Source organism: Fistularia commersonii, chromosome 1 (genome assembly GCF_037954325.1).
Source record: "Fistularia commersonii isolate RoL2024-O1a breed Wild chromosome 1, RoL_Fcom_v1.0, whole genome shotgun sequence".
NCBI classification, from domain to species: Eukaryota; Metazoa; Chordata; class Actinopteri; order Syngnathiformes; family Fistulariidae; genus Fistularia; species Fistularia commersonii.
Window position 1 is genome coordinate 10,104,783 of NC_141284.1, and position 120,655 is coordinate 10,225,437.

The 120,655-nt window shown below is 42.0% G+C and overlaps 2 protein-coding genes across 2 annotated transcripts; one reads left to right on the forward strand and one right to left on the reverse strand.

Annotated features, from left to right (window-relative positions):
* Positions 1-35,921: 35,921 nt before the first annotated feature.
* eipr1 (EARP complex and GARP complex interacting protein 1) lies at positions 35,922-92,362 on the reverse strand. The gene is made up of 9 exons (XM_086147093.1): positions 92,188-92,362; positions 91,881-91,964; positions 73,660-73,792; positions 68,288-68,444; positions 63,643-63,742; positions 53,699-53,835; positions 42,699-42,866; positions 41,003-41,170; positions 35,922-38,483 (listed from the first exon to the last, which is right to left on the reverse strand). The coding sequence occupies exons 1-9, from the start codon at positions 92,227-92,229 to the stop codon at positions 38,309-38,311; spliced, it is 1,164 nt and encodes a 387-aa protein (XP_086003219.1). The 5' UTR covers positions 92,230-92,362; the 3' UTR covers positions 35,922-38,308.
* A 148-nt stretch (positions 92,363-92,510) lies between these two features.
* Positions 92,511-120,052, forward strand: trappc12 (trafficking protein particle complex subunit 12). Its single transcript, XM_086147106.1, has 12 exons — positions 92,511-92,557; positions 92,975-94,256; positions 95,523-95,639; positions 107,521-107,634; positions 108,144-108,282; positions 111,204-111,316; positions 111,533-111,605; positions 112,737-112,810; positions 114,582-114,680; positions 115,470-115,573; positions 116,154-116,241; positions 116,803-120,052. The coding sequence occupies exons 2-12, from the start codon at positions 92,976-92,978 to the stop codon at positions 117,043-117,045; spliced, it is 2,445 nt and encodes an 814-aa protein (XP_086003232.1). The 5' UTR covers positions 92,511-92,557; position 92,975; the 3' UTR covers positions 117,046-120,052.
* Positions 120,053-120,655: the final 603 nt, after the last annotated feature.

Here is a 120,655-nt window from a genome sequence, read left to right on the forward strand (position 1 = left end):
GATAACCTGAAAGAGATCAGTGACTGCTAAGTAGTTGTAGGTGAGTATGACAGCATGGGATGATGGTTTGTAGGATTACTCCGGTGACAAGTCAGAGAGAGTTTCCAGATAATTGGACACCTACAGCTAATGTTGTCAGGGAGACAGGTAGGACAGTACTTGGTGTATCATCTAGAAGGAAAGTAGATAAGGAGACTTATCTACAATAGATAAGGAGACTTGGTGGTGGAATAAGAAAGTGCAGGAGTATATACAGAGAAAGCAGTTAGCAAAGAAGAAATGGGATACTGAGAGGACTGAAGAGAACAGACAGGAGTAGAGGGAGATACAGCGTATAGCAAAGATAGAGCGAGCAAATGCAAAATGGCAAACGATGACTAGTAAGCTCGGATGGACAGTAAGGAGACAGAAAATGATCTATACAGGTTGGCGAAACACAGAGATAGAGATGGAAAGGATGTACAGCAGGTCCAGGGATTGAGGATAAACATGCACCCGCTAACTGGCATTTCCCTTGAAAGTTGACACCATAGGAAGATCTGTAGGGACCATCTTGGTATTTGAAAAATTCATGAGCTTTGTTCTGTCAGCATTTAGAGTCAGTTTTAGATGCACAAGCGCTAGCTGAATCGCACCAAAAGTTTTTTGCACAGATTCAATTGCTTTCAAAGGGGTGGATTCAAAGCAATAGATGATTGGCAGACAAAGTAGCAAAAATTAGTAAAAGTGAAGTGAGGAAGGCATTGGAGAGGATAAAGAGTGGAAAGGCAGTTGGTCCTGATGGTATACCTGTGGAGGTGTGGAGGTGTGGAAGTGTCTAGTAGAGGCAGGGGTAGAGTTTCTGACTAGATTATTCAACAGGATCTTGGAGAGTGGGAAGATGTCTAAGGAATGGAGATAGTTTGGAGGCAATTTTTAAGAATAAGATGGATGTGCAGAATTGCAGCAACTTAGAGGGATAATGTTGATGAGTCATACAATGAAGTTATTGGAAAGAGTAGTAGAAACTAGAGTGACAGCAGAAGTCAGCATTTGTGAACAGCAGTATGGCTTCATGCCTAGAAAGAGTACTACAGATTCAGTATTAGAAAAGTACAGAGAAAGCCAGAGGAAGATGTATTGTGTTTTTGTAGACCTAGAAAAAGCATATGACAGGGTGCCAAGAGAGGAGCTCTGGTATTGTATGAGGAAATCTGGAGTGGCACAGAAGCATGTTAGTCTGGTGCAGGACATGTGTACTAGCTGTGAGACAGTGGGGCAGTGTGCTGTAGGGGTAACAGAGAAGTTCACGGTGGATATGGGACTCCATCAGGGATCAGCTCTGAGACCCTTCTTGTTCGCAATGGTGATGGATAGGATGACAGATGAGCTCAGACAGGAATCCCCATGGACCATGATGTTTGCAGATGACATTGTGATCTGAAGTGAGAGCAGATAAAAGGTAGAGGAAAATCTAGAGAGGTGGAGGTATGCTCTGGAAAGGAGAGGAATAAAAGTTAGTCGCAGCAAGACAGAATATATGTGTGTGAATGAGAGGAATTCTGGTGGAACAGTGAGGCTACAGGGAGTGGAGACCAACAAGTTGGAGGATTTCAGGTACTTGGGGTCAACAGTCCAGAGCAACGTAGAGTGTGGAAAAGAGGTGAAGAGACGGGTCCAAGCAGGATGGAATAGGTGGAGAAAAGTGTCAGGGGTACTATGTGATAGATGACTATCGGCCAAAATGAAAGGAAAGGTGTACAAGACAGTGGTAAGACCAGCGATGCTGTATGGCCTAGAAACTGTTACATTGACCAAAAGACAGCAGGCAGAACTAGAGGTTGCAGAGATGAAGATGTTGAGGTTCTCTTTGGGAGTGACCAGGATAGATTGGATCAGGAATGAGTCTATCAGAGGAACAGCACATGTTAGATGTTTTGGAGAGAAGGTCAGAGAAGCCAAACTGAGATGGTTCGATCATGTACAGTGGAGGGATAGTGAATATATTGGTAGACGGATGCTGGAACTGGAGCTGCCAGGCAAGAGGGCTCAAGGAAGACCAAAGAGAAGATTTATGGATGTCGTGAGAGAGGATATGAAGGCAGTTGGTGTGGAAGAGGAGGATACAGAGAATAGGGTTAGATGGAGAAAGTGTATTCGCTGTGGCGACCCCTGAAGGGAAAAGCCGAAAGAAGAAGAAGAAGAAGAAGAAGAAGAAGAAGAAGAAGAAGAAGAAGAAGAAGAAGAAGAAGAAGAAGAAGAAGAAGAAGAAGAAGAAGAAGAAGAAGAAGAAGAAGAAGAAGAAGAAGAAGAAGAAGAAGAAGAAGAAGAAGAAGAAGAAGAAGAAGAAGAAGAAGAAGAAGAAGAAGAAGAAGAAGAAGAAGAAGAAGAAGAAGAAGAAGAAGAAGAAGAAGAAGAAGAAGAAGAAGAAGAAGAAGAAGAAGAAGAAGAAGAAGGAGGCAGAAGGAGGCAGGATGTGTGCAGGCTGGGACAAAGAAGGATAAAGAAGACAGCAGAGTTAGGGCATGATATGTAAATGGGTGAGGTAGAGAATAGGGAAAGGTGGTGAGATTGTGGAATTGTGGAAGCAACACAGATGCACCCAGGCCGGTCAGAGTTATTTGCCATCCAGACTGCTATTGACCATTATACAGTCTGATGGCCATGGGCACAAAATCCTTGTTGTTGTCATTCTGTTTTCTATTTTTATCCTTGTTGTTGTCATCGCCCTTTTAATTGTCTCTTATATTTACATTTATATTTATATTTATATTTATTGTTGCACTGCTGTGACAATTTTTTATTGGGGATGAATAAAGTATTATCATCCTATCTTATTTTATATCATCTGATGCAATAGAAAGAGCTGTGTGCTGTGGTGAATTCAAATATTTCTATTTATTATTAGGCACACACAAATATGGTTGCCATATTGACAGAGCAAGATTGTACAGCAATGACTCAGTGTGAACATATATTAACACCAAACTTAAATAAAAGGAAAAGAATAGCAAATAACTGGGTGCAGTGCAAGAGGGCCTTTATGAAGAAGACAGAGTTAGGGCATGATGTCGCCCCCTTTACATACATAAATGCATACATATTTATATATAAACATATGCATACATATATAAACACAATTATATATATGCACATCCACATATATACACACACACACACACACACATATACATTCACACATATATTCCTGCACAAACTTATATACACACACATATACATAAATATTACATTACATTACAGTCATTTGGCAGACGCTTTTATCCAAAGCGACTTACTAAAAGTGCAATTCAGTCACCAAAGATACAAAGTACCATTGCTCATATATACACAAGAATATGTGCACACATACCAATATATGTATAAATACATATACGGATCTGTTGTGTAGGACTAGGTGTTGATATCCCTTGATGAAAGCATACCTAAGGCACTGATGAGACTCTGTGGTGTTTCAAGTGAGCGCCCTCCTTCATGAATGTTTCGCTGATTGGCCCACAACATCTCCAGGGTTCAGCAGTGAATCCCAGCGTCCCAGGTTTACTCCCAAGATGCCATCAGCTCACTTGAAGGCCTCTTCTCTTCAGCCACAGCCACTGGCTCCCATTTTCAGCAGCCCTGGAGAAGTCCTTGACTGCCTGTCTGTGGGCGCGTCCTTTTACTCCCATCTCCCTGAGTAGCCTAGATGTTGACGTGGCTATGAAACCTCTGCAGCCTACTTCCACTGGACAGACCTTCGCTTTCCAGCCTTGTCGCTGAGCATCTGCGACAAGTTCAGCATATCTCAGCTTCCTCCATTCATAGGCCTCCTCCACTATGAACGGAATATACACACCTACAGAGACACAAACACACACATATATTTGTACACATACATATATACTCATACATAAATATACACACATACACAGATATACACGCATAAGCATATATATATATATATATATATACACACACATACATATCTAGGCATATATACAATATATATAGAGAAAAATACATACATACACATATGTATAAAAATATACATACATATATATATATATATATGCACACACACACACATATATATATATACATACAGGACTGTCAGAAAATTAGAATATTGTGATACAGTTCTTTATTTTCTGTAATACAATTAAAAGAATAAAATGTCATACATTCTGGATTCATTACAAATCAACTGAAATATTGCAAGCCTTTTATTGTAGTAATATTGCTGATTATGGCTTACATCTTAAGAACACTCAAAAATTCCATCTCAAAATAATAGAATATTTCCTCAGACCAAGTAAAAAAAATATATATATAACAGCAAAACAAAATCAATCATTTGAAAATGTCCATTAATGCCCTCAGTACTTGGTTAATGCCCTCAGTACTCAGTACAGCAATCCTTTTGTACGGATTGCTGCATCAATGCAGCGTGGCATGGAAGCAATCAGCCTATGGCATTGCTGGGATGTTATGGATGCCCAGGATGCTTCAATCGCGGCCTTTAGGTCATTTGCATTGTTGGGTCTGGTGTCTTTCAGCTTCTTCTTCACAATATCCCACAAATTTTCAATGGGGTTTAGGTCAGGGGAATTGGCAGGCCAATCAAGGACAGTAATGCCATGGCCAGTACACCAGTTACTGGTGGTTTTGGCACTGTGGGCAAGTACCAGATCATGCTGGAAAATGAAATCATCATCTCCATAGGGCTTTTCAGCAGACAGAAGCATGTAGTGCTCTAAAATCTCTTGGTACACAGCTGCATTTACTCTGGATTTGATGAAACACAGTGGACCAACACCAGCAGCTCACATGGTTCCCCAAACCATCGCTGACTGTGGGAATTTAACACTGGATTTCATGCAACTTGGATTTGGCTCCTCTCCAGCCTTTCTCCAGACTCTGGCGCCTTGACTTCCAAATTAAATACAAAATTTGCTTTCGTCTGAAAAGAGGACTTTGGACCACTCTGCAACTGTCCAGTGCTTCATTTCTATAGCCCAAGTCAGACACTTCTTCTGTTGTCTTGAGTTCAGAAGTGGCTTGATTATGGGAATACAGCTATTGTAGCCCATTTCCCAGACACGTCTGTGAACAGTGGCTTCTGATACCTGGACTCCAGCTCCAATCCACTGTCTCTGAAGCTCCCCCAAATTCTGGAAGCAGCTCTTCACAATTCTCTTAAGGCTGCGGCCATCTCTCTTGGTTGTGCAGCATTTCCTGCCACATTTCCCTCTTCCAACAGACTTTTTGTGAATGTGCTTTGAAACTGCACTCTGAACAGCCTGCTCTTTGAAATTTTTCTTTTTGTGCCCTACCCTCCTGATGGAGGATGTCAATGATGGTCCTCTGGACAGCGGTCAGATCAGCAGTCTTCCCCATACTTGTGATTGGTGTTTTTCAAGGCTCAGGAAACACTTGCAGGTGTTTCGTGTAAATTAGACAATTCAAGTGATTAGTTGAATAGCTTAGGAGTATACTTTTTCCATTATATTCTAACATTTTAGACCGGATTTTTGAGTTTTCTTAAGCTGTAAGCCTTAATCAGCAATATTAAAAGGCTTGCAATATTTCAGTTAATTTGTAATGAATCCAGAATGTATGACGTTTGTTTTGTTAATTTCATTACAGAAAATAAAGAACTTAATCTCTTCTTATTCTTCTTCGTCTTTCAGCTTTTCCCGTCAGGGGTCGCCACAGCGAGTCAACTTTCTCCATCTAACCCTATTCTCTGTATCTTCCTCTCTCACACCAGCTACCTTCATATCCTCTCTCACTACATCCATAAATCTTCTCTTTGGTCTTCCTCGAGACCTCTTGCCTGGCAGCTCCATTTCCAGCATCCGTCTACCAATATATGCTCTATCTCTTCTCTGTACATGACCGAACCATCTCAGTCTGGCTTCTCTGACCTTCTCTCCAAAACATCGAACATGTGCCGTGCCTCTAATAGACTCATTCCTGATCCTATCCATCCTGGTCACTCCCAAAGAGAACCTCAACATCTTCATCTCTGCAACCTCTAGTTCTGTCTGCTGTCTTTTGGTCATTGTAACAGTTTCTAGTCCATACACCATCGCTGGTCTCACCACTGTCTTGTACACCTTTCCTTTTATTCTGGCCGATAGTCTTCTATCACATAGTACCCCTGACACTTTTCTCCACCCATTCCAACCTGCTTGGACCCGTCTCTTCACCTCTTTTCCACACTCTCCGTTGCTCTGGACTGTTGACCCCAAGCACCTGAAATCCTCCAGCTTCTTGATCTCCACTCCCTGTAGCCTCACCGTTCCACCCGAGTTCCTCTCATTCACACACACATATATACTGTCTTGCTGCGACTAACTTTCATTCCTCTCCTTTCCAGAGCATACCTCCACCTCTCTAGATTTTCCTCTACCTGTTGTCTGCTCTCACTACAGATCACAATGTTATCCGCAAACATCATGGTCCATGGGGATTCCTGTCTAACCTCATCTGTCAGCCTATCCATCACCTTTGCGAACAAGAAGGGGCTCAGAGCTGATCCCTGATGGAGTCCCACCTCCACCTTGAACTTCTCGGTTACCCCTACAGCACACCGTACCAGTGTCTCACAGCTAGCATGCATGTCCTGCACCAGTCTAACATACTTCTCTGCCACTCCAGACTTCCTCATACAATACCAGAGCTCCTCTCTTGGCACCCTGTCATATGCTTTTTCTAGGTCTACAAAAACGCAATGCAGCTCCCTCTGGCCATCTCTGTACTTTTCTATTAGCATTCTCAACGCAAATACTGCATCTGTAGTACTCTTCCTAGGCATGAAGCCATACTGCTGTTCACAAATGCTGACTTCTGCTCTCAGTCTAGTTTCCACAACTCTTTCCCATAACTTCATTGTATGGCTCATCAACTTAATCCCTCTATAGTTTTCACAATTCTGCACATCCCCTTTATTCTTAAAAATAGGCACCATCACACTTTGTCTCCATTCTTCAGGCATCTTCTCACTCTCTAAGATCCTGTTGAATAATCTAGTCAGAAAATCTACCGCTGCCTCTCCTAGACACTTCCACAGGTATATCATCAGGACCAACTGCTTTTCCACTCTTCATCCTCTTCAATGCCTTCCTCACTTCACTTTTACTAATTTTTGCTACTTTGTCTGCCAATCATCTATTGCTTTGAATCCACCCCTTTGAAAGCAATTGAATCTGTGCAAAAAACTTTTGGTGCGATTCAGCTAGCGCTTGTGCATCTAAAACTGACTCTAAATGCTGACAGAACAAAGCTCATGAATTTTTCAAATACCAAGAAGGTCCCTACAGATCTTCCTATGGTGTCAACTTTCAAGGGAAATGCCAGTTAGCGGGTGCATCAATATAAATATATATACCTCAGGGTTTCACGTGATGACTCTTTGACATTCAAGCCCCATATTGACTGTCTTGTGAAAAAACTCAAACTTAAACTGGGTTTTCTTTTTCAAAACAAGGTATGTTTCTCTTTTAATGTTAAGAAGCGGCTTGCAACTGCTACTTTTTTAGCTATTTTAGATTACGGGGATCTGTTGTACATGAACGCCTTTGCTCAAAGTCTTAAAAAAGTCAACACTGTGTATCATGCCTCACTGAGGCTCATAACAAATTGTAGATTGTTAACAAATCATTGTGAACTATATTCTCGTGTTGGATGGGCTTCTTTGTCCACCAGGAGGTTGGGGCATTGGTACACTTTTATTTATTAGGCCATGCTCGGGCTGCTACCCTCCTACATCTGTGACTTAGTCAAAAGGCGTACTGTTGATTCTTACACGCTGTGATCAAATGATCAACTGTTGATCTACATCCCTTTTGCCTGCACAGAACTAGGGGGAAGGGCTTTTACCTATGCTGCCCCCACTGCATGGAACTTACTTCAAAAAGACTGGAAACTCCCTAATTTTATCTCACTAAATGCTTTCAAAACCAGACTCAGAACACTAGAGGTCAACTTGTTAAGCCGTAATTGCTTCTTTTAACTGTTTGTAATATTGTCTGTCTGTAACTTATTGCTGCCTCTAGGCCAGGACTCCCTTGTAAAAGGTTTTTAATCTCAACGGGACTTTTTTACCTGGTTAAATAAAGGTTGAATAAAGAAAAAACATACACATAGACACATATACACCCATATAGATATTAATATATACATACACATATATATACACACATACATATATACAGATACATCCATATTCATACACACATATATACACATGTATATACAAACACATATACATGTACACATACACAAATACATAGAAACACAGATATACATATTTATACACACATATATATATGAATAATATGTGTATATATATATTAACATATACATACATGCATATATACACATATATACACATGTACACACATATATACACATACATTTTTACATATATACATACATATACACACATATATATCGTACAAATCTACATATACATATACAAATACAGGTCCTTCTCAAAAAATTAGCATATTGTGATAAAGTTAATTATTTTCCATACTGTAATGATAAAAATTAATACATAGGTTTTCTATAGCAAGTGAGAGATAGATGAAACAGTACAAACACACAGTGATTGGGAAAGGCTGAGTGGGGGTAAGGGAAGATTACAATACACATAAATATAAAGGGGGAAAACACAAGATTAGGAGGGAGAAAAATGTAGGTGATTTGATGGTACTGGGAAAGAAGTCTCAGGTGTTGTACGTGGTTTGGAAAAGGTGGGTCTTGAGGTTTTGTTTGAAGGATGGCAGTGAATTGGACTCTCGGGTGGCTGGGGGGAGGGAGTTCCAGAGGGTGGGGGCGGCGATGGGGAGGCTCTGTCCCCCGGGGTAGGGTAATTGGACTTGGTGATTGGAGTGAGGAGGTTGGCATCTGTGGAGCGAAGACGGCAAGCTGGGGAGTGGTGATGTAGGAGATCGGTGAGATATGGGGGGACGAGGTTGTTAAGGGCTTTGTAGGTGGTGAGGAGAATCTTGAAGTGAATGCATTGTTTGATGGGCAGCCGGTGAAGTTGACGGAGGATGGGGGTGATGTGTTCTCTGGAAGGGGAGCGAGTAAGTAGTAGAGCAGCAGAGTTTTTGACATATTGCAGTTTTTGAAGAGCATGGGAGGGGAGGCCGTATAAGATACTATTGCAGTAGTCGAGTCTGGAGGTGATGAATGCATGGATTAGTATTCACCAGCAGATGGTGAAAGAGTGGGTCGGAGGCGTGCTGTGTTTCGAAGGTGGAAAAAAGATGTTTTGGTGATGCGGTTTATGTGTAGCTTGAAAGAGAGCGCAGGGTCCATGTAGATTCCTAGGTTTCTTACCAGGGGGGAGGGGGTGACAGAGTGACCATCAATAGAGAGCGTAAAGTTGTGAGAGGTATTGTGCATTGATTTTGGGCCGAATATGATAATTTCTGTTTTATTGCAGTTGAGTTTGAGGAAATTGTTGCTCATCCAGGTTTTTATGTCGTTCTATGTGTGTTTTAAGATGCAGTCGGTGAGGGTGGAAAGGATTTCTGGAGTTATCGTTTTAGTGTTTATGTAGAGCTGAGTGTCGTCGGCGTAGCAGTGGAAGTGGAGTCCATGGCAGCGGATGATGTGTCCAAGTGGAACTATGTAGAGGATGAAGAGCACGGGGCCAAGAACTGAACCTTGTGGAGCTCCGTGTTGGACGGGGGTGGTGGAAGATGTTGGTTGTTAATGTTGACGTAGTGGGATCTGCCGGAGAGGAATGAGTTGAGCCAGGAGAGGGCGGAGGTGGTGATGCCTATTGATTCCAGACGGTTGAGGAGGATTGAATGGTTGACTGTATCAAAGGCAGCACTGAGGTCAAGGAGGAGGAGGATGGTGATGGTTCCAGAGTCAGAGGAGAGAAGTAGGTTGTTAGTTACTTTGAGGAGAGCTGTTTAGGTGCTGTGATGGGTTCTGAAGCCAGATTGAAAAGTTTCATACAGTTCGTTTGTGAGGAGATGTTGATTTGATTGTGCTATGACAACTCTTTCCAGTGCTTTTGAGAGGAATGTCAGGTTGGAGATGGGTCAGAAGTTGTTGGGGTCATCAGGGTTGAGGACAGGTTTTTTAAGGAGAGGGGTGATGGCAGCAAGCGTAAGTGGTGTTGGGACTGTTCCAGAGGTGAGGGAGGAGTTAATGGTATTGGTGATGAGTGGGGCAAGGGGAGTGAGGCAGGCTATGACAAGATTAGAAGGCATGGGATCCAGGGGGGAGGTGGATGGCTTCATGGTGGTGAGTATTTTGGTGAGATCTGCTGTAGTTATTGGAGAGAAGTGTGTGAGTCGGTGGATAGAGGGGGAGGCAAGTGGGGGCTCTGGGACTGGGGTGGTGGCAGAGGAGGATGCAAGTTGATTATGGATGGTGTCGATCTTTGAGGTGAAAAATGACATGAGGAGGTCGCATTTTTCCGAGGTGAAAGTGGATGGGATGTTGTCATGAGGTTTAAGTAATTTGTTTATGGTGGGGAACAGGGAGCGTGGGTTGGAGGATCCTGAGTGAATGATGCCAGAGTAGTGACGGGAACGGGCTTTGTTGAGTGCTGTCTTGTAATGTTGCATGTGGTCCTTATAGGCTTGGGCATGAACAGTGAGGCCGGTTTTCTTATGGACTCGTTTGAGTTTTCTGAGTTGTTTTTTGAGCTTGTGGAGTTCCGGGGTAAACCAGGGGGCAGAGTGAGTGAATGTGACTGTTTGGATTTCAGAGGAGCCAGAGTATTAAGGGAGGTAGAAAGGGTGTTGTAAATGTTGACCAGGTCCATGGGGGTTGGATTTACTGGAGGGGTGAGACTAGAGAGAGTGTTGGCTACGCAAGTTGAGAGTTTTACTGGGCAGACAGATTTTAGGTTGCGAAAGGTGATTTTGTGGCTGAGCTTAGGTTGGGGGTGGGGATGTTGATGTCAAATGTGATAGCCAGGTGATCGGATATGGAAAGATCAAAACTGGAGATGTTGTGAATGTGTAAGCCAGTGGAGCAGACCAGGTCAAGGATGTGTCCGTGTTTATGAGTGGGAAAGTTGATGTGATGTGTGAAGTTTGTGCAGTTGAGTAGGTCCAAGAAGTCAGATGCATTTTTACAGTCCGGGGAGTCAATATGGAGGTTGAAGTCACCAAGAAGTATAACAGTGGTTGAAACTGAAAACAGCAAGGTGATGAATTCTGAGAGATCTGATAGAAAAGATGAGTTGGGTTTGGGGGGGTGGTATACTGTATGATTGCTGTGATGAGTGGTTTGGATCTGGGTAGTTCAAAGGCCAGGTGTTCAAAAGAAGGGGCAGAAAGGATGGAGAGTGTGCGAGGTTGGAGATCCTGGTGGAAAACTACAGCAATGCCTCCTCCTCTGCCTTCAGTGCGCAGTTTGTCCAGGTAGGAATATCCAATGGGGATGGTTTGGTTGAGTGAGAAATAATCCTGAGGTTTTTACCATGTTTCATTTAGGCACAGAATGCCAAGTTGTTTATCAGAGATGAAATCATTTAATATGAGGCTTTTATTGTTGTGGGATCTTGTATTGAAGAGGGCGATTCTTATTGAGTTTTGTTGTGAAGTGGATGGGATAGAAGTTGGACTTTGACAGAGGTTGAAATAGTTCACGCAGGAAGTGTTCTGATGACGTGGTTTGTTGTGATGACGCAGGGAAGAAGCATTGGGTCCGGTTTGTGAGCTGTGCTATGTCCATTGCGTTGGAATTGAATTTTCTGTTGTAAAGTAGTATGAAAAGTTTCGACGGGAGCCACGGTGGATGTAACGGGGTCGACGAAGAAGTCCATAATTACGGAGTGTGGCGAGGAGCGTCGTGGGGGGAGGTAGTTTAGAGACAAGCTGGAAGAGTTGCTTCAGTGTGTAGCTGAGTGTCATGCCCAGGGCTGTGAAGAGGCAAGTGCTGGAGCTGGATGTCGGAGATGGTTGCTGGTGAAGGGAGAGATGGTGGAGCAGGAGGAGCAAGCAGATTTGAAATGGAATGTATATGGAAATGCCGTCTTGCTTGGCACCATCGGGATCTAGCTAGCCGGCTAGTCAACTAGCCTGCTCGGGTCGGCTCGCTTCACCTGGCAGTTGGAGCAGCACCGGGAGCTTACAGCACCCGGACGGATGAAGGGTTGGCCGTAAAAAGAGTGGCCACCACGGAGGACCAGCGCGGCTAACGCTGGTGGAGATTTAGAACCGTCCAGATGGCAGTGATGGCTCCGAGCCGAGGTTGTGGGATCCAGGTAGATTGGTGGAGAAAGTGAAACGGTGACGGTAGCTATAGAGCGATTAGTCTTTTGTCAGTTGTTTGGAGAGCGAGAAGCAGCAGCCAAACGCCCCAGCGTCCTCACGCCCTCTCCTGTATAAGTATGCATGAACAAGTATGCATGAACAATTAAACTTTCATGTAGTTTAGATTCATTGCACACCAACTAGAATATTTCATGTCTTTTATTGTTTTAATACTGATGATTTTGCCATACAGCTCATGAAAACCCAATATTCCTAGCTAAAAAAATTAGCATATCATGAAAAGGTACTCTAAACGAGCTATTAACCTAATCATCTGAATCAACAAATTAAGTCTTAACACCTGCAAAAGATTCCTGAGGCTTTTAAAAACTCCCAGCCTGGTTCATTACTCAAAACCACAATCATGGCTAAGACTGCCGACCTGACTGCTGTCCAGAGGGCCATCATTGACACCTTCCAGCAAGAGGGTAAGACACAGAAGAAATTTCTGATCAAATAGGCTGTTCCCAGAGTGCTGTATCAAGGCACCTCAGTGGGATGCCTGTGGGAAGGAAAAAGTGTGGCAGAAAACGCTGAACAATCAGAAGAGGTGACCGGACCTAGAGGAAGATTGTGGAGAAAGGCCGATTCCGGACCTTGGGGGAGCTGTGGAAGCAGTGGACTGAGTCTGGAGTAGAAACAACCAGAGCCACCGTGCACAGACGTGTGCAGGAAATGGGCTACAGTTCCGCATTCCCCAGGTCAAGCCACTTTTGAACCAGAAACAGCCGCAGAAGTGCTTGATCTGGGCTACAGAGAAGCAGCACTGGAGTGTTGCTCAGATGTCCAAAGTACTTTTTTTGGATGAAAGCAAATTTTGCATGTCATTCAGAAATCAAGAGTCGGGTGGAAGACTGGTGAGAAGGAAATGCCGAAATGCCTGAAGTCCAGTGTCAAGTACCCACAGTCAGTGATGCTCTGGGGTGCCATGTCAGCTGCTGGTGTTGGTCCACTGTGTTTTATCAAGGGCAGGGTCAATGCAGCTAGCTATCAGGAGATATTGGAGCACTTCATGCTTCCATCTGCTGAAAAGCTTTATGGAGATGAAGATTTCATTTTTCAGCACGACTTGGCACCTGCTCACAGTGCCAAAACCACTGGTAAATGGTTTACTGATCATGGTATTACTGTGCTCAACTGGCCTGCCAACTCTCCTGACCTGAACCCCATCGAAAATCTGTGGGATATTGTGAAGAGGAAGTTGAGAGACACCAGACCCAACACTGTGGATGAGCTTAAGGCCGCTATCGAAGCATCCTGGGCCTCCATCACACCTCAGCCGTGCCAGCGGCTGATTGCCTCCATGCCACATTGCCGCATTAAAGCATTCATTTCTGCCAAAGGATTCCCGAACAAGTGTTGACTGCATAACTGAACATAATTATTTGAAGATTGACTTTTTCTGTATTAAAAACACTTTTTTTTATTGGTCGGATGACGTATGCTAATTTTATGAGATAGGGATTTTTGGTTTTTCTTTACTTTTTTGCCAAAATGATCAATATTAAAACAATAAAAGACTTGAACTACTTCAGTTGCGTGTAATGAATCTAAAATATATGGAAGTTTAATTTTTATCAATTCATTATGGAAAATAATGAACTTTATCACAATATGCTAATTTTTTGAGAAGAACCTGTATATATATACATATATACACATATATACCCCTATATGTATATATATGTGTGTGTGTGTGTGTGTGTGTGTGTATATATATATATATATACACACTCACTTTATTAGGTACACCTGTCCAACTGCTGGTTAACACTTAATTTCTAATCAGCCAATCAAATGGCGGCAACTCAGTGCATTTAGGCATGTAGACATGGTCAAGACAATCTCCTGCAGCTCAAACTGAGCATCAGTATGGGGGAGAAAGGTGATTTGAGTGACTTTGAACGTGGCATGGTTGTTGGTGCCAGAAGGGCTTGTCTGAGTATTTCAGAAACTGCTGATCTACTGGGATTTTCACGTGCAACCATCTCTAGAGTTTACAGGGAATGGTCCGAAAAAGAAAAAATATCCAGTGAGCGGCAGTTCTGTGGGCGGAAATGCCTTGTTGATGCCAGAGGTCAGAGGAGAATGGCCAGACTGGTTCGAGCTGATAGAAAGGCAACAGTGACTCAAATAACCACCCGTTACAACCAAGGTGGGCAGAAGAGCATCTCTGAACGCACAGTACGTCGAACTTTGAGGCAGATGGGCTACAGCAGCAGAAGACCACGCGGGGTGCCACTCTTTTCAGCTAAGAACAGGAAACTGAGGCTACAATTTGCACAAGCTCATCGAAATTGGACAATAGAGGTTTGGAAAAACGTTGCCTGGTCTGATGAGTCTCGATTTCTGCTGCGACATTCGGATGGTAGGGTCAGAATTTGGCGTCAACAACATGAAAGCATGGATCCATCCTGCCTTGTATCAACAGTTCAGGCTGCTGGTGGTGGTGTAATGGTGTGGAGAATATTTTCTTGGCACTCTTTGGGCCCCTTGGTACCAATTGAGCATCGTTGCAGCGCCACAGCCTACCTGAGTATTGTTGCTGACCATGCCCATCCCTTTATGACCACAATGTACCCAACTTCTGATGGCTACTTTCAGCAGGATAATGCGCCATGTCATAAAGCTGGAATCATCTCAGACTGGTTTCTTGAACATGACAATGAGTTCACTGTACTCAAATGGCCTCCACAGTCACCAGATCTCAATCCAATAGAGCATCTTTGGGATGTGGTGGAACGGGAGATTCGCATCATGGATGTGCAGCCGACAAATCTGCGCCAACTGTGTGATGCCATCATGTCAATATGGACCAAACTCTCTGAGGAATGCTTCCAGCACCTTGTTGAATCTATGCCACGAAGAATTGAGGCAGTTCTGAAGGCGAAAGGGGGTCCAACCCGTTACCAGCATGGTGTACCTAATGAAGTGTCCGGTGAGTGTATGTATACACATACATATGTACACACATATATGCATACATACACACACACATATAAATACACTCATACATATATACACATATATACACACATACGCATATAAATATACATATACATAGACACACACATAGGCACACACATAGACACACACACATATATATATATATATACACACACACACATCTAGATATATATGTATACATACATACATATATACACATATACATATACATATGTGTAAACTTATACACACATAAAAGAGATGCCCCTCCAGGCCACTTCCTCCTTTTTATGGATTCTGCAGAGATTAGAGCTGCATGGCAGGAGGAAGCAAGCAAAGACTTAGATTGAGCCTTATTATACCAATGTTTGTACGCATACACAATTGCACACATTGCTGAATGGAAGCCATCGATCAAAATCACCAATCGGATTTAACAATCAGATCCAAAAAGGGAGTTTATATTATCTGTGTTATCTAGTGTATAATCTGAGTGTGCCTATGTGAATGATCGGAAGACCACTTTTAATAAGTTTTGAAATCAGTGTGATCAAATATCAGTTCACACAATAATTAAATACTGCAATGGAAGGTATGGTTGGTTATAATTGTGTTTCACCATTTTTCTCTTTTCCAGCAGTCTTCCAAAAATGTCACTTTAGAATACAGCAAGAGCACTTTGCAAAGACACAGATTTGTTTTAGCTTGACAAAAGTGATATTACAGGAGCTTTTGTCATTTGGCCCAAACTGACAACACGTACATAATAATAACAACGATAACAAAAAACATCCGCTAATAAGCGTGCAGTTTATTTCCAGCCACGATCACATGTAATGATCCAATCACAATTTGTCTAATTTGTCAATCTGCACTACACCCTATGAATGGATGCTTTTGGATTACCCTTAAATGCAAATATTAAGAAGGGCTGGTACAAGGGGTAGAGCAATTGGTCTTGGAACCAAATATTCCTGGTTTGATTCCAGTCTCCTTCTAGTGTGTCAAAGTGTTGTTGAGCAAGACTCCTGGGCGCTGGTAGATGGTTCATCCATGACGAGTTAATTGCAGAGAAGGAAATTCCCACAAGGGATTAGTAAAAAAACACTGGATTCAAATCACCATTTCTAAACATTGGCTTTTAATTATGACATAGCTGAAACACAATCCATCAACAAAAAGTAGGCAATATGAATTTAAGCATGAACTAAATCTATGGCTACAAGTATCAACAGAACAAGAAATTTGCTTCTACAGACATATTTAGTGCAGGGCACAATGAGCAGGACAATCCTTAGGGTGACACACTTTAACTGTGCAATTAAAATCCACTGCATAAATCTGCACCAGACCCCATTTGGGCATCCGCACCTGCCCAACCATGCCAGACTGAGAAAGCTCTCACGGGTTCGTTTCATGTGGACCAAACAGCAGTAGTGTGAATTCAATGAAAGTGTGTGAAGTTTATGTGTTTCCCATGCTTTTGCGGGTTTTCTCAGTTCCCTGGGGGCTCTACAGTTTCCTTCCAACAGTCCAAAAACATACAGTAGATCAACTGAATACTCTAAACTGACAATAACCATGAATGAGCTAGAGACTTGCTGCATGTCTATATGTATCTATAAACAGTATTTAGTTGTGTGATAGATTGATGACTAGTCCAGGTTGAACCCTGCCTCTCACCTCATGTCAGCTGGGATTGGCTCCGGTACTGGTGCCACCCTGTGTGCAGGATAAGCCGTGCAGGCACTGAATGAGTGAATGTTATCAAGTTAGGGTAATACAGTGGTGACACCATATTACTATGCACACGAGTTTGCACATACACTACACCGCAATGAAGTTCTTGGTGCTGATCCGGTGGTCGACATCACCCAATCTGTGCGGAGTTTGCATTTTATCCCCGCACCATCTTTGAGTCCAACACTGTGTCAATAATAAGCCTTCACTCTGTTTGTACTAGAGAGAGAAACATAATCCTGCCAGCTTGACAGGCAGATACAGAGTGGAGATAAGTGCGGGTATTTGTATGTGTTCTTGGACTTACAGGGGCAATATCACAGCAAAGGTTCACCAGCTCTCCTTGTGCTCCTCTGTCCTCACTTGATGTCTTTTCAATGACCCAAATGTCAAGTGCACCTATGCCTGTGTGTGTTTGCAGTCAACTGGGCAAAGTAAAAGACAGATCTGGGTCAGGCAGTTCCCCTGAGTGTGTCCAAGCACTCTGTGTCAGATGACACGTCCAATGTGAGCAAAGAGCAGAGGGAGAGAGGGAGAGTGTGGAGCCAGACCGTCCTTGTGGGGTCACAGGAGGACAAAACCATTGCTTGATCTCACACCACACACACAAACACACACACACACACACACATACACACAAACACACACACACACAAACACACACACACACACACACACACACACACACACACACACACACACACACAATGAATAACTAGTTTATCCTCAAATGAAAACACATCAGAATTGGCACCACTGAAGTACTCAGTGCTTCCTTTTGAAATTTAAGATTGGTTATGATCCAATTAAGTGTAAAAAGCATTGGTAATTCTTCAATTAATAATCTGAATAGATTCATGTAATAAAGATTGAGTTCATCTCATTCCAAACTTAATGAAATCAAGTATGTGTTCATTACACCTAATGTCTGGTATAACTGTCAGTTGGATTAAGCACATCCCCTCCGCCACCCTGGCAACACCTCTTTCCCCTAAGGAAAGAAGTGTGAGAAGGATTTTCAAGAAGCAGAATCCACACAAAGCAGCTAGCCCTGACTAACTCCCCATCCATCCTGAAGCACCGTGCTGATGTCTCCAGCATTTACTAACATATTTAACACCTCACTAGAGATATGCCATGTACAGTGGGGCAAAAAAGTATTACAGGCCATGATAACGGCCTGTAATTTTCATCATAGGTAGACTTCAACAATGACTGACAGAATTCCAAAAAAAAATTCCAGAAATCACACTGTCTGATTTTTAAAGAAGTTATGTTGGAGAGTAATTCTAATTCAGGCTGGTCTGAGTTGAAGCCTGTAAAGAGGAGACTGAGGTTGTTGTAAGAAATAAGACAGACAAGCGACTATTCTTTTGAGCTCTGCAGAGGGGGAGACTCAGCGCACTCTTTGGAGGCAAGATCCAGAGAATCCCACAAGTTCCTCCTTGCTCAGCCTTTGTTGTGTGAAAGTGTATTAGTGTTGTTGACAAAATCATTTACAGGCAGAGGGTAATTCCTGTTTACATTCAGGGGGTAGGTTCCCATTTGCTTTGCAGTCATTTGGCAGACACTTTCATCCAAAGCAACTTACAGTGGAGGTGCTGGGGATTGAATCCAGAACCTCATGCATGCTCTTTACCACTGAGCTGCAACACCTTTATGCTTATTTGAATTTACGATCATGGGGGTAGGTTCCTGTTTAAGGATGAAAGCCATTTGTGCTCACATGGCCTGCTGTCTTCATATGAGTGGTCGAAATAACATAGCTATGAATAGAGCGAGAAAACTCAATCAAGTTATTTGCAAATAATGGTGGAAAAATAAGTATTTGGTCACCTACAAACAAGCAAGATTTCTGTTCTCACAGGCCTGTAACTTCTTTTGTAAGAAGCACCTTAATCCTCCAAATGTTGCCTTAATTATCGGCACCTGTGTGAACTGGTTATCAAAATAAAAGACACCTGTCCAGCTGTCAAAGGATTTGAAAATTGTAGACCTCCACCAGGCTGGGAAGACTGAACCTGCAGTAGATAAGAAACTTAGTGTGAAGAAGTAAACTGGGGAGCAACTATTAGAAAATGGAAGGCATACAAGGCCCCTGATAATCTCCCTCGATCTGGGGCTCCAAGCAAAATCTCACCCCACGGGGTCAAAATGAAGGTCCGAAAGGCATGACTAAGTATTCGAAAGGGGGGGGGGTGGGTTCTTAAAGCCTGGCTTCCATTCATCTCCCTGGTGGATCTGAACGAGATGTAAGCATTGCAGATGTTGAGCTTGGAAAAAACGGTCGCTATTCGAACCCTTAAGTAGGTTCAAAGGCTGATGAAAAGAGGGGTAAGGGATACTGATTCTTGATGGTGATCTGATTCAGTCCCGTGTAATTGATACAAGGCCGGAGGCCAATGGGTGAGTGCGTTGTGGGAAAGACGTAGAAGGATATTTGTTCACGGTGGTTTCTGGAAACTATCAACTTCAAGGGCTCGGTTTTCTGGGGGATCCAGAGTAAGGCTCTACTGTTCATGTCTGTTCAATGGTGCAGGCAGAGGTATGGATTCTAGCCTTGACTGCAGGACCAGAGAGTGGTCAACCAGGCTCTGCTCACAACCACAAATCCACAAGTGCGGTGAGACAGAGAGAATCACTGTTAGAAAACAGTTGCAGTGAACATGAGTTCCTGTTCTGTACCTGTTCTGGGATGGGCCACCAGTCCTCCTCCACCAGACAGGAGGCTATGAAGTGGTCAATGAAGTTGTAGTAGAGGCTCTGGTTCGATTAGAAACACCACCAACACTCCTCTGGAGACAGCCTTGGACGGGGGCGGCTCGGAGAAGGTGAATAGGCAGTTTTGTGCCTGACCGGCTGTGGCAATTAGAGGTAGGTAGCTAAGGATATCAGTCCCTCCAGGTCTTCAGACTCATCCAAGGGAGCTAATTTGGCTTTCAGAGTCTCATTGAGGGTGTGAAAAAGGGGCGACTTCCATTCAGACATAGCAGCAAATGTTCTAAACTCAATGGCAATACCAGAAACTGTTTGCTGACCTTGTACTCGAAGTCCTGCGACAGAGCTTTTTTGCGCAGGCAGGTTTGGAGTTGGAGGGGGATCCTTAATGAGGCACTAACTTACACCTTCCAAACATATGTTAGCGCTGCATGCATTTCACTCAATCATCTCCCAAACATATGTTAATGCTGCATGCAGTCCCCATTTTAAAGACAGACACATCCTCTAGTCCAGTTAGTCAAGCAAGAAAACCAAACGTGATCACAGACTACGACCACTTGAAATGTGGTGTTGATGTGCTTGATCAAAAACTGCGGGCTTACACAGTGCGCACCAGAACACGGAGATGGCCCATTGCAGTTTTTTACAATATTCTGGACATGGCTGCTGTAAATGCACATGTACTGTATAAGGAATATACAGGATCAAACGAATCAAGGTGAACATTCCAGTTCAAGCTTGCAGAAGAACTGAGAAATAGACACATACAGGAAAAACAGAGAAAGCAGACACTTTGTAAAATGAAAAGGGTTTCTGAGGGAAAAACGACAACGTGCCAAGTGTGTCAGAGTTGCAACAGAAATCGTAGTACAGAAAAATGTGGCATTTGCCACAAGTACACCTGCAGGAAATGTAGAAAAGGCTCTCCATTTGTGTGTAAAAATGGCTAAAAAAATGCTAAAAACCAAAAAGGTGCGGAATATGCTCACAATTTTTTTTCAAGGAAATTTATTTGGAATAGTTTTCATTACAAAGTAAATGTTTTTCTTATTCACTCACATCCTTTGTTTGCTTTCACATTACTTTTACTTGTTTTTCTCTTTCGACCAAAAAGGGAGGAGGGGGGAAAGGTACTAATCAAATTTGCAACCGCAATGACCAGGTGATAGCATTTACACTTCTTGGAAGGGGAGGGGGGTCTGAAGGGGAAGCGGAAATTTCCAGGGATCTAGGGACTTCGAGGGACACTCAAAGTCCCTAGATCCCTAGATTTCAGAATCTGGTGGTGTGGTCAAAATCCGAGGAACTGGGCCTCGACCCATCTTTGGGCCTTGCCAGAAAGGAGTCTCAGGATAAACTACATTTTGGCATTGTCCTGGGGGAAGCAATTTGGTGAACAATTGAAGCCCAGGGTGCACTGTTAGAGAATCCCCCCACAACAGCCCACCTCGCCCAAGAATTTCTATGGCATGGGTGAGCTAACATCTCAGGAAGTGGCAAGGGTCCTCAAACTTTGAGGTCTGTTATTAATTAATCGTAAGTTGAGCATTCATAGACCACTGAGAATCAGTCTTTATTTGCACGGTACTTTTTCAAACGCAGAGACTATGTTTGGTCATTGCTTAGTGGACAATCATGGAACACTTTTTAAATAAAAAAGTTATATCAGGACAAGTGTTGGTGATGATGCAAGTGGTGCAAAGTAGTGAAAAAATAAGCTGTGTGTATGAGGCTAAATTTAATGGCTACACAATGAGTGCCATTCATGGACTATTTGATTGGCAAAGAGTTTTGAGAGTTGCAATGGACCCCTTCTCACATTTTGTCCCAAAGCTATGCACCATTGATCAAACACATACAAACTGTCACTCTATATTGCCAGGCAGTCACTTTCATCAGATCCACATCAAGGAGCTGGAGTAACACACTGAAGCAGGAGGATAATATAGGTCACAAAGGCAGAATGAAAAAAATGAAAGAAAAAAAAAGATATGTGGGCTGGTATAGTCCTCCAATTCACATCCTCCAATTCCCACAATCAAAAAACATACAGTTTAATTGTAAAAATGATATATATGGGGGGTATGATTGCCCATAACTATGATTACTTATTATCTCCTGATATATAGTCTATATCCACACGTTCGAATGTACACAAGTGTTAATTTCCCCTTGGGCATGAATAAAGTACCTAGCTTACGTAACCGAAAACTTTGAAAGAGAGTCTATGTATTACAAAACATGAAACAACAACCCTTCATTTCACAGATTCCCATGAGCTGTAGCTTCTATCTCTGTGTCCTTTCTTGCACTCTCTATTCTTGCCCTGACTGGTGAAGATAGAAGGCCACCCACATTAAGCTTGGATCAGATCAAGGTTCCTCCCCGATAATGGGCATTTTCTTTGCTTATTTCATCAAGCATAAGCCTATGGGGAAATGTCAGATTTCTGCAGTGATGGGTCGTCAGGGCCTGCAAAGCCTTCTCTGCTGGCCTAAAAAAAATTGTTAATTATATTTTGTCCATGAATACTTATTAAATAATTCCAAATGGTCTGTTCACTTCCTTTCATAGCTGTTCTCCTGGTTGTGCAGTTTCCAGACATGCATTTTCATATTAAACAATCACATTTCAGCCATAATCTGTTGCCAGGCAGGGTCATCATGCAATGCCCCCCCCCCCCCCCCCCCCCCCCCAAGGGGGGCCTTCACAATCAGTTCTGCAAGCACTTTACGCAAATAATAAGTGTTGATGACGCTGTTGCTTCAACCAATCAGATTTTGAGCTGGTGACATCGAAGCCTTCTAGCAGGCTACAGCAATGTCAGCATGTTCACACCCTCTGATTGCATAGTCAGAGAGTGGACAAGAGTATTAGCGAGGAGAAGCCTACTAGCGATCTGCAATCAGAAATATAATTGTGTTTGCTTAATATCGGTACTGTCAACCCACAAATGCTGCAGGAGGGGAAGAAACTGATTTAGTTGCTAATGTATTGTTAAAGCCGTTTTCTAGATGGAGAAAAGCTGGACATAGTAAAGAAAGGTCGGGTAACTCCTAAGCTAGCGAACCTGTGACAACCAGGAAAAGGGTTTTTTCGACATTATCAAGCCACGAACTGTGACCGGTACACCTGACTCACAGGCTCCGAGGTACACTGCAAATTGTATTACTGGGAGTGCTTGGAGACAAAGCGCACGGATAATCTGTATGACAGAATAATAGAACTCTATTTGAGGAAAGGAAGGATGATGGATTTTGACTACAATAGATCAGAATTTTGGTGAGTAAAATGCTGCTATTTTCCTTAATAATACTGAAAGTTTATATGGTTATTATTGGTATTTTTATATGTTGTAGCTGTTTGCTATGGGGGCGTTTATTGTGGCTTCTGTCCTGTGTTTTAGACAGAAGGTCAGAGAAGTCAGACTGAGATGTTTCAGTCATGCACAAAGGAGGAATAGAGAATATATTGGTAGACGAATGCTGGAATTGGAGCTGCCAGGCAAGAGGTCTGGAGGAAGACCAAAGAGAAGATTTACGGACGTGGTGAGAGAGGATATGAGGGTAGTTGGTGTGAGAGAGAAGGATACAGAGAATAATGTTAGATGGAGAAAGTTGATTCGCTGTGGCGACCCCTGAAGGGAAAAGTCGAAAGAAGAAGAAGAAGATTGTGACTTCTGCCTGTTTTTGTGGCTCAGGCCACGTGACCGGACTTGGTCTCGGTGTGTTAAGATTTCATTCGGGGAAAAACGTCATAATGGTCAGGAACTGATCAAGCAAGAATGGTTATACAGAGTCAGCAAATACACTTACAAGATATCCCGGGCTGGAATGAATGTCACCCCGAGAGGATCGCTCACCCTCTCTGCACACCCCCTGAGATGCGTCCAGCGGATGTGCAGGTGAGGAGGTTCTGGCCCCGAGCCGAGGAGACGGTCATTCTATACCATCGCCTCAACAGTCGGGTTTATTTCCTAATAAGTACTTGTTTCACACACTCTTGGAATTTGAGCACTTGGGGTGCCGGACCGCGTCCCGGACAAAGCCGCGGGCTGCGCGATTGATTACATGCAGGGGATGTCAGTGGAAGAGTTGAGCGTCCCTTTGTCGTCACGTGATGCACTCCCAATTTTAACACTACACGAGTTACCTATCTGCGATGCACCTCTCTTTATACTGCATTTCTGCACAATAAAATGTTTTTTGTATAGCAAAAAAATAATCATTGGGGGATGGATTGATTTTGAGCACCACTGAGGCCTAGGTGTAAAATGTACGCCCGCCACTGGGTTTCTGTAAATCATTGTGAAGACTGTGGACCAGACCTACTCTACATGCAAAGTGTCATGAGACAACCCTGTTGTGATTTGGCGCTGCATAAGTAAAATTTGACTTGGCCACTGACCAACCAAGCTGTTTTGTCCCAAAACTCTGTTCAACACATGTACAGAATTCTTAATACATGGGACAAGATTTAATGTCCCTTGTGCTAAAATCCAGGACAAAACACATGTGGAAGGCTAATTCAGATTGTAGAGAAGCTAACAAAGCACTATAACAAATAACAGGCAAGCTGCCAGCAAGCTAACAACCCAGCAATAATATACAATCACCAACTACCTACGCTATCCGACAGCATTGCACCATCGCATTATGGTTTTCAAGTGCGCCTCCTCTTCTGTCTCCAAAATTTCACTAAATTAGGCCAACAACACCACAAGAAGGGTTAACAGTGAAATCCAGTATCCTGGAATCATCTTCTTCCATGCCACAAAAACAATCTACGAGCAGACGATCCTTCCAGAGCTACCTCCCCAGCTACCATGCCTCCTCCTAGAAGGACTGAGGAGGGATCATTTGATCCCTATATCTTTGGTGACGACAGAGGGGTCATTTGTTCCCCCTGCCATGGAATGTGGTCTGTCCAGTATGCTAATAATGTGGCAGACCTCCTGCTGGGAGTTGAATGCAGTTTGTCAGAGGAGCAGCTCTGGGGGGAGAGGGGAGAACGAGTTCTGAATCAGTTTTACATGGATTTCACCTAATCAAGGGTAATTGTAACTTCACTGCTTCTGACTCTGATCTTCCTCTTGAAAGCTTGAATGTTCTTGTTTGTTTTTTTTTGTAAATATTCTGCATTGCTTGATGCTGGAAGACAATTGGCCAGAATAAAAGGAAAGGTGTACAAGACAGTGGTGAGGCCAGCGACGCTGTACGGCCTAGAAACTGTTAAAATGACCAAAAGACAGCAGGCAAAACTAGAGGTTGCAGAAATGAAGGTGTTGAGGTTCTCTTTGGGAGTGACCAGGATGGATAGGATCAGGAATGAGTCTATCAGAGGAACAGTAAATGTTAGATGTTTTGGAGAGAAGGTCAGAGAAGCCAAACTGAGATGGTTGGGTCATGTACAAAGGAGGAATAGAGAATATATTGGTAGACGAATGCTGGAATTGGAGCTGCCAGGCAAGAGGACTCAAGGAAGACCAAAGAGAAGATTTATGGATGTAGTGAAAGAGGATATGAAGGTAGTTGGTGTGAGAGAGGAGGATACAGAGAATAGAGTTAGATGGAGAAAGCTGTTTCGCTGTGGCGATCCCTGAAGGGAAAAGCCAAAAGAAGAATTGTAACAAAAACACAAACAAAATTCATCCACATTTACAACTTTTTAAAACTGTGCTTGGTCTGAGCAGACCTGGCACTCCCACTGCATTTCTTTTGCGCATTTGCCACACGTAAACTTGTAGCAGTGCACACATTGAACAGTAGCAGGGTTCTTTTTATACCGGTACTGGACTTGGCATTTCTTCCTTTTGCCAAGTTCAGCTGGTGTGGCGGCCTGTTTGCGGAAACAGTTATCCTTTCCAATCTTCTTTGCCCTCACATAAGACTCGGCCAAATCACTTGCAAGCCGCATCAGAAAATATGGCCGCCTTTCCCTCCTTCCTGTGCAGGCTTGATACAGCACATGGGCGTTCGGGGCTGCCATGTCAACCATGTTATAGAACCCAGTGACTGGCCATTTTTGTGTTCCTGCCCGTATGCCGTACTCGTGCACCATCTGATCCGTGGCATTGACACCAGATTTTGTGGAATTGTACTGGGTGATGGTGCTTGGCTTTCTTTTTTGGCTGTCCTCAGTCTGAACCACACCGTGTATACTGCTCATAACATAGACAGTCTTCTTCCAGCTGGCTGCATACACTATCAGGGTGGCGTCAGTCGTTGAAAACACCTGAGTGCTGAACTCATTGCATTTCATCTCTCGAGCCAAAGGGGGAATTTCTCTGCAAATCATCTTGAGTGTACCAAGAAGGGTAGTTTTCCGGCTGAGCAAGTTTTTTGCAAGTGAAATTGAGGTGAAAAAATGGTCAGTTGTGACAGTTCTGCCCTGGTCCAGAAATGGTCCCATCAACTACATTATCACACTCTCAGGCAGTCTCTCCTTTTTGGGACGACCAGGTCCTTTGCCAACATATAGAAAGATGTTGCCGATATATTTTGATGTCAAGTCACAAGCCACCCAGAACTTGATACCAAACTTATCTGGTTTTGTAGCAATATATTGAATAAAAGGGCAACATGTCTTTGATCGGTAAAGCTGTTCATCAATTGTGATGTGACGACCAGGTCTGTACAGTCATGGCCAAAAGTTTGGAGAATGACACAACCATAAAAACATCTGGCAAACACCTAAAACCCTGAAGGAACAGATGTTGTGAAAGTGTCAATCCAAAACTTTTGGCCATGACTGCAGAATGTGAAGACCACAAGAAGACTAAGGCCTCACCTACATTTCACACCTTGCATTGTACTCCCAGCAAGTAGCTGCCTGCCATTAGTGGCACATTAGAATAACAACAGGGTCTGCTCAGCCACAGCATTCCAGGGCAGGGGATCAAATGATCCCTCTTCAGTTCTTAAAGGAGTACCCAAAAACTCCAGTCCTGCTGGTGTTAATCAAAACTATTCATTTGCTCATTCTGCTGCCAGAGACATGTTTCTGCCAGCAAGTTTCAGGCTCTAACCGGGAATCCCCAACACAGTTTGTAGGGCAATGACAGACTTGCCGCAAAATCACAGCAGCACACCTTGTTGTAATCCGGGGCTAGGGGTCTATGTGCATTTCCCTTCACCTCTGTTCTTCCCCAGAGATCCTGATTTGGATGTCAGCTCATCAGACCTTATCAGGCACAAGATAAGAGGAGCCTGCTGGCAGCACTTTGGGTGCCAGATTGTTGGTTGTTCCTCACTAGTTCCTTGGCCCTGTACTCTACAGCTTGTCTCTCCTCACCAGTTCCTGAGGATCGATGCCTCTCCTCACCAGCCAGCAGTTCACGCCACCCTTAAGATGCCTTACCTCCTGAATGTCCTCGCATTTGGGTCAGACACACACTGAAAATCATGACAGAACAATCTGGCTCTCCTGACCCAGCAGACGCTTCTTCAGGGTTAGCCTCCCGCTAAGCTGGCCCAGTTGACTTGTCAATTATCCCTGAAAAATGATTTCAGCCAAGCCTTTAGTAAACACAAGGCACTCTCTCTCATCTTCCTCACTACCCCTTTGACTGTGCAATAAATCTTCTCCCTTGGGCACCGCTACCTTCTTGTTGGCTTTTTAATATTTCCTGTATGGAGAGGGAAGCTGTGGAGAAATACATCCACGAATCACTCACTGCAGGTGTTATCCACCACTCATCTACCCTGGGGGCAGGCTTTTTTTTTCATCAGTAAGAAGGATGGCTCCCTCCTGCCTTGTATCAATTACAGAGGACTGAATCAGATCACCGTTAAGAATAAATATCCCTTACCCCTCCTTTCATCAGCCTTCAAACCCACTCAAGGAGCCATTGGCTTTTCCAAGCTCTATCTCCGCAACGCTTTCCATCTTGTTCGATTCCCCAGGGAGATGAATGGAAGACAGTCTTTAAGACCCCCGTTGGACATTTCGAATACTTGGTCATGCCTTTCGGACTTTGCAATACCTCAGCCGTGTTTCAAGCCCTAGTAAACAATGCACTCTGACTTCCTGAACATTTTCATATTTGTTTACCTGGATGACATACTTATTTTCTCCAAGACCCTAGCTTACCACCAGAAACATGTCGGCCTGGTCCTCCAGCGACTCTTAGAGAATCATCTCTACATCAAGGCCGAAAAGTATGAATCCCACAAACCATCTGTCCCTTTTCTCGGTTATATCCTAGACCATGGGAAGCTTCTCATGGATCTTGAAAATGAAAGCATTCTTGGATTGGCCAATTCCCCAAACCTGCAAACAACTCCAGAGGTTCCAAGGGTTTGAAAACTTCTATCACCATTTCCTAAGGAATTACAATCAGACTGCTTCCCCACTGACTGCTTTCACCTACACCAAGATCACGTTCTCATGGTCTCCTGAAGCTAACTCGGCCTTCCTGGACCTGAAGTAGAGGTTCTCCCAAGCACCCATCCTCTCCCAGCCCAACCCCGACAATTTGTCCTTGAGCTTGACTTCTCTGAAACAAGGGTCAGTGGGGTTGTGTCACAACACGCGGACTCTTATGGGAGACTCCACCCTTGTGCCTTTTTCTGCCACAAGTTGTCCCCTGCCTAGAGAAATTATGATGTAGGAAATCAGGAATTCCAAGCCATCAAACTTGCTTTGGAGGAGTGGCGGCATTGGTTGGAGGGCACTAAACATCCTGTGCTAGTCTGGACAGATCATAAGAACCCAGCTTACCTACAGGCAGCCAAACATTTAAACTTGCACCAATCCCGTTGGTCTCTTTTCTTTTCCCAGTTCAACCTTTCCATTTCGTATCGTTTAGGTACTCAAAACATGAAGCCTGATGGTTTTTCCTGTCAGATCTCCTTTGATGACACCGACAAGACCCCAGCTTCCAACCTGCCACCTAACTGCACCATTGGGGCTCTCTTTTGGGCCATTGACAATGTCATCAACCAGGCACTCCAGACGGAACCAGACACTGGCACTGGTCCACCTGGCAAGACATACATCCCCACCTTGGTCCGCTCTCATCTCATCCACTGGGCCCACTCATCCAGATTTTTTGCACATCCAGGTATCAGCTGAACCGCTGCCCTAATAAACCGCTGCTTCTTGTGGCTGTCTATCTATAAAAATGTTAAGAACTACACTCTCGCTTGCCCTGTTTGCCTTCCCATCGACCACCCGCGGGACTCCTTCAACCTCTGGCCATTCTGAAAAAAGACCCTGGTCAAATATTGCTTTTGATTTCACCACTGGACCCCCCCCCCCCACCCTTAATTTATGACCACCATTCTCACCATCATAGACCATTTCTTCAAAGCATGTCACCTTGTTTCCTTCAGCAAGCTCCCCTCAGCTTTTCAAGCAGCCTAACTGCTGGCCAAGCATCTCTTCTGTCTCCACACCATCCCCCAATAGATTCTTTCTAACCATGGATCTCAGTTCTACCTCGCAGTCGATGCAAAAGTCTCTCACATTTCGGCTTTTAACCCCAGTCCAACAGTCAGACGTAGCAGATGAATCAAGAACTTGAGGCCACCCTCAGATGCCTCATGTCCATCAACCCTTCTGAATGGAGCCAGTTCCTCCCCTGGGTTGAGTATGATCCACCTTCTGGAAATTGGTACCTAGATTCCTGTTTCCCGGCCTGTTTAAGTAGAGTCTGTAATCGGAAGCAAACCCCTCTGCGGTTTGCATGCTCCTTGTCTCCACGTTCACCTGACCTTCCATGTGTCCCAGGACAAGTCTGTCCTTGCTAGTACCTTGTGACCTCCTTCCGAGCCCCTTACACCCACCCGGGTTGTTGGAAGGCACCCTATGTACACCATCCGAAGGATTGTCGATTCCCGTCAGCAGGATGTTGAGATGTTTTTCCTCCATTGCGAGCTGCCAAACTATCAGCAACCCGGTCTTGACACTAAGTGTATTGCCCCTGGGGAAAGGCCAACATTACACCCTGACGATATATCCCTACACCATACACCAGAACACGATGGCCAGGCAGCATCCTTGCCCAACCCCTGTTTTAGGAGGAGATGGTAGTACATCATAAGTAGCCCCCAAGATAAATTGAATTCTTTTAGATTCCATGCTCTATAACTCTCTCCACTTCAACTTTCTTTCCACTCCACATTCTCCCAGTTCACCCACTGTCCTTACTTTGCCTGCAGCACTACCTTAGTACACCCTCCTGCCTCCTCTTGCCTATGTAGCTCTTCAACGATCATCTTCCTTTTTCTATGACAGATGCCTTGTTTCAAAACAAAGAAGAAACAAAGACTGTAAAGCCAGTGAGCCTCCTACAACATGTGATGCTCTTCAGCAGCAATTGGCTTTCAATCTCCATGGATACACCATTGAGGAATGGGAGTGGATACCCTCAAAGTGCATCATAAATGAGCACAATTACAGCTTTTGAGAGGTAATTATATGTGTGTTGTGTTAGTAAGGTTCCATAACTCTGGATCCAACCCGTATGCTTATTTCGTAATTGAGGTGCACTGAGTCAGGATTAGAGACCATTGTGTTTGCTGCACTGTGACAGTGCAAGGTAAGCAAGGTCATGAAACAAGGCTAGAACTTAAAAAACATTGAAAAGTTAACATGAATAAAAAGAGTGTATCAGAGAAACTGGTCATTTTTTGTTGTTACTGGTCATTTCAGTTACATTTCGTAGGTTGTAACCATTGATGCAAGTGATTTACTTTCCCGATTTATTGCAATGTAATTATTCTGGGACTTCATAAGGGCAAATTTGCATGGCTATATATTATGTGTTTACCTTTTAAAAAAGTTGTCATGGATTATGTAGCACTTTACTTCAATGTAATGTCTGGACCAAGACATTTTAACACATTGCTATTATATCTGGTGGAAGCTGAAAAAGGAGGAATGTTGTGTGGTTTTCAGGGAGAGGTTGGTCAGGAGGAGCTTCCAAAAGACAGCAGAATAGACTGCACATCATCAAGACCAACTGCTGTTCCATTCTACATTCTCATCAAACATGTTCTGACCGCAACATAATTAATCCTTGGGATTTCCTGGATTACTGACCTAACTTCTTACAATCATCCTTTGCTCCCATTTTCTTCATTCATCAGTTTTAAAGAGTATTATTTCCCTTACTCTCCTCATTCATTAGCACATTTCTATCTCTATCCCTAATCACCCAAACCTGCTGTACATCCTTCTGTCTCTCTACCATGACAATTGGTATAGATACACTATATGGCCAAAAGCATTTCCTCACCTCTTTTGACTCGCATATAAACTTGAGTGACATCCCATTCATAACCCATAGGGATCAATATGATGTCAGTCCATGCTTTGCAGCTATAACAGCTTCAACTCTTCTGGGAAGGCTGTCCACAAGGTTCAGGAGTGTGTTTATGGGAAGTTTTGACCATTTTTCCGGAAGTATAGTTGTGAGATCACACACTGATGTTGGAAAAGAAGGCCTGGCTCTCAGTCTCCGCTCTAATTCATCCCAAAGGTGTTCTATTGGGTTGAGGTCAGGACCTCAGTTAAGGCCAGTCAAGTTAATCCACACCAGACTCTGTCATTCGTATCTTCATGGACCTTGATTTGTGCACTCGTTCATAGTCATGTTGGAAAAGGAAGGGGCCAGCTCCAAACTGTTCCCACAAAGTTGGGAGCATGGAGTTGTCCAAAATGACAGTTGCTGTCATTCCAAAACACTTCCATGTTATTATAATACAGCTGACAATTGACTGTGGAATATTTAGGAGCGAGGAAACACAGCTGGACAACTGGGCAACTGGATTTGTTGCACTGTTGGCATCCTATCACAGTTCCACACTGGAATTCACTGAGCTCCTGAGAGCGACACATTCTTTCACAAATGTTTGTAAAAATAGTCTGCATGCCTATGTGTCTGATTTTATACACTATTAGCCATGGGAGAGGACACCTGCAACACCTGCTTCCGATTAGTTGGATCGGTGAGTGAAAACTTTTGGCCATGTAGTGTATCTCTCCAGTTTCTCATAAAACTCATCAGAAACCTCTTGTCTTGCCTTTTCCACAACAATTTCCATTCTTTTTGCAAAATCTACCACCATCTACCCTGTGTTCTAATCCTTCTGACAATAATTGCCCTCTACCTCCTCATCTCCTCTCTTCCCTTGACCAACATAACCATTGAGATTTGCTCCAATCCACCACTCTCAACCCCTAGGTGCTCTTAATTCCAGAAAATAGCTATCTCCACCTACTCACAACTATCTTGCGGGACGTTAGTACTGACAAAATTCATCATCACACCTTCAATCTCTATCATGACACTTATCAGTCTCTGACAGGATTACACCCACTCCTTCTCGTCCCGTCTACTCCAAAAGTTTGTATCCACCTCCAATGCATCTGGCTGTACTACCTTTCTATCTGGTCTCTTGAACACACAGTATATGCACTTTTCTTCTCTCTTTCATATCAGCTAGTTCGCCATTGTTTCCTGTTATTGTGCCAACATTTCTTTCAGTTCAACGTGTTTCTTTCAACACATTGAAAGAAACTATTAAAATATAGACTTATAATGTCATATGTTTGCTGTGTATGCACTTGAATATGTATAAAAGTATTGTTATGCTCCAAAATCACTGTTTGACCTCATTGTTTGGCAATGTAAATGATTTACAGTTGTGTATGGTGGTAATGGCTCTGCTTCCCGCCATTGTTTTTCATTGTCCAAAGGTTGCCAAAAAACCTTTACCCCAACTATTGATCATACCTGATTTAATTCATTTTGCCAAGCTACTCAGCCATAAGTAAGAGCCACTGGCATTGATTCCCCAACAATTATTCAAGTGTCAATCATGTGGAATGACAAGCTGTAGTTTCACAAACCTGCAGTCATATTTGCTGGTGGATAGTCTACACAAAATTGGAAAATATCGCTCCATTAAAAATATGAACATAATATTAATGTGGTCAAAAATAACATGCATTGGTATGGACATAAACTGACACATATATTTTACACATTATACGTCTGAACACAGCTGTATTCAGGAAACACCAAACACTAGCCAATGGGTGACAAATTTTGCCTTCTATTATGTTGTTTCTGACAATCATTCCATGAACCCACAACATTCTGTGATCACTCTTCACTATCGCTTTGCATTTACCCCTCTGAATAATTGCTTGTGAGGCAGCAAGCACGCTGTGTGTGTGTGTGTGTGTGTGTGTGTGTGTGTGTGTGTGTGTGTGTGTGTGTGTGTGTGAGTGAGAGAGAAGCTTTTCTGATTAGTACCAAATGTACTCTGTATTCAGCCGTAGCACTGTCTGCTCCTGAATGGCATAGCTAATGAAGTACCCATACCCTCCCTTGGCACAACTGTGCATGAATGTGAAGATCCACGGAGGTAGGCTGCAATTAAAAGGCCTGTCAGTGGAGTCTCCCATAACTGACACAGCTTCAAGACAGCCACAGGAAGAGAATGAGAGGGAAGATTGGTTCTACCTAGCAGTTTTGTTCAATCATCCAGTGGAAAATGGTAGGCTGGACCCTATTTAACCCTATAAGACTGATTTGCCAAAAATAGTTTATCTTTTCTTTATCAATATTACCTTGCATTGGTCTTCAAGATTGTGTAAGTGCAGCACCATTGGTAATGTGATTTATCAGTTTGTATATGAGCAAAGGGAGAAATGCATCCTCAGGGAGGCACTGGCCGGTGTCTCCCCAAGCCAGCATCGGGAGGGGGGGCATGGGGTAGTCTCTCCCTGAGCCGGTCCCAAGCCCGAATAAATGCAGAGGGTTGCGTCAGGAGGGGCATCTGGCGTAAAACTTTTGCCAAAACCAAAAATGTGAATCAACCATAATAACCAGATCATACCGGATCGGTCGAGGCCCGGGTTAACAACAACCACCATTGGTACTGATGACTTACAGGGAACCAATGGACACCGGGCTACTGTAGGTCAAAGAAGGAGAGGAGGAAGGCAGAAGCGGAGAGAGAAGAAGAAAGGCAAGAGTCTGGGACTGAGAGTAGGGACTTTGAATATTGGGACTATGACCGGAAAAGGTACAGAGTTGGTCAACATGATTCAAAGAAGGAAAGTGTGTCCAGGAGACCAAGTGGAAAGGTAGTAAGGCTAGAAGCTTACGAGTAGGCTTAATGTTTTACTATTATGGTACAGACAAGAGAAATGGAGTAGGAGTTATCTTGAGAAGGATTTTGTTAGGAATGTTCTGGAGGTGAAAAGAATGACAGATAGACTTCCAGACAGATAGAGTCTGAAACTGGAAATTGAAGGTGTGATGCTCAATGTTGTTAGTGGCTGAGATCAGTGACTACAAAGTAATTCTGAGAGTGTAGCCAGACAGCAGAGAATGGTGGTTTGTCACTCTGGTGACAAGGAAGGCAGAGCAGAGGACAAAGAGGTGGAGGCTGAAAAGGGAGGAGTTTGTATGGTTTTCAGGGAGGAGTTGAGAGGCTCTGGGTGGTAAGGGAGAGCTTCCAGATGATTGGACAACAACAACTAGTCTTATCAAGGAGACAGGTAGGACAGTACTTGGTTTGTCATCTCGAAGGAAGGTATAAGAAGACTTGGTGGAATGAGGCTGGGCAGGAGTATATACAGAGAAAGCGGTTAGCAGAGTAGAAGGGGGGCACTGAGAGGACTGAAGAGAACAGACAGGAGTACATGGAGACACAACGTAAGGTAAAGATAGAGGTAGCAAAGGCAAAACAAAGGGCGTACGATGACCTGTAAGCTCAGTTGGACAGTAAGGAGGGAGAGAATGATCTATACAGGTTGGCGAAACAGAGAGATAAAGATGGAAAGGATGTACAACAGGTCTAGGTGATTAAGGATAGAGGGGGAAATGTATTGACAGATGCTAGAGGAGAGATGGGAAGATGGAAAGAGTACTTTGGTAAGCTGATGAATTTAAAAAATGAAGAAGCAAGGGTAGATGAGGGGACTATTGTAGAACACAAAGTAGCAGAGATTAGTAAAAGTGAGGAAGGCACTGAAGAGGATGAAGAGTTGAAAGGCTGTTGGTCCTGATGATATACCTGTGGAGTTGTGGAAGTGTGTAGAAGAGGCAGCAGTAGACTTTCTGACTCGATTATTCAACAGGATATTTAAGAATAAGGGGGATGCGAAGAATTGCGGCAACTACCGGTATAGAGGGATACAGCTGATGAGCCATACAATGTAGTTATGGGAAACAGTGGTGGAAACTAGAATGACAACAGAAGTCAGGATTTGTGAACGGCAGTATGGCTTCATGCCTAAAAAGAATACTACGGATGCAGTATTTCATTTAGAATGCAAATAGAAAAGTACAGAGAAGGCCAGAGGGAGCTGCATTGTGTTTTTGTAGACCTAGAAAAAAGTATATGACAGGGTGCAAAGAGAGGAGCTCTGGTAATGCATGAGGAAATCTGGGGTGGCAGAGAAGTAGGCTGGACTGGTGCAGGTCATGTGTGCTAGCTGTGACACAGTGGTGCAGCGTGCTGTAGGGGTAAAAGAGAAGTTCAAGGTGGAGGTGGGATTCCATCAGGGATCAGCTCTGAGCCCCTTCTCAGGTGGAACGGTGAGGCTCCAGGGAGTGGAGATCAGGAAATTGGAGGATTTCAGGTACTTTGGGTCAACAGTCCAGATCAATGGAGAGTGTGGAAAAGAGGTGAAGAGACAGGTTCAAGCAGGTTGGAATAGGTGGAGAAAAGAGTCAGGGGTACTAAGGCGTACAAGACAGTGGTGAGACCAGCGATGCTGTATGGACTGCAAACAGTTACAATGACCAAAACACAGGAGGCAGAGACGAAGATGTTCAGCTTCTCTTTAGGGGTGACCAGAATGGATAGGATCAGGAAATGAGTCTATCAGAGGAACGGCACGATAGATTTTTTGGAGAGAAGGTCAGAGATGCCAGACATAGGGGATTCGGTCATGTACAGAGGAGGGATACTGAATATATTGGTAAAAGGATTCTGGAATTGGAGCTGCCAGGCAAGAGTTCTCAAGGAAGACCAAGGAGAAAATGTATGGACGTAGTCAGAGAAGATGAGAATGTGGTAGGTTTGAGAGATGAGGATGCAGAGAATAGGGTTAGATGGAGAAAGTTGATTCGCTGTGGCGACCCCTGAAGGGAAAAGCCGAAAGGAGAAGTAAAAATATGAGCAAAGGGAGTGGAGTGGAGAATGTCAAGGAGAATAACTTGGGCTTTGGAAATGAATGAGAACAAATGATTACAGTTTAGTGCTCTTGTAATGGATTTTTATACATTTGTTTTTAATGGAATACATTTACATTTTTAGGGATCTTTGAAAAATGACAGTTTCAACTATTAACAACATTAGTGAGACTAATACACTACTTGCATACAGTATAATCTCTTTAAAATGTATTCATTCTTTTTATTTCAGTATTTTAGAGGGAATACCACAACTGTTCAATGAGAGCAAAAAAAAAGAAATATTACAAGGTCGCTGAAAATCTTAGGAAGCACAGTTCACAATTAAACATACATCCCGTATTTTCCGGACTATAAGTCGCGTTTTTTTTCATAGTTTGGTGGGGGGTGCGACTTATACTCTGGAGCGATTTATGTGTGAAATTTTTAACACATTATTACCGGTACCGGTATATAATTTCACGTTATTTTCACATTGAACCGCAAGAGGGCGCTACAGGCCTGTGATAATAATTTCAACATTAGCGAAGAACTTAACAAAAACGGCACCGAAAAGGAAATCGTATTCTGCTGATTACAAGCTGCAAGTAGTAAAATATGCAGCCGAAAACAGTAATCGAGCTGCAGAGAGAAAGTTTGGAGTTAGCGAGAAGCTTGTAAGAGACTGGCGAAAAGCTTAGGTAACTCTAACTGAAATGAAGACAACAAAAAAAGCCAATCGCGGGCTAAAAGCTAGGTGGCCACAGCTAGAGGAACGAATGCGCCGTGCAACTTTAGTGGAAGTTATTGAATGGATCGAAAAAGCATGGGCTTCGGTGACAACCGAAACATTCTGGCAGGATTCAGAAAGGCTGGAATAGTTGGAACTGGAAGTGACGATGAGTCTGACGTAAGTGACGTAGAAGAGGAAGCGCCGCATCTTCTACCTCCGGAGTTGATGAGAAGTGACACAGAGGATGAAGAGTTCATGGGATTTTAGTTACCGGGTATTTGGAGTGACACAGATGAATTTGGTAAACTTCTTATCATGTTATTTATGCTAGAGTTATCGGAATAACTGTTAGTATGTTATATTAACATACCACACACTTTCTCAGTTGTGTCATGTAATGTAAGCATATCGCTCAGCCTGCTGTTGCCTCTATTCTATTTTTATTTTAAATTGTTCGTCATTAAAATTTTAAATGACATGTCTGTTCTTGTTGTTGTATTTTATTAGATAAATTCCCCACCCCCCAAAATGCGACTTATACTCCAGTGCGACTTGTGTATGTTTTTTTCGTTCTTTATTATGCATTTTTGGCTGGAGCGACGTATAATCCGGAGCGACGTATAGTCCGAAAAATACGGTAATCATATAATTCATGATACAGTATTGTAAAGTACAACATTTATGAAGCAAAGCATTGCCAAGGTTTTGAGGATGGTTTTAAACCTTATTTTTCCCCCAAAAAAGCAGGTGTTATTTGTTAGACCATATACAAACATGAAAATCTTGAAACTCTCTCATGAATGTCTATTATTCGTCAGACAACTTAGTATGAACAGGTGACTTCTCTTGCTCTTGGTATATGACCAAGTCAGTTGGTCAATGGGTAGTTACATGTAGCTTTTCTCTTTTGGGTGTGGCATCACATGTATAGACTGGGTACTGTTGTTGCTGTTGTTGTTGTCCCTGCTGTCTACTTATTCATGGATGTCTTGCTATCTTCTGTTTTCTAACTGTCTCTCTATTTATATCTACACTTAAATTCATATTCATATTTGACATTATAACTATTATGCTGCTGTGACAAAGGAATTTCCCCTATGGGGATCAATAAAGCTTATCTTATCTTATCTTATCTTATCTTATCTTATATGAGCCTGACATCTGACAGCTTGATTGAAAATTCTCCATATGTCAAAGCACCTAATTTCAGTTGTGCTCATTGAAATATTTGTTGTTAGGAAATGAAAAATGTTTGCATCCCCAACATTTTTCCATTTGTTGTTTTTATTTCAATTTTGTATAAATCAACACAACTGATCACCTATGTAGTCTGTCTTCAAACCCACATACATCAAAGGGAGAACAGAAGCCAAATTGGCAGGCATACAGTACATGCTGTAGTCTGCCAAAAGTTCAAACCTTTGCACCCCTGACAACACATGAATGTACCCATGTTAAGTTTTCTATCAAATTGTTAGTTGTAGTGTCATTGAAGCATTTGAATTAGTTTGGTCAAAGTAAACAATTTCATATACAGACAAACAACCTTGGGAGTTATGCAGTGAGTGGAGTATTTGCACTTCACTGAACCTCTACCACACATTCACATAGACACACACACACACACAGACACACACACACACGCACACACACACACACGCACACGCACACACACGCACACGCACGCACACACACACACACACACACACACACACACACACACACACACACACACACACACACACACCCCTATCAAAGCAGGATCCGGTATTTCAGGGCACGTGGGACCCTGTTGATAACAAGACGGCCGTCGTAGCTGAGTGAGGCGAACAGCCATGGATCTGCAGATGACCACTCTGCTGCATATACACTGTCTTCATGCTCTTCATAGGTTGACACCACACTGTCCTTTAAAGGCTCCTTAACCCTGAATATCATGCATGCAGAAAAACGACACATGTAACAGTGAGACACCGAAAACATCACAGGCATTCAATTTGCAACCCCTGTATCCTTTTGTCAGCTAGTGTTTGATAAAGGCAATTTCCACTTAAATGTCACAAATCAGCTGACATTAAAGAGAGACTACATTTTAACAATAATGTCATAGTGAAATGGTGAATAATATATATATATATATATTATATGTATGTATATATACATGCATATTTTATATATATCATATGTATGTATATATACATACAGAGAGAGAGAGAGAGAGAGAGAGAGAGAGAGAGAGAGAGAGAGAGAGAGAGAGAGAGAGAGAGAGAGAGAGAGAGAATTTGTGGATGAACGGTAGTGAAAAAGACCATAAAGTTAGTTAGTTGGTGTTCAAGAGGTGGAAGCAGACGATCACCACCTTCTGGTGATCCCAGAAGGGAACAGCTGCTAACATGGAAAGCAAATTTTAAAACAAACTCATTTTCCAAGTGTTAATGTATGTATGTGTGTGAGAAGGTATATTTACAGTAATTGAACATTGTTTTCATTTTCCATGTATGAGAGTAGAAAAATAAAAATCCTGCCTTGAGAAAAATGTACAGATGCACATTGTACATTACATGTAGAGAGCACCATTAGTCTTTCCCAAGCAATACTCTTACCTGATTTGGGGAATTTGTATGGTAGCGCACTGTGCCATATGCATAACTGAGTTAACAATGGTTAAGAGAAATTTCCATTTAATTTTGGAGGTTCTTAGTGTTGTATAATATCAGTGATGTAAACGGAATGGATGCACAATGACTCAAAGCAGGAAGAAAAATTAACAAGAAACACATCGAAACTCAGCGAGGAGATTGAATGACATACACCAAACACACCAATCAGAACTGTAAGAATGTCCCTATCATGGATTTTACCTCAAGATATTGGAGATATTTGAAGGGAAGCATATTATACTGCAATTTCCTTCGGGATTAATAAAGTTGTTCTTATTCTTATTATACAATTTCACTTGGTTAAGCAAATGAAAGCTGTAAATTCAACATACAATTTAAGGAAGCAAACAGTGAGATGGGGGGTATAAAGATGTGCTCTTGTGTCCAGCTATCAAACATCAGAAATTAATTATATTTATCTGTTCACTCTGAGCATACGGTTAATAAAACAGAATGTGGTGAAACCTCTGTACTTTCTAACTTATACCTGTGGCTTGAATAATTAATATGCCAACTTACTATAGACAAAGTTAAGTTAAAGTTGTCTGATCTGCCACTCCAACTGGATATTGGATCATATTTTAAAAATACCTCCCACACATGCATCTCTTGTTTTGTTTGAGGATGTTGAGGGATATTTCTAGGCATCCAGTAGACAAGAATCTGTAGAATACATTAGACCAAAGCATGCTAATAACAATGACATTAGAAGGTATTTTTGTTTCAAAAACAAAGAACAAAACAAAAAACAACAAAACAAATTTAAAAAAGCCTTTTGTCCGGCTTAATTTATTCTAAGATGGATGGTAAGATTTTTGTAAGAAAAAAAACACAGCCAGGACACAGCAGCATTAATGAACAGTTGCATGCTTATAGCAACAAAAGAATAACCTACTAAGTCACCAACATTTTAACATTAGATGACACTTGGTCACATCCTCAGCAGAACTATGCTTTGTTCATTTCAGTTTCAGTGTACTAGGCCTGCAACTAATCAAGAACAACTAATCATGGCTTTGTCGGAGAGTTCCCCTTCCTCTTGATCCTTCAATATATGCATATAAGCTGGAAATGCTATTCTGTGCTCCTGAGACAGACAACAGTAATGTTCTTGTTTGTACATATTTTAAATATTTTGTACATGTTTTGATGCGCACATTGTAGCATACTTATGTAGCATACTTATACAAAACATGGCCTCTGTTTTGATGTACCTGTCCTTGTTAGTGACAAGAAACCACTATCACATTCTTCAAATCACTTAGGTTTACATTCTTCGGACTACTTCTTTCGGCTTTTCCCTTAAGGGCCACAGCGAATCAACTTTCTCCATCTAACCCTATTGTCTGTATCCTCCTCTCGCACACCAACTACCTTCATATCCTCTCTCACTACTTCCATAAATCCTCTCTTTGGTCTTCCTCAAGACCTCTTGCCTGGCAACTCCAATTCCAGCATCCGTCTACTAATATATTCACCAGCCCTCCTTTGTACATGACCGAACCATCTCAATCTGGCTTCTCTGACCTTCTCTCCAAAACATCCAACATGTGCTGTTCCTCTGATAGACTCATTCCTGGTCCTAACCATCCTGGTCACTCCCAAAGAGAACCTCAACATCTTCATCTCTGTAGATTCTTCTGAATATTAAGTGAAAAAATTAAATTAAATTGAAAAATCAAAAACAGCAAAGAAAAAAGCCATCTGACAAAGTGATCCTCTAAGCCGTCCCTCTCAAATGCATTGAAAGTACTTTCATGCTCTGAGGAAACAATGTTGCTCTTACTTTTCTTCCTGGTGGTTGTCCTCCCCTTCACTCAGCTCTTCATCATCCACCAAGTGCCCAAAAGGCTCTGAAGAGATGGACACCATATTGGAGAGAATTAGGCGGCTGTCGCTGCTGGCTGTCAGAACCAGCTGGTCATGGCTGTGGTTGTAGCGTACACTCCAAACCCTTGAAAAAAACATATGTAACAGATTTACATTCAATACTCAACAGAGAGGGAAAGTGGCATCAATTTTAAATATGTTAGATTGGTGCAAGGATACAAGTAGGCCACATAAAGAGAAACATGATTATACAATCATTTCAAAGACTACCTGATACAATATTTCTTGCCTCTTTTCTTATCTCCATTTTTATTCTCTTTCAATTTCTTATATTTTCACATGCTGGATTTTTAGGCTGTATATTCTCTAATTGAATCTACGGTTCTTTTTTATCTTCCAGCCTACTTCTTTTTGTGTATGTCTCCTTCTCTATCTCAGTAAGCCTGGGGCACAACTAGAAGTGTGATCCTAGTTTTCTCATAGGGAGGGATTGAGGGTTAACTGAGGCTGTTGACAAAATCAGCCTTGGCCACGCCATTCCCCACACTCCTCTAATCCGATTCCCTGCAAAAAAAAAATCCTGATACCCCCAGAGGCCCTGAAGCCATAGTCGAGTTGTGCTTCTAAAAATGAGCAGAAACAGCAAACACACATAAATGCTGAGAGGGATATCGACAATACACACTTCAGATAAGCATACACACAGACAATATCTATACCTTTTAGAAACACTTCACCTAACAGAAAGAGATGTAGTGGCATGTGATTGCACACAAGCATGGACAGGCACACACCTATTATAAGACGTCCCCTTCGCAGCTATTTATACAGTACTGTATTGAGCATTTGTACATGCACACAAAGGTAGTACATCTGTCTGTCTTGGCTTGTAAGCAATGTTCATCTATTTAACTCACATAGGGAAGTATATGGTCAGACGCAAAAAACAGAAGAACTGACGTGTGTTGGGTGGTCAGTTCTTTTGTTCTTTACTTGCAAAAGGACTAGATGTCTATTTCGTCTAATTAGGGCATTACTTCTTTTTAATACACTAGAGATAGTTGTGGAATTTACCATAATTATTTAGGAGATAAAGGATTACTAAAATCAAATGGCAATCAATGGTTGAGCAGCAATGTTATATCATTATTTTTGGGGGGATTTTCCTACATACATTATTTAAATATTTCAATTTTTTTCTTTAAAATTGGCAACTAAAACATAAGATATAGAGAGGAGTAAAGCAATGGAGAAGTATGGGGATTTTCATACTAAACCATAGGTCTCCCAAATTACAGCTACCTGACCAAAACATAATGGCAAGCTGACAGTAATTGATACTGCAGGGAGGTATGTAGTTTGAATCCCATAATTTGTCATTTAAAGTGGATCACATTTAAAGCAAACATTTTCTAAACTAGCATATCTTACATGCAAACTGAAGTTGGAAAACATGTTCATACACCACAATATACTGTTGCACCTGAGGACAAAACAGCTCAACTGTAAAAGAAATTTCAAATTTATACAATAAGTATCAAGACCGAGAGAGTCAATCATTTGGAATTTAGCCTTATATTGACTATTTCAAATTCTCCTCCAAGTGACAGATCAACACATCCAGACACACACATGCATGTGACTTCACCCACCAATGAGAGTGCTCCTCAAGGGTTTTGACAGGCTCCTGAACATTGCGGACATCCCAGAATTTGACCTTGCAGTCGTCCCCACAGCTGGCTAGGTAGTACTGACGGTTTGGGTTAAAGTCAAGGTCACGGACCAGCTGCCCATGAGCATTCTCTATACAGTATATCTGCCTGAAAAGGAAAAGGAAATAAAGACACGGCAGGTTAGGAAGAAGGATGTATCAAGAGGCAAGGACAGAAAGATAGATTAGAGACAATTCAGAGGAAATAATTAGGATGGAGGGATAAGAATGAGAAGGAATACACAAAGAGAAATGATAAGGCAAAGGTTTGGGGAAAAAGAACAACAGAAATGTACAGACAGGCAAACAAAGATTGAATTCATTCACAAGGTCAATGCAACTATGAACATTCTCTGACTAAATCAAAGCATTCTTTCCCTATCAGTGAAGGCTGGGCTCAGGAAAAAAAGCCAATGCCTGTGGTGGTAAATTATAAAGGAAAGCTTTGTAACCACAAAACCTTGAGTTTGCTAGCTGATAGAATGACATGAGAGGAAGAGACACATTCTGTGCATTGCCTATGGAGGTTCTCAGTCATTTAGGTTATCGTGAATTCTTGTTGGAATCTTCTTGTCGGGGCAAATGGAGTGGACTTCAGTGCATTGTGTCTCTTACCATCTTTCTGGACACCCCAACCCCCATCACCTTTCATTTTGCCTCAGTTTCCTCTTCTACCTTATAATCTTACTTAAAAAAGTAAACTTGGTAGGAAACCACTGCTCCCCTTTCTTTTCTCCTTAACTGACCCTTCCAGCACATCTTTACTTTGAGCATTGCTTATGTTCAAGAGCTAAATTCACTGGCTAAAACACAGTAAAAATTTTAGACAATTAACCTAAAATGAGAAAACCACAACATATATTTAAATAATAAAATCTGTTGTGTTAAAAATGTTGAAAATGAAAAAGAAGGAAAATATTTATGTTGGATAATTATAGTCCCGCGTCTATAATTTATTCATACATTTTCAAGTGCAAATTAGCTCACCCAGAGTATATCTTGGCTTCATTTCTTGCTCAAGAACAAGCCAAAACCAGTTGCTAAAATGGCCATTGCACACTTTGAGTCATGTCATTAAATCTCTTGATTTACACACTTAACCAACAGTATGTATACAGCAAGAACTATGCACAGTGACAGTCTTAGCAGTTTGAGCAGTTACTCTAAACTGGAAACAAGATTTTGGAGAAAATAGCATAGAAAAAAGAAGTGTTTATCATAAAAATGGCTGTCCAAAAACTCTAAGACACCTGTACTTGCTAGCTACAGCATGGTTGGGCCAGACACTGTGGTTACATTTATTTATTTTTTTAAATCTACATGCTACAGCATGATAGTTATTCTAAAAGTACATGTCAATTAACTGTTAGTTGATGTGGAAGAACTTTTCATGATACTTTATCATACAAAAAGACTAAACTATAAGCAATACTGAGCTCAATACTGGCTGCCCAACTCAGATTATGTTTTTTTGCTGAAAATAAGTTAAATACACGCAGCATTTCAGCATTTAATTTAACTCAACATAATTTGATTTACTGATGGTGTAGAAAAAAATTGATCGGGACCTTGTTAAAGACCAACAAGTCTAAGGCTGTAACATTGTGTTCAGTAAGCTGCCCTAAATGTGTAATATTAAAGGTGACAATTTCAATTTCCATTCACTTTTTAGGCAGACTCTCAATAATTGTCACTGAATAATTAAAGAAACGCATAAAAGTAAACAACGAATCAACTAGTGGTCTTAAAATATAAATAAATTTGAATATACTAGTGACTAATTTGAGCCACAGCCCTGCCTCCACTGTGACCGCATATAAGGCATGTATAAAATAAATATACATTTCCTCCAATGCCACTTGCTCTCCAGGCTAGCTTGACTAAACTCTGGTTGGTGTGCTTATGTTCAGTCAATACGAAAGCTTCTATGTTAAAGCCCAGTTCGCTGCGCTAGTAAGCTAGTCACCCTGCTGATCAAATCAGGCAATTAATGTGCTCATTGACATCTCAATAAAATAACAAAGAGAAAAGAAAATTATGTGGGGCAAACTGCTAGGCTTCAATAAGGTCTTGGCAACTTGGCGTTGTTATGAGTTTGCATGAGCTCCATGGAGCAGAGACCACTGGAAGTTGCATGGAATGTGCTTGGTGCTTGACAGAAAAAGTCAAATAAAACCATTGAGCTAGTCTTGAAATTGCAGACTCAAAAGTACTCAATCCAACTGTTGAAACATGATTTCTGAATAAACTTGAGTCCGCAAAAACATATTTCTAACCATGATGACCATATGTTAAGAATTTCAGACCTGAGTTGTGTCCAAGTTAAATACTTCACAGCTTACCAGGACTTCAACTATGTGTGTTCAATATGTATTGCAGTCAAAAGAAATGAAAAGATAATATATAGAAAATGGTGCAGGATTTTGTGGGGTCTCCAGGGTGATGTGGCATTTTACGGGTGATACACTGTGGTCATTTTTGTCCAAGTTTAATCCAAAGATCAGGTTTTATATTATTTTACTGTATTATCCTTAAGAAAATACAAAAAATGGACTGTTATTTTCAAAGGAAAACTGAGATAGCAGTTAATTATACAACAAATATGGGTCATTTGGCATTCCTCCAGTTCTCCAATGCTGACATCAGAATTGAACTTCATATCAGCTCTAATGATTTATGAATCTCCTATTTGTAAGTAGTCAACCGTGACTTGTCTTGACATTTGGACATGGAATATTTGCCCTTTTTCTCCACATGTTAACTTTAAGGTATTATGGGGGAAAATTGAAGGCAGATAATCTTGAATATGGACTGTCACATATAGTGGTAGGACAAATACCTTTTAGTAGACAATATAGATAATATATAATCATGCGCTGTTTCTGATATCTTGGTGTGGTTACTCACAAAGCTTGGTTACTGGTTATACATTAATCAATTTAGAGAACCGTTCTGCAAATGGCAGAGTAAGTTATGGCAATAGAAGGCTATGAGGACATGGCCATGAGGAATAAGATCATTGGAAGTCAGCAGCAGGCAGGTGAAGAGATGGGGAGTGTGAGAAGGTGTCAGTTGGTTCTTGGAATGAATTAATAAACACACTGCTTGTGTGTCAATGACAGCATGTGTGTCATTGATTGAAATTTCTGCATCCTTTATTTTGATCTCTGGGAGGCCGAAAACCAATTAAATAGCAGTGCAGTCTGCAATGCAGTATAAATCTGAGTCTTCCAGCTTTTCATCAGCTTCAATTTCATTTCATATTCATTTTGAGCTAAGGCACATGATTTACTTACAGGGAGAATACTTACTTACTGATGTGCCACTGCGAGGTAAACTGTGACCCTAGGTTGTAGGGTGGCTAGTTTTTAACCCATTCTGCCATGGAATGGGACACACCATCCGTGTGAAAGGAAATGGAGCAGGAAATTGGGTTAGTTTTGCTGTTTCCCTCTCTGGTGTGTCTGAGCAATCTCCTCAAGGCACCCATAAACCCAAAGACATACAGTAGCACATGTACTCCCTTGGGCCTAGCTAAAAATGGTTGGGCCTGGGAGTGTTTTTTGTATGTGTGTGAGAATGTGTCTGTAAAAGTGTTGGGGATTATAGTGTTGGCTTGCCTCAACCATCAAACACACTCAATCTAATGTCATTCAGCTAGTTAGGCCGTGTGTGTGCATGTGATTGTAGGAGTGAGTATGAGATAGATGGGGATTGTGGGTGTGTCTTGATGAGGGAACAGGGGACCTATTACACACATTGTTGGGCACAAACAAGTGGATAAAACACAAAATAGGGGAAACCCATACCCACAAACACTGTTATGTGTGTAATAAATAAATAATACTAAATAAGATATAGGCTTTTAAGAAGGAATCTAAAAAGTTGAAAAACACCCAATACACGACTGCACACAAACAGTTCTGATTTATCTCTTTCAATTGTTAAATATCATCCGTGAGTGCACTAACCCAAATGAATTAAAAAATCTACTCTTTAAAATGTGCATAAGCACATGTGAACAGACATGTATGCAAATGCATTGCAGTTCTATCACAAGTGGAAAAGGGTTGATGTGTAGAGATGGGGGAAGAAAAGGAAAGAGGGAAAAGGGTAAGCTGTTGAATAAAAGTAAGGGATCGTTACAACAAGCAGCTATGGCAGAGATCCTGATGATTAGCATGATGCTCTCAATAAAGTCAAGGAGAGTCGATTGGATGGTTGATCAATATGAGGTGACATTAATTAAATTCAAATGAAAAATGTGCTGCAAAGTTGTTAGGGTTACAGCAATTCAGATTGTGAAGGACTGTCAAAGGTGCAGTATCTCATCTTAATAATCTGCACATAGATAAGGCCACTAAGCAACTCCCCTGTTGAGCAACCCTTGTCCTTTGCTGATATATGGTCTTCTCTCCTTTTTCATGATTTGGCTTTCGGTTAAGAAATGTTTACTATACAATACTGACTGTTGTATGTAGACAATAACAAGGGGAGTTGTCGTCCTGTGTTAAGGTGTTTCATCAGTTATCATTCCTCCAACCAAGGTGGTTCGATAAGGGATATTAGTCTCTCAATGTTCATACATTCGCTCAAAGAATGGTGAACAGTTGCTGTATTTGATCCTCTTTGACCAACTGGATTTGTTTTTCACCTGTGCTAGCCATAAACTGTCAGAATTTAAAGGATGCGCTTTTTGCAGATTTACCTTGACCAACCGCAAAGGACTATAAGGATAAAGAGTTGTAAGCAAAGAACATAAAGGCTAAGAAGCATGGAACATCGAATTTGCATAAATACCAGATTTGTGCTGACCAAGTTAAAATTTCCTGGAAACTTAACTGTTTATTGCCTTTAGATTGATTACAGTTTTCTGTCATGATATGTGTTTTGGACATGTGTCCAAACACACATCCATCCCTTTGGACATGTGTTTGGTATGTGTTCTGACTTTTTAAGTTTTGGACATTTGATTACTGGTTGTCTTCTGTAATTATGGATGTAATTTACACCAGCTTAATTGTCTTTGTGTGTTCATATGTGGTTAGCAGACTCTTGTATCTACTCCTCCTTTAATGTGTTTTTCTGTCAGCCAATGATCATGTGTTTTTTGAACTAGCTCCCTGCAAGTCCCCCGATTGCTCACCTGTGTCTCATTATGTCATCTGAGCGGGTGGCATTGTGGTACTGTGGCCTATCAGTCGTGAACTACATCTGTTAGTACATCATCTGTTTTCATGGCCCATGGTGATCATCTTATCCCTTTCTTCTTTCCTTCCTAATAATTCTGATTTTGGGTCAAACTACCACTAAGTTATGGAAACGGATGTAAACATACATGCTCCGATCAGTCTATAAACATGACAACACAGAGGTTTATTTCATACAATGTAATCTCTTCTTGTGTTCTGATTTATATTTATGTAAGGTGTTTATATTGACAAACACTGCAAATTCACCACAGCTAAACTTATGCACGGCACATTTTCCTATATGTTTCTAGCAATTCTGTTGCATCTATTGTCCATGTAGATGGTTGGGGTCTGGCAACGGCCTGCTTTCTTCAGCCGACATTTGCCTTGCAGTTCAACACTGCTGGGGTGCTGACAAGTTTAACATTTTAATGATTACAAGCCACTGCAATGCAATTCAGGTGTCTTAGCTATGACCAGCCTGCCAACACTCAAACGTCGCTTATATCTCAGACCTCACTACAGAAAAAAACTCTGTTGCAGGCAAGGTAAGTCTTATGGCGGACTACCTCTCTAGCGCCTCTGCTGGGGTTATCTACCTGCTTGGCCATACCCAACGGACATCCGATCAGGCCACTGAACTGGAAATACAGTCACTGAGAACTGCTACCAATGGGACTGAAGTTGGCGGAGGTCGCATTCGGCACACGCTATTTTGTGATGTCACCACAGGATTGCCACAGCCATATATTCCGATTGTTTAGAGGGGGCACGTTTTTGATACTTTGGAAAGGCCTGTCCCACACTGGCAGGAAGTTTTGTCAAAGTTAGGTAGGCAAGTTTGTCTAGCAGGGTATCATGAAAAATGAGCAGGTCTGGGCAGATTCATGTTTAATGTCAGCACATCAAGGTTCACCGCCACACCGAAGTGCACACTTCCGTGTACCAGAACCAGGTTTGGCACTGCATCTGACATCTCATCCAACTGAGCTCCCAGGTTACCTTCCAACTCCAGACCATCATTGCTGACAGCTGGGGTGTAGAGCTCCACTGCATCACAACGAATTACCCCCTGGTTAATGGAATGTGTGAGCACTTCCTCCAAAAGCCTCTCTAGGGTGTGCACTAATTTGATTGTTAATTTGCACTGTACTTTTCTTCTTCTCCTTTCGGCTTTTCCCTTCAGGGGTCGTAACAGCGAATCAACCTTCTCCATCTAACCCTATTCTCTGTATCCCCCTCTCTCACACCAACTACCTTCATAACCTCTCTCACTATATCCATAAATCTTCTCTTTGGTCTTCCTTGTGATCTCCTGCCTGAGAGCTATTCTATTTTCTAATAATTGCTCCCACAGTTGATTTCTTCACACCAAGCTCCTTGGTCTACAATTTTGTTTCTGTTGTCCTTTGACAGCTTTTTGGTATTGGCCATGGTGGAGTTCAGAGTATGACTGTTGGAGGTTGTGGACAGGGGTCTTTTATTGTGATAACCAGTTCAAAAAGGTACCATTAATACAGGTAATGTGTGGAAGACTAATGCGCCTCTTACTAAGGAAATTACAGAAAATTCAGAAATCTCTCTTGTTTGTAGGTGACCAAATACTTGTTTTCCATCATCATTTGCAAATAATTTCTTTAAAAATCAGATAATGTGATTTTCTGGATTTTTTTTTTTTTTCGCATTCTATCTGTCATAGTCAAAGTGTAACTCTGATGAAAATTACAGGCCTCTCTCATCATTTTAAGTGGGAGAACTTGCAAAATTGGTGGCTAACTAAATATTTTTTTACCCCACAATATTTTTAGTTTTACAAGCTCATATGTCTAGCATTCAAAAATTAAAATCATAAAAATGGGAGGAGAAAAAACCTTCAGGGGATCTTTTTGCTCTTAAAGGTTTGCATGCATCGGCAGATTCAGAAGGGACTTCTTCTACTTCTACTCTTATCAGTCTGAGATAAACAAGTGCACAACCACATGACACTGTGATACAATTATGTATGTGGAAAGTATAGTACAAATTAATGCAGCCTCAGGGTGGCACTGGCGAGTGTCTCCATGAGCCGGTTTCAAGGCCAGATAAATGCAGAGGGTTGTGTCAGGAAAGCCATCCCACGTAAAACCTTTGCTAAAACCAAACATGCGAATCAATCATAATAACCAGATCGGTCGAGGCCCAGGTTAACAACGACCGCCATTGGAACCGATGACCTCCAGGGAACCAATGGAAACTGGGCTACAATAGGTCGGCTACAGTAGGAATATTCTGGAGGTGCCCCTTCAAGAGTTGCCACTGCGATTCAACCTTCTCCATCTAACCCTATTCTCTGTATCCTCCTCACTCACACCAACTACCTTAAATCCTCTCTCACTATGTTCATAAATCTTCTCTTTGGTCTTTTCCATTAAACCTCCTGTCTGGCAGCTCCAATTCAAGCATCCGTCTATATTCCAATATATTCACTATCCCTCCTTTGTACCAGACCAAACCATCTCTGTCTGGCTTCTCTGACCTTCTCTCCAAAACATCATACATTTGCTGTTCCTCTGATAGACTCATTCCTGATCCTATCCAACCAGGTCACCCCCAAAGAGAACCCCAACATTTTCATCTCTGCAACCTCTAGCTCTGCCTCCTGTCTTTTCGCCATTGTAACTGCATCTAGGGCATACAGCATCGCTGGTCTCACCACTGTCTTGTACACCTTTCTTTTCATTCTGGCTGATAATCTTCAATCACATAGTGACACTGACACTTTTCCAACCTGCTTGAAACCGTCTCTTCACCTCTTTTCCACACTCCACACCATTGCTCTTGACTGTTGACCCCAAGTACCTGAAATCCTCCAGCTTCTTGATCTCCACTCCCTGTAGCCTCATCATTCCAGCCGAGTTCCTCTCATCCATACACATATACACTGTCTTGCTGTGACTAACTTTCATTCCTCTCTTTTCCAGCGCATACCTCCACCTCTCTAGATTTTCCTCAACGTGTTCTCTGCTCTCACTACAGATCACAATGTCATCTTCACACATCATGGTCCATGGAGATTCCTGTCTAGCCTCATCTGTCAGCCTGTCCATTACCACTGCAAAGAGGGAGCTCAGAGATGATCCCTGATGGAGTCCCACCTGAAACTTCTCTCTTACCCCTACAGCACACCCCACCACTTAGAGATAGCATGCATGTCCTGCACCAGCCTAACATAATTCTCTGCCCCACAAGACTTCCTCATACAATACCAATACCTCATACAATAATGAGTATATTGGTAAACGGATGCTGGAATTGGAGCTGTCAGGCAGGAGGTTTCGAGTAAGACCAAAGAGAAGACTTATGGATGTAGTGAGAGAGGATATGAAGGTAGTTGGTGTGAGAGAGGAGGATATAGAGAATAGGGTTAGATGGAGAAGGTTGATTCGCTGAGGCAACACCTGAGGGGAAAAGCCGAAAGGAGAAAAAGAAGAAGAGGACATTTCTGAACTATGGCAGTTACCTTGTCATCTAGGTGTTGTAAAGTCTTACATATGCCTGAGGCAGGATGTAAACACCAACCTTGAAGAAGAGAATTCTCGTGGACAATAAAATGGCTTGCATTTAAAGAAGATGATGACTCGTTGAGGATCTATGTTAATTCTTCAGCACTAGGACATCTGTGCATTAATCTTTGTTCATGTAAAAGCAGATTCTGCTTCCCCTCTCCTTCCCCCTCAGCTCCAAGTTACGTACCACACGGGAACATCAAAAGCCTGGCAAATGAATTGTGCTGTCCCAGATGTGATCACGAGCCAGATCTTGTTGAAGCACAGGGCTGTCACAAGTCCAAATTTGTTCTGTTAAGGGGAATGAGTTCGCCCATTTTGTTCAGAGGGGAGTGAATGTTTGACATATGTATTGACAGGAGCTGTTGTAGCTCAATGCGCACACCAACTCGCTTTACCTGTCGGCATCTGTTGAGCATCTGATATGGTGCTACCCCTTCTCCAAATAAAAGATTGGGAGGTCTTTCAGAATAGAAAAAAAAACACAAAAACAAAAATGTTGGGAGGGAGCAATTCTCCACAGCAGCCATCCATGGCACCATCTTGATTAATGAGATTTTTCACAAATCAGAAATGCTAAACAATGCAAACACAGACATGTAACTAAAACTGCTAGAGGTTGCATTCCTGATAACTCCAGAAAAGAAAGGGTAATGTGTGGTTGTTCACATGCTCCACATAAAGCAAGAGCACTTTTGTTCTACTGCTGTGTACTTTATCATGTAGTGAACAGATACACACACTCCACTACCTAAGAGATACAAAAAATGTGACACAATAAGAGAATCCCTCAACCACTCAGTCCACAGAGAAATGTCTGCCTTGTGAAACATTTTTGCTATTTATGGAACCTGAAATGTGCACATACTGTATTTTTCTTGGACAGGAATCAAAAATAAATGAGAAGAAATGGACAAAGCTCTAAGTATGTTGTTTATTCTAATTGCCATTTCAGTAAGTGGCACTGGTAAAATGTCTTTAATACTTGAAATGTTGAGAAGGGCGTTTTCAGAATCAGCAATGTAGATGGCCAACGATGGCAAATTAACAATAGTACATGAAAAAAGAAGGGAATAAATGAGGATAACATTTTTTGTGCAAGAATTTAAAATATGATGGTAATGCTCAATTGTGAAATATAATTTGCTGACATCAATACTTAGGTTAAATACTAATACTGAAAATCAATTGATAAGTTATCTTCTTTTCTCTGAAAAACAATTCCTTTTAGGGTGATTCAGTTTAATATAATTGAATATTGAGAGAGAAAGATAAGGCTAGCAGGACTCTTGGAGAGTGGAAGTTCCAAATGTTTATTCCAAGACTTTATTAATGATAGCTGCAGGTCTCTAGGCCAATTTGTACAATGACTTGATTAAAAAAATAAAATAAATGGGAAACTAAAAAAATCAAAACACAATGACCATTAATTTTCCTGTCCTTCAACAAGCATTTTTAAACCAGCCTGATGCATTTAATCTTATTAATTTGGTCAGCAGATAAAAAAGCCCAAAACAAATAGAAACAAAAACAACAAAAAGACAAACGGGAAAAAGAACAATGAAGCCAAAGCCTCCAAAAAATGTATTTGGTTTAAACTGAGGTGGTATACTGTATGATGAATGGCTATAAAACTGTTTTGAGAAATAAAATATGAGAAAAAGAGTGACTTGCTGACATTGAACTGAATGACAGATGTTGGCCATAGTCAAGCCTCCAAGTTTCTGACATAACTGACTTCTGTCAAATCTAATTTTGGTGGGTAAGAAAACATTAAACTGGTTTTAAAGTTAAGTGCAGGTGGAAACACTAAATGTTAAGAGATTCTTAATACTAAGGCATTTTTCATCAACAAAGGTATCAAAATATACCTTATATTCTGTATGTTTGCTTATTTTTGTCCAAACGTAGAAACTTAAAATAGTGCATTCAAATATTTAATCTTGGTTCTATGAGTTTATTTCATCAGCCCTTCAGAAAAAGTCAATAGAATGAGAGGTGAAAAAGAGAAGATATTAAGATATTAATTTCCTTCATAAATACAATGAGAAATACAAAAAATAGTATCTCCATCATCTCATACTTCTGACTGCAAGGGGGCTGTAAATAGTGACCAAAAGAAGAAGCATTATGAGGGTTAGCAGGAAAATGTGATGGAGAGTTAGGAGTGCAAAATGTGTTGTGTCCTTGTTATTGAAAGTCACCTCATAGTACGAAGGTCCCAGCCCCTTATTGCTGTGTCGCTGGCTGTAGCAAGTTGACTGCAGTTATGGTGGGGGCTCCACTTGCCTGATGTGAACTTGAGCTGACCTTTACCTTCCAAAGTGGCAGTGCTGGAGATCTACAGAGGACAGCAACAGACCTTCTTATTATTACTATCATTATAGTTAATTTGATTGATTTTGTGCCACCTTTACTCATTCTGTTTTAATACCTTTAACATTTATGCTTTTGCCAGCATATATGCAAGGACGCTAAACCACTCTATGAAACAATGCAGTGTATTTTATTGTTGACTTGAGTGTCATGACTTGAGTGTCCAAAACTCCACATACAGTTGCATCAAGCAATTCTTTTCACAGTACCTATCCTGGGTAAAAGAAGAGTCATCAAGAATTTCAATTTGGATATTGACATATTAATTCATTAAAGTTCCTCTAATTTTCTTAACAAGGTGGAACTATATAGATATAGTACCTCATCAAACTATATCTACATAGTGGAGAGGTTCCCTGACTTCAGGTTCCTGGGCACTTCTATTCAGGAGGGCCTGACCTGGACAACTAATATAGCAGCACTGCTGAAAAGGGCAGACCAGATGCTGCATTTTCTAAGGATAATTAGAAGGAACAACCTCACCAAGAAGTTGCTAATCTCCTCTTATCACTGCACTGTGGAGTCTGTCCTGAGCTGTGGAATCTCACTGTGGTTCGCCAGCTGCACAGTAGCCAAAAGGACGGCAGCGCAATCGACTATAAACACCGCCCAAAAAGTTATCAGGCATCCTGTCCCAACACTTGAGGACATAACACACGGTGCCTCAGGGGAGCCAACAGCATCCTTTGAGATCCATCCCACCCTGACCGGCACCTACTCCAACTGTTGCCATCAAGGAGGCGGTTTGGGAAAATCAATGCAAAAACAGACAGACTGAAAAACAGTTTTACCCCTGAGCAGTTATCACACTAAGTGCAATAAACCCTTTTTTTCACTTTTCACTTTTTTACTTTTTTCTTTCTACATATTTATCGATTTATTCTTCTAGATGGTATTCATATTTTTTGTCTTTTATTTCTTTCTGTCTTATATATGTAACCTAGAGATGGTGTTATTGTTTTATTGTTGTGTCATGTCTTGCCTTTTAAGGTTGTTTGTCTGTTTTTGATCACACTGAACCTGAGAGCTGCTATCGCTAAATTTTGCTGCACTATGTGTAACAACAATAAAAGTCTTGAATCTCTGAAATCTTTGTATCCCATATCTAATACCTACTAATTGTCTTGAACTAGGGTAAACCAATTCTCCTACAGAAGCCAAGAGCTATAATTTCAAGTCAAAACATAACCATATCTATACAACCACTAAAAAAAAAATTGAGTACCCTATTTTCATGTGATGAATTTTAGTTATTTAGCGATAGGTTATCCACACCTTACCTCCATGTGGTAAGTCATACATCACTGAAGAGAATATTGTTTTTTGTGTCCAATTCAGTTAAGGATTTTGTCAACAACTAATGATGAAAAAAAGATATTAAAATAATAATTTTAATATACTTGTTTGTGCATAACTTGATGGGACACCACTCACAAAATGTTGTAAATAACAGATCAGGAACAGAACAATGGCAAATGGCCAAACTGTGTCCTTTCAGTGTAAACTTTTAAAATTCTCTCAGTGCAACTGTAGTATCTTTCTTTCCTTTCTTCTTCAACTTCCTCCCACAGACCCCTCAAAAACAAAACAAGAGCAAAGGCATAAGTTAAAATTATGGGAATGATGGGTGTTGAAATGCATTGTCAAACTTATCACAGATTAAGCAAATTCAAATTAACAAATCTCTTTTTCTCTTGGTGAACCTATGCCAAAAACTATTCTTCTTTGGTTGAATGTTGATAAATAAGACCACATTCCCTCTTGGGTCTTTCAGTCCTGCTGTTTACTTTCAAATCCTGCCTACCCTTGTTTTTTCACTTGTTTTCATTGTCACCCTTTTTTAATAATTTGGAACTAATTTAATCCATAGATTTGCTTTGTTTGTGAACATTAGCATTTGTTTAAGTGTTGCTGAGTGAGTGATCTCTGTGATTTGTCAAATGACAAGAATGGTATCAATCAAAATCCTCAAATCAGGCTACTTTGGGTTGAGGAAGGAGAGAGGAAGGCATGTTCAGAAGCAAAGAGAGAAGAGGAGAGTCAAGAGTCTAAGACTGAGATAAGAATACTTGGATGATGACAGGAGAAATGAAGTACATGATGCAGAGAAAGAAGATGGATATACTATACTCTTCAAGGAGACCAGCTAGAAGGGTGGCAAGACTAGACGCTTAGGAACAGATTTTATGTTGTTTTGTAAATATACTGTAGATAGAACAACTTGAAATTTCAATAGTATTGATAGAAAGAGGAATGGAGAAGGAGTTACCTTGGGGGAGAAGTTTGTTAGGAATGTGCGAAAGGTGAAAATAATGTCAGATAATTATCAGCACATGACCTTATCAACACATCCAAATGCACTGCAGACAGTAAAGTAGGGATTTCACTGTACAGGGAAACACGTTTCTACACTGTACATGTGACAAACCCTTTGAATCTTGAATGAGGTGATGCAGAATAGTGAGAGTGTTAATTGGTGCAGACTTCAATGAACATGTTAATGCAAGCAATAGAAGTGAAAAACTCAAAGGCAGGTCTGTCATTCAGGGTAGGAACACAAAGGGACAGATGGTGGCAGACTCTGCAAAAAGGATGGAAATGGCCTCTTCAGAAGAGGCAGGAACAAAGTGTAACTTATAAGAGCGGCGGTAGGAGCACAGAGGTAGACTACATCTTGTATAGACGAGGTAATCTGAAAGAGAGTAGTGACTGTAAAGTAGTAGTAGGTGAGAGTGTAGCCAGCCAGCATCAGAATGTGATTTGTAGGATGACTCTGGTGACAAGGAAGATGAGAGGACAAGGCAGAGCAGAGGACAAGGTAGTGGAAGCTGAAAAGAGAGGGGTGTTGTATTGCTTTCAGGGAGGAGTTGAGAAAGGCTCTCAGTGGTCAGGAATAGCTTCCAGATGACAGTTACAGTTAATATGATCAGGGAGACAGGTAGGAGAGTACTTGGTGTGTCGTCTGGAAGGAAAGTAGATAAGGAGAATTGGTGGTGAAATGATGAAGTACAGGTGTGTATATAGAGAAAGCGGTTAGCAAATAAGAAATAGGACATTTAGGGGACTGAAGAGAACAGACAGGAGTACAGGGAAATACAGTGTATTGTGTATATTGTGCTAGCAAAGGCAAAACCAAAGGCATAAGATGACCTGTGCGCTTGATTGGACAGTAAGAAGGGAGCGGACGATTGAATGAGAATAATGAGAGGTTGGCGAAACAGAGAGATAGAGATGGAAAAGATGAACAGCAGGTCCAGGGGATTAAGGATACAGAAGGAAATGTATTGACAGATGCTAGTAGAGGGATGGGAAGATGGAAAGAGTACTTTGAAGAGCTAATAAATGAGGAAAATAAGAGAGGCAAGGGTAGAAGAGGTGACTATTATAGACCACAGAGCAGCATAGATTAGTTAAAGTGAAGTGAATAGGCACTGAAGAGGATGAAGAGTGGAAAGGCAGTTGGTCCTGATGATCAGTTACGTGCTGTCAGTAGAGCCAGGGAAGGCAAGGCAGCACCTGTCATCATTGAAAGAAAAAAAAGAACAATGAAAAAATAAATGAAATGGTTATATTTATTCAGTTATTTGTTTATAAAGTGCATGACATTCATGCAATCTGTAAGTGGTGGGGTGTGCTGTAGGGGTAAGAGAGAAGTGGAGGTGAGACTTCATCAGGGATCAGCTCTGAGCCCCTTATTCTTATTGTGCAGAAGGGGCTCTGCCCATCATTGGTGACAGGCAGGCTGACAGCTGAGGTGAGATGGGTATCTCCATGGACCATGATGTTTGCAGATAAAATTGTCATCTGTAGTGAGTGAGAGGTGGAGGTATGTTCTGGAAAAGAGGGGAATGAAGCTTAGTCGCACCTGGACAGAATATGTGTGTAAATGAGAGGAACCTGGGTTGAATGGTGAGGCTACAGGTGGTGAAGAAATTGGTGGATTACAAGGACTTAGGGTCAACAGTCCAGAACAGCGGAGAGTGTGGAAAACAGTGAAAGAAATGGGTTCGAGCGGGTTAGAATGGCAGAGAAAAGTGTCAGGGATACTATGTGATAGAAGAATATCAGCCAGAATGAAATGAAAGGTGTACAAGACAGTGGTGGGACCAGCAAAGTTGTATGGTCTAGAAACAGTGACATTGGCAAAAAGACAGGAGGCAGACTTGGAGGTCGCAGAGATGAAGAAGTTGAGGTTCTTTTTGGGAGTGACGAGGATGGATAGGATCAGGAATGAGTCCATCAGAGGAACAGCACATGTTAGCTTTTTTGGAGAGAAGGTCAGAGAGGCCAGACTGAGATGGTTCAGTCATGCACAGAGGAGGGACAGACAGATGCTGGAGTTGGAGCTGGCAAGCAGGAGGTCCAGAAAGACCAAAGATAAGATTGATGGGTGTAGTGAGAGAGGATATGAAGTTAGTTGGTGTGGGGAGAGGAGAAAAAAGAGAATAGGGATAGATGGCATATTGTGATTTGCTGTGGTGAAGGGAAAAGCCAAAAGGAAAAGAAAAAAGATTGTGATATGTAGTGAGACAAGGGAACAACAGGTGTAGGAAAATCTCAAGATGTGAAAGTAATGAGGGGGACCAAAGTGGAACCATGGGGCTAAAATGAGTGGAGATAAAGAAGATGGAGGATTTTAAGTATATAAGGTCAACAGCCCAGTACAATGGAGAGTTTGGAATGGAGGTGAAGAAACATGTGCAAACAGATTGGAATGGGTCAAGAAAAGTGTCAGGGGTAATATGTCATAAGAGTATTAGCCAGAGCGAAAGGAAGGGTGTATAAGACAGTGATGCTATATGACTTAGAGACAGAGCCATTGAAGAAAAGATAGGAAGCAGAGATTAAGATGTTGAGGTTCCCTTCAGGAGTAGCTAGTATGGATAGAACTCCATGACCAAAATTCTCTATTTCTTTGGCATCGATCTATAGATTGCTTTTTATTAGTGAGGGTTCCAGTGACGGGTCAAAGATGAGAAATAACTAATAAGAATTGAAAGCTACATTGAAAAAGTCTGATGAGGCTGAAACTCATTTAGAGCTTATGCAGTGCTTCTCGGATAAACATTAAACTCAATAAGGTCTGTTACTAAAAGAGTATGATGTGGCACCGTGCTAAAGAACAGTGCGCTGGCTACCATAGATGGATATAAGGCCTTGAGGAGCCCGCTACAGACACCAAACGACCTCTCCTCATGAAGAACACCCTGCTCTGACCCTTCCTGTAGAGGGCATCTGTGTGGTGTGTCCAGTCCAGTTTATTGTTAATGTTGACCCCAAGGTACTTGTAGGAGTCCACTATCTCCACCTCCTCATCTTGGATGGTGATTGATACATGTCCACTATCACTTCCTTGGTCTTGGAGATGTTGAGCAGGAGGTGCTTCCGATTGCTCCACTAAATAAAACTTGCAATCAGAATCCTGTACTCTTCGTCGTTGTTGTCATTGATGCATCCAACAATGGAAGAATAATCTGAGAACTTCTGAAGGTGGCAGGAACTGCAGTTGTGCCGGAAGTTGGAGATGAAGAAGGTGAAGAGGAATGGAGACAGGACAGTACTTTGGAACACTCCTGTGCTGCACGGCATGGCCTCAGAAACACAGCCGTTCACACCCTGACATACGGTCCTAAAGTCCTAAGAAGCTGCTGCTGGTGGACAGGGGGCGAGGTGTTGATGGGAGGGGACAGAGCCTGGAGCAGAGGTATGAGGGGGTGAGTAGGTGGGGGATGAGGGCCCAGATCTTCTGTCAAAGCTCAGTGGATAGTCAAACCTATTGAAGAGAAGCTCTGCACCAATTTGCTGTGGAGCTCAGCAGTAAAATAGGGGCTAGCTTTGGCTCCACGTGTGGTCTTTCAACAGCCTGTCATCTTCCTCACCTCCCTCCAAACTTCTTTTGTCCGGTTCTGCTACATCTGTGACTCAACCTTCTTCTTAAAGTTGAGTTTTGCCTCCCTCAGCTTCCTCCCCAGCTCCCTCTGTACAGCCCTAAGGTCCTTAGCCATGAAGGCTCTCTTCTTCCTGTTACAAAGACCTTTGATGCCCTTGTTGATCCGTGCCTTGGTGTTAATGAAACAACAGACCTCTTGGTGTCCTAACAAAATTTCATGTAGTCCGTTATGCTACAAGAGAGGCTGTCGATGTCGTCACCAAAGTCCTTGACAAAAAGACTCCAGTCGGTGACATCCAAGCATTCCTGCAATGCCTCCTCTGTGGCTTTGGACTTCACAGACCTGGTGCTGGCTGCCAGCTGCTTCACCATTTTTATGTAGGTGGTATCCAGGAGAACCAGGTTATGGTCCAAGTTCCCCAGAAAGGGGAAGAGTTATATGCATCCCTCAAACTGGCATACAGGAGTTCCCTCTTGTTGCATCCCTTTTTTTTCACCCTACTGGGTGAAGGTGGGGAGAGCGGGAGTGAGAGGGACATGGTTGAAGTCCCCGCTGACCAGGATGAGAGCGCTGGGGTGGTGTGTCAACAGATCCGCAATAGCCGAGCTTGTATCTCCTGTCTCTCTCAGTCAGCTCTCTCACCTTTGCGCTGGCTTTCCTCCCCCAAAGGGTGCTCCACCATAGCTCCTCTGGAATGCACACAGCTACAAGTCCAGCTACGTTCTTTAGTAGCCAAGCATTGAACCTCTTCAATGTTTAGGAGGGAAATAGCATATAACAATATGGTGATAATTATGAGTGACTCATAAAAGACTGACTTCAAACCACACGTTCACTGCCCTTTTTCTTTATGTATTGCCCCTAATTTAGAGAAGTCGAGACTGTACTCACCAAAAAATTGCAGTCTTGGCTGTACATAAAAATATCCTTAAAATACAATATGCCATTATAGCTATGTCCAATATCAGTTTCCCTCCAACACCTGTAGTCATTAGCTGCTTTCTGACAGAAAAGTTACAATAACTGTCCAGCTCGAAATTCTAGGAACTAACCTGCCTTGAGATGAGAAATAAGGCCAATGCCTCTAGTGAAGTAAAATTATGGAGCTTTCATTAAGTGACCAATGCATCAGAATTCTGTCACTTGAAAAGTAAGGGAACAAATAGGTGGGAAAATGTTAAATTCTTAGGGGGGGAACTGTGAATTTGACATCATCATGTGACTTAAGATTTGAATTTCTATCTCATAATTAAAATGTATCATATTCAACTACTGTCAGAGGAGAGGTTGGATATATTGTCAGTTGCTGAACAGGCAAAAATAGGTAGGTAGGTAGGTAGGTAGGTAGGTAGGTAGGTAGGCAGGCAGGCAGGCAGGCAGGCAGGCAGGCAGGTAGGTAGGTAGGTAGGTAGGTAGGTAGGTAGGTAGGTAGGTAGGTAGGTAGGTAGGTAGGTAGGTAGGTAGGTAGGTAGGTAGGTAGGTAGGTAGGCAGGCAGGCAGGCAGGTAGGTAGGTAGGTAGGTAGGTAGGTAGGTAGGTAGGTAGGTAGGAATTTGCCATTAGAATGTCATTTAGTGTGATCTGCCATGTAGTGGACCAATTGTTTATCTTACAGATATAAAAAAAACAAGACTGGTCAGTGTATAATATGGCAGTTGTGTTAAGCAGCAGATTATGAAGTTTACCATCTTGGTTTAAATATACCCAAAACAGAATTATTATTATTATTACCTCATCATTTTTAAAGACTGGTTCCTATAGCTACTTGTAACAACACCATGCCAATTACAAATGATAAAAAAATATTTCAGAGAGCATTTTGGCCATTCTGAAGGGTATTTTCTGAGTTTATTTGGACTTCTCTGTGATTGTCCACCAAAAATTAAATACTAATGAATGGGTCAAGACACTTGCATAGTTTTAAAGATTATTACTGTTGGGTTTCCAGACAAAATCAAATATTTTACCATTGGTAGATTATGGTATGATTTTTAAGTCAGAATGGATGAAATGGTGAACCAGAAGTGTAAATTGTAACACAGGATGTCAGCTTGATTCCTACTCAGAGGAATACACACACGCACACATGCACCCACGCACGCACACACGCACACACGCACACACTTCTGCTAAAATGCGATGAACTCGTCAAACTTTTGGAGGGTAGGGCTCCATGATCGATCTTGTTTGTAGTCAGGGTGATAGTGAAAAAAACAATCTTTGTGCAAACCAAGTTTCCAGTTTTATTAAAGAACAAACCAAATTAGAGACCCTGAGAGGGCAGCACATACAACAATAAGTGATGGCTCAATTCAGGACAAAAACAGCTCTAATCCGCTTCTTATGCTTCAAATTATGTTCTCATGCTTCAAATTAATACTAGAAAAGCACGAGTGTATGCTTGAGTGTGAATTCTTATGTATTTATGTTTTTGTGTCTCAGCAGATCTGCAGGACAAGGTATGTGGGTGTGCTGTGAAGCAACAAAGATGTTCTCATGTGGTTCCACCACTGGGTCAAATTCATGAGCCGCACTCTTGTAGACACAAACATACAAATCCCCCTCTCCCAACTAATACATGTTGGTTCACTTCTTAATGTCTTTCTTGTATGTGCATACACACACCCATACCCATAACCACAATGAATACATGCAATTAAGTAGGGCAGGACCTTTAGAGAGAAGGACAGAAGGAGGGAGAGAGAAAAAACAAAAACAAAATGGTAAAGGGATGGAAGGAAAGTGTCAAAAACTGCCAACAGACATGGTTTAAGATGAACACTTTTCCTCTCTGACAGAGAAGGACCTAGAGAGAGGAAAGCGGGGTAGACAAAAGGGAGGGAGGGGGGTAGAGATTGGCACTCATTAGCACTGGAGAACTTTTTCTTTATGCCAAGCTTCTTCCCTTTCTTTCCCTTCTCTTTCTCCTCATCGAGGCCACACCTTCCATCCCTGTTGTTTCCTGCACCCTTCCATATGAAATCAGGTAGAGCCCACATTGCTCCCTCCTTCGTAAATTCACCACTATGCAATTCTTTCCTATTACCTCCCATCTCCCCTTTCTTCCCTTGACACAGGATTTAATAGCTGAGAAATCTGGGTCTCTTTGCGCTTTCCTTAGGCTTTACCCCAGCAACCCCAACTCAAATAAGTGTTGGAAAATGGATAGATGAATGGAGCATACAGCATACAGCATTCCTGTAGCATTGAAGAAAAGACAGGAAGTAGAGCTGGAGGTAGCAGAGAAGAGGATGTTGAGGTTCTCTTTGGCTATGACTTGGATGGACAGGGTCAAGACTGAGTCCATCGGAGGGACAGCCCATGTTAGATGTTCTGAAGAAAAGGTCAGTGAAGCCAGAACAAAATTGTTTGGTGATGTACAAAAGAGGGATAGTGGATATATTGGATGACTGTGAACCTCCACAGACAAATATATTGATAGAAGGATGCTGAGGTTGGAATGGCCAAGCAGGAGGCCTAGAGGAAGACCAAAGAGAAGATTTATGGACGTATTGACAGAGGACAGGAAGTTAGTTGGTGCGAGAGAGCAGGATACAGAGAATAGGCTTAGGTGGAGAAAGTTGATTTGGTTGAGCGATGCCTGAAGGGAGACTCCCCCCCCCAAAAAAAATATAGATTATATTCTCTGTAGAGGAAATGACTGACATAATATTAATAATATCTCAACATACAAGCCTCTATGGATACTGTGTGAGAATTTGTATGACTGTGATTAGTTTTTCAATGTGTGTCTGACAAAGAAACAGTTATCAAAGTTGAGCTTACTTTTGGGTAATGTGTGTATGTATACAAATGTGGTTTATAGTGTTTACAATTACTGTATTAACTGTATGTGAAGTTGCATGCTTTTTTTCCTCTTACTGTAGCTTGTGTGGAGCTATCATGGAGGTCCCAGAGAAATGCATGGTTATCAGCCAAAGAAATCAAGCGTTTGCCATTCCCCAGGGGTTCCCAGAGCACGCTGTAAATAGGCAAAGATACAAATACAACTGATGAATAGTCAACAAGAAATTATATGATATAATGTTTGGTTTATATGTTTCTAGCGCTCATGAAAATTACAAAAAGATTACAGGTATGCCTTTAGCAAAGTGTACATGGAACCATGTACACTTTGCTTCACGTCACACAAACCTTGTCACAAATATGTTTAAACATCATACGTAATTATGACAATTTAAAGTCCTAATTAGTTGATTAGCAGCATAAGCAGTCATGGGAGGTACGATTTAACCGTAATTCAAATCAAAAGTCTAACTATAGAAGAGAAACATAAGATAGAAGAAGGGTCTTTAAAGTGTGCAGCCAAGTAGTTGGGGATGCCTGTGCCACTCCTGCATCCCCTAATAGACCTTCCTAGGTAGACTGAGGAGTGTGATACTCCTGTATTGGGAACCCACCCTCTGTTCCCCCTTTTGAAAGAAGGGGATCACGGCCCCGGTTAGCCAGTCCATAGGCACTGTCCCTGATGTCTATGCAATGTTGCTTAAGTGTGCCTGGAAAGCCCCAAAACATCCATTTTTTAAGAACCCAGAGTGGCTGTTATCTACTCCTGGAACATGACACACTCTGGATCAATGTACCCCACCCCCCTCAGGACATGGTCAAAACTCTGCCATAGGTGGGAATTAAAGCTCTTTCTAGCAGGGGACTCTGCCAGATGTTCCCAACAGACCCTTAGAATACCTATGGGTCTGTTAGGTATGACAAGCATCTTACCCTACCATCAGATCCACCGCCTCAAAGTGATCAGTTGACAGCTCTGCCCTTGCACATATGCACACTCGCTTTGTGTTTGTTAACACAAGTCCAATTAAAAAACACTGCTCAGATTCAGAAGTGCAGGTGCTGAATAACTGTCCTCACACCTGCTGTACGCCTCTCTGCATCTCCATCCATCACCGCCCTGCTTAGCCAGAGTTGGCCCGTGGGAGCAGCAGCTGGAGCAGTGTGCTCTCCCTCTCTTCCGCCACATGGTCCAGCTCCTCTGGACCTTCCCAAGCCAGCCTGGGGACATAGTCTCTCCAGCATGTCCTGGGTCTTCCCTTTAGTCTCCTCCTAGATGGACATGCCCAGAATATCTCCGTCGGGAGAGGTCAAGGAAGCATCCAAACCAGATGCCAGAGCCACCTCATCTGACTCCTCTCTATGCGGAGGAGCAGCGGCTCTACTCCAAGCTCCCCCCTGGACCAAACGTCTCACCTGATCTCTTAGGAAGAGTCCAGCCACCCTGCGAAGGAAACTAATTCCAGACGCTTTAATCCGCAATCTCATTCTTTAGGTCACTACCCACAGCTCGTGACCACAATTGAAGGTGGGAATGTAGATCAACTGGTAAATTGAGAGCTTGGACTTTTGGTTCGGCTCCCTTTTCACCGCGACAGACAGTTACAGAGTCCGCCGAGCAGACTCTGCACCAAGCTTCCTTTCGATCCCTCGCTCCATCCTTCCCTCACTCATGAACAAGACTCCAAGATACTTGAACTCCTCCACTTGGGGTAGAACCTCTTCCCCGACCCAGAGTGGGCATTCCATCTGTTTCCAGTTGAACACAATGGTCTCAAATTTGGAGGTGCTGATCCTCATCCTGGGAGCTTCATACTCGGCTGTGAACTGCAACAATGAGAGCTGGAGATAATGGCCTGATGAAGCCAACAGAACCATATCATCTACAAAAAGCAGAGACTGAATCGTGCAGCCACCAAACTGGATCCCCTCGACGACCTGGCTGTACCTAGAAATTCTGTCCATAAAAGTTATGGACAGAATTGGTGACAAAGGGCAGACCTGGCGGAATCTAACTGTCACCAGAAACGGGGCCGACTTACAACCGGCGATGTCGACCAAACTCTCACACTGATACAATGGGGTTCAGTACCACATACTCCCGGAGCACCCCTCACAAGATTTCCCGCAGGACACGGAAAAATGCCTTCCCCAGATCCACAAAACACATGTAGATTGGTTGACCAAATTCCCATGCCCCCTTGAGTACCCTGCTGAGGGTATAGAGCTGCTCCATTGGTCCACTGTTCCAGGGCCAAGATGAAAACCACACTGCTCCTCCTGGATCTGAGGTTCAACAACCTGGCGGACCCTCTTCTCCAGCACCGCTGAATAGACCTTACCAGGGAGGCTGAGGAGCGTGATCCCTATGTAGTTTGAGCACACCCTCTGATCCCCCTTTTGAAAAAGGGGGATCATCCCTGTGGTCTGCCAGTCCAGCGGCAATGTCCCCGAAATCCACGCAATGTGGCTGAGGCGTGTGAGGCAGGACAGGCCTACAGCAAGAGACTTGAGGAACCCAGGGTGGACCTCATCCACCCCCAGGGGCCACGCTACTGAAGAGCTTTTTGACTGCTTCAGCAACTTCAGCCCCAGAAATAGGTGTGTCTGCTCCAGAGTTCCCCCAGATCTGTTTCCTCACTGGAAGGCGTTTCAACGGGGTTGAGGAGGTCTCGGAAGTATTCCTACCACCTATCTAAAACATCTCAAGTTGTGCTCCGCAGCACCCCACTCCCACTGTTCACAGTGTTGACAGAGCACTGCTTCCCCCCCCGAGCCGCTGGATGGTGGATCAGAATCTCCTCGACGGCCACCGCAAGTCATTCTCTATAGTCTTACCGAACTCCTCCCACACCCATGTTTTTGCCTCAGCAACCACCGAAGCTGCATGCCGCTTGGCCTGCCGGTACCTGTCAGCTGCCTCTGGAGCCACACATGCCAGAAAGGCCTTATAGGACTCCTCTTTGACGGCATCCCTCACAGCTGGAATCTACCAGGGTTGCCACCCCGTCAGGCGCCGACCGCCGAGCGGCTGCAGTGCTGGTCTGCCACCTTGACAATGAAAGAAGGGAACATGGCCCATTCGGATTCAATGTCCATCTCCTCCCTTGGGATATGGTTGTAGTTCTGCCTGAGGTGGGAGTTGAAACTCATTTGACAGGGGATTCTGCCAGACGTTCTCACCAGACCCTCACATTGCGTTTCGGTCTGCCAGGTCTAACCTACATCTTCCCAAACCATCGGAGCCAGCTCACCACCATGTGGTGATCAATTAACAGCTCCGCCCCTCTCTTTACCTGAGGGTCAAGGACATGCGGCTGCAAATCCAACAATACAACCACAATGCCGATCAATGGGGCCTAAGGTGTATTTGTGCCAAGTACACATCTGGACACCTTTATGCCTGAACTTGGCATAGTCCAATAACAAAACACCACTTGGATTCAGATCGGGGGGGGGTGTTTCTCCCACTCGCGCTCATCCAAGATGCACTGGTACTGACCAAGTGAGTCTACCAGTAGAACAGTCGGAGTCCCCAGTCTAGAGCCCCTTTAGAGAGTCCAAAGAGGTGGGTAAACTGAACTGTTTTTGGGTGCATAGTCACAAACAAGAGTCAGAACCTGTCACCCCACCTGAAGGCGGAGGGAGGCTACCCTCTCCTTACCGGGTTGTGGTGCAAGCACAGAGACGAGGGGGGCAATCAACATGCCCACACGCGTCCGGCATCTCTCACCGGAAGCGACTCCAGAATAAAAAAAAAAGTCCAGCCCCTCTTGAGAGGCCTGGTTCCAGACCCCATACTGTGCATCAAGTTGAGTTCGACTATATCAAGTCGGAATCTCTCAGCCTCACCTAGCAGTTCGGGCTCCTTCCCTGCCAGAGAGATGACATTCCATGTCCCAAGAGTCAGCTTCTGGCGCCGGGGATCCTCTTGACCCCTTTCTGTGGGTGGTGACTCCAGGGGAAGTGGGACCTATGTCAATCCTTGAGGCTGTTCCCAGCCAAGCCCATGGGTAAAGGCTCAGCCCCCAGGCCCTTACCATCGAGCCTCGCCCACAGGCCTGGCTCCAGGTAGGAGCCCCAGTGACCCATGTCCGGGCAATAGACCTTACCAGAGAGGCTGAGGAGCATGATCCCTATGTAGTTTGAGCACACCCTCTGATCCCCCTTTTGAAAAAGGGGGATCATCCCTGTGGTCTGCCAGTCCAGCGGAAATGTCCCCGAAATCCACAAAATGTGGCTGAGGCGTGTGAGGCAGGACAGCCCTACAGCATCCAGAGACTTGAAGAACCCAGGGTGGACCTCATCCATCCTAGGTCCAACATTTGTCTTCTTCATGAGGGTATTCTGAGCCACCCTTTGTCTGGTCCCTCACCTGGTACCTGTTTTTGTTGGGTGATCCTTCTAGGGGCATAAAGCCCCTGACAACATAGCTCTTAAGATCACTGGGATGCGCAAACCCCTCCACCACGCTTGGTGGCAGCTCACGGAAGGCTCACGTAAAGCATACTTCAATTATTAAATTAGGGAATTAAGCTTAATTTCTACTATGCTACCTGGTTCCCTCCTAATGTACAAGATTTTGTTTTCCAGAACAACCCCATCTGTGAGTTTCAGGTAATACCATTGTGTCAAATTTTTGGGGATGCCTGTGCCACTCACTAATCCTGTCTCTATATAATTTTGTGTTTGAAGAACACTATTCCAACAAAACACCTACCATGCAACATTACAATGGATGCTGTCATCTAGGTGACATAGCAGCTCCAATGATTGTGGGTTGTGGGCGGAGTCATCAGGTGAATCGTGGCTTCCAGTCTCCCAGTCTGAGGGCATCTGCCATACAGCTGCATGAGACACTACCCTGCTATCACTCCCTGGAAGCAGAGAACACAGATTTAATCATGTATTACTGCAATACAGGAAGTTTGACAGTTTAGAGGTGAGAGATAAGGTGGCGGTTTCCCCATACGCATTCTTTGGGGATGGGAGTGGAGGTGTTGTTTTTGCAACTGCCATGCATAAATTAAAAAAACAAAATATATATATATATATATATTCTTTGGATTCCATATGGAATATGAACAAATGTTATTTACATAAATACATAGATACATACATGATTACACATACCTAGTTCAACTTTTTCATATTTGTTCTTGTTACAATCACAAACAAATATATTTCATTAGATTTTTATGTGAAAGACCAACACAAAGTGGCCTACAGTTGTGAAGAACAAACCAAATTATACACGTTTTTTTTTTTTTTAAGAAATAAGTGTGGTGTCCAGAACTTTTCAGCCCCCTTGATTCAAAAAAAATTGTAGAACTGCCATTACAGTTCCAAGTCTTTTGGGTATGTCGTCTTCTTCTTCTTCTCCTTTCGTCTTTTCACTTCAGGGATTGCCACAGCAAATCAACTTTCTCCATCTAACCCTATCCTCTGTACCCTCCTCTCTCACATCAACTACCTTCATATCTTCTCTCACTACGTCCATAAATCTTCTCTTTGGTCTTCCTCCAGACCTTCTGCCTGGCAGCTCCAATTCCAGCATCCATCTACCAATATATTCACTATTCCTCTTCTGGACATAAACGAACCATCTCAGTCTGGCTTCTCTGACCTTCTCTCCAAACATTCCAACCTGCTTGAGCCCGTAATTTCTGCGACCTCTAGCTCTTCCTCCTGTCTTTTGATCATTATAACTGTTTCCTGGCCATTCAGCATCGCTGGTCACACCTCTGTCTTGTACACCTTTCCTTTCATTTCATTCTGACCGATAGTCTTCTATCACATAGTGACCCTGACACTTTTCTCCATCCATTCCAACCTGCTTGAACCCGTCTCTTCACCTCTTTTCCACACTCTCCGTTGCTCTGGACTGTTGACCCTAAGTACCTGAAATCCTCCAACTTCTTTATCTCCACTCCCTGAAGCCCCAACGTTCCACCAGAGTTCCTCTCATTCACTCACATATACTTTGTCTTCCTGCGACTAACCTTCATTCCTCTCCTTTCCAGCGCAGACCTCCACCTCTCTAGATTTTCAGACAGGCCAACCTCATATGTCGGCCTGTCCGTCACCACTGCAAACAAAAAGGGGCTCAGATCTGATCCCTGATAGAGTTCCACTTCCACCTTGAACTTTTCTCTTACCCCTACAGCACACTGCACCACCGTCTCACAGCTAGCATACATTCCTGCACCAGTCTTACATACTTCTCTGCCATTCCATTTCAACTTTCGCGGTACCCATAAAAACAACTGAGAAGGGCTGAACAAAAATAGCACAGAAAAGAAAATCATATTCTGCAGGTTGCAAGCTGGAAGTAGTGAAATATGTAGCCGAAAACGGCAATCTGGCGAAAGGCGGAGGTTACTGTTACTGAAAACAAGAAAACAAAAAAGCTAATCGCGGGCTAAAAGCTAGAGGAACGAGTTCACGCATGGGTGCTTGAACGACGTGCTGCCGGGAGAGGCTTGTCAACAGTACAGTTGCATCTTCACACCCAGGTAGTTGCCAAGGAGATGAATATAATGACTTTGCGTGAGGACCTTCCTGCTATTACCGCTTCATGAAACACAATCCCCTCTCTATCAGAGCAAGGACGCCATCCTGTCGGGATTCAGAAAGGCTGGGATGATTGGAACTGCAACCAACGATGACTCTGACATAAGCGACGGATCGGTAGAAGAGGAAGCGGCTCATTGTCTACCTTCGGAGTTGGTGGAGTTGTTCAGAAGTGACACCGAAGAAGAAGATTTCGTTGGGTTATGTGACTAAGAATGACACTGATTGTTTGGTTGTAGCATGTGCTAAATGTTATAGTTATTTGAATGACTCTTACCGTAATAGGTTACATTAACATAGCCTAACAGGCACGTTCTCAGTTTGTTGGTTATGCGTCATATAGGCTATACTAGGCTATTTTATTTTAAATTGCCTCACAACATGAAATGTCTATTCTTGGTGTTGGATTTTATCAAATAAATTTACCCCAAAAATGCGACTTATACCCTAGTGCGACTTAGAGATGTTTCTTTCGTTCTTTATTGTGCATTTTTGGCTTGTGAGACTTATAATCCGGAGCGACGTATAATCCAAAAATACGGTAAAATACGGTCGTGAGACCATCCTTGCAGCCCCCTTCTTTACTTGGATGCCAAGAACGCACACCCTGCGCACCTCGTAAATCAAGGTTTCATGCAAGCCCAGAATGGCAACGGTGAGGGGTAATCATCAAGTAAGTTAAAACAAACAATGGGAATGAGCAGACTTCAGCATTATCTGAAGGCCTTTGATTGGGCCCCATGTATTTACCTCTGTCTAAAAATCTTGTATCCACTCTTTTCTCTTTTTAAAGAAGATCGAAGATTGAGAGACTACAGATGTGTTCCTTGCATGCATCTGTATTCTCTCTTGAGAATTAAAGAAACACTCTGATAGATTACTGTCTCATCAAGATTCCAAAGACATCAGGCAATTCAGAATCACCACTCTACCACACAAGAAATAATCGATTATTTTCGTTGGATTTATTATCTCAGTCTGAACAATCTTTATTTTGAAAAATCTTTTATTTTGAAAAATGACCTGAATCTCTGGGTTACATTTCGGTCACTTAAGCGCCAAAAATGTGACCCACAAGCTACCAAAATGAGTAAAAAACAGACTTCAGATGGAAATTTTCTTTTCAAAGGGTAAAAGGTATTATTTGTTTTGTTTTTTAAATTTTCTACATTCTAATGGCAGTGAGCAAAAATTGCTAAATTGAGGGTTCTCTGAGGTAGAATACACCACTATTGCACAACAGAAAGAGTTAACAAACTCACAAGTCCACAAAAGGAAGGGATGGGGGCTACTTTCAAGCACAAGATGGTCAAACATGCCAAGCTAGCTGTGGAGTGTTGGGAAGCTGGGAGACCACCAAGTAAAAATGAAGAACGGCACAGGAAAACAACCTGTAGGCCCTCCGAGAGGCAGGATGAAAGATGGGCCTAATAGGACAGACCACATGGTAACAACGGCTTTGGAAATGGACACCAAGAACACCAGATCTTCAGTAAACAAGGCAAAGATCGTCTGAAAGTGTGCATAGAGATGGGAAAAAATTACCACATTTAGGAGGTTGCAAATCCACCAAGGGAACTCAGGTGCAGTCAGAAAAGCCAACAGCAACCGTGGATGTGAGTGGATGTGATCACCAAGTCCCAGTCCCCACCACCTCACACAGAGCAGAGCCACAGCAGAGACCAAAGTCAAACAATGCAGAGGCATGGCACACACTGGACACAGACCTGACCAAGACACTGGAGGAAGCATTGCCTGGAGGCGTTAAAGCTAAGCTTCACCTGTTTGAGGATATAATTCTGATTGGGGGTGAAATTACTCCCAAATAGAGGACTATCCCCCAAGAGAAAAAGGAAATGACAAAAAGGAGATCACTCAGCTTGTGAAAAAGTGCTGATAACTCTGCATGAACTGGAGGAAGGCAATGCAGCCAGAGAGAGAAGGTCTGAAAGTCCTGTTGGAGGACATCTGGCAAAGGCTAGCGAAGCTTCACAGAGCTGAATACATCTGCAAGTGCAGCAAACAGAAGCAAAAAGAGCCAACCAGCTTCTTCAAGCATGCCGGACAGCTGCTGAAGGAGAAGTCGAGCGGGAAGATTGACTTCACCAGGGAGCAGAGGGAACAGTATGCCACAAGGCAGAAGTGACCCTCAAGGAACATCCCCTTAGGAACACCAGGGTACATGCACTGGCCCATACCAATTACAGCTGAATTCAACACCATGCCCCCAAAGCTCAGTGAAGTCAGGCAAGTAATTTAGAAGGAAAGGCCCGCTTCTTCCCCTGGCTCCAATGGAGACTCTACAAGTTCTACAAGAACTGCCCCAAGGTGGTCAAACTGCAATGGTAACTAATCAGAACTGCCTGGAGGAAACAGCTTATTCCATTAGAGTGGCAAAGGGCGGTAATGGTGTTCATCCCCAAGGAAGCAAATTCCAAAGACATCAGGCAATTCATCCCCACTCTGCTAAATGTAGAAGGGAAGATCTTCTCTGTATTGGCCCGAAGGATGACCACCTATATGGTCCCCAACCCCCGGGCCGCGGACCGGTACCAGTCCATGGATCAATTGGTACCGGCTGCAAAAGAAATAATCAATTATTTCCCTTGGATTTATTATCTAAGTCTGAACAATCTTTATTTTGAAAAATCTTTATTTTGAAAAATGACCGGAATCTCTCGGTTACATCTCAGTCACTTGAGCGCCAAAAATGTAACCCACAAGCTAGCAAAATGAGTAAAAAAACAGACTTCTGACGGAAAGTTTCTTTTTGAAGGGGAAAAGGTGGATCCACACAGTGGATTCATGTTTATTATTATAGTCGCAATCTACGTGTACAGCGCAACCCCCTCGGTCCGTGGTAAAATTGTTAGTAAAAGCGTTGACTGGTCCGCAGTGATAAGACGGTTGGGGACCACTGTGCTAGAGAATGGCTATGTTGATTCTAATTCCCAGAAAGCAAGAGTCCCAAGTTTCCCAGGGCATATAGAGCACTCCACAATTATCAGGGACCATATCCAGAAGGCAGAGACAAAATTTTGCATCATCGTTTGGGCAACCAACGACACACTTTCCTGTCCACGTAAACACCACCAGAGGTTTGGGAGTGAGGAAGGCTGCTACCTCTGCAAGGCCCACAATGCAAGCCTCCAGCACATTCTGCCAGGCTCTAAGACCACACTTTCTCAGGGGTACTACAGATGGTGCCACGACCAGGTCCTGAAAAAGATAGCTGGAGTGTTTGAGAGGTGTTGACAAGTCAACAAAATGTGATCGCTGGCAGAGAATAAAATCAACCTTGTCACAGAAGGAGGGGAGCAAACCTATGCCGGGCTAAGAGAGGCTAAAGGGCCGAAATATTATGATTGATACTTTAAAACTAAACAACAGTGTATAAAAGGAAAACAGAGAAAACATGTGGGAAAAACAGAAACAAAAGACAAATGTGAAAACATGATGCTTAAACTGGCAATGGATGGAAACAGAAAGCAAAAAAAAAAAAAAAACAGGAGGACTCACTTGTATTGTAGCAGGTTGAAAGCAATGCCTTTTCTCCAGGACAAGTGCCAATGTGCCATATCTCTCCAGCTTGGTGCAGGAGGACATTCTTATTGATAATGTTATTCTCATCATCAAAGTCAATGATGTGAATCTAGAATGAAAACAGAGATAAAGGAGAACCGTATTTACAGTCAAGCTGGAATTGGAGCACTATTTGCTCCCTCTATACACTTTTCACAGTTAAAAGCTCCAGTTAAGCCACTATTGCCCCAAACCCCACACTTACAAGCGGCCTATTTTAATATGACAATCAACATACATTAAAGGGATCATTATTTTTGGTGTTTTTAAACCATGATCCTTTATACGGATTAAGACATTTCTTCTAGGTTTGCCCTTTAAAATGGATTAGACGTCATGGGATTTTATAAATCCTGGTGGAGCAGATATACAAAAAGAGAAGTGAAATAGTCCCACTACAGAGAACTGAGAGAAAACTGAATTATCTTCAATATGAAAAAAAGATAAAAATAAAAAATAAAAAAAATAATCGCAGAGAGATAACAAAGCATACTTAAATGAAACAATTCCAATTATCTTGCCTGAGTGACATAAAAGATTAATTTAAGAAAACCACCAAATATTCCCATTATTTATTAATTTAAACCCAGATACCCAACCGCTTGCCTTCTTTAGCTGCAAACTGAGGGACAGAGAACGCAAATACAGTGTTTTCGACAGGAAGTTGTTGGCCATGCATCTGGCTACGAAGCACTTCTGTTTTCTTCTCGAAGGTCGCTCATTCACGACGTATGTCGATCACAAGCCGTTGACTTTGGCCATGTCGAGAGTTGCCGAGCCGTGGTCTGCCCGCCAGCAGCGTAACCTTGGAGCTATTTCCGAGTTCACTATGGACATTAGGCATGTGGCTGGGAAGTTCAACCCTGTAGCAGATTGCTTGTTGTGGGTTCTCGTCTGTCCTGTGCATGTCAGGATCCATTTTGCAGCTAGGGCTGCCGACCAGCCCAGTGACACGAATGTCCTCGCCCTGTGGTCGTCGGGTACAGGTCTCGTGCTGGATGATATGGCTGTTCAGGAAGGTAGCCCTGCCCTTCTCTGTGATGTCTCTACTGGCCGGCCCCAACCAATGGTGCCTGAGGTTTGGCGGCATCCGGTTTTCGAGGCGTTTTGACCATGTCCATGTTGACCTGGTGGGTCCTCTACCCCCTTCGCAGGGTTTTACCCACCTACTCACCATCGTGGATAGGACTACTAGGTGGCCAGAGGTGGTCCCGTTGTCCTCCAGGTTGCTGCGGATGTGTCTTGAGCATTTCTGTCCTCTTGGGTTGCCCGTTTTCGTACCCAATCAGATATCAGTTCAAATTAAAGAACCAAACTCCTCTACGCCTTCGCCATTATTTCATCATTGGAACACCCCTATACATACACTATACATATATATATATATATATATATATATATATATATGCCAGAATGACAAGACAGTAGTGATGTAGTATGGACTAGTGATGCTGTAAGGACTAGAAACAGTTACAATGGACTTGAAACAGTTTTAATGACCAAAAGACAGGAGGCAGAGCTAGAGGTTGCAGAGATAAAGATGTTGAGGTTCTCATTGGGTTGGGAGTGACCAGGATGGATAGGATCAGGAATGAGTCCATCAGAGGAACAGCACATGTTAGATGTTTTGGAGAGAAGGTCAGAGAAGCCAGACTGAGATGGTTTGGGCATGTACAAAGGAGGGATAGTGAATATACTGGCAGATGGATGCTGGAATTGGAGTTCCCAGGCAGGAGGTCTCGAGGAATACCAAAGAGAAGATTTGTGGACGTAGTGAGAGAGGATATGAAGGTGGTTGGTGTGAGAGAGGATGATACAGAGAACAGGGTTAGATGGAGAAAGCAGATTCACTGTGGCAACGCCTGAACGGAAAAGCCGAAAGGAGAAGAAGTTTAATATACCTCACTGGTGGCGCCTAGTTACCTATCTATTCTGCTTTGTCTTTGGTGATGCGTAAAAACATTCTCAAACATATCTGATCAGAATGGCTGGGGACTCAGTTCCTATTAATGCGAACTGCCTTGAATGTAAAATGGGCCACCTGCCATTGACTCATGAGGTCTAATTTCTGCACCTACTTAGCCCTTAGAATGGTCGGATTACGCTCCCAGGATATCTTATGAGAAGCCTAGCCTAAACCCTAAGAGGTGGCTCAGCTATGATCCTCAACTCAATTCGGGTGTGTTGTCGACCCAACCTCATCTTTAAAGTAGCTACTCTGTCAAAAGTAGCTGCTAAAGTAGACACTCTATCCAAACAGATTTTTCAAAATTAAAGATTTGTTGAAGGTCTTCAATGCAACCTATTTCATGGACAGGACCAATTAATGGGGAATTTCAGCCATCCTGGCTTTTCCAAAAAAAGGTGATCAAAGCTAGCCTGAAAATACAGAGAAAGGAGATGAGAGGCAGCGGTAGACTTTCTGACTAGATTATTCAACTGGATCTTAGAGTGTGAGAAGATGTCTGAAGAATGGAGACAAAGTGTGATGGTGTCCCTTTTTTAGAATAAGGGGGATGTGCAGAATTGTGGCAACTATATTTGGATAAAGTTGATGAACCATACAATGAAGTTATGAGGAAGAGTAGTGGAAACTAGACTTAAAGCAAAAGTCAGCATTTGTGAACAGCAATATGGCTTCACGCCTAGAAAGAGTACTACAGGTGTAGTATTTGCTTTGAGAATGCTAATAGAGAAGTACAGAGAAGGCCAGAGGGAGCTGCATTGTGTTTTGTAAACCTAGAAAAAGCATATGACAGGGTGCCAAGAGAGGAGCTCTGGCATTGTATGAGGAAAACTTGAGTGGCAGAGAAGTATGTAAGACTGGTGCACGACATGTATGCTAGCTGTGGTACAGTAGTGCGGTGTGCTGTAGGGGTAAAAGAGTTCAAGGTAGAGGTGGGACTCCATCAGGGATCAGCTCTGAGCCCCTTCTTGTTTGCAGTGGTGATGGACAGACTGACAGATGAGGTTAGACAGGAATTACCATGGACCATGATGTTTGCAGATGGCATTGTGATCTGTTGTGAGAGCAGAGAACAGGTTGAGGAAAATCTAGAGAGGTGGAGGTATGCTCTGGAAAGGAGAGGAATGAAAGTTAGTCGCAGCAAGACAGAATATATGTGTGTGAATGAGAGGAACTCGGGTGGAGCGGTGAGGCTACAGGGAGTGGAGATCAAGAAGCTGGAGGATTTCAGGTATTTAGGGTCAACAGTCCAGAGCAACGGAGAGTGTGGAAAGAGGTGAAGAGACGGGTCCAAGCAGGTTGGAATGGGTGGAGAAAAGTGTCAGGGGTACTATGTGACAGAAGACTATCAGCCAGAATAAAGGGAAAGTTGTACAAGACAGTGGTGAGACCAGCGATGATGTATGGACTAGAAACTGTTACAATGACCAAAAGACAGCAGGCAGAACTAGAGGTTGCAGAGATGAAGATTTTGAGGTTCTCTTTGGGAGTGACCAGGATGGATAGGATCAGGAAGGAGTCTATCAGAGGAACAGCACATTACATTACATTTCATTACATTTGGCAGACGCTTTTATCCAAAGCGACCTACAATAGAGGACATAGGGACTGCAAATACACTTGCAAATACACGATGCACAGGAAATATACAGAACAGTAAGCTTGGTTTAGTGAGGTTTTTTTTTTTTGACAAGACATACACAAACGTACACAAACATACACAAACATACACAAACATACACAAACATACACACACACACACACACACACACACACACACACACACACACACACACACACACACACACACACACACACACACACACACACACACACACACACACACACACACACACACACACACACACTGCATAGCCTAACTTGCTGCCTAACCTGATCTGGGGCATCAGCGCAGTAAAAATTCCTGAAAGAGAACAGTTTTTACCTGCTGTTTTTAACAGTTTTTAACAGTTTCAACAGTTTTTACCAGGTTTTACTTAACACATGTTAGATGTTTTGGAGAGAAGGTCAGAGAAGCCCCACTGAGATGGTTCGGTCATGTACAGCGGAGGGATAGAGAATATATTGGTAGACGGATGCTGGAATTGGTACTAGGCAAGAGGAAGATACAGAGAATAGGGTTAGATGGAGAAAGTTGACTCGCTGTGGCGACCCCTGAAGGGAAAAGCCGAAAGAAGAAGAAGTTTATGAGCAATTTTCCCCATTGGAGATCAATCAAGTATTATGATTAAGTTTTAACTTAAAATTCACTCAGTCAGTCTTGCTGACATAGAATTACTTCATTTAACCAAAAGGAATCTCAGAAAACATGAGCATCGAACAGCAGATTCCATAATCATGATAGCCCGGCAATAGTGAGTGGTTGCAAAACTAGTTCTGATACCTGTAACTTGATTTCTGCTTTCTCTTAAATACTGTGAGACTTAATATAATAATGCAATTGTTGAATTAAATGATAAAGAAGCTTTGTAGAGATCTGGGGTTTTAAAGCATGCCTGTTGGTTGGGTTTCATAACAATTTCTTAAATATTTTATAGAACATTCATCTACTGTACATTTTTTTCCATACTCAATGATAGTATGTAATTACAAATTAATAGCTCTAATCAAACAAAGCATCTAGTAAAGCATTCGATTTTACTCCAATTACATAAACAAACTATGAATGAATATGCACAGCTTTTCACTACTTTTTAGTTAGTACTGCAACTGTTAAGGTGTGATATATGAGGGAAAAGAATAAGTTTGAAATCCGTTTTTGTGTAAACTCTAAAATTGAATGATTGTCCTCTTTACTTTATAGTCAGCAATATGCTTCACAGATTATTTGATTAAATATTGAGCAGTTGTAGGATCATAATTCATTTCAAATACCCCCACAGCATGAAGTCGGCTGCAGTGTACCACTGCTTAATGACATTATGTTGGAGGTAATAGTCCAATCAGATCAAGGCTTGGTCTGCTGATTTACAACAGAAGGATTTAACATATTAAGTTTGAGAATTTGATGAATACTGTTGGTGTGCGACATCTGACACAAGTCCATTACAAGTAAATAATCACTATATTCACAATTTGGCAACAAGTATGAAAGCAAAAGAAATGTCAATATAAGTGATGGATGTTAAGGAAATCCCTATAGTGTTACCAGTGCTAATCTTGAGTCCTACTGTTGTACAAGCCGACAGCCCTCATTCCCAAAAAGTTTAGGTCCAAACTAAAGTCATAATATAAACCAAATACTATGTATTACAACATTTCTTCCCTTGAAGACATTTAATTTGTCAACATCATCATTGTCTTCTTCTTTCGCCTTTTCCCTTCAAGGGTCAATGCAGCAAATGGACCATCTCCATCTAACCCTATTCTCTGTATCCTCCTCTCTCACACCAACTACCTTCATATCCTCTCTCACTATGTCTATAAATCGTCTCTGGTCTTCCTCAAGACCTCTTGCCTGGCAACTCCAATTCCAGCATCCGTCTACTGATATATTCACTATCCCTCCTCTGTACATGACCAAACCATCTCAGTCTGGCCCTCTCTGACCTTCTCTCCAAAACATCTAACATTTGCTGTTCCTCAGACAGACTCATTCCTGATCCTAATCATCCTGGTCACTCCCAAAGAGAACCTCAATATCTTCATCTTTGCGACCTCTGGCTCTGCCCCCTGTCTTTTCGTCATTTAAGTGTTTCTAGTTCATAAAGCATCGCTGGTCTTACCACTGCTCTGTACATCTTTCCTTTCATTCTGACCGATACGTTTCTATCACAGTAACTCTGGCAGTTTTCTCCACCCATTCAAACCTACTTGAACCCGTCTCTTCACCTCTTTTTTACACTCTCCGTTGCTCTGGACTGTTGACCCCAAGTACCTGAAATCCTCCAACTTCTTGATCGTGTCAACATCATCATATTACTGTATTTTTCTGACTATAAGTCGCACTTTTTTCATGGTTTGCCTGGTCCTGGGAATTATCCTGAGGTGCGACTTATATAGAAAAATATATGCGGTACTTTCACATAGTCATTATATTCACACTAACAGCCATGAGAGTGCGCTCTAAGCTTGTGTGCCAGTATCTGCTACTCCTATAACTCCTGTACCATGAAAAATGTAAAATTTGAACATCAATTTATAAAAACAACTGAGAAAGACTGAACCCAAATGCCCCAAATAGGAAAATCATATAATGCAGATTTTAAGCTGCCAGTTGTAAAATAAGTGGCTGAAAATGGTAATTGAGCAGTAGAAAGAAAGTTTGTAATAAGCAAGAAACTTGTGAGGGACTGGCAGAAAGTGGAGGATACTCTAACTGCAATGAAGAAAACAAAAATAGCCAATTGCGGGCTAAAAGCTAGATGGCCACAGCTAGAGGATCAAGCTCACAAATGGGTGCTTGAACAACATGCTGCCATATGTCTCCACAGCCAGGTAGTTGCCAAGGCGATGAATATAAATGACTTTACGCCAGGACCTTCTTGGTGTTACTGTTTCATGCAACTCAACCCCCTTTCCATCAAAGCACAAACAACAATGTCCCAAAAACAGCAACGCAGAAGTGGATGTGGCTTGCCGTCTACCTCCGGAGTTGGTAGAGTTGCTCAGAGGTGACACAGAGAATGAAAAAAGTCAATGGATTTAGTGATTTGGTAAACTTTTTATGCTATGTTGTTTATGCTATAGTTATCTGAATAGCTGTTAATATGTTACATTAACATACCAGACACCATACCACCCTGCTGTTCTCTATTCTACTGTTATTACTACAGTGACTACCCTGCGGTACCTTTTAGAAAAATGTTCAAAGTTCTGTGATTTCCTACTGGTTGTGAATGTGTATTGGGACGAGAGGGAGCAAAGGGGCGGGTTGGAAGGAGAGAGAGCTCTGAGACAGAGAAGATTAAATGAAGCCGCTGTTGCTTAGTTGTTATAATTGTTCTATTAAAGATAAGGTTTAACCAGCAAACCGTCATCATTGGGCACGTATGCTCGGACAATACACTTTCACTTGCCTTTCAAGGTGAAATGTCTCTTCTTGGTCTCTGATTTTATCAAATACATTTCCCTCCAAGTCCAGTGCAACTTACATATGTTCTTTTCTTCTTCATTATGCATTTTCTGGCTGGTGCCACTTTTACTCCGAAGCCATTTATAGTCCGGAAAATACGGTAATTGGTATATTATAAAGAATAAATGCTCATTTAAAAAGGCGGGCCAGAGGGGGTAGTAGAGTGAGAAATTCAAAGTAACCAGTAGGATCATTCAACCTCTGGTTAACATGTATTAGCATTATGATTGAATATACAGTGTAGGAATATGTCAAAACTCATTTATAATTAATATTTGGGAGAGATTTACAGCCTAGTATAAAAAGAGAAGGCAAATAGGGCTGATTGTACATATAAGGTTTAAAACAATATTTGACAAAAAAACAGTCCTTGCGTATATAATAATTAAAATGTGATGTGCAATTTTTGCATTGCAGTCACAGAACACAGTGCTTGCTTCTCTGTATTATTGACGTTTTCTTTGTTTTTTGACTTTGCCCATCATTGGTTCTGAGTTCTAATGAAGAATGATAGTACACAACAGTGGAGAAAGTGACACAGGGCAAAAAAAAAAAACATCCTTATTGTTAACAAGGATAAGAATTACAGAGAATGATACTGTTCAACAGCTATATTTTGCGCATGTTGGATACTTTTACCTATATGACATTAACAGCAAGGAACTCCAAGCTTTCTTCAATACACTGAATTCTGTTCAAGGACTGCCCTCAATTTAATGCAATTCAGAGCCGACAATGTTGTAAAACAGTGAGGGGCTGCAGGTTTGACCTGGCAAATTAATGCAGGTATCTTCTGGAGCGGTTACACTTACTGCTTCTTAGGGGACTTTTAATGGGGTTGCACTGGACAATAACTTCTGGACACGACCAGGTCCCTTTCCTGTGCTGCATTTACAAGCTGAACAAAAGGATAAAAGGAGCGGTTAGGAGAAGGAGGTAATATCGCTGTAGCAGCAGCCTAGTTTTGCCACTTCAGAGTCAGTAAGGCAGCTAATAACCTTGAGTTGGACTGCATCAAGCAAAAAATGATCACACAAAGTTATAATTTTATGGCGGTGTGGGAGCAGTACAAATAAATTCAGGTTGGTAGGACAGAGTAATTGGAGTGCTAAGTAATAGGGTCCCCACCGGATGAGCCCAGGTGTTAGAGGAGAATGAAATTCCAGCCCCCCCCCCCCCCATGGTTATTTATCTCTCAGTCTCCTGGCCAAAGAAGTGAGTAATAGCTTGAAGTTATTTGGGTAAGCAGCCTTGCACTTTTAATAATGAGTCTGAATCAAGGCAGGGAGAGGGTGGGATTGGGAAGAGAATGTGAGAAGTACAACTAGGGAAGAGAGGGTAAGGAAGGGGAAAAAAAAAGGATGGCTCATGGCCTCTAGTTCAGAGGCTGTAATAAAGCCTTTTAGCCACTCAGATGATAGTAATCGGAGAGAAGTGAGCGGGTGAGAGGTGCCAAGCATCTAATTCCAAGCATTTTATCTTGTTAGCAGCCTTAAATGCCATCCTAAAGAACACTTCATTCTGTCATTTCAGCCGTTGGTCTCAGGGACTTTGGAAGTTCTCGACAATTTTAGACTGATATTTCAACACTGCATTCCGCATGATGGAGGGGTGAGATTCAGGAAGCTTAAAGAGAGAGCAGGAGTTTTTAGGGTCATAATCCCAATAGAAAATATATTTATTTACAGCTGGGCCCAGAAAAATTTGGACAGTGAAACAGTCTTCATGATTTGGGCTCTGGACACTACCACATTGGATTTAAAATGAAACAACTACAACCGATTTTAGTGCAGACTTAAATGTTTAATTCAAGGAGCTGGACAAAAATATATGACTAAACATGTAGGAATTGTAGCTATTTCTATATAAACACTCCTAATTTCAGGGGCTCAAAAGTAATTGGACACATAAACATAACCCTAAGTAAAATGTTACTTTTCAATATTTTGTTGAGAATCCTTTGCAGGCAATGACTGCCTGAAGTCTGGAACCCATGGACATCACCAAACGCGGTGTTTCCTCCTTTGTGATGCATTACCAGTTGTTGCTTGTTTGTGGATCTTCTGGACTTACGATTTATTTTGAGCTAGTGAAATACATGCTCGATTGAGTTGAGATCTTGTGACTGACTCGGCCATTGCAGAATATTCCACTTCTTTGCTTTAAAAAAAAACAACTCCTGGGTTGCTTTTTCAGTATGTTTTAGATCATTGTCCATCTGTACTGTGGAGCACCAAACAATCAATTGCTGCGTTTGGCTGAATCCCTATACACTTCAGAATTCATATGACTGCCTCTGTCTTTTGTCACATCATCAATAAACACAAGTGACCCAGTGCCATGAGAAGCCATGCATGCCCATGTATGCCCATCCCATCACACCATGTGTTACAGAAGATGTAGTGTGCTTTGGATCATGAGCTATTCCAATTATTCTCCAAACTTTCTTCTTCCCATCATTCTGGCACAGGTTGATCTTAGTCTTATCTGTCCAAAGAATGCTGTTCCAAAAATGGGCTAACTTCTTCAGGTGTTTTTTTGGCAAAGTCAATTCTGGCCTTTCTATTTTTGAGGCTGTTAAATGGTTTGCACCTGGTGGTGAATCCTTTGTATTCACTCAAATGAAGTCTTCTCTTTATGGTAGTTAAGCTACTGATACACCTAATTCCTGGAGAGTGGAGAGTGGATGTTGTAAAGGGGTTTTTCCTTCATCATGGAAAGGATTCTGCTATCATCCACCACTGTTGTCTTTCATGGACGTCCAGGCCTTTTTGAGTTCCCAAGTTCACCAGTGCACTCTTTTTCTTTTTCCTCAGAATGTACCAAACTGTTGATTTGGCCACTCTTAACATTTCTGCTTTTTCTTTAATGGATTTCTTCCTTTTTTCAGCCTCAGGATGGTCTGTTTCACCTCCATTGAGAGCTCCTTTGACCACAGGCTGTGCGTTTACAAAAACAGCTTTCACATACAAACGCCACCCTTGGAATCAACTCATCTTTTAATTGCTCAAGTGATGACAGGTTACTGAGGGATGAGCCCATGCAAACTTGTTTGTTTTTTTTGCAGCCTTCTGAGTCAATTGTCCAACTACTTTTGGTCCCTTGAAAGAGGTGGCTGCATATTAAAGAGCTGTAATCCCTAAACTCTTGCTCCAATTTGGATGCGAATACTGTATTCTCAAATTAAAGCTGAGAGTCTGCACTTTAAGCCCATATTGATTACTTCATTGTATCCTGAATATGTTTTCATAAACAGCTAGAAAGACAAACCTTGCACAACTGTCCAAATATTTCTGGGCCTGGCTGTATTTTATATGTTTTAAGTCCAAACCCAGATGATCTGAACAAAAACCAAGGCAACCAAATAGGTATCAATGATAAAAAGCAGAAACATTTTTACTATAACCATGTATTTTTTGCATCAACACAAAAAAAAGTGTTGTTCGGTGGTATTTTGAAAAAGTCAACTCCAATGTAATGGATGGCAAATCCCACACAATTTAATTTTTCAAAATTTATTATTTTAATGTTTTAAATATTAATGCACACCACTAGGGATTAAAAAAACTCACAATAAAATGTATCACGAAAATGTCTGTCAAGTACAGTTAAGCCACTCATGCATTCTGGAAAACACTATTGTCTTTTCCAGAGGGAAAGTCCACACCAACTCACTTTACCCACTTTTTACATCTTATTTGAATGCTGCTATAGTCTATTTACATTCCATGGTGTATACATATTATCTCTACATCCTTTTTTTGGGATGCTTCTATGTCTGTCTCTGTAAATCTTTGTTTCCTCCTTCCATCCATGCCTAAAGCTGTGAGTTTCTATGACATTTCATTATGTTTACATAATGGGGGTTCTGTTTACATAATGACAATTAAAAAAGTCTTGAGTCTTGAGCTGTGATTTCTTAAGCCAATATGTTGTTGGTAGGACATTTACAAAAACTATTTCATTTTCTTTTACAGAAAATCTGTAACAAATAATCCCTCTGCCCAACATTTCCAAGTTCTGTGATCAAATTCTTCAGTATATTTCCATATATTTATATATTTTATATTTACATATTACGTATATTTATGTTAGTAATAATCAGTTATTTTTGTTGTAGTGCTATTTTTGTATTTTCAATAGCCTTTTAAATTAAAAATAAAAAAAAGAACAACATTTCTATGGATTTTAATGCTGAGCCATAATGTGCCCTCTTGTGGGTCAATCTTAAAAAGGATATGTATTTTTATAGCAATCAGAATATTATCTGATGAGCCACTCACATTTCTTATTCTGTTCATTCAAATCTTAGGGTTTTGTGTGCATGCACTGACGGCAGCTGAAAAATGCTTTTGAAGGAGCAATTTACTAAAACCAATACATTTGAACAATTTTGAAATGAACAATATTCAATTTGTACTGTCATTAACAAGTAATAACAGTTTTTCAAGTGCATTTCTTTTCTTGAAACATACTGTCTGCATATGAGCAATAACCTTGTACTTATCAACTATGGCCTAGTTAATGAAACGTATACATGATGTGACCTAAATATGAGTTTCATACCATTTCGGTCAAGGACCATGTTATAAATGACTGCCATTGGTGCTGATAACTTATAGGACACCAGTGGAAATTGGTCTACGGTACGTTGGCTGGGGGGGTGCTATGTTGGTAAACAGAGAGAAGAGTAAAGGCCAGAGTCTAGGACAGAGAAAGGACTGAGAATTGGTTGACATCATACAGGGAAGGAGCATGGTTATACTGTGTGTCCAAGAGAACTGGATGGAAGGGTAACAAGGCAAGAAGCTTGGGAGTAGGCTTTAAGTCCATGCCTGCTCATGGTATTGAGCGGGGGAGTAAATGAGTAGGAGTTATCATTAGGAAGGAGTTTGCAGGGAATGTTCTGGGGGTGACAAGAGTGTCAGAATGATGAAACTGAGGGTGTGATGCTCAATGTTGTTTGTGGTTATGTACTGCAGGCGTGGTGTGTGAGAGGAGAAGGGGAATGAGTTAGTTGAGGTGATGCAGAATATCCCCAGAGATGAGAGAATCGGTGCAGATTTTAATGGACATGTTGATGCAGGCAACAGAGGTGATGAAGAAGTGATGGCCAGGTTTGGAATTATTGTGATTGACTTTTCAAAAAGATTGTGAATAGCTGTACTGAATGTTTTCTTCCAGAAGAGGAAAGAACGTAGGGTAACTTATAAAAGCAGAGGGAGGAGCACACAGGCAGATTATATCTTGTACTGACAGTGTAATTTGAAGAAGAATCAGTGGTTGCAAAGTAGTGGTTGGTGAGAGCGCAGCCAGACAGCATTGGATGGTGGTTTGTAGCATGACTCTGGTGACAAGGTAGATGAAGAAGACAAGGCAGAGCAGAGGATGAAGTAGTAGAAGCTTAAATGGGAGGAATGTTGTGTGGTTTTCAGGGAGGAGTTGAGAAAGGCAACGGGTGGTCAGGGACAGCTTGCAGATGATTTAACCACAACTTATGTGATCAAGGAGAAAGGCCTGTGAGTATAGGAAAGTAGATAAAGACAGTCGGTGGTGGAATGAGGAAGTGCAGGAGTATTTACAGAGAAAGTGATTAGTAAAGAAGAAGTGGGGCACTGAGAGACACAAGAACAGGGAAATGCAGCTCAAGCTGACGGTAGAGATGGCAAAGGCCAATCAAAGGTGGTATGATGACTTGTATGCAAGATTGGACAGTAAGTTGATAGAAAAGCAGAGACGGTCAGAGGGAGCTGCAATGTGGTTTTGCAAATCTACAAAAAGCATACAGCCGGATGCTGACAGGAACCATGGTTCTGTATGACGAAGTCGGGAGTGGCAGAGAAGTATGACTGGTGCAGGACATGTACATAAGCTAAATAGTGAGGAAGGTGTGAGATGTTCAAGGTAGTTTTGACACAATAAATGCGGGATGTACTAAGGACAGCAAGGAGGAGGGAGTACAGGAGCCTGGAAGACTTTGTAGCAGGTCAAACCTGCTACAAGATCAACACCTCCAAGACCAAAGAAATAGTGTGAGATTTTCTGAGACACAAGCCCCACCCACAAACTATCTCACAGGGGCATGGATATAGATAGTTCAGACCAACAAGTCTCTTTGCTCCAGCAAGACAGAGGACAGGTGTGTGGCATTGAAGAAAAGACAGGAAGCAGAGCTGAAGGTAGCAAAGGCGATAATGTTGAGGTTCTCTTTGGAAGTAACAATGATTAATGGGATCACTAATGAATCTATCAGAGGAGCAGCACATGTTGAACATTTTGGACATACAGTCAGAGAAACCAGACTGATATGTTTTGGACATGTACAGGGGACGGATAGTGAATACATTGGTAGAAGGAGGCTATGGTTGGAAATACCAGGTAGGAGGCCAAGAAGAAAACCGAAGAGGAGATTTATAGATGTAGTGAAAGAGAACATGAAGTTAGTTAGTGCATAAGAGAACAGGATGCAGAATATAGTTGAAGATGTTGAAGATAGTTGAAGATGATTCTCTGTGCCAATCCTTGGAGGGAGAAGCCATAACGAAAAGAGAAAGAAGAAAAATACAGTACATCATGTGGCTATCAGGGCAAAATGAGAAATCCTGTAATTACCCTACATTTGAATGGCTGGCTGCAAAGTCAACCTCAACAATAAGAAAAGTACATAAATTGTGCAATACTGTGAAAAATTAATTGATGTAGACAAAGTGCCCCTTCTTTTAGATGGCTAATTCAAAGTGTCTCAGTTCCAACACGTCTTGTCATTGGCACCAAAAAATTTGGCACTATATGGAAAATATGAATGAGTTGACCAGTGTCAAGCAGACTTTTTCTTTTTCCATTACTAATTTTCTAGGGGCCATGGTGGTGCAATGGTTAGTGGTTCCATCTTATTGTTATAAAGACCTGATTCCCAAGACCTGGAGAGGGTTGGAGACTCCATTTGCCATGATACATGAATCTTCTTCTTCTTCTTCTTCTTTCGGCTTTTCCCGTCAGGGGGTCGCAACAGCGAGTCAACTTTCTCCATCTAACCCTATTCTCTGTATCTTCCTCTCTCACACCAACTACCTTCATATCCTCTCTCACTACGTCCATAAATCTTCTCTTTGGTCTTCCTCGAGACCTCTTGCCTGGCAGCTCCAATTCCAGCATCCGTCTACCAATATATTCACTATCTCTTCTCTGTACATGACCGAACCATCTCAGTCTGGCTTCTCTGACCTTCTCTCCAAAACATCGTACATGTGCCGTCCCTCTGATAGACTCATTCCTGATCTTATCCATCCTGGTCACTCCCAAAGAGAACCTCAACATCTTCATCTCTGCAACCTCTAGTTCTGCCTGCTGTCTTTTGGTCATTGTAACAGTTTCTAGTCCATACATCATCGCTGGTCTCACCACTGTCTTGTACACCTTTCCTTTCATTCTGGCTGAAAGTCTTCTATCACATAGTACCCCTGACACTTTTCTCCACCCATTCCAACCTGCTTGAACCCGTCTCTTCACCTCTTTTCCGCACTCTCCGTTGCTCTGGACTGTTGACCCTAAATACCTGAAATCCTCCAGCTTCTTGATCTCCACTCCCTGTAGCCTCACCGCTCCACCCGAGTTCCTCTCATTCACACACATATATTCTGTCTTGCTGCGACTAACTTTCATTCCTCTCCTTTCCAGAGCATACCCCCACCTCTCTAGATTTTCCTCAACCTGTTGTCTGCTCTCACTACAGATCACAATGTCATCCGCAAGCATCATGGTCCATGGTAATTCCTGTCTAACTTCATCTGTCAGTCTGTCCATCACCACTGCAAACAAGAAGGGGCTCAGAGCTGATCCCTGATGGAGTCCCACCTCCACCTTGAACTTCTCGGTTACCCCTACAGCACACTGTACCAGTGTCTCACAGCTAGCATACATGTCCTGCACCAGTCTAACATACTTCTCTGCCACTCCAGACTTCCTCATACAATACCAGAGCTCCTCTCTTGGCACCCTGTCATATGCTTTTTCTAGGTCTACAAAAACGCAATGCAACTCCCTCTGGCCTTCTCTGTACTTTTCTATTAGCATTCTCAACGTAAATACTGCATCTGTAGTGCTCTTTCTAGGCATGAAGCCATACTGCTGTTCACAAATGCTGACTTCTGCTCTCAGTCTAGTTTCCACTACTCTTTCCCATAACTTATTGTATGGCTCATCAACTTAATCCCTCTATAGTTTCCACAATTCTGCACATCACCTTTGTTCTTAAAAATAGGCACCATCACACTTTGTCTCCATTCTTCAGGCATCTTCTCACTCTCTAAGATCCTATTGAATAATCTAGTCAGGAAATCTACCGCTGCCTCTCCTAGACACTTCCACACCTCCACAGGTATATCATCAGGACCAACTGCTTTTCCACTCTTCATCCTCTTCAATGCCTTCCTCACTTCACTTTTACTAATTTTTGCTACTTTGTGGTCTACAATAGTCACCTCTTCTACCCTTGCCTCTCTTTCATTTTCCACATTCATCAGCTCTTCAAAGTACTCTTTCCATCTTCCCATCACTCTTCTAGCATCTGTCAATACATTCCCCTCTCTGTCCTTAATCACCTGGACCTGTTGTACATCCTTTCCATCTTTATCTCTCTGTTTCGCCAACCTGTATAGATCATTCTCACCCTCCTTACTATCCAACCGAGCATACAAGTCATCATAGGCCCTTTGTTTTGCCTTTGCTACCTCTATCTTTACCTTTCGCCGCACCTCCCTGAACTCCTGTCTGTTCTCTTCAGTCCTCTCAGTATCCCACTTCTTCTTCACTAACCGCTTTCTCTGTATATACTCCTGCACTTCCTCATTCCACCACCAAGTCTCCTTATCTACTTTCCTTCCAGATGACACACCAAGTACTCTTCTACCTGTCTCCCTGATAACACTAGCTGCTGTTGTCCAATCATCTGGAAGCTCACCCTGACCACCCAGACCCTTTCTCAACTCCTCCCTGAAAACCATGCAACACTCCTCCCTTTTCAGCTTCCACCATTTTGTCCTCTGCTCTGCCTTTGTCCTCTTCATCTTCCTTGTCACCAGAGTCATCCTACAAACCACCATCCTATGCTGTCTGGCTACACTCTCACCTACAACTACTTTGCAGTCACTGATCTCTTTCAGGTTACCCCGTCTATACAAGATGTAGTCTACCTGCGTGCTCCTACCTCCGCTCTTATAAGTTCACCTATGTTCCTGTTTTTTCTGGAAAAGGTGTTCACTACAGCCATTTCCATCCTTTTTGCAAAATCTACCACCATCTGTCCCTCTGCATTCCTATCCTTGATACCGAATCTGCCCATCACTTCTTCATCCCCTCTATTGCCTTCACCAACATGTCCATTGAAGTCTGCACCAATGACCACTCTCTCATTTCTGGGAATAATTTGCATCACTTCATCTAACTCATTCCAGAACTTCTCCTTCTCTTCAGATTCACATCCCACCTGCGGGGCATAGCCGCTAACAACATTGAGCATCACACCTTCAATTTCCAGTTTCAGACTCATAAGTCTATCTGACATTCTTTTCACCTCTAGGACGTTCCTAACAAACTCCTCCTTCAAGATAACTCCTACTCCATTTCTCTTCTTGTCAGTACCATAATAGTACAACTTAAAGCCTGCTCCTAAGCTTCTAGCCTTACTACCTTTCCACCTGGTCTCCTGGACACACAGTATATCCACCTTCCTTCTCTGCATCATGTCGACCAACTCTCTACCTTTTCCTGTCATAGTCCCAATATCATGTCAAAGTCAAAGTCCCTACTCTCAGTCCCAGACTCCGCTTCCGAACACGCACTCCTCCTCTTCTTCTTGTTCTTGTTCTTCGACCCACAGTAGCCAAATTTCCATTAGTACCCTGTAGGTCATCAGTACCAATGGCGGTCGTTGTTAACCCAGTCCGCGACCGATCCGGTATGGTATAGTTTTGGCTGACTCGCATATTTGGTTTTGGCAAAAGTTTTACGCCGGATGCACTTCCTGACGCAACCCTCTGCATTTATTCGGGCTTGGGACCGGCACAGGGAGACACTGCTCCGTGCCCCCCCAAGGCAGGCTTGGAGGGGCACGGGCCAGTGCCGCCCTGAGGCTGCATTGCCATGATACATGAATAAGAGATCGAATTGTGGTTTGTCTGTTTGTTTGCCTGTGAACGACTTGCATCCAATTCATCATGTACCCCACCTTTCATCCAATGACAACACCCGCATGACCCTGAGTGCAGGATAAGCCATATAGATAATGAAAGAATAAATTAATTAATTACTGACTTTCATATTTTCTTACTGAGACAAATTGAAACTGAATTTGTCTGTACACTATGCCTAATTATGATGTGTACAAAGATCAGTCTCATTATGACAGCTGCAGCACTGTGAGCCATTCAACATTAAAAGTGTTTATTGTCATATGTACAGTCTGGAACACATGTTTCCCTGTACAACGATATTCTTATTTTGCTGTCTACAGTGAAGCCAGTTAGGTGGCAATAAATAATAAGTCAAAACAGCATGTTGAAGTTCCCTTAGAGCCAGGTAAAGATGGGAAGAAACCAGAGAAGTTAGAAGAGCAAAAAGGTGGTAGGAGAAGGGTCACAGCGTTGAGCAGCACTGTGCTCATTTGGATAAGATCATTATAAATACAAAAAAAATTTGGTGATAACTCATGAGGTATTATTATTGTCCTTTGTCTGCATTGGTCTCGCTCAGTGTCTTCTTTAAATGAGTCCTGTGATTTGATAGATAGCTGATATAGTTTTGTATTTCACACAGAAGACATTCTTTAAGCAGTTTCATTTAGTAGCATGTAGTGTTGGTGAATTCACAGTGAGTTATAGGACTTCTTTGACTCATACTAAACTTAACTTGAACTAGTGTAAAAAAAACAAAAAACAAATGTGTTTATCTCTAAATTGCCAATAAGAAAACTACAATTCTTTTTCAAACAGGACATGGACACCGTGGTGTGCTGATAGGACAATTAAAGGATTCACTGAGGTAAACTCAATTTCCTCTCATCCAGCATAGCATAGGATAACTGTGGCAACATATTCTTACCTGGTTATCAAACTTCAAAGATTGTGTTCCCACGAGGAAACGAATGGAATCAGTCTCAGCAGTATGTGCAGAAAGCGCTCGCGCCTACAATTTTCACACAACACAAAATGGCAGCCGATGCGTTAAATGTTGTATATGTTGTTAAATTGTAATTAGACCGAAACTTGTCACAAAATAACTCATGTGGTCTCCTATTCACTCTAGCTCACTAAATTAACCTGACTAGACAGAGAAAATGCAGATAATGTTTTTCACTCGTGAAAGACTCACTGAGGCTGACAGCCCAGCGACAACACTAAGCACATACCTGAAATTCGAGACCATAAATGACAGGCGCATCGTCCTCCATTTCCGATATAGTAATTATTATCTTCTATCCTCAACAAATTACCTCGCTTTGGAAACGATTATGGTATGATGTAGTAGAGAACCATAACGTTAAAACACAAAACACAACAGTTGCGGGGCACTTCCGCGATTCTAAATTTACGTTGACCCAGCCTACGCCTGGACGACTTAAGCTCTTTGACTCGACTCTGGCTACGCTTTGAAAATTACGTACACCATTGTCAAGAATTTCAAAATCCTGCGGTGTGAAGTTTGACAGCTCGGCTTGCCGTACATCCAGCTTCCGGGTGGCGTTGTGCGAGCACTGTAGAGGTGCATCCGTCGGTGAGGTAATTTAATCGAATCTTGTTTTGGTTGTACTCCTCCACTTGTGTTAAAGTAGTTTGAACGTGTTAACGACAATGTGAAAGTATTTCGGATTAAAATAGGGTGGCTAGTAACCACTTGCTTAGTTAGCTTATTCAGACTGTTGAGCTAGCTTTAGCAAAATAGTACAACGGGACAAGTCTTTCTCCAACGAAGGATTCATTCTTCGCTTTAGAGATACTTTAGCCGTAAACAGAATACGTCACACACGCTAACTGCTCGACAAATATCGGATTTATTGAGCTTTCGCTGACAGTGGCAGGAAGCCACAGAGAAGCTTCTACACAGGTGTACCAATTGAGTGGCATTTTTGGATTCTTGGATTTCTTACATTACACCCTAAGAGTATACTAGTGAACACCTATAAACGTCATTAACAGGATGGATAATGGGGAGGCTCCAGTCCAACGGCCTGTCACCCTCGACATCGCCATGGAGGACGCCATGGTGAACAAGGAGTCCCTTTGCCCAGAACCTTCACAACAAGTTCTTAGCCAGATTCCTACCTTAGATGACGTCCTGCCACTGGGAGAAAGCATCCGTCTAGGAGAGTTTGCCACACCTCCGGAGGACAACCGTGCAACACCATCAGCTGGCTTGATGGACAAGCTCAATGATCAGATGATGGAGAGTGTGATGTTCTCTGACTCACCAAATAACAGTGAAGAAGATATGCCCCCTACTGACTCACTTTTGGATGGAGCAGAAGAGGAGGAGAATGGTGGTGACATCTCACATGACATCTCAGAACAACATGAAATAAGACAGAATTTAGTTGATGAGCAGGAAAGAGCTTCTGAGACTAATGGGCAGAATCCAAAGACAGACAGCAATGTGCAAGAACCAGTCTGTGTTACATCACAAGACAATGGCCCCACCCCACCTAATTTTAATCTTGAGGAGGCAGCACAAGGCAAAGAGAGGGATCTTAAGGATGCAACAGTGCCAGTGTGTACCATATTTAGCCAGGGTAACCAGCTAAAGTCCCTGATGCCTGAGGACTTCGAGCCCACTCTCATCAAGTCCCCAAGCTTTAGTATGGGGAGTGGAGGTAGTGATGAGGCAGTTACTCCCAGCAGGTTGACCTCTCCACTTGTTTGTCAGCCTAGCCCTAGCCTCAGCAAATTCTTCACTGATAACGGACAGGCAAACCCAGGATCTGACTTCTTTGATTCTTTTATGGCACCCTCCACCTTTATCTCTGTTTCAAATCCTAATGCAGAGATCCTGCCCAGGCCTGCTACAGCACCCTTAACTACAATACTTGAGAATAAGACATCTGGCACCTCTTCCTCCCTCTCCACTGCTGGAGGGGTTCTGGACTTAAGTGCTCCCACCCCTAGCTTTGTATATGGTGCTTCAGTTACCAAATCCCAACCTCCTCTACCATCACCAGCCCTACTTCCAATATTACCTCCCACCACTACTACTGCCACTACTCATCCACAGCCCATCAACCATCTACAGGCAGTATTCTCAGGCAGCGATGATGCATTTGCAACGGCACTCAGCCTGAGTGAGGTGGACAGGCGCCATGACTCCTGGCTGCCATCCGAGGCAACCAGGAAGATATTGATGTCAGTTGCAATGCAGCAGTACAGCCCCACCTACAATGAGACCAATAAGATCACCATGCCTGGCCTAAAGTTTGACAACCTGCAGGTAGGAAATTTGGTATGAAGCTACTAGGCTATTATGCAGCATCTGTCTTTAAAAATAACTACTTCTAGGAAAGACGTAATTAAAACTTCTGTGGTGCCACTTTTAATAAGTTGTTGACAATCTTTATAATCCAATGAGTAATCACAATCATGGTTTCTATCGTTAGCGTCCCAACACTATTTGTCTGCATTTTCCTCATTTTCTGATGTAAGCTCTGAGCTTTGTTTTTCTGGTTGATTTTAATTTTAATTTAGATACCAGCTCAATTCCCTCACACTGCAGATCCAAGAAAAAAAGTTTCTATGATTGTGATTGTGACATTGTCAAAGACTAAAATATGAAAATAACAAAATGGGCATATCCCTAAGTAAATTCTTTTAACTTGGAAAAAACTTGAAATGTGGAAGATAACATCATATATTAGACACTTGGGATTTTCTATGAGAGTATTTCATTTCAGAAAATTAGGATTATATATTTAACATATAAACATTACAACTTGGTATCCTTTAAATGTTGTACCTCAGGCCCTTTTATGGTATTTCATTTGCCATAAATACACAACATTCTGCTCTAAAATTAATATGGTGGCATGTGGTTCGAATTGGTCACTTAATTCTGTCCCTTTCACAAAGAGTCAAAGCTACCTCTGGCTTGAGTTATCACTTTCAACGCACATATTCTGCTTTTCAGTAAAGCAAAATATACCCATTTTTTTATTAAAGATGTGAGATAAAAACTAATCAATGTACTTTAAAATATTTTGGTTCTAGCTTTGCAAGCCTTTAATTATGTTGAGACTGCCTTTTTATTCCCAAAAACAAACGCTCCACTAAGGCCTTTCCAAGATGACATTTCTGTCTCTGAATGGAAAAAAGGGAATGATACCTAAATGATAGCTAATAAATAAAATAATAAAAAATGATAGCTTACATATTTTGAGCACATTTACAGATTAAATGAAATTCCTTTACATTTATTAACAGAAATTGAAAAACAAGAAATAGAAATGGAAAACATCAATATTTGAATACAAGATTTAAAATGTTTCAAACAATAACAAGGTTCAATAGGACAGTTTCAAGTCCCATTCTTAAAGAAATAATAGAGAAGTCACCAATGTTGGAAATCAAAGAATGAGAGTTCTTCTTGTGCATTGATAGACTTGTTCTGGAATACTCATAATTTTTGAATTTCTCAAAAAGTGGTCTTTTTGTTTTTTTTTATTATTTTGCAATTTTATAACTGATGTTTGTTTTGATGTAGGGTGATGCTGTGAAAGACTTAATGCATCGTTTTTTGGGAGAGCAAGCTGCCATTAAGCGTCAAGTTCTAACAGCTACCTCTGTGGAACAGTCCTTCTCAGGCCTTAAACAGCTTATCGTAAGACACACACACAACCTTTTTTCTGTTGTTTATTTTTAAAGATAATTCACATTTATCAGAACAACATTCATTGATTCATTTAAATTTTGACAATTGAGATGATAATTCAAGTTTGGCTGAATGCTGGTTGTATTTCTATATTTGAAATGAATGGCTGTATATTTTGTGTTGCCTTTTGCATAACTGTTTAACAAAATATAGCCTGGATTCAGCAGGGTTGTAGTAAACACAAATGATTCATGTTGAATGATGAATACCCAAAACCATGCATTCAATAGTTTACAAGGCAAGCCTGCAGTATTATTTCAAAATATGAGTCAATTTATGCATTCAGGCTTGTACCCTAGCTCTAGACTTGCATGTGTTGTATAAACTCCAATCCAATTCCAATGAAGTTAGGATGTTGCGTAAAGAGAAAATAAAAATAGAATACCATGATTTTCAAATAAATTTCAACCTATTGTCAGTTGAATACACTCCAAAGACAATATATTTAATGTTCAAACTGATAAAAGTTACTGTTTTTTTGCAAATATTCAGTCATTTTGAATTTGATGGCTGCATGACATTCCAAGCTGGGACAAAGGCAACAAAACATTGGGGCAGTTGAATGATTAAAAAAAACTGTTTGGAATATCCCACAGGTGAATTGGAAACAGATAAGTGTTGTAACCGGGTATAAAAGGAACACCCCTGGATTGCTCCGTTGTGCACAGGCAATGATGGAGTGAGGTTCACTACTTAGTGGAAAAACTGCGTGAGCAAGTGGCCCAACAGTTTCAGGAAGACATTTTTCAACGTGCAATTGTAAGGAATTTAGGGATCTCATCATCTACGGCCCATAATGTCGTCAAAGATTCCGAGAAATTAGAAAAATCTCTCGACCCTCAATCCCTCAGACGGTTGTCCATTGAAAAATGGCATCTTTGTGTAAAGGAAATTTCCACATGGGCTCAGGAACACTTCAGACAGCATTGTCAGTTAGTACAGGTTGTACAGTTTGGCATCTACAAATGCAAGTTAAAACTGTACCATGCAAAGTGAAAGCCATACATCAACAACACCCTGAAATGCCGTCGGGTTCACTGCGCCAGAGCTCATCTGAAATGGACTGATGCAAAGTGTATAAATATGCTGTGGTCTGATGAGTCTACATTTCTAATTGTTTTGGGAAATAATGGACATCATGTCCTCTGGGCTAAAGAAGAAAAGGACTGTTCAAAACCCAGTTTTATGATGGTATTGGGGTGTGTTAATCCCCATGTCATTGGGAACTTGCTCATCTGTGAAGGCACCATTATTGCTGAAAGATACAGATAGGTTTTGAAGAACAAATGCTGCCATCCAAGCGGTGTCTTTTTTCAGTGATGTCCCTTCTTATTTCAGCAAGACAATGCCAAGCCACATTGTGCAGGCATTACAACAGCTTGGCTTGATGGTAAAAGAGACTGGCCTGCCTGCAGTCCTGACTTGTGTCCTATTGAAAATCTGTGGCGCATTATGAAGCACATATAGACCCTGGACTGTTGAACACTGAAGTTGTACATAAAGCAAGAATGGGAAAGAATTCCACTTACAAAGTTTAAACAATTCATGTCCTCTGTTCCAAAACACTTACTGAGTGTTGTCAAAAGTAAGGTGATGTAATACAGTGGAAAAGATGCCCCTGTCCCAGCTTGATTTGCAAATCATAGTATTCTGTTTTTATCTACGTTTTACACAATGTCCCAACAACATTGGAAAGGGGTTGGTGTGTGTGTGGGTGTGCATGTGGGTGGTGGGGGATGGGAGTGTTTCTCCTTGTTTAACTCAAGTCAAATTTTCTTTATATTGTGCCAATTGCACCAGAGCTGTCTCATGACACTTTACATTTAAGCAGAACTGTGCCACACTCGCTTCAAAAAGAATTACAGAAACAGAGAGAGATAGGACAGTTTCACCCTCATGAACAGATAAGCTCTCCTAAGTATAGTCTGCTTCCTGTTAGCCTCTCTATGCCATAGAGCTTAATAACATCATCCATCTATTCATCTATCACTTATCCAAATTCACTTCTGTCTTATGTCACTTATCGGGTTGCAGCAGCTCCGGCAGCAGCCGGAGCAGAGAGGCCCAGACTTCCCTCTCCCTAGCCACATGGTCCAGCTTTTCTGGGGGGATCCCAAGGCGTTCCCAGGCCAGCCTAGAGACATAGTCTCTCCAGCGTGTCCTGGGTCTTCTCATGGGCTCCTCCCAGATACAGTTCCTCCCACGGGAGGTGTCCGGGAGGCATCCTGAACAGATGCCAAAGCCTCCTCATTTGACTCTTCTATGCGGAGGAGCAGCGACTCTAGTCTGAGCTCCTCCAGGACGGGCAAACTTCTCACCCTATCACTAAGGGAGAGTACGGCCACCCTGCATAGAAGACTCATTTTGGGTGCTTGTCTCCATGATCTTGTTCTTTCGGTCACTACCCACAGGTCATGACCATAGGTGAGGGTAGGAATGTAGATCAACTGGTAAATTAAGAGCTTTGCCCTCTGGCTCAGCTCCTGCTTCACCAAGACAGACCAGTAGGGAGTCCACATCGCTGCAGACGCTGCACCGATCCACCTGTCAATCTCCCGCTCTATCCTTCCCTCACTCGTGAACAAGACCCTGAGGTACTTGAACTCCTCCACTAGGGGCAGAACCCCTCCCCCAATCCGGCGTGGGTACTCCATCTGTTTCAGGTTGACCGCCATGGTCCCAGAATTGGAGGTGCTGATCCACATCACAGCTGCTTCAAATTCAGCTGTTAAGCTCTCTTATGAGAGCTGGAGATCATGGCCTGATGAAGCCAACAGAACCACATCATCTGCGAAAAGCAGAGACTCGATCATGTGGCCACCAAACCAAATGCCCTGGCTGCACCTTGAAATTCTATCCATAAAAGTTATGAACAGAAGCCCTGGCGTAGTCCAACTCTCACCGGAAACAAGTCCGACTTACAACCAGCAATGCGGACCAAGCTCCATCACCAGTCATACAGGGACTGAACAGCCCATATAACGGGGTTCAGTACCCCACTGCTGCTCCTGGATTCAACGACCCAGCAGACCCTCCCCTTCAGCACTGCTGAATAGACCTTACCAGGGAGGCTGAGGAGTGTGATTCCCCCGTAGTTGGAGCATACCCTCCACTCTCCTTTTTTAAAAAGGGGGATCACTATCCCGCTGTGCCACTGGTGGCACTTGTGGCACTGTCCCATGCGTCCACTCAATGCTGCAGAGGCGTGTCAGCCAGGACAGCCCTATAACCATCCAGAGCCTTGAGGAACCCAGGGTGGGCTTCAACCACCCTTGGGGCCCTGCTACGGAAGAGCCTTTTGACTACTTCAGCAACTTCAGCCCCAGAAAAAGATATATCCTCCAGAGTCCCCCTGCTCTGTTTCCTCATGGGAAGGGGGTTTGACGGGATTGAGGAGGTCTCGGAGGTATCCCCTCCACCGATCTACAATGTTTTGAGTTGAGGTCAGCGCACCACTGCCACTGTACACAATGTTGATGGAGCACTGCTTCCCCTTCCCGAGCCGCCAGATGGTGGACCAGATGCTCTTCGAAGCCCACTGGAAGCAGTCCTCCATGGTCTCCCTGAACTCCTCCCACACTCGAGTTTTTGCCTCGGCGACCATCAAAGCTGCATGTCGTTTGGCCTGCCGGTTCCCAGCAGACCCTCACGTTATGTTTGGGTCTGCCAGGTCTGACCAGCATCCTCCCATCGGAGCCAGCTAACCACTAGGTGGTGATCAGTTGAAAGCTGTGCCCCTCTCTTCACCCGAGTGTCCAGGACATTCTCCCGCAAGTCCAATGACACGAACACAAGGGTGATCAAAGAACTGCGGCCTAAGGTGCGTTGGTGCCAAGTGCTCATATGGACATCTTTATTTCTGAACATGGTGTTCAATGGACAATCTGTGACGAGCACAGAAGTCTCTGCCTATTAGTGTAAATAAGTTCTTGGAACCAGAGGCAATGGAGAAGGACTATGAGCCAAAATTGTAACTTGGGCCTGCAGCAGAGATGTCAAGAAGTGACAAGAGAAGGAAGAAAGAGATGGTATGTGTTTGCATGTGTGATTATGATTTGGATGTTGACCAAAACCTCTGTAACACAGACATACATTATTCTTTGTGTGAGAATCTGTAGATGAAACAAAATTATATTTTCATGCTTTATGAACTAAATATAGACAATTATGAATCTCATTTATTGTGATGAATAGATAATGAGTATGGGTATTAGTGTATCATAAATTCCAAAGTGGTTTGAATATGAATTTAACAGTGTTAAAGAGTTGGTGCCTGAGTCATAAGATGATGCAACTTTGATGGCTAAGACATGTCAGTGATTGCAGCAGTTCATCACATCTTTTTTTTTAACTACTTCTGTAGAAGGATACCTGTTAAGCCTCTGATGTAACATCCTCTGCTTTTTTCTGTACTTTTTTGATACTCAATTTGACACAATGACTCTTAACGGAATATCAAACTCAGTTTAGCTCCCACTCTATTTTTAAATTCGCAAACTTGTATGCTTGTGTCTGTGTGTTGTTGTTGTAAGGCGGACGTAGTAGAGGACACCATTAGAATGTTAAAGGGGGAAGTGTGAGCGTGGATTGTATATTAAACCTGCGCCCTATTATCAGGTGCGCCTTATGTGTGTGTTAAATACAGTAATGACACACAACTGAGACTGCGCCTTTTAGTGCGGTGCGCCTTACGGTCATGAAAATGCGGTAGTGAATATACAAGGCGTGATCAGTTGCCAGTAAATGGGAGTATAAATCCTGCCTCATTTTGTGCATTAGCCCAGATGTAGCTGATTTTGCATTTCATACTTATTATTCTTTAAGGAAAATGTTTTTATCATTATTGCTTTTTGTTTGCAGAGAAAATAACAGCATCAGCTTGAGACCATTTACCTCTTACTGATGCAGTGTCCTTTTTAATAATACTGCAGTAAGACAGATCATTGCACTCAGAGATGTACCCAGGATCCCAAGTTGAGTTTTATGATTTCCCCTTATTAACTAGTGTGGCACCAGCAAATGCTGATTCCTAATATTAAGGAGCATAGTTTCTTTTGTTGTCTTCATCAGGACTATTCCCATTTGGTGGCTCTCCTTATGATATAATAATGTCATTGTCAATGACAAATTGACATGCCACCATCTGCCTTTCTATCGCTATCAACATGCAGTCAGATGATTTGATTGCCATCCAATTATGATATTTTTTCCAAATGAATAAGACCAAACTACTGTTTATATTACATAAATGAATGGATAGAAAAAAGGATAGGATATCTTTCCTTTCTGAAAGTCGTTAGCACAGTTGGCTTTTCTGTGGGCTTTTCTGCTTGAAACACCTCCCGTAGGGCTGTTTGGCCTGCTGTGGAGTTATTGGCCAGGACCCACTCTTAATCCTGGATTTCAGAGTGGTGGAACAGCAGCAGTGACACCCTCCTGACACTCCCCTGCAGTGGGCTATAGAATACATGTTTACCCCAGATGTTGTCGTTTCTGCAGAACCAGAGTAAAAAACACTTTTCCCACTTGTACTGCCTAGTCTTAAAGAGCTGTCTTCCCTTAAAGGCTGTGTGTCTTTTTTCCTCTCACAAGTAGCTTGTATAGCCCCCTCCTATGGGACAGACATTTTAGTCATGATGCCTTATATAATTGTGGTGGTCTCAAAGACAATGTCAGATCTCATTGGGTTCATGTGGTCCAGGTCACCCTCAATGTTTAATTTGCCTCTTGCACATTGTCTTATCTTTTGGGGGAAGCCTCTGTCAATTTCAGTATTAAAAAGATGTTGATTGAATAGAAATATCCTGAAGTCATCATTTGCCAGGGGTATGAATAATTTTGGACTTGTCTGTATATCATTGTATTATATTTGACTCCATGTCAGATTAAGAAGCTCTAGGACTTGTCTGACTTTAAAGTCACCTAGCCCATGATCACTGCTTCATAAGCCTAAGGTGGTGTTTGGAGCTGTGTGAAGTAGAGCAATGACTTCATCTATAGAACTTGGTAAGCCTGGGACTAATTGGACCATCTGTTATAAGTTGGAATTTGACAATATCATTTATAGTTCACAAATGTATCTTCAAATTTATGTTATATAGTTGCCCCATCCAAATCTGTGTAGAACACACATTGCATATAATTTATATGTTTATGTTAGCATCTTTAGTTGATGCCAATGAGGATGGCTCATTGTGCATAAACATTATAGTCAACTATACTAATTAGAAAATCAAATGCAAAACATTTGCATGCACAGTGATAAAGTGGAAAGCAAATAGATGTAGAGTAGAAGTAGAGATAGTTTATTGATCCTAAAGGAAATTAGGGTGTCTAACAGCATACACATAATACACATTGCACAGATCAAACATATCACATACATATATACAGTCACTTAGCAGGAAGAAAGAAATAGTAATAATAATAATCCAACGAGGTAAGAATAGTGTCTTGATTTGGTGTTTTGCAGTAATTTAAGTAGAATAAAGTGTCCTAATAAGACTGTCCAGTGTTATGGAAGAGTCTTTTAGTGCAGTAGTTTCCAGGATACTATAAGTGTCTCCACCAGTGATAGCATATGACTGTGCAGAAAGGGGGGGGGGACAAAAGACCTCTGGATTTTGGGAACAAAAGACCTCTGCAGCCTGTGTGTCCTGTAGGAAAGGGACCTGAGTCTGTAGCTGAATAAACTCATCTGATTGGTGAAGATGGTGTGCAGGGGCTTGCGGTCATTGTCCAGTATAGAGTGCAGCCTGCTCAGGGTCCTCCTCTCAACTGTTGTAGTAAGAGTCTCGAGCTCCATGCCCACCACAGACCTGCCTTCCTCACCAGTCTGTCCAGATGCCCAGTGTGTCTCTTCCTAGTGCTACCACCCCAGCATACCACAGCATAGAAGAGCACACTGGCCATAACACACTAGTAGAACACCAACACAAGTTTGCTGCTGACATTGAAGGACCTCAGCCTTCTGAGGAAGTAGAGCCTGCTCTACCCTTTCTTGTAGAATGCCAGAATTAGCAGACTAGTCCTGCTTATTGTCTAGATGTACACCCAGGTACCTGTAGGTGCAGACTATCCTCACATTCTCCCCATCCAGTTACAGGCAACAGCGGGAGTGTAGTTCTCCTGAAGTCCACCATCATTTACTTGTTTTGGTGGTGTTTGGCACCACCCAACGAAGTCTTCAACAAGGCACATGTACCCCCCACGCCACCCCCCGTCCATCCTTGTTACACCCCACAATTGCAGTGTCGTCCGAGGACTTCTGCATGTGGCACGTCTCTGAGTTATAACTGAAATCGGTGGTGTACAGGGTAAACAGTACTGGGGAGAGCACAGTTCCCTGTGGTGCACCTGTGTTGCTGGCCACAACCTTTGAAGTAAGGCCCCCCAGTCTAACACATTGGGACCGCTCAGTGAGGTAGTCTGTGATCCAGGTCACTAGGCCAGTGTCAATTCCCATCCGCAGCACTTTGTCTCAATAGGAGTGGCTGGATGGTGTTGAAAGCACTGGAGAAAAAAAAACATGGTGTGTGAGGAGTGTGAGGGAGTGTGAGGGTGGGTGGTCATTGGGGTCCGTAAGCAGAGGTGGGGTGGGGGGGGGGGGGTGACACAGGTTGTGTAGTCAGGGTCGTTGACAGAGGCAGGTGGTCTGGAGGTGATAATGGGAGTATGGGAGTATTAATGGCCGCCCCATTACCAGAGTTGCTGAACCGATTGTAGTAGTAGTTCAGGCCGTTGGCCGTGGACATGTCGCCATTAGCCTTGCCTCCCTTTCCTCTACACCCTGGGATGTTTCTAACTCCCTGCCATACCCCCTTCATGTTGTTGTGAGTTTCTTCTACAGCTTCCTCCTCGCCCTCCCTCAGGTTTCTTTTTAGTTCCCCCTGCATACTCCTCAGCGCTGACATATTGCCCTCATTTAAAGCTTTCTTCTTCTTGTAAAGGAGTTTTTTGACATCACTGTTTACCCAAGGCGTGTTATAAGGGTAGCAGCGCATAGTCTTAGTGGGTGTAGAGGTAGACGTCTCAAGGGTAAGGATACAAGACAAGAATAAGTCTTCTGAGTTTATTGGAATTGATTGTGGAAACAACCCCTCAAATTTCAATGAACAACCAGCAATAGTCAGCAACCGTCAACTACTATCAGCAGTGATCGGTAGTCATTTGCAACCAGAATCAGAGCTCAAGCTTCTCTATTCAGCCGAATAGGGTGCAGTTTCCTTACAGGCTGGGTACCAATTAATGTTATAGCTTTTATAGAGAAACAAAGAGACTAAGATGATGTACACGTTTGTCAGCTAGTTAATAATTCCTTCTTCAATACACCAGTATGTCATGTCAATAACACACATCATCGATTTACTTCAAACAGGATGGACGATAAGACAGGCAGAGAACATGTTTGTCATACAACACAGCAAAAAACAGGCAAAATACATGTTTCACAACAAGGATAATCTGTTTTTCCCCCACAGTGGGTACTGCAATGTCCATACTGACATTGACATAGTCAGTTGTGCATGGTGTGTCCTCCCAAATTCTCACTGTTCTGTAATAGGCTATATTCAGTGGACTAGAAGCAATTTCTCATTGTCTCCTCTGCCTCTGATGTCAATTCTTTGAAGGTGCATGTGGTGACTGGAAGTTTTTGTACTCTTGGCTTGTACAATTTCTGAAAGTGAATGAGGTTGTGATTGGAGTTACCCAGTGGAGGAAGCACTTTATCCATCCTTTATGTTTGCATAGTAGAGATCTACTGTCCTATTTTTCCTTGTTGCGCAGTCCACAAATTGGTGAAAGTTTGCGAGGGTGGAATCAAGTGTAACATGAGTGAAATCACTTGTGGAAAAATTGGCATCTATATTGTTGTGTTTGTAGCCTTGCAGCAATTGTGTGAATGACATCACAGGTATTGTAAGTAAGGGCTCATGGGGAATGTAAACATACCGAACAATGCCGTGGAGACTCTCTCGGCATGTAGTAAGGTTGCAGACTCACCATATGTAACTCCAAATCTTTACTGCAGATGGTGTCCTTCACAGTTGCATGTCCAAGATGGCACCATGTGTTGTGTATGTATATCACCAGTCAATCTCACTTCTTTTTCCGATAACTTTATTGGCTCTGTCGGGTCTAACTGCATTGAAACCAGTAAGTCAACATTAGCAGTGGGGACATTACCAGCTGACATTTCCGTCAGGCAAATCGGGTTTGATTCCCTGTACAGCTTTTAATTCCTTACCAGGGCAGCCAGTTCATCTGTCCTGTTTGCCAGTAAATTCACGTTTCCCATCACAATTGCTGGAACGGAGGGCTTGTGTCTCACCTTCTTCTGCCATCGTCTAGCTCTCACAGCAACTCCAAATCTACAGCCCCGGTAGCGAAACACCTCCGAAGGGATGTTTGCGTGTACCATGCCAGCAAACATGCAAAGGGCAATGAGCTAATTCCTTGTGAATACAAGTTTGCTGCTACCAGAACTTTGCAAAGACTTCTCTATATCCATGGACAGAATAAACTTCTTGTACAAATTTACTCCTACAAATTTAGAAGATGCAAATAAAACAATACAGAGACGAACATAGACATGGAGATACTCAGACTTGCTGCAACTCTCAGCGGTGCCCAAAAGGTAGCTGTCTAATGTCTTATTCTTCTTTTTCTTTCGGCTTTTCCCTTCAGGGGTCACCACAGTGAATCAACCTTCTCCATCCAACCCTATTCTCTGTATCCTCCTCTCTCACACTAACTATCTTCATATCTTCTCTGACTACGTCCATAAATCTTCTCTTTGGTCTTCCATGAGACCTCCTGCCTGACAGCTCCAATTCCAGCATCCATCTACCAATATATTCACTATCCCCCCTCTGTGCATGACTGAACCATCTCAGTCTGGCCCCTCTGACCTTCTCTCCAAAACATCTAACATGTGCTGTTCCTCTGATAGACTCATTCCTGATCCTGTCCATCCTGGTCACTCCAAAAGAGAACCTTAGCATCTTCATATCTGCAACCTCTAGCTCTTCCTCCTGTCTTAGTACGGCCTATGTTTCTAGGCCATACAACAGCACCACTGTCTTGTACACCTCTTTTTTTCATTCTGGCATTCTAGTCTTCTATCGCATAGTACCCCTGGCACTTTTTGCCACCCATACCAACCTGCTTGAACCCATCTCTTCACCTCTTTTCCACACTCTCCATTGCTCTGGACTGCTGACCCCCAAGTACCTGAAATCCTAGCATTTGTCAATACATTTCCCTCTATCCTTAGTCACCCGGACCTGCTGTACATCCTTTCCATCTTTATCTCTCCGTTTCGCCAACCTGTATAGATCATTCTCTTCCTCCTTACTGTCTAACCAAGCATACAGGTCATTGTACGCCCATTTGATTTGCCTTTGCTACCTCTACCTTTACCTTACATTGTATCTCCCTGTACTCCTGTCTGTTCTCTTCAGTCCTCTCAGTATCCCACTTTTTCTTTGCTAACCGCTTTCTCTGTATATACTCCTGCACCTCCTTATTCCACCACTATGTCTCCTTGTCTACTTTCCTTCCAGATGACATACCAAGTACTCTCCTACCTGTCTCCCTGATTGCATTAGCTGTAGTTGTCCAATACTCTGGAAGCTCTCCCTGACCACCCAGAGCCTTTCTCAACTCCTGCCTGAAAACCATACGACACTCCTCCCTTTTCAGCTTCCACCACTTTGTCCTCTGCTCTGCCTTTGTCATCGTGATCTTCCTTGATCTTCCACCAGAGTCATCCTACAAACCACCATCCTATGCTGTATGGCTACACTCTCACCTCCAACTACTTTGCAGTCACTGATCTCCTTCAGGTTACCTTGTCTATACAAGATGTAGTCTACCTGCGTGCTCCTACCTCCGTGTGTATAAGTTACCCTCTGTTCCTATCTTTATTGGAAAAAAGTATTTGATACAGCAATTTCTATCCTTTTTGCAAAATCCACCACCCCCTGTTCGTCTGCGTTCCTATCCTGTTATGCCAAATCTGCCCATCCCATCACTTCTTCATCCCCTCTATTGCTTTCACCAACAATCCCATTGAAATCTCCACCAATAACCACTGTCTCATCTCTGTGAATATTCTGCATCACTTCATCTAACTCATTCCAGAACTTCTCCTTCTCCTCAAACTCACATCCCACCTGTGGGGCATAGCCACCAACAACATTGACCATCACACCTTCAATTTCCAGTTTCAGACTCATAAGTCTATCTAAATTCTTTTTACCTCCAGAACATTCCCAACAAACTCCTTCAAGATAACTCTTATTCCATTTCTCTTCCTGTCAGTACCATGATAGTACAACTTAAAGCCTGCTCCAAAGCTTCTAGCCTTACTACTTTTCCACCTGGTCTCCTGGACACACAGTATATCCACCTTCCTTCTCTGCATCATGTTAACCAATTTTCCCAATATTCAAAGTCCCTACTCTCATTCCCAGACTCTTACCTCTCCTCTTCTCTCTCTGCTTCCAAACACACCTTCTTCCTCATCTTCTTTGACCTACAGTACCCCAGTTACTATTGGCACTGTCATCAGCACCAATGGCGGTTGTTGTTAACCTGGGCCTCAACCGATCCGGTATGAGATTATTAGGTTTGATTTCATGGTTGGTTTTTGCAAAAGTTTTACACTGGATCCCCGTCCTGACGCAACCCTCTACATTCATCCGGGCTTGGGACTGGCTCAAAGAGCCTTTGATACATTCAATATTCCTGTATACAGTGTTAGCCCTAGATCATTTGAGTTCATTTGGAATTCATCTTAAGTTTGTTACATCTGTTCACTTTGTAGAGCACTAAGAACTGGCGGGCTGCTGTGGATCTTACAGGCCTGCTACTAACAGCTCATGGCCAAGGATACGGAAAGGCTGGCCAGCCAACATCCCACACCACTGACTCATTGCAGGTAGGATCATTAAATTTGAATAAAAATATTGGGCATGAAATAACTTTTTGTTTATTTATCATTAACTTTGTCTCTATGAATTTGTTATCCCAACATGCCCTACGTTTTCTAACTCATTTGTGCTGCTTTGGACTTGATTTTTGTCATCTCTACTATTAAAAGAAATATATGAAAGGAGTCTGTCTGATGAAAAATAATGAAGTTGATGTGGAAACAAATAAGATGACAATTGTGAAATCACCTTCCAAGCAGTGGGATAGATTGATTCCCAAAGTATGTAATGAATGTGTTAAGGAAAATCACTTTGATTTTCACAGTGGGAATTATATTAGCAACAACTAATTACTAAACCAGGAGTATCATTTGAGAGACATTGAATACTACAGTGAACAGAGGAAATTGAATATTTGCATTATCTATCTCTGTAAATAAGAAACATTTAGATTTATCTTTTGAGCATTCTTTTAAAACATGCTACAAACCGAGGTTGGTGTTGTGTGTCTCTACAGCTTTGGTTTGTGCGTCTGTCTCTGCTCACCAAACTGAACCTTTTTGCAAATGCTGAGCTTGAGTTGGTGCCATTTGACAATCTGGATAAACCAGACCTGTTCTATGAGTACTACCCAACTGTTTACCCTGGGAGAAGAGGTATGTACATGCACTCAGCTTTTGTAAATCATTACCATCCACAATCCTGTTGGATTAGTCATTTTGACTTTTTTGTACCCGAATATCTGTTTTGCTCTTCTAAGATGTTTTATAACAAAGTAGTATTCTTGATTGTATGGTTTCCCCCCCCCATATCCCCAGTTTTTTTTTTGGATTTTTATTAATGTCAAAGATTGAATACTTTTTATGAGTTATCTTGAAAAGTATACATGTGAACTTGCTGTTGTGTGCTAAAATTATTAAGTCAGGTAGAACTCTTTTATTAGGTGGTACATCGCATGCGTGCATGCATTCGTGGGTTAGGGGGAGACAGAATCGTGTACAGGATTGTGCTGAAAAGGTACTCTTAAACCCTTATCATGGCTTTTGATTATGCCCCTGAAAGGACCCTGCATTTTAACCATTTTATTGAGGATCCTGAAGTATACTTAAACTGTTCCAATACAACGTTTCCCCCTCAATCTTGATATCAGAGTATTGTTGAGAAGCACTATGAACTCTACTTGTCTTCAAAATGTTTTTTCTCCTTTACACCTTATCAATAGCTCTCTAATGTATTCCCATTATTTGAATATACTTTGCCCCTTGGGCTGCCACAGCGAAGGCAGCACCAGAGATAGCTATGCATAGACACACACTGTTGCTGGTATTTTGGCTCATTCCTCCATGCAGATCTCCTCTAGAGCAGTGATGTTTTGGGGCTGTTGCTGGGCAACAAAGACTTTCAACTCCCTCCAAAGATTTTCTATGGGGTTGAGATCTGGAGACTGGCTAGGCCACTCCAGGACTTTAAAATCCTTCTTACAAAGCCACTCCCTTGTTGCCTGGGCGATGTGTTTAGGATCATTGTCATGCTGAAAGACCCAGCCACGTTTTGTTTTCATCTAATCATTGGGTATCCTCCCAATCTTCTTCTGGATCATCCAAATGCTCTCTAGCAAACTTCAGAAGGGCCTGGACATGTACTGGCTTAAGCAAGGGGACACATGTGGCACAGCAGGATTGGAGTCCCTGGCGGCATAGTGTGTTGCTGATGGAAGCCTTTGTTACTTTGGTCCTAGCTCTCTGCAGGTCATTTTTGCTCTCTGTTCTTGTTAACAATTTTGACCCCACGGGATGAGATCTACATGGAGCCTCAGATGGAGGGATATTATTATGTATGTCTTCCATTTTCTAATAATTGTTCCCACAGTTGATTTCTTCACACCAAGCTCCTTACCTATTGCAGATTAAATTTCCCAGCCTAGTCAGGTCTACAATTTTGTTTCTGGTGTCCTTTGACAGCTCTTTGGTCTTGGCCATAGTGGAGTTTGGAGTGTGACTGTTGTGGACAAGTGTCTTTTATACTGATAGCCAGGGTATATAGGTAACATGTGGCGGACTAAGGAGCCTCTTAAAAAAGAAGTTACAGTTCTGTGAGAGCCAGACACCTTGCTTGTTTGGAGGTGACCAAATACTTATTTTCCACCATAATTTGCATGTGAATTCTTTAAAACTCTGACACTGTGATTTTCTGGCCTTTTTTTACCCATTCTGTCTCTCATAGTTGAAGTGTACCCATGATGAAAATTAGAGACCTCTATCATCTTTTTAAGTGGGAGAACTTGCACAATTGGTGGCTGATTAAATACTTTTTTGCCCCACTGTAGCCGTCAAAAGAGAGCACCATATGACTTTCTAATGCTCAATATTACACGATATGTGTCCTGTTTGGTCATAATTCTAAATGTAAAAAAGTCTTTGTATTACTGTTTGAAATATTTGAGATGTTGGGACTCAAGTAAATTCTATGATTTGTAGTTAGCACCCAAAGTACTAAGCCTAAGTACCAAGAAAAGTGGGCATTCCCCTTAGAAGCAAAGAAGTGGACCATGCACCTGTATACCAATGTATCAATAATTTCAAAATGATCCCAAAAGTGCTAAGTATAATCAGTGGCTGATATACAATACTTGCGTTCCAGCATATTCATTTTTTATGTTGAATATTTTTGCCTTGCCCAAACAGCACCTGCGGCAAGTTTTTTAATCTGCCATTCTTTAAGTTGTTCTTCTCCTTCAAGAATGGCAGATCTTTTGTAGATATTCAGTTCCAATGTGATACGTCGACCATTTGACAAAATTAACTGTACAACTGCAAGATAAATCTTTATGTAGATCCATGTTGAGCTGTTTGTCAATCTGTTACATGTATACGACCTTGTGTTAAGCAAGGTCGTATACACCTTGTGTTCTGTTAAGCAAATTTGGACTATTATATGAGAGGATTACTTATTATTATGGTTGCATATATTTTTCAGCATCCACTTATTTCATTCACTTTCTTCATTATGTCTCTTAAAACAGCAAGATAGATTAAATGTGTTAATGTGGCAAAACTTGCTGAAATCCCAAGGGGAAAATAGAATAAAGAGATACACAATTACAAAATATTTAGTGCAGTAATTCGGATACTGAGGTGGATGAAAAATACATGTCTCCTGCTCTGCAGTGTAGATGAGTAGAATTTGGTGAGCAGAAGCAAAATAACTGAACAAAAGATGGGCGAGCCATGGGTGGGTGGATACATGAGTTAGTGAGAGAGCAAGTGAGCGTGTCTATGAATTATATAGAGGCAGAGAGAGACCGATGGAGCAGAGAGATGAGTGATGGAACTGTGCAGCAAATACAGGAAGAGAGATGAGAGGGTTTAATAAGCAGCTATACATACCTCAAAGCCATCCGTAGGTTCCTGCCTCCAGGACAGTGTGCAGTGTATGGGGAAGGATGGCTTTATATCCTCTTCACACTCTGACTTCCTGGCTGTTTTATAATGTCTCCTGTTATGTCCTTGATCCAACCTCTTCTTTCCATTCCCACCCCACTGCTCTCACAACCACTGCCAAAAACTAACATCACCAGGCTCCATGGTACCATTCTCCATGCGGTTGCTGCATGCCGAGCTTCCGCAATACCTAGCAAAGCCCCAAGAAGCTCTGGACCGCCTGCATAATCTCAAAACTGTCTGCCTTACTGTAAGTAGAAGCACATAAGAACACACCTGAATATAACGATATGCATGTTCTAATGTATTTGCAAAAAAAAAAAAAAATCAGCCCACAAAAAAGTGTCTGTACAACACTGTTGTTAAATAAATAATTTTAATACACAGACATGAAAAGGCTTCAGTTCTGGCTGTGAAATAAAGTTACCCTCTAAAGTTTAAAGTCCAACCTCTGTATCCTTGACAGATTCTTGAGAACTTGGAAAGAGGCTTGGCTGAGGATGGCAGAATGATCACCCTGACTCAGGAGAGCAAGCAAGGTAAATGTGTGTGCGTGCATGCACACAGACATACACAAAGACTTTTGGCTGCAGACCTGGCCCCAATCCCAGACTGCATCACGCCGTGGGAGGTGAGGTCATGGGTAGTAAACACAAGCATTGAGCAGAGGCACAGCTGGTGCTGGACTGCAGCACCTTAGCCACATACACATGCCCTCTCAGCTGCACATACCAATGCAGTGCTTGAAAAATGTTCAGCGCCTCACTTCTTGGTGACCTGCATTGAATTATAAATGGTCTCTCCAGCCCCTCACTCCAGATAGATCACTGTAGTTAAATCCTATCGAGGACACTCTCCCACACAAGCAGGTTGTGTAAATAAGCTGGTATCTTGATCAGTTATTCTGTTTCATTTGTCAACAACATATTCATGCTACTTGAAGAATTTGGACTCCTGTCTTTCAAATTTGCTCTCCATAGCTTTAAAATTGAATTCTGGTTTCTCATCATCTTCTGTTTGAGGGTCTTATAGTATTCATCTTTTTTAGAAGTGGGACTCGTCTGAAGATAAGTCTTTTTACGGCCAGCTTTAGATGATAAATAACACACAACTTGGTGACACTGAGCTCAAATTTTCTGGATAAAACATTAAAAATGTGTCATACATATTCACATGTATGAGGACTTTTCCAGTTCCTCCCCATCTGAATCTATTGCACTAGCTCCTCCCTCTGTCCTTCCTTTCTGCCCACACTGACAGCTAACAGTAAAGGCCTTGCCTTCACACATCAGACATCTACTGAGTGATTAGCTCTATTCTAGAATACACCAACACACTTGCAAGCACAGACTCACAGGTGCATTGTGATGAATATCAATAGGCCTGCACACTACCTCTTTGCAGGACCCTCCATTTTCCTCTTTCCCTCAGATGGTTCTCTGTCAGTGTCTTCCACAACACCTTGTCTTAAAATATATTGTGGCTGTGTGTCTCTGCCTGTCTGCCTGCGCGCAAGAGTGTGAGCTGTAGAAAGGGTTGGGTGATGCATTACAGAAGGGACAAAGGGAAATGTGTCATTGTGGCAACCCCACTAAAATACAATTTGAGATGAAAGTATTGTCACCCTAAAAAAAGGAAAAACCTTATTCTTATTATTCTCAATATTTTAGAGTCACTCAAGCTTTGGAGGTCTCGTCTCAGCCGAGTCATGTACTCCATGGCTAATTGTCTGCTACTGATGAAGGTATGTGTGAACTTAAATGCATGTGTCCTTTTATGAGTGTCTTGAGTCTGCGGGTGGGAAGTGTTTTTGCATGAGACTTAAGATCACTTGTACCAGACCGGTTGAGGATTCACCCAGTAGATCCGCCGAGACTGACCACTAATGGGATTCTCGGTCATTGAGAGATAGAGAGGAACAAGAGAAAGCAACAGGGAGGGGTCAGAAATGGGTGCGGATTGGGTTTAGATCAGGGGGAACTACAGTACCACCTAGCGGTAATTGATACATGGACAAGATCAGTTCAGTGCTTTGATAAACTGAATTAGCTATCAGAAATAATAATAATAATAACACATTTTATTCAAGCCACTTTACTCAACACAAAAGGACACTGTATAGGCATATACAGTTGTGTTCAAAATCATAGCAGTGTAGTTAAAAATGTGGATAAAGGTCAAAATCCTTCTAATATTTTTATTTCCATTCACTGGCAATACAAAATCAAGGTTATGGAGTGGCCAGCCCAATCCCCGGACCTTAATCCAATAGAAAACTTGTGGTGTGACATCAAAAATGCAGTTTATGAGGCAAAACCAAGAAATGCTGAGGAATTGTGAAAGGTTGTCAAATCATCCTGGGATGGAATACCTGTTTCCAGGTGTCAGAAGTTAGTTGACTCCATGCAACACAGATGTGAAGCAGTTCTCAAAAACAGTGGTTAAGCAACTAAATATTAGTTTTGTGAATCACAGGAATGCTAAATCTTAATGTTGTTTCAGTTCATTGAGGAAACATTTGAGTTTGTTATGAAAAATTCAGACACTGCTATTTTTTTTTGAATAGCCCACAACCACTTTTACTTCATTTTCTGTAAATTAATTGAAATATTGCTACTTTTTCTTGATGCTTTCATTTGAAATATAATGTTCATTATTCCCAGTGAATGGAAATAAAAATATTAGATAGATTTTGAGATTTACCCACATTTTTAACAACAGTGCTATTATTTTGAACACAACTGTACATATACACAGAATCCTGACTTAAAAGAAACAATGAAAATAAGAAAAATAAAAGTTACAAATTGGTAAAGAAAACCGCACAGTATATTTATATCCTTGAATAGATCTAAAAAGCTATTATTATGTCGTATAAATATAACTACAAATATAAGATATTGTTATACAAATAACAATATTCTATAAGTGTGTATATTTATTATTAAATTAAACCTTTAAGGAAATGTATACATATTGTATATTTTCTTCAAGTTATATAAAGTCTCAGTAATTTATTTTTTGCTGTGAGCATACCATATGTGCCTTCTGAGAACTATTCTCATTTTTGGATGAAAACACACTAGGGATCACACAAAGTACAATGCAACTAATGAACTGCACTGATGATGAACAACCGGCATTAAGTTTAATTATCATTAAGGTAGAGCTGACTGACAGCTACAACCTGGCTCTAGATTTGGACTACTCACTTTTTCCAGAACATAATACATAGTCTGAATGGTTTCAAAATCCAAAGTAAAGATTTCATAACCTCTTAATGGCATTTACTTCTGTATAGAGCCCTGTATGAGACCTGAGCCAGGGCAATCATATTGTATGCTCCTCTCTTTGTTCTGTCTGTCTCACTCTATCTCTTTCTGCTTGCATCCTTCCTTCCTCATGGCTTAACCTTGCTCTTCTTTGCCTGGTTTTCCCTTGACTTGTCTACTCATTCATCTTTCTCTCATTCTCTTTTGTTTTTACTTTTGTCTTTTATTTATCAAACCCTCCAGGATTATGTTCTGGCCGTGGAGACCTATCACTCCATTATCGAGTATGAACCAAAGCAGAGGGTGCAGCTTCTCAGTGGCATCGGACGCATCTTCTTGCAGGTCCATCCATATGCATACAATTAGTGTTTTGAAAGTATGACATATTAATGAGCTGTTTTTGTGAAATAGGCACGCAATTAACGGAAAATGATCTTCAGTTATTGACACAATCCGTGACAGCTGCTGTTTGCTTTCGAAACAGTTGTGGAACTTAGGCTTAATCACAAAAGTGCTTATACTGTATAGGACAAAAAATAAGCAAGAATTAAAGAAGACTAATGTAAAGACAGTGACGTGCAGTCAAGGGAGGCAGGAGAGGCCGTGCCTCACTTGTCAATTTTGGAAAGAAAAAAATGTAAAATGTAAAAATAATGAAATGGTTCTATTTATCAGTTATTTGCACCATGAAGGTATTTTTCATCTAATTTTACCAGTTTTAGATCGTTATTCAAAATGGCTAGATTATCACATTTACTGTTCAAATACTGAGAAGCCATGAGGCCATGGACTGATGCGCCTCGATGTACGTTGCGCAATGACGGCTGACTGCTGGCATGCTCTGCACTAAGACCATATTGCCATCTCTCTGTATGTCACAATTAAGAGGTTTAAAAATTTTTGCTATATGAACTAAAATTCCAATGTACAGTGTTTTTTGTCTACAGCTGTATTTGTGTTACTAATATATCGTGCTGATCATAGAATGGCTGCCAAGAGCCAAGTGAGGCATGCAGTTGATGCCATGTGCTAGATATAAATTCTCTGGATTTTTGAGAAAAGTATGTAATAAATAATGAGAACACCTTGATAAGCACAGTGATGTGCTGTTTTTTGTTTTTTGGCTACCAGATTGGAGACATTAAAACAGCAGAGAGGTATTTCCAGGATGTGGAGAAAGACTACCAAATGAATGGGAAACAACCCAATCACACCCCATGTGTGCTGATGAACAGGTATGTGTAAGTGAGGATGCCGTGAGCACCTCTGAGCAGGATATGTACATGTGGTACTGTATATATAATGTCTCTGAGAATAATTTTCTATCTCATAACAATACTTTTGTAGCCTCATTTATAAGTTGCTACGATAGCAAATTACCACAGGATGTCACACTTATTGCAGTGGCCAAAGCGGTTTTAGAGTAAAAGTCACAGCTCAGTTCACACTGGTTGCTGTTGTAACAAATCTGAGACAGTTTATGTGTTCTTGTTATTTGCAGGTTTTTGTAATTGTATTTTTTTTTCCACATGAGAAGTGTTTAACTTTTGATGTTAAGAAATGGATTTTCAACTTAAATCTAAACTGGCAACTAAACAATTTGGGAGACAATGTGCCCAAAAACAAAATAGGCAAATTAATAAATGTGCTTTATCTGGTCATATTTTCACTAGTAATTTGTCCTTCTGATGAGAGGTGAGATAGTTCCAAGAAACTAAACAGTCCGGTTGCTATGACAAGACTTAAGGAGGAGTACTTTTAACAATTGGATCACCTGGTTAACAGTATGTAATCTATTTAATATTTATTCTCCAGGGCATTTGTCTACCTCAGTCAGAACAATTATGCTGACGCACACATATCCTTCACTGAAGTTTTAAAAATTGATCCGAAAAACCCTGTGGTAAGTATTATTATTTAATAAACATACCTGTTTTTACAACCCATAAGCTGTAAAATGCTTAAGTGATGTAAAATCATCTCTTGTGTTTCTAGCCTTTAATTAGAATCCTTATGTTTTAAAAAATGTTGAACCATATTTCAGTAATATTGGAGATTATCTGAATGTCAGATAAGACATTTCAGGAACAGGTCTATGCACTGTATTAACTGTTATCTCTGTAGCATAAAAATATGGGGATAGGAGGAAAATTATGTCCAGCCTCTGTTCACTGTTCAAAAACCAACATCGACAGGTGTGAACAAACCATTGCTTTACATCTAAAAGTAAATTTTACTAAACAAGTGGTGAAAGATTGTCCTACACACACACACACACACAACTAATGACCACACTTAGACAAAGTCTTGAATTAATTGTGCCATAAGAGCACAATTGTATGTCCAAAAAGTCTGAAAATTTACCTTTTGAAAAACAATTTTTGTGTTGTTCTCATCATAATTGTCGTTAGTTAAGAGTAATGTGGTTAAGGTATCCCATACCCTTCTACCCCAACTGCCTCAGGCCAACAACAACGCCGCAGTATGCCTGCTCTACCTGGGCCGACTGAAGGATTCCCTGGGCCAGCTGGAAGGTCTGGTGCATCAGGACCCCACATTATACCTCCATGAGAGTGTCCTCTTTAACCTGACCACTATGTATGAGCTGGAGTCTTCACGCAGCACCCAGAAGAAACAGGCATTATTGGAGGCTGTGGCCTGCCGGGAGGGTGACAGCTTCAATACTCAGTGCCTCAAACTGGTTTGAGGCAAGAGAACAAGACTTGGAAAGGCCCACTCTTATACCCGTAAATTCACTCGCAAACTCCTGAATTGTGGCAGGGGGCTTCACCCCCAAAGTGAAGAATTAGTAACAGTTTTATTACAGAAAAGTTGATGTTTAGTGGCTGGATTCATTTCCCATAAGCATATTTTAATTTCAACTTCCATTGTTTGTTTTTTTTAAATACATACACTGAACCTATCTATCTTCCGACGCTTATCCTGCACTGAATTCATGTATGTTTTATTCATGTTCACCCACCAAGTTGCAATCTTGTCTCACAGAAGTAGTAAACAGTATTAAACATTGTCCAACTCATGGTGGTAGAGGTGAATAGTGAAACATTTGTATAAAATTGGGCTAATTTCACTCCTGCAATCAAAGAAATGCTTTTACATTTGAGGAATAAATGATTTCAGTCTCTCTCCAAGGAAATTGATACTTAAGAGCCAGTATCAGCACTGCTTTCATATCTGGTTTGCTAAAACTAACTTGTAATTAGGTTATCGAAGAATGAGGGATAGAAAGAAGGGAAAATGGTAAGCTTTGTCCAAAATTTGCCTACCGACACCCCTTTTGTAAAACATTTTGTAGTCTGGGCATCTCATACTGAAATCTTATAAACTACAGTCAGGATTCTATGACTGACAAGTCTAGTAAAGCAAAAAACATTTGTTTTTTGACAACATAGATGCTCAGGAGAGGAGTTTGCTTCAAGTTTTCATTTTTTTATTCCTTTTGGGGAGAATTGTGTTGTTTATAAATTAAGAAGAAAGCCTTTACCACAAATAAGTAAAGGTGACTAGAGATATTTTTACAGTATACAAGACTGTCTCAGAAAGTTAGAATATTGTGATAAAGTTCTTTATTTTCTGTAATGCAATTAAAAAACAAAAATGTCATACAGTTGGGATTCACTACAAAACTGAAATATTGCAAGCCTTTTATTATTTTTATATTGCTGATTATGGCTTATATCTTAAGAAAACTCTAAAATCCTATCTCAAAATATTAGAATATTTCCTCAGACCAAGTAAAAAAAAAATTAACAGCAAAACAAAAATCATTTGAAATGTCCATTAATGCACTCAGTACTTGGTTGGGAATCCTTTTATACGGATTACTGCATCAATGCAGCGTGGCATGGAGGCAATCAGCCTGTAGCATTGCTGAGGTGTTATGGATGCCCAGGATGCTTCAATCGCGGCCTTTAGGTCATTTGCATTGTTGGGTCTGGTGTCTTTCAGCTTCTTCTTCACAATATCCCAAAAATTCTCCATGGGGTTCAGGTCAGGGAAATTGGCAGGCCAATCAAGGACAGTAATTCCATGGTCAGTGCACCAGCTACTGGTGGTTTTGGCACCGTGGGCAGGTGCCAGATCATGCTGAAAATGAAATTATTATCTCCATAGAGCTTTTTAACAGATGAAGCATGTAGTGCTCTAAAATCTTTTGGTACACAGCTGTGTTTGCTCTGGATTTGATGAAACGTAGTGGACCAACACCAGTAGCTGACATGGCTCCCCAAACCATCGCTGACTGAGAACTTCACACTGGATTTCAAGCAACGGGGATTCTCGTGGATTCGTCGCTTCTTCCGTTGTCTTGAGTTCAGAAGTGGCTTGACCATGGGAATATGGCTATTGTAGCCCATTTCCCAGACACGTCTGAACTGTAGCTTTTGATACCTGGACTCCAGCTTCAATCCACTGTCTCTGAAGCTCCCCCAAATTCTGGAAGCGGCTCTTCACAATGCTGTTAAGGCTGCGGTCATCTCTCTTGGTTGTGCGGTGTTTCCTGCCACATTTCCCCCTTCCAACAGACTATCTGTGAATGTGCTTTGAAACTGCGCTCTGTGAACAGCCTGCTCTTTGAAATATTTCTTTTTGTGTCTTAACATCTCGATGGAGGGTGTCAATGATGGTCCTGTGGACAGCAGTCAGATCAGCAGTCTTCCCCATACTTGTGATTGGTAATATTCAAGGCTTAGGAAACACTTGCAGGTGTTTCGAGTTAATTAGACGATTCAAGTGATTAGTTGAATAGCCTACTAGTATACTTTTTCATGATATTCTAATATTTTGAGATAGGATTTTTGAGTTTTCTTAAGCTGTAAGCCTTAATCGGCATTTCTTTTAAAAAAAAGAAAAGGCTTGCAATATTTCAGTTGATTTGTAATAAATCCAGAATGTATGACGGTTTCGTTTTTTTAATTGCATTACAGAAAATAAAGAACTTTATTGCAATATTCAAATTTTCTAAGACAGTCCTGTGTTACACTTTGACAGCTTGTGTAATATTATTTTGTGTGCATCTTGAATTGCATTCCTACAACATAAAGCACACAACCAAACAAGCCAAATAGATGACTAAAATAAAAAATGCCACCAATTTACAGAAAATTCCATAACCCCCTGAAAGATATGCATGGCAATTTGAATGAATCATCTAAAAGGATAATGTGTTAATCCCAGTCTTTAAGAGCTGAAACTCATCACATATGTTAGATAATACTTTTCCCACAAATTTAAATTGTTCCAGTAGACCTGATAATTTCTTAAGATCTCAGTAACAGCAGCAAAGATAATTATTATCATGAAGCATTTCTATTTTGAAGAGCTTGTCTAACTGAATTGGACTGCAATGCAGTAGAATAAAGGAAAATGCAGGCAAATAATGTATGTATGTTGGCAGAGGCATCACTGAACTACAGTGACTTATAAGCCTCAACAGATGTCCTTTAAGATAATTTTGGAGTACTAGTCAACTACAACAGAAACTTTGCTTAGGTTCCTCTTGTGTATTGTTTCAAGTAACTCCTTTTAAAACTTAGTGGATCTCTATTGCCTCAGGTGTATAACACCAGGCTGAGAGTACATTAATTAGAAACTAAAAAACAATTCTAACTGATCAAAGAACAGTATCGGTTAAGAATACAGCAGCCAACATCAAAACATGTCTGATTTGCAATAAAGGTCCGCAAATGGAAACTTACTAAATTAAACTTTGCTCAATTCTTATTACTGTTGCATGAATTAATGTGATGTACTTGTTTGAGCGTCTTTTCTGCGTCAGCAAGGAGAACATTCAGCTAGTACAAAGATTTTAACATCAGTCTTTTCCTTCTGCTATGTGTAGCAAATTTGTGGCAGAAATGCTATACAATTATAACGCTTGAATAAATGTTTGATTTGTGGGCAAATGTGGGTTAAAACTTATTTACAGTCAAATGTTTCTATGCCAGAGCAAATACAGCCAGGTTAGTAAGTGTGTCATCCCCTATGATTTTGCAAGTTCTCCCACTTAGAAAACATGAAGGGGTCTAACATTTTCATTATTGGTGTATTTCCACTGTGAGAGATGGAATCTAAAAAATAATCGGAAATCACATTTTATGATTTTTTTTAACAATTTATTTAAACATTACAGGGTCAAATAAATATTTGATCCCTTGAGTCAAACAATTTTAAAATTTGGTACTTTGTTAACAATTACAAAGGTCAAACGGTTCCTGTAGGTCTTAGCCAGGTTTGCACACACTGCAGCAGGGATTTTGGCCCACTCCTCTATACAGATCTTCTCTAGATCTCTCAGG

Coding starts and splice junctions, on each gene's coding strand:
- eipr1 (XM_086147093.1), bottom strand. CDS start 92,229: ATGGAGGACGATGCGCCTGTCATTTATGGTCTCGAATTTCAG. Junction 63,743..68,287: donor ATCCATTGTAATGTTGCATG/GTAGGTGTTTTG, acceptor GCCTATTTACAG/CGTGCTCTGGGAACCCCTGG. Junction 41,171..42,698: donor CTTGAGGAGCACTCTCATTG/GTGGGTGAAGTC, acceptor GTTTTTTTCAAG/GGTTTGGAGTGTACGCTACA.
- trappc12 (XM_086147106.1), top strand. CDS start 92,976: ATGGATAATGGGGAGGCTCCAGTCCAACGGCCTGTCACCCTCGACATC. Junction 111,317..111,532: donor TCAAAACTGTCTGCCTTACT/GTAAGTAGAAGC, acceptor TATCCTTGACAG/ATTCTTGAGAACTTGGAAAG. Junction 114,681..115,469: donor TCGGACGCATCTTCTTGCAG/GTCCATCCATAT, acceptor TTTGGCTACCAG/ATTGGAGACATTAAAACAGC.